Here is a 111776-nt window from a genome sequence, read left to right as displayed (position 1 = left end):
AGAGAGAGAGAGAGAGAGAAGTTAGGAAACATAGATAAAGCAAAGTTGTTTCAGAAGTGAAGAACTCCAGATCATGGAGGCCTATGGGTTACAACCAGCCTTTTGAAAGGGGCCTAGAGCCAACAGGGAATTAGTGTAGTGGAGGATAGTATATTTCCTTTAGCCTATCCTTTTCTCATCTACATGCAAGATTAATTCTGCACTAGCTGCCCCTCCTATATTATTGCTAAAATGATCTAATATTGCATATTGCTCTATCTTTGTCCCAAACATATAAAAGTCTTATCCAATGTTTTGCTCTCATAATTTGGATGTCAGCTTCTAGCAGTCATGGACAATATGACTTCTAAACATCAAGGAACTTGTAGTCCAAAACATCTAGAGGGAACAGGTTGTCAAAGGCAAAAGTAATCCATTTATTAGGAAAACTTGAATAAATTGTACCGAATACCTTCTTACACAACAACAGGAAAGGTTTTGCTAGCCTAGTTAGGTTAGCATAAATCAAGATGATGGTTCTGGAAGTATTAAATGAGCTTATAAAACACAAAAGCCTGCACAAGGGTAAGCAAAGGAATAACATTAAATACTTGTTGGACTGGGAAATAGGTGAAAGATCTTTGTGACTCAACAACTTTATACAGCACAGGAAATGCTGGGGAAGACCTCAGGATACAAAGGTCCTTCTCCGTGACCTGAACATTCATATCATTATATATCCCTTCTAACACTATGATTCTTTATACCTTGGCTACATTATGTGGCACAAAAAGAAAGAGGGCCTTCTCAGAAGGACCCCAACAGTGCAAGACCCACCGGTATGACTTGTGTTAATACTGAAATCTTTCACCACTAGCAGGCTGATATTATTTCTCTACTGTATTTACTGTCTTGCTTTCTGTTGTTTCATTTTGATCTTGTTTTGATCATGTTTTAATAGGCCCATGAAAACAGCCCTGTTATTTGTAAGAATGAAGGATGATCTTCAAATATTTGCAATAAATAAACCCACAGCAAGCCATAGGTAAAAGTAAAGGTTTTCCCCTGACACTAAGTCTAGTCATATCCAACTCTAGGAGTTGGTGCTCATCTCCATGTCTAAGCCAAAGAGCCAGCGTTGTCTGTAGACACCTCCAAGGTAATGTGGCCAACATGACTGCATGGAGCGCTGTTACCTTCTACTATTAACCAAGGTGAGACAACAATCTGAGATACATTTGCAGTGCCCTGAAAGAGCAGCAGATTGCTGTTTCTTAAATCTTCACTACTGTTGATATGGAGAGCTATTTATTCCGCCCCTTAAGTAAAATCATAGGGAAGGGCATATGGCAGGGTTGTATACCCTCACCCAACCTATTCAACTTCTATGGAGAACACATCATGCAATGTGCGGGGATAGACAAATCCAAGGCTGGAATTAAAATTGCCGGAAGAAACATTAACCACCTTAGATATGCAGATGATACCACTTTAATGGCCAAAACCAAGAAGGAGCTGAGGAACCTTCTAATCAAGGTGAAAGAAGAAAGTGCAAAAGCAGGGCTGGAGTTAAACATCAAACAAACCAAGATTATGGCAACCTGACTGACTGACAACTGGCAAATAGAGGGAGAAAACGTGGAAGCCGTGACAGACTTTTTATTTCTAGGTGAAAAGATTACTGCAGATGCAGAATGCAGATGTTTACTTCTTGGGAGGAGAGCAATGACCAATCTTGATAAAATAGTGAAGAGTAGAGACATCACACTGGCAACAAAGATCCACATAGTTAAACCAATGGCATTCCCTGTAGTTACCTATGGATGTGAGAGTTGGACCATAAGTAAGGCTGAGCGAAGGAAGATAGATGCTTTTGAACTGTGGTGTTGGAAGAAAATTCTGAGAGTGGCTTGGACTGTAAGAAGATCAAACCAGTCCATACTTCAGAAAATAAAGCCCGACTGCTCATTGGAGGGAAGGATAGTAGAGGCAAAGATGAAGTACTTTGGCCACATCATGAGAAGACAGAAAAGTTTAGAGAAGACAATGATGCTGGGGAAAATGGAAGGAAAAAGGAAGAGAGGCCGACCAAGGGCAAGATGGATGGATGGAATCCTTGAAGGGACTGGCTTGACTCTGAAGGAGCTGGGGGTGGCGACGGCCAACAGGGAGCTCTGGCATGAGCTGGTCCATGAGGCCACAAAGAGTCGGAAGTGATTGAACGAATAAACAACAACAACAACAACATCTGATATGCAGGATGTATTTCCATTCACTGGACCAAATTTGGCACAAATGCCCAATATGCCCAAATTTGAATACTGGTGGGGTTGGGGAGGGGATTGATTTTGTCATTTGGGAGTTCTAGTTGTTGGCATTTATAGTTCGCCTACAATCAAAGAGCATTTTGAACTCCACCAACAATGGAATTGAACCAAACTTGGCACACAGAACTCGCATGACCAACAGAAAATATTGAAAAGGTTTGGTGGGCAACGACCTTGAGTTTTGGAGTTGTAGTTCACCTACATCCAGAGAGCACTGTGGACTCAAACAATGTTGGATCTGGACCAAACTTGGCATGGATAGTCAACATGCCCAAATGTGAACACTAGTGGATTTGGGCAAAATAGACTTGGCATTTGGGAGTTGCATTTTCTGGGAGTTATAGTTCACCAACAATCGAGCATTTTGAACCCCACCGAGAATAGAATTGGGCCAAACTTCCCGCACATAACCCCCATGACCAACAGAAAATACTGTGTTTTCTGATGGTCTTTGGTGACCCCCTGACACTACCTCACAATCCTACTGGGGGTCCCAGCAGGCCTGTTATTTTACTGTCTGAAACACCTCCAACCAACATAGTTCAGTTATTGGGCATCTAAAACTAGTAAGTTTGTACAGAAGGCAGATCACAGAGATTCCTCTTCTCATGCTTGGCAGTAAAAATGCTAATAATGGAAATTACAATTTCCCACACTTTCCCACTCCAAAGGGCTACCCTGGACAACCACCTCATCTAACTTTATGGTAGAGCAGGCCCTACACATCAAAAGGCTTAAGAAGCACCCTTTCCCATCAAAAAGCTCTTTGCATTTGCTTTTCTTTGTCTATAGATATAACAGTTCTGAGAGCCTGATCCACTGAGGCAATAGTCAGAAGAGATTATGAGACAACACCTCTTGTGTAACAAGATATCATGCCTTTGTTGATTATGCAAGACTGGGACACGGAATATAACGGAAGATGCCAAGAAAGGTTACATATGTTCCTTGGCTGATTAGAGATAAACTTGCTTTAGCTCTCAAGATATATATACATTCCAACTGTCCCTGTTTTCAGGGACAGTAACGATTAGCTCTCCTTCATCACACTTTTTTCAAGTGCTATTTATATGTCCCAATTTCTCTCCCCTCCTCTCATTTTCTGTTGGAAATAGCAACCTTCTACAAGCCTCCTGTACTAGTGGTTTGTTACATATATAATTTAGATTACAGACCCTCCCACAACCTCAAACTGGGACTATTCAGACTGAGACAATATTTTAGAAGTCTGTATTGTATTGTATAGTCAGTGTTTAGAGTTTGTTCAATAATGTATTAGACTGAAGAGAGTATTGTGTTACTCTGCATGCAACAGAGAAGAGACTGCAACAGAATGCCTTAGAGAACTTCCTGTTTAAACTTTCAACTGAAAAGCAATGTACCTGTATGCTGAATACATGAAGTTTGTCAGTAACTCAACTATGTTACTTTTAACAAAGACTACCCATTTTTGTCTCTTGAGAGTATGATTTAGAAACAATATATTTTGAGGGGGAGTAAATGTTTTTGGGCAATTGAAATAACACTTCTGAAGATCTGCTATATATTTTGTGCATTGGCATAATCTTTGTTCCAAACAGTTAAGAGAGATAACCAGGTATATCAGTCTAACAACTGTGAAACCTAAATTGCCTTGCATGAAGGATAGTCGATATATACCACTAAAAAGACCATTTACTCAAATGAGTTTTAACTCTTTTCAGGAATATCATACTTTACAAAAAGAAATGATCATTCCAAATGGCGTGAATGCCATTTGGAATGGCATTCCAAATGGCATTCCAAATTCCAAATGGCATTCCAAATTTTGGAAGGTCACACTTCTGAAAAAGTTATGGAGATTCTGATTTTCCAAAACTTTCCCCCTCTGTCCCCGCCTAACTTTGAAATTGAGTTAAAGTGCAAAATACCTTGTATCCAGTTCAGTAAAGGTAGATGAGAGAATGGAACAGAATCTTGCCCTTCCCAATAGGGTCAGGCAAAGACATACTGCAGTCCCTCTTTAAGCTGGTATGTTCCCCCTCATTAATAACTGTTATCATCTTGATGTACACTCTGATGTTATGCAGACAAATGTCATTATTTTTGCCCTGTGAAATGTTGGTATGGAGTTACATTAGGATGTTACTCCAGAGTCACAGGTCTCTGTGTAGATAGCATGCTTCCTTCCCCTCTTATTCAAATCATAAAGCTATCATGATCAACAAAGTCTGACCACTTCTCCTGCAAAAAGAGGCCTCCGCCTGATGAACAAAGGAAGAAGAAACAACACTTTTCTCCTGGGATAGCCAACATGTACTTGTCTCAAAGGAATGAAGTAAATTGCAGGCAGAACCAGGCAGCTGTGAAATTGTTTATATCCAGAGCTGTACTTACTTGGCCTCAGCCAATCTATGTGGGAGACTTGTTTTCCTATGATGTTCATTTAATTGATTCCACTCTTCCACCTCCCCCAATACTGCATCCATTATTACAAAATAAAAATAAATAAATAATAATCCCAGTTTAAATGCCCACTACATTTTGAGCACTGATATAGAATAACTATATCAACTCACTACAAACTCTTCACTGTCCTTCTGGAATCATTCTCAATGCAGTGGCCATGAAAAGAGTTTCACACCTCACAACAACAAAACCTGGAACTGGCACTGATAGTAATAATACAGCGATGCTGAAATGGATCCAATAGTCTTAGTAGACCACAATCTGAATACGAGTCAACAGTCTAATGCCACAGCTTTAAAAAGCTAGTGTGATTCTTGACTGCATGAATAGGAGTATAGTGTAGAGCAGTGATTCTCAACCTGGGGTCCCCAAATGTTTTTGGCCTACAACTCCCAGAAATCCTAGCCAGTTTACCAGCTGTTAGGATTTCTGGGAGTTGAAAGCCAAAAATATCTGGGGACCCCAGGTTGAGAACCACTGGTCTAGAGAGGAGTCATAATCCCACTGTATTCTTCTTTGGTCAGGCCTCACCTAGAATACTGTGTCCAGTTTTGGGCACCACAATTCAAGAAGAAAATTTTTCCTTACTCAATACTAATTTAATAACAGATTATTATTTTTTTAGATTTACTATGTAATTATTGAAATTAGATAAAGGATTTAAAATAAATAATTTAATACATATAAAATATAATATTAGAAATACATTTAATAGATAGTTATTGAATTCTATTTAAACAAATATATAGCTGTGTTTTATTATAATAATAATAATAATAATAATAATAATAATGTAAATAAACTCTTAGTGAAGAGGAACTGGAAGAAGAGACTAGCTAGAAGATCATGAGATAATACTGGAAGAAGATACAGTAATGGATACATTGTTCAGTGACAGCACTCCCCCATTACTATAGTAGATACATGGAAATGTTGGTATTTTATTTAATCCTTGTAATTAATATGAGAAAATAGATGTAATAAGGACATTAAGAAAACTTTGTGCATAGATAATTGTCTTTGCTTTTTTTTTTCTTTAACCCCTTCCCTCTTCCTTTGCAATATATTGAATATTTGTGACAGTTTGATCTACTAACAATAAACTGGTCCTCTCCCTTTTTTGTCATTTTTTTCTCTTTTTTGTTTTCCCTTTTCTTTTTTGTTCATTACATTTCTAAAAAAGGAGATTGAGCAGCTGGAACCTGTCAAGAGGAAGGTGACTATGAGTAGTGGCTTGGGGAGTTGGCGTTGCAACCAGATTGCCTGTGTGACTCCATTTCACCGAAACACCACACAGTTCAACAATAAGTAATACATTTATTAATAAAAGCCTATATAATTGAAAAGCAGTTCCAAAAATGAGTAGTCAATAATCCAAAAGTCATTCCAAAATCAGCAGGTTAAGCAATCACTAAGGTACAATAAAAAAACAGACTGTAAAAGCATTTTCAAAGTTACAGTATATCAATAAGCTTGATATTCTTGAATGTAACAAATAGCAGTGACCAACTATGAATCCAAAATCCCAAAGGGTAAAAACAAAAAACTATATTCAAGGTGTTTCAAGACTTATACCGAAATTATATCCAAAGGCTTGAAAATTCGTACATAACTATAATACAAAGGCTTGAAAACTTGAACCAAGAATTGTAATCCAATCAAGATACGTTGAACTTAAACATGAAAGCAAGCTACAGAACCAAAGACAAGCACTCCTTACTTGGAGCTCCCAAGTCAGGTGACTTGACCCATGAAAATCAGCGTTGGACTCACAACAAACATTATCTCAAATGCTTAAGAATTCTAATTCTTACTCATGACATCACTCTTTCTCATACCTGGGTTCCCTTTGCTTAGTTGTTTTGCCTCTGGGAACAACTAAATTGTCTCTGCTTTGCACTATCTCGTCATAACTGTAATTGTTGAGTTATAGATTAGTATTTGAGTTATTTGGACTGGACTGATCCTGGATCATGATTTTAAACTGGCAATTCTAATATTTTTCTAATTTTGGGTGAATTTATAATAGTTTAAATTGTTTAATTGTCAGTTAGTGTTAATTGTTAGTACTATGTTCAGCATCGAATGGTTGCCTTCTGTAAGCCGTCCTGAGTGCCCCCCCCCCCCCCGGGGGTGTGTGTGAGAAGGACAGGGTATAAATGCTTGAAATAATAATAATAATAATAATAATAATAATAATAATAATAATATAGCTAGAGGTCCTGTCTCCTCCACATTCCTTTCAGAGTCAATCCCTGAGAGTCAGTTTCAGTTTCCCTAAGGACAGATCTAACAGAAACATTCCCATCATCAGGAGGCAAAACTTTTGTTTTCCCCCACAGAAGTAGCAGGCACAGAAGTAAAAACCTCAGACTCCACCAAAAGTCCCCCTCCTCATCCTCAGAGACTTCACAGGCCTCAAAATTTTGTTATGTTTAGCTAGGAAAAGAAAAGGGTTAAGTGATGCCATGATAGCCATGTTTAAACATTTGAAAGGATGACATATCGAAGGAGGAATTACTTTGGTTTCTACTGCTCCAGATATTAAGCCATGAAGAAACAGAGATTGAAGAGATATAGTGAGAAGCTGGAATGTGTCCAGAGGAGTGTGACTAAAATGATCAAGGGTCTGGAGAGCAAGCCCTATGAGGAGCGGTTTAAAGAGCTGGGCATGTTTAGCCTGAAGAAGAGAAGGCTGAGAGGAAACATGATAGCCATGTATAAACACGTGAGAGGAACTCAAAGGGAGGAGGGAGCAAGCTTGTTTTCTGGAGATTAGGACGCAGAACAATGGCTTCAAACTACAAGAAAGGAGATTCCATCTGAACATTAGGAAGAACTTCCTGACTTTAAGAGCCGTTCAACAATGGAACTCTCTGCCCCAGGGTGTGGTGGAGGCTCCTTCTTTGGAAAGTTTTTAAACAGAGGCTGGATGGCCATCTGTCGGGGGTGCTTTGAATGCAATTTTCCTGCTTCTTGGCAGGGGGTTGGATTGGATGGCCCATGAGGTCTCTTCCAATTCTATGATTCTATTATTCAAAGTACAGCAAAAGAGAAAACATTAAGGACTTCCTGACAGTAAAAATAGTTTGCCAGTGGAATGTGCTACCTCAAAGTGTGATGGAATCTCCTTTACCCAAGGTTTTTGAACAGATGTCATCTGTTGGGAGTACTTTGATTGTGTATTCCTGTATGGTGAGGATTGGTTGGTTGGATTGGATGGTCCTGTGGTCTCTTTCAATTCTATGATTCAATAATTTAGTAATACGGGTGGCTTGCTCAAGGTCTTGGCTGCTAGGATGGGCACTGTTGTGGTATCTAGGGTGCTGTTATTAGATCAATATTTACATTTCACCTTCCACTTTGAAGAGACAGCTGCATTCAGCAAGTTAACAGAAGTCTAAGGAATCACGCCAGCTGGATAGCTATTTCTTTAAAAACCGTGCTTTCCACCAAATAATTGTCTTCAGTGCGGTTTGAGTGCAATAAAACATGGCACTAATTCTGTGCAACAGCAATAGTCTTAAATTCCATCTGGACACATCAGCTCTCTTTTGGGTAATAAAAAATCAGATAACTATCGATAGCCAAAGAGAATGTGTTTTTAATGCTCTATGCATTGCAAGCAAACCCCTAATGGAAATGGATATCTGGATTTTATTTGCGTTTAACATGTATCTGTATTATTGTTACTATTTATTCAAACTCTACTAGTTTTGGCAGAGAGGTGCTCCCAAGGGCATATGGTGAGTGAAAGCTGCATTGCAAAAAGCATCAGTAATTAAACTACAAAGACAACAACCCAGATGCAGCTCAGCAGCCAGGGTTGGTAGACCAAGGACCCGTTTCAAATGTAGAATCATAGAGTTGGAAGAGATCTCGTGGGCCATCTAGTCCAACCCCCTGCCAAGAAGAAGGAAAATCACATTCAAAGCACCCCTGACTGATGGCCATCTAGCCTCTGCTTAAAAGCCTCCAAAGAAGGAGCCTCCACCACACTCTGGGGCAGAGAGTTCCACTGCTGAACAGCTCTCACACAGGCTGAAGGTAGAGGTATGCAGTGCATTAAATAATTTCCTGTATGAAACAAAATGTGCATAGGAAAGAACGATTAGACAGCAACGGTGTCACACCCTCAGGCAACTTTGTGGACAATTTTGGAGTTTTAATCATGCATTTTAAACTAGTGTCCTGTGCTTTAATCTCTGTTCCATGTAGTTTAATATGTATTTTATAGAAATATGTTTTAATATGTATATTTTATAGAAATACATGTGTATAGGATGTTTATGTTTTATGTGTTTGGCTGTCTGAATCGGGAAGTCCCAGAGGAGTTTGGCGTGTTGTTGTTGTTGTTGTTGTTGTTGTTATAGGATATTTAACCTGTACCAAAGTCCCCAGTGGTGCAGCAGGTTAAACCATTGAGCTGCTGAACTTGCTGACCACAAGGTCAGCTGTTCGAATCCGGGGAGTGGAGTGAGCTCCTGCTGTTAACCCCAACTTCTGCCAACTGAGCAGTTCTAAAACATGCAAGTATTAATAGATCAATAGGTGGGAAGGTATTGGCGCTCTATGAAGTCATGCTGGCCACTTGACCTTAGAGGCGTCTACGGACAATGCTGGCTCTTTGGCTTAGAAATGGAGATGAGCACCACCCCCCAGAGTCAGATATGAATGTCAAGGGAAAACCTTTACCTTTCCTAACCTATACTAAAACCATCCAGAGCAACTCTAGGCATATATTGAAGTCAATATCTACACTTCAAAATTCATTAAGTTGACAGCACTTTAACTGCAGTGCATCAATGCCATGGAAGCTTGTGGGTTGCAGTTTGGTGAGACAGAGGAAGCTAAATTTATTTATTTATTTACCATATTTATATACCCTCTTTCTCAGCCCGAAAGCAACTCAAGGTGGTTTACAATCGGCACAATTCAATGCCCCCAACAACATAAAATATAATTATAAACAACATAAAATATAATTAAAGCCCCATTAGGGCTTTAAAGGCTAAAGCCAGCACTTTGAATTAAAGACCTTGTAAAACTACAGCTCCTCAGATGCTATAGCATTGAGCCATGGCATTGAAAGTGGGGCCAAAGTGGTTAATTCCAGAATGTAGCTGCGACCTAGTTGTGCATCTACACCAGGCATGGGCAAACTTGGGCCCTCCGGGTGTTTGGGACTTCAACTCCCACCATTCCTAACAGCTGGTAAGCTGTTGGAAATGATTGGAGTTGGAGTCCAAAACACCTGGAGGGACGAAGTTTGCCCATGCCTCTGGTAGAGGTTCCTTCTTCCGAAGCTTTTAAACAGAGCCTGTATGGCCATCTGCAACCCACAAGCTTCCATGGCATTGATGCACTGCGATTTTCCTGCTTCTTGGCAGGGGGTTGGACTGGATGGCTCATGAGGTCTCTTCCAACTCTATGATTCTATGATCTACACTGTAGGATGAATACAGTTTGGCATCACTTTAACTGCCATGACTTAGTGCTATGGGAGGGGTTGCAGTTTGGTGAGGCACTAGCAGCCCTCTTTGACAGAGAAGGCTCAAGACCTTGTAAAGCTACAACATCCGGGATTCCATAGCAGTTAAAAGTGGTGTGAAACCGCGTTCCTTGTGCAGTGTAGACGCGCCCTAAGTCCGGCCTGGGGCGGAGGCGGAAGGGGAGCGCCTCTCTCTCTGCTCCGCCCTGCGTTACACAAGCCTGCCTGGCTCTTGGCGAGTCCTCGCCCTCCTCTGGCTAGTATCGGAGCCTGCCTGCCTGCCTGCCTGGGCGCCGCATTGTGTTGTGTTGTGTAACCCGACACACCGGGCCCGCCAGAAAGCGCCCTTCCCACAGCCAGAGGCTCTCCAGTGTGAACTCAAGGCGGAGAAGGTAAGGGCAACCCCCAGCTGTAGGACTTTGCCAGACTGGTGGGGCTTCCCAGCAGAAGACTCTGTTAGTTGCAGGCATGGGCAAACTTCGGCCCTCCTGGTGTTTGGGACTTCAACTCCCACCATTCCCCACAGCCTCAGGGCCTGAGGCTGTGAGGAACGGTGGGAGTTGAAGTCCCAATCACCAGGAGGGACGAAGTTTGCCCATGCTTACATAAGCTATCCACACCATAGAATCAATGCACCTTGACTCCACTTTAATTGCCAGGTCTCAATGGTATGGAATCCAAGGAGTTGCAGTTTGGATGCATCACAAAATCATTGGTCCCTAAAGACACAAACTATAACTCCCATGCACCTACGCTTTTAACTGGCAGAATGCTATAAAACCATAACAGTTGTAATTCACCTGGGCTGTTGGATTTATTGCAAGTTGACTCTGCTTTAAATGTCATGACTCAATGCTTTGGAAATGTGGGAGTTGTAGTTTTGCAAGGTCTGTAGCTTCCCCAGCCGAAAAAGTGGTGATGCCTCAACAAACTGCAACTCTCGGGATTCCATAACATTGAGTCGTGGCATAGTCAAAATGCATCCATTCTGTAGTGTATAGACATGCAACCACCACAACAGAGCAAAAGGGAGTGCTCATTCCCTTCCTTCCAGGTAGAACCCCAGCTAAGCTTGACAGGTCTTGGCCTTTCTGGAAATGTGAAAAGCAAGGATGTGCCTGCATTGTAGACTAATTGCATTTTGACGCCCCTTAAACTGCCATGGCTGAATAATGTGGAATCCAGGGAGTTGTAGTTTTACAATGTCTTTGGCTTCCAGGTTGCTATAAGTTTTTTGGACTGTATGGCCATGTTCCAGAAGCCCCCCTCTCTGCCAAAGAAGCCTTGTGCCACACCAAACTACAGCTCTCAGGATTGCGTAGCATTGAGTCATGACAGCTAAACTGATGTCAAACTACATTCATTCTGTAGTCTCACACCAGTAGTGTAGATGCACCCCTAGGTTGCCTCTACAATTTGGAATCAATGCATTAGGACAGTATATTGTTGAAGGCTTTTAATGGCCGGAATTACTGGGTTGTTGTAGGTTTTCTCTAGAACATGGCCATATAGCCCAAAAAAACCTACAACAACCCATTATGACAGCACTTTACCTTTCATGGCTCAATGCTATAGAATCATGGGAGTTGTAATTTTACAAGGTCTTTTGCTTTCTCTGCCAAATTTCTAAACTGGTGTAGCCCATTGTCTGAGCTGAGCTGCCAATGCGTGGGGGACTGCAATCAGCAAATATAAATCGGATAGCCATCTTCTCCGTTTACAAGTATTGTGTGGTCATGCCATATCCCTCAGCAAAAAGAGCAAAATATATTGGAATTCCAGAGGCTTAGCAATGAGTCCAGAAGAACTATGGACCTGAGTCTTCAGGGGGAGTGTAACCCCATCTAACACAAGTTGCCACCCTATACCCTGATCCCTTACGACTGACTAGGAGGACCTCTGTCTTGTCTGGATTGAATTTCAATTTGTTCTTTCTCATCCAGTCCATTACAGCTGCTAGACACCAATTCAGGGTCTGAGCGGCTTCCTTGGCTTTCGATGGAAATGAATAATATAGTTGAGTGTTATCTGCGTACAGATGACATGGAAAACAACAAGGGAAATACCACATATTCTTGGTATAATTCCCCCCCCCTTCTCACCCATGTATGTGTGTTGTGTCCCACATCTAAAAAATTTCTACAAAGGCTATGAAAAAAAACTTTAACTTTCATATTTTATAAACATTGACAACCACAATATTGTCTGCTTGAGAAGACACCTGTTGACCTGCAAGTCTTTTGCAGGTCAACAGAACCTGAGAAAACCTTTGGTTATATTTTTCACTGGTTTATGACAGTAATAAATACTATGAAATGGAAGGTTTTAAACCTAAGTATACTTGGAGTATACTTGCAGTCATGCTGACCACATGACCTAGGAGGTGTCTATGGACAATGCCGGCTTTTTGGCTTAGAAGTGGAGATGAGCACCAACCCCCAGAGTTGGACATGACAGGACTTAATGTCAGAGGAAAACCTTTACCTATACTTGGAGTCAGTGGGCTAACTTCTAAGAAAACCCTATCTAGATGATCCCTTACACTAGACATATGACAGCCACTAGAAGATCGGAAAATAATTATGTAGTTGCTTTGGACATTCCTACTTGCTGTAGCCTATCAAATGAAACTCAAAACATATTCAGTGATCATAAGTGCATGGCAATGGGAAATAACAGTGTTTGATTATTGGTTTTCCATTTCAAAGGTGCTGAAGTTCAACAAGAAATTCCTTCAGTTGTCTGGGGACTGGATTGAGGATGTTGATTCATGCTGTTGGCTTCACAGCTTTTCCCCATCTCGGTGGATTTTTTGGCTGGTTCTTAACCCGGAAAGAAGTGCCCACATGGTTTGAAAGTCTGAACAAACCATCATGGCGTCCACCCAATAAATTTTTCCCAGTGGCTTGGACAACACTATATTCCAGCATGGGGTAAGGCTTTCCTGGTATGTCCTTCCTCGTCATCTCAGGTTACAATCCTTAATATGTTTCTTGGAAGCCAGCCCAGTGGGAGCAAATATACATAGGAAACAAGCATAGAATCAGATTAAGAGTCAGTAAAATCCCATCAATTGTTTCCTTTGTAACTTTGCAGTAACTACTTAATTACATTTGTGCACATTATATAATTACTGGGTTGCTGTAGGTTTTCTGGGTTGTATGTCCATGTTCCAGAAGCATTATCTCCTGACGTTTCAACCCCATCTATGGCAGGCATCTTCAGAAGTTGTGAGGTTTAATTACTGTTTCTGAAATTACTTCTAATTCCTTTCCAATTTGAAGTGCAAGAAGAGGGAATCTCTATACAACTGGCTCTCCACATTCACTGATGTTAGTCACAGGACCATGAAAACAATGAATAGAAACATTGCTTTTTTAACCATAGAGAATACTTTTCTAGGAATGTCAGTGAAGGTTGACGATAGAACATACTGGAGGACCTGGATATTCTTGGAGAGGTGTTTTCTCAAGGAATCACTAGGTCCTTCAATATGATTGCATGGTCAGCTTCTGGCAAAAATTAACCACAAAGTCACACTGGAAGACAATGATTTTAATTAAATCTAAAAATGACACCATGTAACATAATTTTGTTCCTGAGTCAAAATATCATTTACTGAGTGGTTCTATCACAGTGGTTCCTTACCTGTGGGTCCCCAGGTATTTTGGCCTACAACTCCCCGAAATCCCAGCCAGTTTACCAGCTGTTAGGATTTTTGGGAATTGAAGGCCAAAACATCTGGGGACCCACAGGTTGATAATCACTGTTCTATCATAAAAATATGGGGAAAGTTTATTAAACTGCAAAAACATCCTGTGGCACCTTTTGCTGTAGTTTTTCAGTTACCCTCCCATAGAGTCTCAACCAATTCAACATAGTTTGTGGCAGCCACAAACACAAAATTTCTGGAGTATAACAACTACTTTCAAAGTTAGTAGTGCATGATTAAAGAGGAAACAACAGTTTCAAACCAGAACAGGTTTTTTTTCCAAATTGTGTTACAGTGTACAAATTTGCAAAAGTCAAACCCACAAATGCAGAAATCCAGCTGTACATTAGGGCAGGGCTCCCAACCTTTTCTTGACCAGAGACCACTTTGACCAAAGACCACTCACCAACATTAGTACCAGAAGGGTTACGAATCAGTTTTTGGTGCACTTTAGATTCGGTTTGGTTATTTTTTCTAGCTTTAGTCTGGTTATGTATTGGGTGATTTTTTCTTCAGGTATATCTTCCTTCGTATATATTTTTTCATAGTATTTTTTAAATTCCTCTTGGATTTCCTTGTCTGTGGTAAGGTAAGTTTCTCCTTTTTTAATTTTTGTTATATGTTGGTTCTGTTTCTTTTTCCTTATCATCCTAGCCATCCATTTTCCCGGTTTGTTTGCTTCCTCAAATTCTTTTTGTCTAATATATTTGTATCGTTTGGCGACTTGTTCCAGTTCCAGTTGATGTTTTCTGCTTTTCAGTATTTTCAGTTTTTTTAGAGGAGATTGGTTCTTTGGATTTTTCTTAAGATCTTTTTCGTTTTCTTCTATCTGGCGTTCAATTTCCTTTAATTCTCTGTTTCTTCTTTTATTTTTGATAGCATTTTGCTTTATTAAATTGCCTCTTGTTACTGCCTTCATTGTATCCCATATTATTTGTGGGGTAACGTCTTCTGTGTCGTTGATCGCAAAGAAGTTTTTGATTAGTTCTTTATTCATCTTGATATCCTCCTCGGTTTTTAGTAAGTTTTCATTGAGTCGCCACTTTCTATGGCCTTGTTTTTGGGATAGTAGTAATATTATTGGGCAGTGGTCTGATGTATCTCTTGCCATGATTTTAATCTTTTGTATTTTGGTAGTTAATGTCTTCGATAGCCAAATCATGTCAATTCTACTCCACGTTTTGTGGCGTGCAGAGTAGAATGTGTATTCCTTATCTTTTGGGTGGCAGTGTCTCCAAGCGTCTTGGAGGTCGAATTCTGTTTTGAAGTTTTGAAAGGTTTTGGGGAGTGTAGGGTTGTGTGTTCTTTTACCCTTGCTTCTGGTTTCACTCTTGTCTAGATCTTTGTCTAGTATACCGTTGTAATCCCCCACAATTATTAAGTTGTCGTGTTCGATTTTTTGAATATTTTCTTTTAAGTATTCTATGAATTTGGTCTTGGGCCCATTAGGGGCATAGATGTTACAGATCAATGTTTTTTTCCCCTCTATGTCTATCATTATTGCGACAACTCTTCCTTCCTTATCTTTAAACATAAGTTCTGCTGCGATGTTCCCCTTAACATATAATACTACCCCCCTTTTTTTTGTCTCGTAAGATGAATAATATTCTTTACCCAGTTTTTTCTGGACCAGGAGCGCTACATGTTTGTGCGAAATATGAGTCTCTTGCAAGGCTATTATTTGGCAATGTTCTTTATTTATTTGATAAAATTTTTTTCTTCTTTTATTAGGGCAATTGAGGCCATTTACATTCAAGGAGTATATTTTTAAATTTTGACTATACATCATCATGTTTGTTTTCTGTTTCTCTTTCCTCCTCCTCAAGTTCTCCTGCTTCTCTTCCTTCTCTTTGTATTATTGTCTGGGTCGGTCTGTATTCCTCATCATCTGTGGATGGTGGTCTTGCTCTTTTATTTGCTTTGCCTTTTTTTTCCAAGATTTCTTGGGATTCCCCACCATAATCCTTTCTGAGCATGTTGTAAAATTCTTTAGCTTTACCCTCACTTTTGATCCAATATTTTCTCTCCTTGTAGGTGATCATCAGGCCTTCTGTTTTCTCCCACCTGAATCTTATCTTTGATTTTGTTAATTCTTGGGTCAGGAATAAGTATTTCTTTCTGCGATTTAGTATTGATTGTGGAATTTCCTTTAATACTATGATTTTCTTCCCTTCCAGTATTATTGGTGTCTTGTTTGCCTGACTGAGGACCTCATCTCTTGTACATTTCCGTGTGAAACACACGATTATGTCCCTAGCTAGTTTGTTTTGTTTAGCATAGCTGGACTGAACCCTGTAGATTCGGTCCACTTCTTTCCCCATCGTCTCTTCTTGTGTGTTTAATAGTTTCGCTAGGATGCTAGTCATTTTTAGTCTTAGATCCTCTTCTGTTTCTTCTTGTAGATTTCTGAATCTAAGGAGGTTTTCTAGCTCTTTTTGCTGGAGTCTCTCAATTTCCTTTTCCAGTTTTTCATTTTGATTGGATATGGTTTCTATGTTGCTTTGAATTTTCTTTTGTGTTTTCCCTATTGTGTTGTTTTCTGTTTTTAGGGCTTTGATTTCACTACAAGCCTCGACTAGATCTTTTTTCATTTGGCCGATATCTTCTTTAAGTTCTTTCCTTATCATATCCAATTGTGTTTGGTGTTTTATCTGCCTCTCAGTTATTGTCTTTAGTTCCTTTTGGTTTGCTTCTTGATTTTCTGTGATTTTCTCTGTAATTTTCTGTAGTTCTTTCCATATATCTTTCATGTTTACTTCTTCCTGTCCCGAGCCTCTTCTTCCTGTGCTTTTTAAGTCTTTAATTTCTTTTTCCATTTTTGCTTTTTGTGAGGTCATTATTTTTGTTTTTCGGCCTCCTGTGTGCCCTTTTTAGCTGTTTGTTGTTCTCTCTCAAGTTATCGGTCCCCAGAAAGAAAACAGGATTAAACAGGGTAAATAAATAATGAAAATTAACTGCTCTGTTTCTTAAACCTTAAGAATATATCACACATTAATGATTACAGCACTATTACAGCACTTCAATAAGCTACCTCATTTAAATATGCCTTTTAAATTATTTAATAGGTATGCGGTACTCTCCTCTTCTTCCCCCACTCTATTAAGTGCCGGGCTGTTTATCCCTTAATCTTTGTTTTCTTTTCTCCTAACCTCCTATGATGTGTCCTGCCCAGTTTAGGGCCTTGGTCTTTGATCCTTAAAGGAGGGTCCTGGTATCTCTGTGGTCCCCCTTTCCTGTTCCCTGTCTCTTATTCTTGTCCTCTTTGGCCTCTATATTTTCAGTCCTTTTCTTCTATTTTGTCATAGCCTTTCCTTTCCTACTCTTTCCGGGTTTGACCCTCTTGGTCCCCTTGTATTGTTATTGGATTGAAAATCAGTCAGTTTAGTTACCATTGGTTGTTTCTCCACACTGTCCCTTCCCGTTCCGCTGCTCTGTCTGGCTCCCCTCTCGCATCCTCTGCGGGGTCGCAATATCTTCGATGTGCTTCTTCCTTCTTCCTTCGTTGGGTCGCTGTTCTGGTCCTTAGTTTAGTCCCTGGTTTGGACCCTTACTTCTTCTTGTTCCCCTTCACCTCTCCTCTCCCCTCTCTCTCCTCGTTTCCGTCCTTTCCGGCTGCTTGCGCCGCTTCCGCCGCGTTGCGTCGCGTCTTTGCGTCGCTGCGTAACTTCCGCCGCCTCGTTCCTTCCTGGCGCGCTTGGCTCCGTTGGCTCCTCCCTCCTCCCTCCCTCGCGGGGGCCTTTGTTGGTCTCCTCGCTGGTAACGGGAGGTTCGAGGTCTCCTTGCTGGCAATGAGAGACTCGAGGGGTCTCCTCGTGTGGCGGTCTCCTGATAGATATTAGAGATATGGATATATTAACTTATTATCTAAAATGTAATTCTGGCAAACCAATGAAACAAACGGAATGGTCAGCGGTAGACGAATATGTAAAGACGAGGGCTGAAGAGAGCTCTGCCCAATGAACAGAAAGGGAAAACTAAATGACTACAAAGATATACAAACATATAGATAATTAGGCTAAAGAAATTACACCTCGAAACCGAGGAATAATTGGTGGTGTAACACTACACGTAACCACACTGACAGGAAACAAATTGGAAGTCTTTTTAAATGTGTATGTATTTCACACCATGTGTACCTTATGTCAAGTGTTTTGTATGAATGGAAGCATGAGTGTTGGGGGGGAGGGGGAATGGACGTGCGCTGTGGGGGGGAAGGGGGGAGAAGGGTTCTCTGGATAATTTCCCACCTTTTGTCTGTATTGTTCATAAGGACCCCGAGGATCAAGAAATTTGCTTAACACATCTACTGACACAGGGGGTCTATATGTTTATATATTTACATGTTTATATGTTTATAAAACTGCAAAACTCAATAAAGATTTATTCAGATTCGGTTTGGTTATTTGGGGTGCTGATTCAGAAAATTGCCTTGGATAGACCACATCAGATCTCGTTTCTGATAAAGAACATATGCCATCCAGTAGTTGCCATCTGTTTGCCCACAGAAAATGATGTTTAAAAATCTAGAGCTGATGTGGCAGCAGTAGTAATCTTTTGTGGCAGTCAGCATCTCCCCTCCCAACATCCCTGTTGCCTCAGCAGTATAAGAGGATTTCGTGAGACCAGTCGCTCTCATTGCCACATGTTTTTGAGGCAATGGTGTAGTAATGGGGAGTCCAGGGATCACTGGTGATCCATGGACAATAGGTTGGGAACCATGGCACTAGGGTAAGGATAAAGAATAACACTATTCATAAGATTTTCAAGTAACCTGTACTGAAGAACTGGTGCAAATATTTCTACATTAGAGTTTCTCAACCTGGGGGTCAGGACTCCTGGGGGGGTGGTTGTGAGGGGGTTTCAGAGGGGTCATCAAAGATAATCAGAAAACACATATTTCTGGTGGTCTTAGGAATGCTTTTGTCAGAGAAGGCCGACAATCTCTCTGCCTGTCCTTCTCTTACTTTTTGGTGTTGGTGAACTGCAACTGTCAGAATTCAAAAACAGCCTCTGGATGTAGGTGAGCTACAACTCCAAAACTCAAGGTCAATGCCCACCAAACCCTTCCAGTATTTTCTCTTGGTCATGGGAGTGCTGTATGTTGAGATTGGTTCAATTCCATCGTTGGTGGAGTTCAGAATGCTTTTCGATTCTAGGCGAACTATAAATCTCAGCAACTACAACTCCCAAATGACAAAATCAATCCCCCACAAGCCCACTAGTATTCAAATTTGGGCATATTGGGTATTTGTGCCAAATTTGGTCCAGTGAATGAAAATACATCCTGCATACCAGATATTTACATTACAATTCATAACAGTAGCAAAATTACAGTTATGAAGTAGCAACAAAAATATGTGTTGGGGATCACCACAACATGAGGAACTGCATGAAGGGGTCACAGCATTAGGAAGGTTGAGAAACACTGTTCTACGTAGAGACAGGTCTGAATTTTCAAGGGAGTGTGTGTTGTATATACAAATAGATTATGACATTTCGTGGCCTTTCTTCATCTAGTCCAGTGAATCCAGGGCCACTGACATGTGGTCTGATGGACTTCATTTGTTAGTCTGTTAACCCTCTTTATGTAGCATTACAAGACAATATGTAAGTAATGAGGCCTTAAGATCCTTAGCTCCCCACTGCTCCTGCCTACTTTCCTAAATTATCTTTGCCTGATTAAATAATATATGGGTTCAAAAGCAGACACAGGCGTTTTCTACTTCCTTGGTTTGACCTCATAAAGTTATTGCCACAGAATAGGCTGGGTGTCAGAATATTTGTCGTTTGAGATGGCTTGCAACAAGGTGACAAAGGTCACCAAGTCAACTTCTAAACTGTAATTAACTGGAAAAAGCTCCTTTTCAAATGTCTGTTCAAATGGGATGTCCAAATGCAAATGACTAAACCGATTTCTTTTCCTCCAGGTATGCTTCCTACTTGGTGTGGAAGGACCTTGGTGGCTTCAACAGTAATGCTGTAGTCCCCCTAGGTCTCTACGGAGCTCAGCTTGCTCTGAACTGGGCATGGACTCCTATATTCTTTGGTGCTCATAAACTCAAGCTGGTAAAGTTCCCTTTCAATTTGTAGGACTACTATACTATCTTTAGTTTATATACTTAGCTGCAGACTTTGGTCAAATTATTTTTGGACTTCAACTCCCAGAATCCCCCAGGCAGAATGGCCATTGGCCATGATGATTGGAAGACACTAAGGATTGTAGTTCAGAAAAAATAACCTTTCTACACTGTCATTATTTGGAACCTCTTGGGAAAATGTTTACGAATCTGGATATTGAGATTTAGCATTCTAGATTGTTAATTTAAGTGTTTGGGTATTTTCTGAGTTTCTGGAAAAAATAGCAAGAAGATTTCTATCATGAAGAACTGGCAGTCCAAAATTTTTCAGTTCCTGACAATTCTCAGAAGCTCCCAATTCTTGATTTCATGTCCACATTCCCAAAGGAGGAAAAAGAGAAGGCAAACTATACTGCCTCAGAACAAAGCCTGCAGTCTAAACACATTCATTGATATTTGCTAATGGTGATAATTCATGAGTTTTTCTGGTTCCAGAATGTTGGAATTGAGGTTCTTTATTACAGACTTGTATAACTAAAGCAAGAAGATATTTGACAAGCCAAAGCAAAAGGCTTGCGTTGCCTGTTTGTCAAATATTGCTTCTGCTTTCCTGCCAATAATATCTCTCGCTTGCAGTTGTGTTTACTCTGAATTTAAGGCAGCTGTGGCTGTACAGTGAAGGCTGTGAAGTTTGCAATCTCATGATCTGCATGCTCCATTTTTCCTTGTTAAGGATTGTGCGTTTGAGATAAACATTTCAGGCACCTCCCTTGACCTGAGGGAGCAGATACTGGATTGTCAGCATCAGCTTGCTATTTCTGTGCATCCCATTAAACAGCAAAACACACAAATGAAGGCCTGAATCTCTAAATGTATTACTATTTGCATATGCAGAGTCCTTGTTGGATTTTAAAATCTATGAGGTGTGTTAGAAAAGGAAATGCACATTGCACACAATATATTTTAATTCAAGACTTCAAGTATATGATGCTAATTGAGTTAGCTATGTATTGATCTCAAAAAGCAGCATTTCACTGTTTCTTAAAATATAATGCTCTAAATTACATTGTTAGCCCCAGCTAGAATAGTTCCACTGTTCTAATAGTAATTTGGTAAGTTGCCACTTATATCAATTCCATTTATTCAGTGGATCTACTATATCAGGATTAACAAAATTCCGGTCTAAGGCATTTAGCTTATGTATCTTTCCTGCATTTCTTTAGAGTTTTAAATTAGTATTTTAATATAATTGCTATGTTGTTTTTTCATGTTTGCTTTGTCTATTGTATGTTATTTTAATTCACATTGTGCGTTGCCTCCAGTCCCTTATTGGAAAAAGTCAAATGACTTGAAATGTATATTTTATTTTATACATCTCTAAAGTTAAAATAAAATATACATTTCAAGTAATTTAACTTACAGCAACCGCAATAAGTCAAATGGCTTGGCCTAGAGCCATCAGTCAAATGACTTGAAATGTATATTTTATTTTATATATCTCTTTATCTCTATATCTATCTATCTATATATGGATATCTATATTCATTTACAGTATTTATATCCCACCCTTCTCACCCTGAAGAGGACTCAGGGCAGATCACAGAACACATATACGGCAAACGTTCGATGCCATTATACACTGACAAAGACAGCTATATATAGATAGAGGTATATATAGGCTTTCACATCTTTGGCCTCTTGGAGGCTTGTGCTTGGCTCCGGCCACTGGGGGGTGCTGTCGCTCCATCTTCCATGCCGAAGAGCTTTGTTCGTAAACTTCCTCCTTGATTGAATTGCCGGCATTTTTCTAGCATTTCCTTATGGGTGCCTCAAATACCTCCACATTTATCTACTCATATTTTCTTTCAAACTGCTAGGTAGGCAGAAGCTGGGCTAAAGGCCAGGAGCTCACCTTGACCCGGGCTTCGAATTGTTAGCCTTTCAAGTGGCAAAATTTACTGCAGCTGGCGGTTAACCTGCTGAAACCTTCCAGCCTAGAACAAAGTTTTCTAGACTGGCAGGTTGACTTTAGGCTGAAATAATTCCAAAATACTCATTTTTTTTCTTGCCACTGATTTGATCCAAAACTTGTTCTTAAAATTAGGGGCAGACTCAGATTGTAGTTTGACTAGAGTGAAGAGAATAAATCTGAAAATGGGAATTCTTTTGGATTAAAAAAAACTTGGCCCTTCAATTGGAAACTTTTGCTGCTGCAGAGATAATACCTCCTGTTATTTGGACTGCTACAATTTGGAGCAAATGTCTTCTTAAATTGACAAATGTCTTCTAAAATTTGCTGGGAGTATAGGCTATTACTGTCTTATTCTACCTTGAGTCAAGGAATTGTAGTTCTCTTATAGTCTAGCTAAACAAATGATTTTTGCATTATGCCAAATGAATCATGTAGACTTTTATCTCTCTTTGTCTTTGTCTTTTTCTCCTCCAGGCTCTGATTGACATTGTGGGTTTGTACGGTCTTGTGCTGGCCACAATGTACTCCTGGTATCCAATTAACAAAACCGCCACACTATTGATGGTGCCTTACTTGGCTTGGCTAACCTTGGCCTCTTCTCTTACCTACCGCATCTGGAGAGACAATCCAGAAAAGGGAAAGAAGAGAGAATGAGAAAAGAATGGATAACATTGAAGTCACTGGATGATGCAGGACTTTTGAATGGTACTACAGAAGGAAATGAATGTACAGACCCAAAAGCATTGCCCATTTCTGCATAGAGTGATAGGCAACAGGAAGGGGCCCATGTTTGTCAGACTGCCACACAGCTCAACTCTTATTAGGACTCAACATGCAATCTTTCATATGTCTACTAAAAATAATCCAAAAGGCCTTGCTTTCAGGTACATAGGTGTAAGAATGCAACCTCAGCATCACATTGCGTTGATATTGTTAGGTTTCGGATGTATGGTGATGCCTTTAATAAAGCTTGAAATTGACTTTGATTAAATCTATCATTGTATGTAAAGAATGGTATCAAAGGGAAAATGAATTTTTCTGGATGTGCATTGTGCTCAGAATCTACTTGTGTGTGATTTTTTTTTAAAAAAAAGGTGAAGATATGTTCAAAAATGAGGTTTGCTTCACTCACTTTTTTTTTGGTAGATTGAAGACATTATTACCTTTACTCTTGACATTTTCTTCTTTCTCTTCATTTACCTCAACTATAAAACTTTAGATTGTCAGCTCCTTTTGGACAGGAATGTGTTTACTTATTTGTCTGATTGAAAAGAAATGAATGTATTACATATGTACCTAAAATGTGACATATTCATGCAACAAAACACACGTTTACAAGCCCCCTTGTTTAAACATGGGTCTGTTTCTGGGGAGCTGGAGCTGGTCATGGTTCCCTGTTATTTGGATTCTTAATGCCATCGTTGTGTTTGCTCCAAAGATGAAACATGTGACTAGGATCACATGCTTGAAATGAGACATCCTGACTTAATTTTATGTCCCTTCTTTGTACATGCCATTTGCTACCTGGATTGGTACTTGCAAATATATCTGTCATGCAGAGAAGTTTCACAAGCAGATCTTAACTTTGAACCAAAGGAATCCAGTTTGAGTGCCAGAGATCATTTTGTTTTACACTAATAAATGTTGCCTTACTGTGACTTGTGGACTTTTTCTGAATGGATCAATGTGATTGCCTCTGATTTAGGAGTTTATGGGGGGGGGGGGGGGGGGGACCCATGATGTAATATGAACACCAAGGCTTGGGAAACTTAGCACTGTAGTATTCATATTAAATAATTAAGGTAAAGTAAAAGTTTCCCCTGAGATTAAATCTAATCATGTTTGACTCTGGAGGGTGGTGCTCTTCTGCATTTCTAAGCTGACGAGCCGGTGTTGTCCTTAGATATCTCCAAGGCCATGTGGCCAGCATGACTGCATGGAGGATCGTTACCTTCCCACATAAGCGGTACCTATTGATCTACTCACATTTGCATGTTTTCCAACTTCTAGGTTGGCAGAAGCTTGGCCCAACTGCGGGAGGTCACCCCGCTCTCTGGATTCGAACCATCAACCTTTTGGTCATCAAGTTCAGCAGCTCAGCAGTTTAACCCGCTGTGCCACCAGGAGACTCACATTAAATAATTAAATACTTAAAGAGACTTAAAGAGTTAATATAGGTTTTGCAGTACATCCCTTATCTGGAATTCTGAAATGTAAAATACTCCAAAGACCCCCTCTGAACAAGTTCTGCTAAGAAAAACCCCAATTGGGGTTGCCATAAGACAAATGTATATTTTATTTTAACTTCCCACTCCACAAGGTAAGCTCACAGCCCTCACAATGGGGTATAGAAATATTTTCCAATAAATTAATGTGGGAAAGATTCTACAGGTGCAATACTTGGAAAAATATGGGGGAAATAAAGAATGGAGTTTTTACTGACTGGTAAAAAATCATCTTCTCTGGCCCAAAGTGTTTTTGTTATTCAAACAATTTCAGACTTGACTCATGTCATTTGGCCAATCTTCCTTGACACAACCATTTAGAGAGCTGTAGTGCCATCTAGCGATATGAAGAAAAGCAAACATTACTACTTTTTAAAATTCTGTGCTGTCACATCTATTTCCAATCTATCCTAGGGGTTTCTCATCCAGATATACAGTATTCAGAGGGATTTTTCCATTGTCTGAGGCTGAGGGAGTGTGACTTACCCAAGGTCTCCCTATGGATTTCTGTAAGCTGGGGTCTTAGTTCAACACTTAAACTACTACGCCATGCTGGGTTCCCTTTCTGCCTGTTGCCACTCCACTCAGAAAAGGGAATTGATCCTTTCTTGATAAGAGTTAAGGTACTGTACTCATGTTAACCTGTGTGTAGATTGACTCTGGGGTTTTTTTGGGTTAATTCTTTGCCTAAAATTTCTAGACTTGTATATGAGTTTATTGAGTGTAGTGAACCAGCAAAAAGCAAAAGTGTCACTATCTCAGCCACCCATATGAACAATCTTGGAATATTTTGAATTTTGGAATTCTGGATAAGACATGCTCAACCTATACCAGTTTTTAATATACCCTCTTTTCATAAGGCAGGCCTTGAAAATAATAATTCATACTCTAGCAGTGTGAAAACAACACAACCGTAAAGTACTTATCATGAAGCTGTCTTGAAACGTGTCCGGAAAATTTCGTTGCTTCAAACTGCTGTCCATCTATTGTTTAAAACCAAACAGAGCATATAACTGTTGCCCCACTTTCTTCTTTGGGTGCATCTATACCAGGCAAGGACAAACTTCCAGGTTTGCCCATGCCTGGTCTACACTGTAGTATTAATGACATTCCACATCACTGTAATTTCCATGGCTAAATTGAATTCTGGGAATTGTAATTTTATAAGTTCTGTTATAACTTTTATAAGGTCTGCCTAAGAATGCCAATGCTTCATCAAACTGCTAATTCCAGGATTCCATAGTACTGAGCCTTGGTAGTTAAAGTGGTGTTGAACTGTACTAATTTTACAGTGCAGATGCACCTTGTGCTTTAACATACGAATTCTCACATTTCAAGCCCTAAACATCTATGCACTTGAAGTACTTTATTTATTTACCATATTTATACCCCACCCTTGTCACCCCAAAGGGGACTCAGGGCGGCCTTACAACACGGCACAATTAAGTAACCTCTCTCAATGTGAGGATTGACTGCGAATCTCCATAGATTCAACCCTCAACACTAGAAACAGGAGCTTTTATAGCATGAAGCACACTTCTCAAAGATGACTGCCACATAATAATAATATAATAAACTTTATTTGTACCATGCTCCATCTCCCCGATGGGGACTCAGTGCGGCTTACATGAGGCCAAGCCCAAAACAACAATTACATGAAATAAAACAAAACCGAAAACACAAATAATAAACAATAATAACGCAATTACATAAAACAAAAGACAACATACCAATATAAAATTACAATAAACACAATCACAATAACATACATAGTTATCACCTTACTTTCCAATGCCTGGTGCTGCCCTGCAGATAAAAAGGTCCTTGGGGAAGGCTGAACTCCTGATTGTCAAGATTCTGGATCAGATTTTGCAAGGTGAAACTAAACCATATCTTCTCACTCCTCCAAATCCCATCTTCTAACAGCTGCAGCCACCAAGCATGCCCATTTACTAGCTGGTGAAAAGTAACAAATGCCAAAAGTGCTCAGCTGTATTCCTATAGCAGGCATTCTCCAGGGGTTCCAGAGTTCTGCAGATACCTTGGACTCCAAAAAGACAAATAAATGGGTTCTAGAGCAAATCAAGCCTAATTTTTCCTAGAACACAAGGTGACTGTCATACTTTGGACATATAATGAGAAGACATGTTGTTACGTGCTTTTAAATCATTTCCAACATGGCAACAGTCATGGGGTTTTCTTGGGAGAATCTGTTCATAGGGGGATTGCATTTGCCTTCCTCTGAAGCTGAGAAGATCTGACTTATTGGAAAAGACAATGATGTTTGATAAAATAGATGAGAATGAGAAAAGCGTAAGACCAAATTACAGATGGCTAATCTTAAACCAGATAGCTAGACTCAATCAAGGAAGGCATTGCCCTGAGCAGGGCTGTTGATGGCACACCACAGTGCCTTGGAAATCCCTTACTCATAGGTTCATCATAAGTTGAAGTCGACTTGATGGTAGCTAACATCATTATTAGCAAGATGCCAGCCAATCTCTTGCAAGCCTTGATTCATGTTGTTTTTAATACCTGACTATTTGACACTGACATACATCTGAAAGGGTCACATTCTGTTTCTGTCTCTACAAACACTCCACTCATGAGCTCCCGAGAGGAACAGCTAACTAACTTGATCCTCCACTTGCTCATAGTCAAAAGCCAGCTTCCAAATTTGCAAGCTATTAAAAGATTTTTGCATGTAAATGGTTTTTAGCCATTGGCACCAGTCTTGTCCCATCTGGTGCCTGGTATTTTGCTCAGCAATGTGTGTGTAAAGCAGAGCTTGGAAAGATTCCCTTTTTGGGACAACGCTTCCCGCAATCCCTAGCTACCTTGGTCTCAGGGGGTGATTGTAAGAGTTGAGCTTTCTTAAAAGTAATTTTTCTGCACTCTGATTTAAGTCAGCTTCATGTTTCAGTTTGAAGGAACTGGATTTTACTTGTTTAAATTTTAATGTTCCTCCCATATCCTGTATAGAAAACTTGTTGAGAATACATCCAATCCTTACAGCAAGTCTATTGCCATTGAGAATCTCATTCATAGAATCTACATAGATATGCATAGATTCAGGTTGTAGGAATCTAGGCCCAAGCATGAAGGAGAAGCACAATCACTCCCAACATTTTAAAATTTCTCAACTCTTGCTTTCCTTTTTCCAATCCATTAAATAACCCATCAATGTTTTTAGATAGTGATTAAGTTGCCTATGATCCCCAGCACATAGGCAACAAGTTGTTAAAGCATTTACATACCGTTTGACACCACTAGATTAACACATTTGCTTGCCTTCTGAAAATCTTAACAGGGGAAACCAATTAGAGGGGTGGTTTTGGCATGCAACCAATTAGGGGTGGCCTTGGCATGCCACAAAAAAAGGCAAACTAATTAAATCAGTCTGTGCAAAGATTCACTACATCCTTCTCCTCATAGCTTCCTGCATACTATTTTGGTGATTACTCCTGTTTGACAGTATGAAGCAGATCTATACAACAGTATACAAAATCAAACCAATCTGCCCATGAAATTACTGGAAAACCTCCAAACTGAGATGGGGCAATGGGTTGCCATAATGGAAAGAAAAAGCAAACAACGCCCTCTAAGTTGGTACCAATTATGTTTGTTTATTGTTTATTTGTCTTGCAATGGTTACAACGGAAGGCACCGAGGAATGGCTGCCAGACAACGTATCCAGGGATATGTTTTGTTTTGATAATCAGCTGTCCTATTTAGTCATCCCTGTCTCCGCCTGATGCCGACAGTGTCTTATTTCAACTTTGCTTCTGGCCAACTAAATATTTCCTGAGCCTGGGACTGCAATGCTCTCACCCCAATTCCGCTTCTTGGTGACAGTCAAACTAAACTGAATAATGAATAGAAATAATAGAGACTATGCTGCAGGGGCACAGTCAGCTGATGTAAAACACACAAACACACACATAAAAGGAAGCCCCTTAAACACAATCCACTGAAAGTTATTAAGACATTAATCTTCAATTTTATGAAACTCTGTCAGTGAGTGGAGCTAGGGGCTCATCTTGACTGCTATATGACACTAAATAAGACAGTGATTTATAAAGTAACTTCAATCACAATGGGAAAGACTGTGAATTATGATTAATGACACAATAAAAATGGTAGACATTACTAACAATTTTAATCTGTCTTTGAAGTTAGTGACACGGATAGATATATTTGAAACATCATGAGACAACTATTCACTGTGCAGTAAAAGAGGTCCTGATTAATATTAGACGTATGCAATGACATGATGTAAAAAACTGTAAACGCCTTTTAGAAAGAACCATACATTATGATATCAAAGATCAATTTAGGAGGGCACAGAAACATTTCAGAGAGGCAATCCTATCACACGAAAATTGAAAACAATAATCTCTCTTCATGGATTTTGTTATCATGGTTGAGATCCTCTTTGACCTTAGTCGAAATAGAACTCCACCAGATGATGATGCCTCAGAGGATGATAGCTGCTGGGAGTGGGATCGGTATGTGGGGAACTTTCCCAGTATTCCTTGAGCCAACTTGAATACAATAATATCTCTTCATGGATTTTGTTATCATGGTTGAGATCCTCTTTGACCTTAGTCGAAATAGAACTCCACCAGATAATGATGCCTCAGAGGATGATAGCTGCTGGGACTGGGATCGGTATGTGGGGAACTTTCCCAGTATTTCTTGAGCCAACTTCTGCTTATTTCTATTAGGAATAGGCCCCTGCTCAGCAATGTTTTGTCAGTAAACTGGATAGAAAGGCCTAATGTTAGTGTGACTTCTGGTTACACAAGCATAACTCTTGATAAGGGAAATGACCAGTTTTCTTCATGATTGATGTTCTCTCATATTTATGGAGTAGAATTTCCATGTGGAAGAATGTGGACTTTCAGAGAACCATGAAGAAAGGCTGAAGGAAATCTATTACATAATTTTCACACTGAGATATTAAGATTTAGGTCTCTTATGTATCCTTCTGTGTAGAGATGAGGGATGGATAAGGTTTTTGTTTCCACTTCTTTTTGTTATTTTTTAACCAAATCCACCCATTTCTTCATATCCATGCAGGAAAGAACTAGGGAGTTTAAAACAGTAATATCCGTAAAACTGACATCTGACTTAAGTTATCACTTCTTTCTTCAGAGGAACTTCTTACCATCAACGTTTACATAATAAGACACTTCAAAGACTTCTCTTTGCTCGGAATAGCTCGCAGACATGGCTAGTATCTACAGCTAGAATTCACACACAAAAATTGCAAATGTCATCAAATTCAGGAGGGAAAAACCTTGATGTTTAACAAATATGTATCCAGGAGCATATGGAAGTGGCAAATTTCCCACATGTGCACTTCAGACCTTCGTGTGCCACACTAATTTGCGGAGTGTGGCATCACTTTTCTCCATCCTGCATGCAGTCTTTGTTTTTGCCTTACTACTACATACAGCCCATGGTGGTCTGCCTATATTAATGCAGAGAACTGCCGTAGAAGGCGTTCAGCAGCAGCTGTGAAAAAAGAGAGAACCACATTCCAGAGATTAGATTAAAGCTCAGCTCTGATCTTTGCAGAGTGACTGGCTCCGGGGAAAGTTTAAAGCAGTAGGAATGACGGGACCCTGATTAATCCAGCAGTCAAGAGCTTCCAAAAATAAAGTGGGTCAGAGGGACAGGAGGAAGAGGACAGAAGAGCTATCATTCATCAGCTCAGGATCCCCATCCCCACAATTCCTTACTAAAATGTCAACGGTTGGGGTGTTGGTATTTCAACATAGTTACCACTCTGGGGAGAAAAACAATACACTTTCGAAGGAAAATATTCCATACCATTAAAATAATCCCTCTGTGCATAAGATGAGAGCCAATGGATAGAATATCCTATAACCTTTGTTGTCATTGTCTCATTTGAAAAATAAAACATCTGAGCAGCAGTATATCAATTGTACAATGTCTGTTTGTCAGGCCTCAGCTCTCAGCTTTGTTGCTACATGAGTCCAGCTGCAGCAAAAGGAATGTTGAAGAAATCTGGAGCATACAAACAAGTGATCTTTTTAAAAAATACATTGCTGGAAATACAGGTTGACCACCTCTTTTCCAGAATTCAAAATTCTCCACATGAATGGCTGAGATAGTGATATTGCAATGTACATAAATGTTGTTTCATATGCAAAAGTATCCAGAATAATGAATAAAATTACTCTCAGGCTTTATGTGCAAGGTGTGTATGAAACATAAGGAAATTTCATGGTTAGACTTGAGTCCCATCTCTAAAATCTTTCATTATTATACACAAATATTCCAAATTTTAAAAAAAATCCAGAACACTTGTGGTCCCAAGCATTCTGGATAAAGGATACTTGACCTGTAGTAAAAGGAAAAGCTAACAATTCCATACTACAGAGGTATGAACATGTGGGCTCTAGGTGATAAAGGATTACAGCTACCATCATTCTTCATCATTGGCTTGGAGCTGATGTGAGTTGCAATCGAACAACATTTCAAAATCCATGAAATCCCCATCCCATAAGTATGAAGAAAAAGTAGAAAGACAAAACTATCTTTGTTCAAACTAGGTCACCAAATTTTCACTAGTTTTATCTAGCTACTGCAACCCTCTGTGTAATATCCCATATTGTTCTCAGAGGACACTCCACCAGGATCAGTTTGGAGTTGGGAGAAAACCACATAAGAGTCCTTTAAGATGTTGGAATAACAAGATATTAACACCCAAGAAATGGTGAGTGGAGGGGGAGAAGGATAAAAATCTGAGGGAGCAAGGCTTATATCTAGATATACATAACACAAATACTGCTTTCTATTATTAATATGGTTGCATACATGAGTGGTGGAATTCAAAATCTTATATTCTAAATCCTACATGAAAGCCATTCCAGAGTGTCACCACCCTCAGGAAAGTTTTGGTAGCTGAGCACAGATCAATACAGTAATTCCAAAGGTATGCTCATAAAGCTACGTAGTCTAGCTGTGTGCTCTATATACAGTTTCAGAATGAATACATGCTTTACTAAAGTGCCAGTAGCCAAGATCAGCTCACCAAACCTTCCCTCCTCTTAGATCTAGACCCCAATCTGCTGCATTTCAAATCCATTGCATTTGAAAGAGTTCACTTATTTCCAAACCAGCTCAAGCAGACTCCTGTTCTGGTGAGCAGCATGATCTCCACCTTTCCACAATTGTCTACACATTCAGAACGTTCATTTTAATGGCTCCATAACTGTAAAAGTCCTTGGTGTTTAATACTCACTAAGCAAAATACTTACCGTGTACAGAAGCAAGAGAAGCACAAACATTTCTAATATTTCTTTTCAATCAATGTGATCTCCTTGAAAATACAACAGCAATATTGATAATCAGGCTGGTGCAGTAGTAAGAGTATTATACGGATTTGAAAATTGCAGGTTCCAGCTTTGTTAGATAAGTAAGTTTTGACATGTCTCAACTTTTCAGCATAAGACAGATCTTCAAGTCCAACAAGTTTGCTAACACATGAAAGAGACTAAGAAAAAGACCTATCTCGGTATCAACTGGAATATCATTCCACAAATTCAAGCATTTTATTGTACGATATTGTACCTTCAAAACATGACTTATGACAACCTTAAAGTGAACTTATTGCTTGATTTTCTGGGGCTGACAGTGGGCGACTTACCCAAAATCACCCAATGGGTTTTCATGTCCAAATAGGGAAATGAACCCTGCTCTCCAGAGTTATAGTCCAATGTTCAAACCACTGACTAGGCCACACTGGCTCTCTTATTGTATGACACTGGTGTAAAATTACTACTGGGTCTTAGCTTTACCCAATATTTTAAAGCAGTGGTTTCCATGAGAGGAATGTAAAGAAGGTCTTAATGTCATATCAAGCAACTGACAAACCAATTAAGAAAAAAAAGGTAGTGGCATTGCACCTGCCTCTTCCTCTCTACTTTTGAGGGAAGGGTGTTCTCTCAAGGGCAGCAGGAGGGCACCCTGGCAAGTCCAGAAACATATAGCGGTGGGTAGCTTTCCAACTTTGGATGGAGATTCCTGTCATGGCCGTGGATAAATAGGTGACTTCTGCAGCCAGGATTTTCCACCCATGAGATAACCCACCCACACAGACCTATTCGCTTCATATTTAAAATAAAGGAGGACAGAAAGAGGCCAGAGTCAGAATGAGGGAAAGGCGACACCCGAGACTGCTGGGGTCATCCTAGCCTGCTCCCACCCGAGCCAGGGCTCCCATTCCATATATAGCTCCTGACAACTGGAACCTCTAACTCTCCCCCCTCACTTACTCCTCCTGCTCTCACATATCTGCTTCTGGAGCCCGAGCAGAGAGAGCTAGCTAGCTCTTGGCCACAGCAGGGTCTTTGGGCATCCACTGCAACAGAATGGCTGAGAAGCAAGAGCAACCCCCAGCCACCCAGAATGGTGAAAATGCAGAAGGAACAGAAAATGCAGAAGGTGCAGAAAACGCAGAGGCTGAAAAGCCAAAGTTGGAGCCTCTGCCACCATTTGAAATTGTTACCGGGTAAGAGAGTGGTTTTCTGTTTGCATTAGATGGAAGCAATGTGCATGAAAATCAAAAGAAACTTTCCCCTCTTTTGCTAAGGGATTCACAGGCCAGCACGTTGTTTGCAGGTTTGTTTAGAAAGATCTGACTCAGGTTCAAGGATTGGGGTTTTTTTCTGATCAAGGAGGGGACATTATATCTTAGCTCTGCAAAAAAAAGTTTGTGTGGATGTGTGTCTTCAAGTCACCTGTTGATTTATGGTGACCCTATGTGTTTCATAATTAGGCAAGGAATACTCAGAGGTGGTTTATACCAATTCCATCCTCAGGAATATAGCCCGCAGCACCTGACATCGACTGGCAGTCTTTCATCCTAGTACTAACCAGGGTTGATGCTGCTTAACTTCCAAGATCAGACAGTATCAAGTGCCATTAGGGTACTTAAGCCATAAATGATATCAAGCAAGATAAGCACAAAGCACATTGGTGGCAAATCCATTAATTTTATTATTATCTTGAATGCCACTGAAATCACTGTTTTATTTCACAGAGGGGAAAATGCTCAACTAGGGCATTTAAATCATATAGCAAATGTTTGTCGTTCATTCAACATCCCACATGCCTGTGAAAATACCATGCACTTATTTAACTATTTCCACACAAGCCACCTCATTAAAAGGAGGAAAGACTAAGGAGAAACTGTCATTGAGTAGAACTGGAAACAATTAAGATCTAATTCAGTTCCACAACTGAGAATAATAGCTACGACATGGATAAAAGTTTCTCGTCATTCCTGACATGAAAGTATGCTTACAGGATTGCAGCCAGGAGTTCTATTTTCAAATGATTTGGTCATCTGTTCTGTTAAAGTTAATATTTACAATTTGGTCTAAAACTGTAACTTGTTACTATTTTCAGTTGTACAAAATGAATAAAATTTGGTCTCTAAGATTAGCTGGAAGACCTATTAATCAGCATTTATTGTGGAGGATCTCATCCTGTCATTTGCAATTCCAGTAAGGTCAAAATGGCTAGAGAGACAGTGAAGAGTACCTGGTGTTGCAAAGAGAATGACCCAAATTTCCAGCTAAGATATAATTGCATGTATGTCTTTGATTAAAGTTTATAACCAATTCAGATTTGTCTTTGGAATGAAACATTGGAAAACAGTAATGGTAAAAAAAATGAAGATAAAGTTATATTACTGAAAACGTAATACCATGTGCATTTCATTAGACAAATATTAGTAACACTTAAAGCAGTGGTTCCCAACCTTTTTTTAGACCAGGGACCACTTGACCAGGAACCACTTTGACCAGGGACAACTCTCCAACATTAGTACCAAAAGGGTTACAAATCAGGTTTTTTTTGGTCAACTTTAGATTCAGTTTGGTTATTTGGGGTGCCAATTCAGAGAATTGCATTGGATAGACCACATCAGCTCTAGTTTCTGAAAGAGAACATATGCCATCCAGTAGTCGCCATCTGCTCACCCACAGTAAATATCTAGAGCTGTGCACCTTAATTTAGGTCTTGCGGCCCACCAGTGGGCCATGGCCCACAGGTTGGGAACCACTGACTTAAGGAGAGCAGCTTAAAATATATGTCTGCATGAATCTTACTTTTATCAATTTTTTCTTTCCTAGCAACACAACAAGTCCTTTTGAAGCAGTGGAACTTTAACTGAACAATTGCATGATCATTAAACCTATTGTGTGTATGTCCTGTGGCAAAATATTATTCAACCATGCTATTGGCAATTGCTTTTGATATGGTTCAGGATGGCAAAAGTTTGAAGTGTTTTGTTTTGTCAGTGTTGTTTACACTGCTAGGTAGGAAAAAGAGCAAAACATTTTCCTGAAACTGAAAACAGGAAATGATTTTGTTTATGGTATTGCTACTCTTTGCTACTCTTTGGTATTGCGACATCTTTCCATCAAAGAGCTCAGGATGGACTGAATAAATATTATTTATTTATTTACAACATTTCTACCCTGCCTTTCTTGAATCCGAAGGTGACGCAGAGTGGCTTACAACTATATGATTTGGTAATCACTTCTTAACCCCATTTTATGTTCATAAAACCACAAGGGAGGTTAGGTTGGCAGTGAAGGGTCCAAATATATCTGGTAAGAATGTGAACCTGGGTTTCACCAGTCAGAGCCTGACATTCAAATTACTACCAGGGCTTGGAAAAGTTACTGTTTTGGCCAACTAGAACCAGAATTTCCAACCAGAAAGGTCTAGTCTAAAGAGCACTATCTTTAAGTTCTACTGTTACACCATAGAAAGGAAGGGAGATAAGGCAAGGGGAGATTCTAGGAGCAAGTTTTCATGGATTACAAGTCACAGGTGTGTAAAAATAGCAACATGGTTGTGGTTACAGTGCATGGTCATAGAGGTGGAAGAGAGGATAAAGACAGGTGCATACTCTCACACTGGCCATAAACTAGGGATGCAACTGGCATTTTCTGCATCCTGCTGTACGCTGGAGGTTTTGATTGGCTAAAACAGTAACTTTCCCACAGCACTAACTGTACTACTATTTTATCTGAGTTTTCAACACTGTACTCCATCAAGAATCTGAAGAATTGGATTGAAACCCAAAATACTAGTGTAGTAATAACTGTCCTTCTAGATTACGTTTCTGAGACATTTGGCATACATGCCTGTATGTGTTTTGGTAAAGACTAGAGCTAGAATAGTTGAATATACAGTATTTACACCACTTCAACTATAATTATTACATTTGTTTGTGAGAATTATCCTCATCAGTTCCAACACACACAAACATACAATGAAGATAATTCAACATTTGAAACACTGTATTAAAATTCCAGCCTGAACACTTGGAAGACAAATATTGCACTGCCTGGAATATTTTTTCAGTATCGTTGACTCATTAATTCAACACATCAGTCACCTCCAAATAGTATTTTAATACACTTGCAACCGCGTCACAAAGGGCTAAAATCAGCGACACACGCCGATTTTAGCCTAGGTCACCCTAGGCTAAAAACATGGGTCCTTGTGTGAAGGAGGGTGACACTGGCACATGCCACCGCAAGGGCAACACATAGAATATATAGGGGGAGGCTGCGCGCTTATGGGTGATGCAGGGCGTGGTGCGACGGACTCCCTATGCATCTCCCCAGATTTCAGAGATTAGTTGGTTTTAGTTGATCCTTAGAACAAACTTGCTTTTCAGGCAGTTACAGCTCAAAGAAGTCAACTTTACAAAATTTGGAGTCTTTCCTACATTTATATTCACTGGGGCCTCTCTTTGCTATGGAGAACTAAGAAACTCCTACCTGCCAAATGTCACTGAGGGTGCATCTACACTGTAGAACTAATGCAGTTTACCACCACTTTAACTGGCATGGCTCAATGCTGTGAAATCATGGGAATTGTGGATTACAAGGTCTTTAGCCTTCTCTGCCAATTACTGCTGATACTTCACCAAATTATAACTCTCGTGGTTCTACAGCATTCAGCCATGGTAAAGTGGTGGCAAACTGTATTAATTCTACAGTATTCATGCACCCTCAATGTGTACACAGCAAAGTGACATTTGAAGCTAGACTTCTGTTTCAGTAACTGATCACAGTACCAAATTGCTTTTAGCTGGTAATTTCTATTTCATGTATTTAGAATACACAAGATCACTTTCATGATTCTGTCCAAACTTTGAGCATCTCCAACAGGAAAACTTTTTTTTCTGTTTTTTTTAATGCCCATAAAAAAGAAGTAGCCAAAAACTAACCTCTATAGCTGCAGAGAGGAACCTCAGTTCAAACTTACTATTTATTAATCTTCAGCTTCAGCTCTGATGAGGCCACTAATCCAGCTAATGAAGGAATTAAAAACACTAAACTTAACTGGCCTTTTGACTTAATTGTCTTGTAATAGTTCAGACATTTCAGTTGGCATCCCTGGATTAAGAAAGTTTCATGCTGTCTTGCCTTTTTTTTTTTTAAATGCTGCCAACAGACAGGTGCAGCTATGGAAACTGTGCTGGGAATCTGACCAGCTTTTACAATTAAGCCCCTTTCTGGAATGTTATGACTTCTTGTTAGCGTAGCTAAGTAGATTTCCTGAGACTCCAAAGGATGCATTCATTTAGACAACATTCTTCTACGATGGAAATTAAATTTATCTGTCGGTTGCTACAACTCTTTGCCATTGCTATAGGCTAGATTATTATTATTATTATTATTATTATTATTATTATTATTATTTCTTACCCACTACTCCTCGAGGCAGGGCATAAAGTCATGAATACTTTGTAAGGACTAAAAAACATTTAAAAGGTTATTTTATTTCATTCACAATGAGGCAGAGTACACCACAGAGCAATATAGAGAAAGAAAGTAGACACACAGACTCTAGCTACATTGGGTAAACAAACATGGGGAATTACATTTCAGCTTTTTCATTAAGCATTGTGAAAGTCTAAAAATGAATAACAGGATGGCAAAATTTCTATAAGTTGCAATCAAAAGTGTGAAGACAAATGGCTTTGGCATTGGTGAACAACTCTGAGAAGCTGCATTAATAACTTTTAGTATCCCCTTTCTATATTTTTTGTGTGTGCATGTGTCCATACATGTTTACAATTACCAGGTTTTGCTATTTCTGCTGACCAAAATAAACTATGCAGTGCAATTTAGGGATTGTATAAACACTCATAGTTGGGGCTGATTTCCCTATAAGCATACCATGTATGCTCTATACACACTGCATATTATCTAATGCCAGATACAGTTTTCTGAATAAGTTCTCGCAAGGAAGTAAGAGTTTTGTTCTTTTTAAAATGCTAGGCTAAGAATGATGAACACCACTTCCCTTCTACCATTCAAGGCTGGAGGCCTGCACGACTGAAAATGTTCCATTCTATCCCTAGAATTGTTTTGCAAATGCATCTCAAACAATCTGTACAAAGAAACATTGAGCCAAAGCCATTTGTTCTGCTTAAATATGGCTGTTTGTTCTACTCGTGTTGTTCATAAATTCTGCTTAGAGAAAAATCCTTAATTCCAGTGTCTGCTAATACAAATTGTGGCCCTGAGTCCCTCCGAGAGGGCGGGTTAAAAATAAAGTTGTTATTATTATTATTAAGTGGCCTTGGACTCATCTGATTTGACAGCACTACTGTGAAGATGAGAACTCCATCAGGGATAATATTTCCTATGCCAGATTGTCACACTTTACTGCATTCTAGTTGTACAATCACAGAGTTGAAAGGGTTGCCATTGTAAGCCACCCTGAGTTCCCCTCCGGGAGTGAGAAGGACAGGATATAAATGTCTGAAATAATAATAATAATCATCATCATCATCATCATCATCATCATCATCATCATCATCATATCATCATCATAACCACCACCACCATAGAAGGGCCATCTACTCTTGCCATGGGTCAGTGCTATGGAGTCATGGGAGTGGTCATTTTATTTTGAATTAAATAAACGTTGAATTGCAACTCACTTATAGTACTTAGCAACACTTCATAATTGTTAAAATTGGAGATGTGGGCAGAGATATCACCCAAGGAGCATCACTTTTGGGAGCAACCACAAATAAGATGCTGCAGTTCACAGACACTGCTGTGTAGACAGAAATAAAAAAGGTAATAAATAAATCTATGATGGCATTCTTACAGCCTTTCAGATGTTGTTGGTGTGAGAAAACTGGCCATTTGCAAGGAAGTTGCCCAGGGGATGCCCAGATATTTTACTATCCTGTGGGAAGCTTCTCTCATGCCCCCGCATGAGAAGCTAGAGCTGACAGACGGAAGCTCTCTGTGCGCCCTGGATTCAAACCGCTGACCTTTCAGTCTGCAGTCATGCCAGCACATGGGTTTAATCCATTGTGCCACCGGGGGGCTCCTAACAGATGGATGAGAAGTGAGCAATGCAACCAACAGCTATTTCCAATGGAAAACCTTATTTCTTAAAGAGTTTTCAGCTCAAAGTGAGCACACTACCATAGTTCCTCAATCACCACAATGCAGTACCACCGACAGAAATATGACACACCCTGTTTTAGAGATGTTTATGTGGGGAATAAAGTGTGTTTTAGAATCGAAGATTATCTTTCATACCTTTACATGTGTAAATTCCACTGAACTCTTCTTCTAGATATGCACATCATTACTTTACAAGGGTATAAATTTTAAAAACTCGGTGATGCTGATTTATAGATAATACCACTAGCAAAGTACAGTATAATTACTTGTACTTTCTTAAGTATCCTCACAAAGAGCACTATTCATAACTATTTTGATATGATGCTATATTGCCTATTTATATAACCTTTAATAAAATAAAATATCTTTAACATAATATTTTTAACACAAAGACACCTGATGGTCATTGTTGTTCTATGTTCTAGGACTACATTGAGATTGTGTACACCATTCCCCAGTTGTTCTTGCAGATTAAGCGGACACATTATGTGTATTAGAGATGAAAGTCTGAAAGGAGATTACCAACAAAATTAAAGCTCTAGATCTGACAAAGATGCCAATGTAATCCACATATTCTTCCTGACTAATTGTAACATTATTTATTATTTCAAAGAGAGGCAGGAGTCCACAAATGAAGTTCAAGGCTGGAAACTCAAGCTCCAGTTAGAAGCACAGCTGTTTGGTTTAAATGACAGACATAAAAGACACAGCCATTTTTCCATGGAGACAAAGCCTCACAAAATATTGCCAAGTCTTTCATCCTAGTATTAAGCCATTGTACTAAGCACTTTCAAAACTCAACTTACTCCACTGAGGGTTCAAGTATGTGGAATACCTTTTGATAGCTTTGGGTATGGTATGAGAGATTGAACATGTAGCAGTACCTCCAGAAGAAAAGATCACACTAAAAGAGGAGAAGAAAGTGGTTCCAACCAGTTCTCTGTTCAGGGAACTTGCGATATTTCACTATAACATACTGGACAAGATAGTAGCCTGGTCTACTTATTAACTATTTCTTAAAATATTTTTATCCCTCTTGATGACTGAGGATCTTTGTCCAGCCTACAATGAAATAAACGCAGGACAGTAAACAACAGTAACAATAATGTCAAAAGACTAAAAATTATGTAAAATATTCTTTAAAACATTTTAAAAACATTTATAATAATGCTGATTGTACTACATGAAAAATTGGATGAAATCAATTAGCGTCCAAAGCCTTTAATAAAAATGAATGAGGGCTAGAATGACATTGGTGTTGACACCAATCAGGACATGGAGGGTACCCCATAATTAATATGCTACCACCTTCCCAAAATTGTTGGTATACAGAGGAAAGCCCTTTCAAGACTTCAATTTTCATACAGAGATATAGAGGGAGAGATGTTTCTTTTATTGAGATGCCAAGCTATGGCAATAAAATTTAGAAGCACCTAAAATGCTAGCAGCGCACACAGTTCAATGTAGAATGGAAAGATCCTGGTTTATATGTCATCTCAAGAAACTACTAATGAGCCTTAGAAAAAGCTACTTATTAACCTCAGCACTATAATGTTGTGTAACAAGAGTGACTCCATTTAAAGGTGTTGCTGTACAGTTATCTCAGAATGTATTTGAAGAATGCTGAGCCCTTGGAAAAGAAAAACAGCAGGACCTTGGTGTCCGTTGAGATTTGTTTCATGGATACCTCACACAAACACCAACATTGTGCTCAAGTCCCATGATATAAGCTTGCTTTTTTGGATTTAAAAAAATATATTGTCAAGCTGTAGATGGTTGAACTGGTGGATAAATGATCTATGCAACTGGTGGATAAATGATCTGTACAATATATTTATGCCAGTGGTTCCAACCTGTGGTCCATGGACCACCAGTTGTCCGCAAGAACTAAAATATGGTCCATGGTCTCATCGTTACTACACTGTCGCAACAAGTTACTGGTTTCGTGAAACCCTTTTATAGTGCTGAGGCTTAGTAAATGTGGTTTTCTGTGGGAGAGCAGATGGCAACTACTGGATGGCATTCAGTATGTTCTGTATCAGAAACTAGAGCTGATGTAGTCTATCCAATGCAATTTTCTTAATAGGCACCCCAAATAACCAAACTGAATCTAAAGTTGACCAAAAACTGATTTGTAATCCTTTTGGTACTAATGTTGGAAAGTGGTCTCTGTTCAAGTGGTCCCTGGTCAAAAAATATTGGGAACCACTTATTTATACTATCACCATAAAGCTGAATTGCTGCTCTGCTCATTATTAGGTTAGCCACATTCCAGGCCATGTCCAGTTTATGGATTATTCTGAAGACTCAATTCATCATATAAAACTGGTTACATTAAACTATTAACTAATTACTACAAATTATCTATCAATAATCCAGGCTAGGATTTTGTTTTAAGAGGAAATGAGCACTGATAGGACAAGCTGATGCCCATCAAGGGATAATGGACATTGACACAGTCCAACAAAAAAGTTCTTGGTGTATTGGTTTTTAGGCCTGTTTCTGGGGTTATTTGGGGTGCCGCTTCAGAAAATTGCATTTGATAGACTACATCAGCATCAGCTCCAGTTTCTTAGATATGGTTATCTTGAGTTTTTATGAGAGCAGATGAAGACTCGTATATGGCATATAGTTTGGATCTCAAGAACTAGAGCAGATGGGGAAAACTGGTGCAATTTGTGGAATCAGCAAGTCAAATATACTCAGAAGCAGGGGCACCAAAATGTATGTTGGCCAGTATAATCAAATCAGAGTTCAGAGATTTTTTTAAAAATATTCTCCCATAATCCAAACTATCATGCTGACCAGAGGATTTTGTGACTTGTGGTCTAACAAAGTACTTATGCCACATTCTAAATCAAACCTTTATTAACCTTAAGTTTGAAAGCCTTTCATTTGACACTACCAACTTTCATGTCTAAAGAAGTCTGTCAAGTGCATATTTAAAAATCTATTATGCTTTACAAATTTAACTCTATGAACTCAATGAATGGGATTCATCTCAGTTCTACATAAACTTAAGCATGAAATTCACATTCAAATGACCCCATAATGCTATGCTTATACATTCTTAATTCTGGAACATCGGTTAAAACCACTCATATATCGAACATTAGGAAAATTCTGTCTTAAAGATCTAGGCAGCTCCTGACCAATCTGAGCTAACAGGGAAAATGGTCATAGTAAGTATGAACTTAACCCATATAGAACTTACAAAACCAAAATAGTTTTCTTCTATGGATCAGAAAAACAACAGCCACTCTCTAACACAGTGGTTCTCAACCTGTGGGTTCCCAGGTGTTTTGGCCTACAACTCCCAGAAATCCCAGCCAGTTTACCAGCTGTTAGGTTTTCTGGGAGTTGAAGGCCAAAACATCTGGGGACCCACAGGTTGAGAACCACTGCTCTAACAGCTCCAAAGAGTGGTGTGCAGGGAAAGAAATGCACTGTACAGGGACAATGATGACACAGATAGATGCCGCCAAATCCTCGCGTGCTTTAATCTGTACAGCTGAATTGCAATGCCAACTGCTTAACATGCTGGGAACAGGTGAATATCAAGGCAGTGTTGACAGCTTACTTTCCACTATGAAAAATGCTTTGCTTTCCCTAGCAACTTTCTATCTGGAAATAGGAAAGGTGAAGTGAGGTGTGGGGAGAGATGAGATTCTCAGTGGTCAAAGGGACATATTCTATATCTGCAATTGGTGCTCCACAAGATGTGCACATCTGAAGCACGAAGAGATGGCAGAATAAATGCTATATTATTACAGATCCACCGGCAGCTACCTTCAACGAATCAGATGGGATAGGTTCATTTATACAACTCATTTCTCCCCAGTGATAAATGGGATGTGTCTGTTTCCATATATACACATACATTTTCACTCTTCATTTCCAAACAGAACCACACATACATAAGATATAAAAACAATTATCACGCAGAAAAGAAAACATATCAAAAGCACTCAGCTAGATCGTGTCTTTCAGTAACAGAAATGCAGTATACTACAAATTTGAATTTACTGTAAATTTTGAGTTTTTGTTGGTTGAGAAATAAAGAACTATTTAGGAGCAGTTGAAAAGCATGCAAGACTGACTGAAAGGCAACTGCCTGTCCTCTGTGTGTGCATGTGATGATTTATAGTACATGCAGCTTCTTTTCCCCTTGCCCTTTCAATGATGAATAACTAAGCAGTTCAGAGCCACAGGGTGAATAAGCCATCTGGTACAAACTGTGATTTCTGAGTCCAGAGACTTCAAAGCCTTGGGGCAAGTTCTGTTTAAGGTCTAAACAGTGGGCACACACATGTACACACAAATATTTGTACACTGTGCAATACAACAAAAATAACACTGATTGTTATACTACCTATAATTTGCTTTGGTATGCACAGTGAACCAAACACTGTGCAAAGACAGGAAAACAACTTAAAACTCTCTTTTTTCTGCTTTGTCTATTGAAAAATCTTATCATTATAGGTAGATATTTAAGTATTTCTGTGTCATTTCCCAGCTCACAAGAACTACCAAGACAACAAAAAACAAAACAAAAAAACAAAAAACAATTAAAACAATAGAAAGATAAAATGTTCTGAAAACCCATTAAAAATAAAAACCAGAATAAAATATAGTTTTAAAACAAAGCAATTTTAGAAGCAAACTGCAGTTTTTTCAGTGCTTGTTTTATATAGTCTGTAACATGTACACCTAACACCACTTTGGTTTCTGCATTTTGTACTAGCTATAATCTCCCCAACACTTTGTAAGTGCAGTCTTGTTTATGTATATTTCTCTGACATTTCATCATTTGCTGTAGCACACTTTTACAAAAGGAAGGTTGTTGGCAAAATACATCAAAGCGTTTTGATGTCCAAAGGCATCCAACAACAAACTAGCATGGCACAGGGTTTTCTCTTATAGAAGCTTTCATGATATTATTCCAACTCAATGTTTGTTAACTCTATTTAGGATCAGCTCTCCAAGATCTCAGTGAGATGTCTGTAGCATCATTTGCTATCCTGTCCATTAGGGAATTGAACCTAGGACTTTCTCAATACAAAGCTCATGTTCTACCATTCTTTGGAAGCTTTTAAGCAGAGGCTGGATGGCCATCTGTCAGGGGTGATTTGAATGCAATATTCCTGCTTCTTGGCAGGGGGTTGGACTGGATGGCCCATGAGGTCTCTTCCAACTCTTTGATTCTATGATTCTATGATTCTATGATTCTATATGTTACCATATTTGCACCAGAGATCTTCCCACTACGCAAAAATTAACAAACCCTGCTGCTTCATGATGGTAGCATTCTTAATCTCCCTGAAACAGCTATCTCAGTTCCCTCCATGGAAGATATACCTGTGTCAGGTCTGCAATTCTGAGACCAAAAATTTGGAAGGTAAAGAAGTCAACATAGCAATTCTTAAATTTGACAAAGACAACAGGAAGAAATGTCAACAGTAGGGTCATGAAGACATGAGAAGGCATTTTGGTGCCCACTCCCATATTATTGTCCTCCCACAACAAGGAAAAACCATTTTATTCAGATAGATCTTTGGCATCTAATTGGGCTTTACTTGAAATCGGTTGCTGTGGTTTTTCAAATCTGCCCCCCCCCCCCCCCCGTTTTATGTTTTAACTGTATGTATTCTTTAATAGTATTGTTGCTAGTCAATTTGAGGACCATTTTTTTTTGCAAAATATAAAGTTATAAACTGACTAAAAATACCAAATGCAACTGATGACACACATCCCAAAGAACTACAAAATAATTGCTATCATATAACAAGTTGATGTATAGCTGCTGAGAAAATTAAATATAATTGCAGTAATGCTCCTGTATGAAATTCACTCCTTAGTTTAATAAACTTGCAGAATGAATAGCTTTTGCAGTGTAATGTAAATTCCAACTATGAGGCAGGTTTCCAAACTTTGACTCATCTATGACTCAAGCAGAATCTGTACCCGAGCTACAGAAAGGTCAAAGAAGATTCTTATTCCTAAGGGCAAGGAAAGTATGTATTGGGATTAAGTGCTATCTTGTGTGAGTTGGAATGAAGAAGTGAATGGCTGTAATTAATGAGCTGTAATAGAAATGGAAGAAGATACCCATCTGAATATCAAGTGAGCTGATGAGAATACATTCAAAAGGATTCATCTTGTCATTTGTTGTTATTATGTGCCTCCAAATCAACTTCAATTTCTGAGATCTTATCATAGGGTTTTCTTGACAATACGTATTCAGTATTAAGATTTTCTATGCAATTTGCCCAAGACTACTCTTTTGTAAAATAAAAATAGAAGCAGATGGGTGAGAATTCATTACAAGTCTTGTTGAATTTTAACTGCAAATCTTTATGGACAAATTTAGTTTCTTAGAGCTTTATCTGGAAATATGTTCAGAAATCAACACAAATTACTAGTGAAGGATTAACCTAAAGACACACTTTTAGTTTCTACTTGATTGAACGCACACATCTATCAAGAGGCACAACATGTTACTTGGCAGCTTTAGGAATCTAAGACCACACATAATGTTCTTATCCTAGATATATATCTTGAAGGCAGAAAATCTAATTACATTGTGACTAAGCTTATGTAGGCAGTCTTCATTTCATTATTCATCACTTTCTGTGTAACAACACCATATTAGATGGGGGAAATATGTTAAATGGATATGGTTGAACAGGTACAATTGTGTAAATTTACCAGAGTATCACAGAGACTTCCAATGGCAAAAATCCAGGAAAAATAGCCAAACCAAAACACATTCAACCTTGTAATATTTTAAACCTTGTAATATTTTAATACTGTTGACATTTCAGAAGAAATAAAAAAAATAGTAACGGCTTGGGAATGAATGCAGATTGTAGTTCTAATTGGTTGTACCAGCAACCCAACAACAGCTCTTGCAAACAAACCCACTAGAACAGTTTGTCCTGGTCTGATGTCTTCCTGATGTACTGAGCTACAATTCCTATCTCCCCAGCAAGTATGAGCACCAACCTGGACAGCTACTTTAGTTGGAAATAAAACAGTGATTATTTATTGAACTATTTATATGCTACTTTGTATCCAAGGAACTCAGGGCAATGTAAAATAAAATCAATTTAAACAGTTCATAACATTTTAAAGTGACATAATCAGACCTACAGCATATTACAAAATTTAACACTTAAGTTTCCATCAACTTTGGTTAAGAACCATGTTTCCTCTCACGGTCAGAATGACCCCAGCTCTGGTACCAGTTGGACATCTAAGGGGAGGGAATACCACAACTGGAAGGTTGTACAGTCATTTTCTTTTGCAGTTTAATTTCATAACTTGCGAAGTAGTTACTCTTGCTCTAATTCCAAGCACAAGCCTCTGTTATTTTCACCAATTTCTACCCTAAACTTCCAGGTAACTTGAAATGGTATGGTGGTTTCTACATACAGAATCAACATTTAGCTATTGCCCAAGTCTTTTTAATTTTGTTTGCGTACCACACAAAGCAATATTGAGAAACTATGTTAATGCAAAAAGAAAAAAGAAAGATACTGTACATTGACCAGTAATGGCTCTCAAGGGTTTCAGCCAATAATATTTCCCTAGCTCTGCCAGAAAATTTCTTTGTTTCCCACTCCAATAGTGGCCCTGTTGAACTTCTGAAAACAATTATGATCAGATGTGTTCAGATCAGTATGCCTTGCTGAATAAAGATATGCATTATAGACTCTGTAGATATAAATAATGACTTTGTCTCTTCCCCAGGGAACGTCTTCCAGCCTTCTTTTTCAAATTCCAGTTCAAGAATGTAGAGTACAGCTCAGGCAGGAACAAAACCTTCCTGTGCTACATCATTGAGATGCAAGGCAAGGAGTCAAAAACCTTACGGGGCTATCTGGAAGATGAACATGCAGCAGCCCATGCAGAAGAGGGATTCTTCAATACCATCCTGCCCACCTGTGAGCCTGGGTATCGCTATGAGGTCACTTGGTACGTCTCTTCTAGTCCCTGTGTGAGCTGTGCCGAACGGATAGTAAAGGCTCTGAAGAAGAACAGGCACCTGCGTCTCTCCATTGCAGTGGGCCGTCTCTTCATGTGGGAGGAGCCTGACATCCAAGCGGCCCTGAAGCAAATGAAAGCAGCCGGCTGCAAACTGAGGATCATGAAGCCTCAAGACTTTGAATACATCTGGAAGAATTTTGTAGAGCAGGAGGAAGGGGAGGAACCAAAGGCATTTGCTCCCTGGGACGACATTCAAGAGAACTTCCAGTATTATGATGAAAAACTAGCTGAGATTTTGCATTGAGATTCATGTAAGTATATGACATCTGGGAATTCTATTTCTACTTTTTAACATTTCCCTTTTTTAAGGTGGTTTCTCAGACTACCTTAATACAGTTTGGAAGGGTGTGCCAAAAGATATTCTGCAGAGTTTAAACAACAAACTATGATCCAGCCTGCAAGTTAAGGCATATAGTAATCAAGGCTGGACAAATTATTTTGACCAAAAGCCCCATCAAAAGAATGCAATTAATTCTAATTATAATGAACTTCTTGAAACAGTCACTCTAGCTCTCACTCTGTAGGCCACCTCTGCATTTTGGTTTTGCCTAATCTTAGAAACCAAACTTTAAGATGGGCAAAAATGAGAAGACACATATTCCCACCACCCCATTTCAGAAGAATCATACTATGGCCTGCCTCATAAATAATAGGCAAAACAAATGCCTTCATAAATGTTCCTTATAGCACTAATTCCACAAACTTCCTGTTAACATGTGGAAGCACTATTGCTCCAGCATATGGAATCAATGTTTTAAGGTAATGTCAGTGTAAGTAGCAGAAAAGCATAGGAACCGCCTCACACCAAGCTGGGACACTGGTCCATTTAACTCAGAATTGTCTTCGACAAGGATAGCCTTTAATTTGGTTGTGACTATATAACCAATAGCTTGTCACCATCTGGTCATGCTGTTTGGGGCTGTCTATAGCCTAACACCATATGGGGGGCACTGGTATGACCCTCCTGAAACAGGCTAAGAAATACCACCAGAAATTTAGAACTCTGCACACAGAGCCCATATTCTATATCTAAGTTATATTATTTAATATATTCTGTATCACAATTTACAAGTTACAGGTTCTAGATGTTTACTTCAAGAAGTACTGCCTTTCCTGCAGGACAAAGTTAGTGCTCCTACTCTCATCAATTTATATCAGGCAATAAAATAAAGAGGGGAGCTATTTTTCACCCCACAATGTTTTTAAGTTTATGAACTAAACCATGGAATCACTACAAACTTCATCTGAAACTTCAACAGTTTAAAAACTACAGCCCCACAGCCTGATTATAAAAGTCTGAGGAATGTCTAGAAGAGTTGTACAAACACAAAAGAAATTCTCTTTATTTCCACATGAATATGTTTTAGTATTAAGAATGAAGACAAGGGAAAACGTCTAATCTTCATCTCTGCCTCCCTTCTAAATAAAGCGGCTTTGTATAATTTTGTCCATTCACAATACGCAAAAACTGATAAGAAATTGATTATTCTGAGTCACAAAACTCCAGACATTTTAAAAAGTGAATCATTAACTGAAGTGTCCCTTTCTCTCCCCAGGAGAAATCTGCCCAAACTGTGGAGACAAGCATGATATACTTTGACATCTGGGACTTCCCAGTCAGTCCTCCAGAGCCAATCTGAAACTGAAAAAAAACACTATCACAAGTCTCTGGTTGACATGCCGCTGTGCTGATAGACTAAAAATACATTTACTGTGCTGCATGTAGGCATTTGGTTGTTGGAAACACATAAACCAGCACTACTGCTGTTTGTATGGAATGAAAAATTGTTTATAAGGTGAAATGAAGTTAAAGAGCTGCAGTGCAAGGCCCTTTTATCATTGCATAATTTAGAGAAACAAATCAAGATGTATTAAAAAGATCCCTGCAAAATAATGCTGCAAATTAAACAAATTTTGCCAATATTTATTTTTTTATGAGATTTTCAAGACAAAAGAAAATCAAGTATAAAAAGTGTTACTTTCTTTTCATAATGCATAATTAGTATCCATAGGATAGTATGAAGATTAATTGTGTCACAGCAAATGCATCAAAAAGAGCTCAAAATTGGTTCTACCAGAAACAACCTTATGGTTGAAAATAAAATTAAAAAAAAACAAAATACCTTTACCAAAGTAACCTCCAGGAAACATTTTTCTGAAAATAGTAAAAAATAAAACCTAAGGTATATTTCAGAGGAATTTTCCCATTTATATTTTCTACCCATCTTCCAAACAGGTACATAAGCCATTATGAGAAAAAATGTGATCAGTACCAGTTTCTGTAATATCAATCTGTTTACTGCATTCAAGGCAACCCATTTAGTATGTGCCTGCATAACCATCAAATCTGCAGTTCAAAAGTCACCCTGGTTAGCTCTGCCTACTACAGATATTGCAGGTTTGCCTTTGTTCCAAATAAGAATTTCACTTTAGAAAATGGTAGAAGATACTGCCTCCTCTTCTCTAGGAAATCAATGAACTATAAAATCTCCTCTGCTTCTGAAGTATATCAAATAGCAGCCTCCTCTGAAAGAATGAAACCTGATTTCTGCTAAGGTTTGAACAAATAGGTATAATATGCGTGACTCCCTATTTGGGGATGGGAAAGGGGATTTGCTTTCTCATGAGTTCCTTTTAGGAAATGTACATGAAAACAACCTTTTGCAGTTACTTCTTACAAAACTCTTCCCTCAAACACATGCTCTACAACAGTGGTTTTCAACCTGTGGGTCCCCAAATGTTTACGCCTACAATTTCCACAAATCCAAACAGCTGGAAAACAGACTGAAAGCTCTGGGAGTTGTAGTCCAAAACACCTGGGGACCCACAGATTTAGAACTACTGCTCTACAAGATCCTCAAATCTTCTGAAGCCGATTTGGGGGTGGAATACTCTTGACAAAAGCTGTTCCAATAGTGAACATGAGATATAGTTTGTTTTTTAACATTTCTGTTCTCCTGATCCTAGATCCCCAGGGGGGCAGAATATAGTTATTCATGGAAATAAGATAACTGGATATTATTGATATATTCATGTGTCATTTTCAAGTATGTATTATGCAGACAGAACCTATCTGGAAAACACTGATGACATATTATAAGATCAAATACTGGAGAGGATAAGATCAAATTTTGGAAGATTTGGGGGGGAAATCCATATATTTGTGTTGTGTAGGTATGATTTCTTTATGATTTTCTTACATGTGGCTTTAACAGAACTTTCCAAGAATTCAATTTCAGAAATGGAACTGGCTATGCATAGAGGACCTAGCATTTGTCCAGTGACTGACAGTGCCATTGCAAATGGATAAGAAACAAAATAAAACACTTGTGGTTATTTAACTAATACAAATTTATTGTTTTTAATGGAACATATACATCTGTAACAACTGACCACTAAAGTGTAACACTTTAGGGGCTTAACTCGAGGATATAAGACAAAATAGCAAACCATTGCAATACATTTTAAAAAAATAAGAGTGTGCCCGAAAACCTAACTGAAAAGTAAGAAATGTCTGCAATTATAGAATAATGATGGCATTAAAATCATACCACCAGATTCTTCCAAATCAATTGTAGGTACACAGTGTAGCAATCAAGACAGTAAGACAATTATTGCAAGAATTAAAGAGTATAAACTGTAATATAAACTTCTGTGCCCTCAAATACTTCTTCAAGCATTGTTGAAACTTTCTCCCAATCCAGGCGGTCAAGTCCACAGCCAATCCTGGAAAATAAAGAATCATTGGTCATTTTTGTTTGAGATGTACTCAAATACAAAGGCAATGTCAAAGTAAATATATCCATACATGCTCATGTCTAAGCCGAGGACAGATTTGGGGGCCAAAATTATGGATTTTCATATGGATAAGTCAAGGGTCATTCTATAGAGAGGGGAAAGCAACAATGCCACCTCAGGGGGACAGCCATCTCTGGCCATCACCACTACTTATTGGCCCCTTGCATTAAAAAGCCCAGAAGTACCACAATGGAGAGAGCAGAGAGAGGACTAAGCTCTTGCCCTTTGCCACTCTACTCAGAAAAGGAGATAGTTTGCTTCTTGATAAGAGTTGAAATATAGAATTCACACTAACCTGAGAATAAGTTGACTCAGTTTTTTTGGGTTGATTTTTTGACTAAAATATCTAGACTTATACATGAGGATATAGGGTAAATTGAATTTTCTGTGAGTTAGGTGAAAATGCGGTTATGGAAATAGCACCACACATGTACATTTACACACTTACATCTCCCTATTCATTATACAAACATATCCTCAAAACTTCAATAATTACTATGAAATGTACCTCATATATAGTACTTACTTCCTAATAAATACTATTATAACTTTGATCACACAATCATAGAATCAGATTGTTGGAAAAGCCAACGCAGGACATCCAGTCTAACCCAGTACCATACAGGAAAAGTACAATCAAAGCAACCCAACAGATGGCCATCCAGCCTCTGTTTAAAAGTTTCCAAAGGTCTCTAAATGTAAGCCTTACAAATGTCCTTTCAACACAGATACACTAGAACTGACGACCAGGAATCAATGCCTGTCATATCATGGTTTGCTTGATCATCTGATGTGCAGTCTGCGATCTATGCAGGAATGGTCATCTGTGCCTCACACAATTCCTTCCCCTTCCCTACTGTGTATCATTCTCCAAGGCTACACTGTGGTTTAAGCTGCAGCACAATCAGAACTGAGGAGAAAGCTCTAAAATGTGCTAGAAATGTGTGTTGCAGGGGAGAGGGGCTTCCACCAAAATGCTGCAAGAGTTTTAGAAGCTATACGAGAACAGAAATGAGTCACTTGTGTCAGTCACATAGACATCAAATAAGAACAACATGAATAAGAGAAATCATAGATAATAATGGCAAATACATCCAGTGCCCATGTAATTGCATGCTTTTAATCACATTTCAGCTCCAGCAATAAATTTATCATTTCAAGCTCTGCAGTTAATTACGGTACATGTGCACACTCGTGTATATATTGCCTTTTAAAAATATAATAATAATAATAATAATAATAGTAATAGTAATAGCTTACTTAGGCATAGAAATACGAGTTACACCATTTTCAACACAATGGAGTTTCATTGCTTCCAAACTCTTTTGCAGATTATCATAGGTAGGTTTATGAAAATATTTATTTTTGGTAATCTGAAAGAAAGTGTAAAATTACATTGAGTGTTACCTGCTTTTTAAGTCAATTACTCTGTATTCCAAATTACACATTTAATCAAAAGTAAATCTAAAGGAATTCAGCTTTACATCAGGAGTAGGTCCCACTGATGGATTGAAGTTCTACTGAGGTTTGACTACTCATTAATATGAATTTGTTGTTAAAACTCCTAGATTACACTAGATTACACCCCCCCCCCCGAAAAAAAAATCTGAAAAGCAAACCTTGATTTGGCATTTCATATAAGCAACACCATGTTATTACATCTTTGTACATAATGGGACTAGAGCATTCACAGATTTTGGTATCTACAGCAATTCCTACCAAGGGCCATTATACTACCCGAAGTGGGATCATATGACCATACAACTGTAGATTGAGCTAATTGCTACATGAGCATATTCCTACATGGTAGAATATAAAATGATTTGAACACTTAGGTTGAAATCTGGAAACAATATACTTCTAAACATGCTAATGTCAACAAAAAATGGAAACTGCACTGTTAGAAATCCCAGAGTGTCCTCTACTCAAAGCTTAAGAGATATTAGAAATGCACCACCCCAGCCTCACTATGACAGCAATCCTGAATTACATATGTCAATGCAACTTACAGGATGAATGCATGAAGGTAAGGTTTTATTTGTCATTCATAAATAATATGTCTCACACCTACCAGATAGTACACATATCGGTTATCTCTTTTCAGAACAGCCACGTCTCCAGTCTTCTTTTCTAAGACAGAGTTAAACCTCTTTTAAATGAATTGTTGATGTTTTGAAGCACTCAAGAAACATATACTTTCCAAAATCTGGAGGAGTGATCCACTCTAGAATTATAAGCCATATTTAAAGAGGCAGTTACAGTAAAATCCCTTTTCTTTTCATTATGGTTTGGAAGTAGGGAATATGAAGAAGAAGACCCAGTTAAGCCTTTTTAGTATAGCATGGGAACTTTAATATCTGGAATATTATACACTGGATCAAGCACAACAATCTGACTATGCTATATGGACTACTGTACTCCATTCAAGAACATTACAAGTTGCCATGGTGCCTGAAAACTGTTTATGTGCTTATCACATTTTCTCCTTTGTGTATGATGACTACTTCTAATTTATGGACTAATGTAACTGTTCTTATCCATTAATAAGGCATATCTCTCAAAATATGCATAGACATGCAATAATTTAGCCCCCAAACCTGTAGAAGATTAAAAAACCGATGACATCAGGAATAATTTTCAGAACTAAGAAGTAGAAAGCAGTTTTATACATGGTCTTGAGTAGACAAGTGACTACCAATTTCAGGGATAAAAACCAACTACATACAATTATTATTGAATTCATTCAGAAAAACATATTACCTCAAATATAGACCAGCAAGCCACTTTTTTCTAATTTTAATGTTAGTCAATGGACAATGTTATTACTGAGTTGGCTGAAGGAGTATATATTAAAAGGCTAATTTAAGTGCAACATGCATTTCACAAAACACACACATTAATTAAAAAATAAAACCTGAAACTTACAGGATACTGATGGATTCCAGCTCCATCAGTTGAATCCTTTGAAGTCACAGATACAGAGTATGGTTAGTTAAATCTAATGTATAGTTCTTGCATCACACTATTTAAATACATTTTCTGAATAACACAGGTCCTGGAGTCACTTTTGATACATATACTGTAATTACCAATTGAAGTACTGGGGGGGAGGGTGCTGCTATCTTGCAGTTCTAAGTTAAGAACATATGAAGGCAACAGAGGTGCAAACTGCACACAGAGGTACAAATGCAATATGTAAAACTGCAACAACTCAAAAATGGGGATCTATCTAGGTCACAAACCCATTTGTAAATCAGGGGATGTTGCGGTTTTTACCTTTGAATATGTCTTAATAGTTTTTAACTGTGACTTTTTCATACTGTTATGTTTAATTCTGTTTTAATGTTTGCATATTTGTATATTTCAAATTGTGCAATCATACCTTCAATGTAAGCCACTTTGAGTCTCCTTCAGGAGAGATAAAGTAGGGTATAAATAAGCATAATAATAATATTAATAATAATTCATATCATTTGAAATCCAAGAAGCACCAAAATTATGTCTAGCCTTGCAAAAAGCTGACTAATATAAAATGGGCATATTTCTCTGCAGGATTGGAAATGTAGCCTTTACTAACAGAAGAATCAGCAATATCTTCCATTTTAACATTTCAACATTAGGACAGATAATAATATTTTAAGAATTTTCTAAGATGACATAACCCAAAAATCTCATTCTATTAAAGCTATATTTAGGCACATTAAAAAGGGGTTAGAAAATTTGAAAATCATATAATACACATTCTTTTAAAATAAAACTTCATGAATTGCACTAGTTTGACTATGTCACTTACGTTGGTTCAAAAGCTCCTGAACACCACCAAATTTCTTCTTAAAAACCGCAGCTATGCCAGCACTCATATGGCAGTCCTCACTGATACAGTGAGCCAAGGCATCTGTTTCTGGACAGGAAAACAGGTCTCCCTGTCTGTACACAATCTGATTTTTTAAAAAATGAATGAGGGTGTAAGTATATGTGTTAGAACAATATATTAGATTTGTGGTTCTCAACCTTTGGTCCTCCAGGTGTTTTGGATTTCAACTCACAGACATCTCAACCAGTTCACCAGCTCTTAGGAATTGTGAGAGCTGAAGTCCAAAACACCCGGAAGACCAAAGATTGAGAACCATTGTATTTGAATATTCACTGCTATAGTGTTCCACAGTCTCAACCAGTGATTTCTTCCTTAAAATGAAATGTAAAACTAATATATGAAATATAAAACTAATATAGTCCCTGGGGCTAAGCCAACAGGCAAAACCAACAGTTCTGAGAGGAAGGTCTGGAGTTCTGTTTATGTGTCTTCTTAAAACTATTGAATACAGATGGCAGGAAGCTACTGCAATCACCTGCAAGAGCTGTGGTATGTTTGTATTTTTGCAGGAGCAGGAGTGCAGCAAACACAAGTTGTTGGCCTTGTTGGAAGACAAGGTCCAGCAGCTTGAAACCTGTGTATCTACTCTTCAGCATATTAGGGAGCATGATGTTTTAGGTGATCTTTCTAAGGAGGAGATCAGTTTCTCAATATAGGAGACAAACATTTGTAACATGTAGAAGGGCCAGGAGTCATTCTGTGAATTTGGAGATAGAGAATTGATTCAAAGCTATCTCTAGCATCAGTGATGACATGGAATAGAAACAAGAGCAGGAGTGTCACTCTTCAGAAAATGTGCAAATGATATTGGAAGATTCAGCACATGAAATGGCTCCTACCAAATTTCATAGGACATACTTGGTGGTGGTAAGGGACTTTCTAATAAGAATAGAAACGGTGTTTTGACAGCCTGAAAGGATGTCTCGAGAGGTATGCTGTTTCTTGGGGGGGGGGGGGGATCCATGAAGTCAGAGGATATTAGGCTTCTAGGTAGAAAGCTGAAAGATTTTGTCATTTCATCTTTCCTCCCTGTTCAAGAGCATAAAGGGAGAGAATAGTGGAGGTGAACTGGCTCTGCAAACTGTGCCACCAGGAAAGGGTAGACTTCTTGGACCATGGTCTGCAGTAAAAAAAAAAGTAAGTAGATTGCACCTCACAGCAATTGGCAGGAGCATTTCTGCCAAGAGTGTCACAAACCTAATAAGGAGGACTATAAACAGAGGGAAGAGGAAGATAGTATTCTTGAGGGAAGGAGTTCATCAAGTGCTGGAGAATACTCTGGTTGTTACAAAGAATAGGGCAAACTGTACAAGAATTAAACAGTGGGAGGAAAAAAAAACCCTTATATATCTAGAAGGAATGGCCCATGGTCTTAGATGCCTCTACACTAATGCATGGTAAATAAACAAGATGAACTTATACCCTTAACACAGCAAATATGATATAATAAGTATCACTGAAACTTGGTGGGACAAGTCTCATTTTTGGAATGTAGACTAGAGAGGAATAATCTATTTCTGACCAATAGATCAAAAAAGAAAGAAGGACAAGTGGGCATTATATGCCAAGGATATTTACACCTGTGAAAAGGACCAGGACTTAAATTGTGGAAGATAGGCTGAGAGAATCTCAGTAAAAATTAAGTGGAAGGGAAACAACATAGATGTTGTTGCAAAAGCCTACTTCAAACTCCCAACTCCCTGGACAAATAACCTTAAATTCAGAAAAAAAAGGTATGTAGTAGTAAAGGAGATCTCAACTATGCTATTATTTGTTGGTAATCAAACTTTTCCAAGAATATGAAGTCCAACCAAAAAAAGACAGGTTATTTAAATTTATTTCAGAGTTTAACATGTATTATTTAGTGCAATGTGCAGTGGTGAAAAAAATCAATTCAACAGATTTCTATGACATTTTTAATGTATGAATTCTCTCCAGAAAGTAAACGGCTCAAATTAAATCTTCCTACACCAATGGTACAAACTAGATTTCTGATATGACAGATAAAACAACAATCAACACACTAGTGAAATAGAATTACAGCACATAAAGAAACTCCACTACATACCCTTTCTTCTTTTTCAGGACTGATGCTAGCCATGATAATGTGGAAGACCTTTTCAGGATTTCTTCAGTTGCAAGACTAGAACAAAATCTAGTATTCATATTTAAGAAAAAGCAAAATAAATTAGATCAGTGAAGGGAAATTTAGCTGCTCAATAAAAATGAATATGATCAGAACACTATGGCAATCTTGAAAAACAGAATATGTGTTTGTTTACTTCTTTTTATTTAACAAACCACAAACATGTTGTTAAAGAGTCCCTATACAAATAACATTCTGGGATAAAAGAATGAGAAGGGTGCCTGCTAAACTCCACTATGAGTAACTACATTTTTCAGATATGAAGTTTTGTCTAGATAACAAGCTACGGATGGCTTCAAAACCCAATACTGCTTTTCTTTAGGGCCCAACCACTTGTGCATGCTAAGTGGAAGATGATCATATTTCACGATGCTCACGATAATGTTTTAAGGCTTTGTGCGGTTTTTATATTTTTATATCAAATGCTATTGTTTTTAACAGAATTTATTGATTGTTTTTGCTTGTTATAATTGTTGAGGCATCGAATTGTGCCTCAACAATTATAACAAGCAAGAAAAAAAATGTTTCTCTAGCCATTCCTGAATGTGTACCTCTTGGTCCAAGGAATGCTGTTGATTCCTCAGCTTCACATCCAGTTGATAAAAGAGGCTGACACTGAATGTTAACAATATTTCCCCAGGATTGCTGCAGTGAAATCTAGACCTTCTTTTCCCTAGATAAAAAACCTTTTCGGTGTCCCACTGCAGAACCAGAAACTGAAGGGGAATTGAATAGATCCAGGCATCACCCTACAAACTCTGTGTTCCAAAGCAGAAAGCATATTTGTTGCCTTTTCTTGCTTCTACTATCAGCCCCACTTCCTATGCCCAGTGATTCATCCCTCCTAAGTTTATTGTTCTGAGCTAGCAGAACTGATGTCTTTGCTTCTAAGTGGAGATCTCAGGCTATGTCCCGTTCCTTTTTTCAGCATGAAGCTCTAACACAGTGTTTCTCAAACTGTTGTGCTACAGATATTTTGGACTTCAGCTCCCACAATTCCTAACAGCTGGTAAGCTGGCTAGGATTTCTGGGAGCTGAAGCCCAAAACATTTGGAGAAGCACCGATTGAAAAACACTGTTCTAACAGATGGAGAATTGGGTCTACAGATTCAGGATGGAACTCCAACTGCATAGTTTTCACCATCCATTCCTCAAGGAAAAGGCCTTGCAAAAGTGGTATTATAAAAATACAGTTCTGCCAGTTCTATTACTTCTACTTATTCTAATTTCATCAATTACATAAAACTGTTGTGATATATTTTTCTAATTGTTCATCCACAATTTTTCTTGGTCATTTGGTGGATTGAATTTGCCATTGCTTTTACAAATGTAGCTAATAAATGGCTTCCCTGTTACCAAACAGATCTCCTTTCACTTTTCCTTTCGCCGATCATAATTAATCGGCAAACTTTTTCAATAGGGCTTATAGCTCACATCCTGTTTAACCAATTCTTTATTGGTAAATTCTCTATCCACCTTCCTGCAGGACCTTTGACTTTCTCTAGGCTTTGCCAGGTTCTGACTATTTCTAATCTTACTGCATTTAACATGAGTAATTTGAGCTTTTGTTTAACAAATCTTTATTCTTACTTTCAAATACAGAAATCATGAGTATAGTTTGCTTCCATCCCTTGTAATGACTGTGCCACTGGGGCATCGGAAGGGTTTATCTACACCAGGCAAGGGCAAACTTTGGCTCTCCGGGCGTTTTTACACTCCCACAATTTCTAACAGCTGCAGGTCCCTTCCTTTCCCCCATAGCTACTTAAGCTGAGGCTGAAATATTGGGATATGGATTATGACCTGTTAGGATCATGACCTATTGGGGATTATGACCTATTAGGGGTGAAAGTATGATAGCTGGGACCCAGTGCTGGTAGTGCTATGCTGGTTGCATAACATGGCTCTGAATAGAGAAGGGAACACGTGCACCAGACACAGCACCACGTGTGTGAGAGACCGCACACAGTGAGAGACACAGCTACAACAGCCAACAAGGTAGTTCGGTAGAAGAGGGGGGGGGGGCAGCAGAGATCATATGCAAACACGTTCAAAAATGTTGTTGCATTGGAAGGAAGGATAAAAAGGAGGGGGAAAATACAAGCAGTGGTGAAAAATGAATCAAATCCAGTCACTCTTACATTACTTCACTGTTATCCTGTCCCACCTGCATTACATTACTTCACTGGCATCCTGCCACAGCTGCGTCTCTCACTCGGTGCGCTGTCTCACGCATATGTTCCCTTCTCTAATTCAGCACCGTGCTGCGCAACCAGCATAGCGCTACCAGCACTGGGTCCCAGCTATCATACTTTTACCCTCTTAGGATCATAACCTATTGGGCAGCAGAGTTTCAGAATTGTACCTTTAGTTTATTGGGTAATGGATGGGCATCTTGTTTCTATTTGATGTTCTCAGCAGACAAAGATTCAAGTGGACTTCTTTAAATAAACATGTTTTACTCACAATTTAATGTATTTAAATATATAGGCACATCAGGTTAAACTTTAAAAACGTTTCAGTTTGTATCTTTTAATTTATAGTCTTTATCAGTCTCTTCAAAACAATATTGCTCTCTTTTATAACAGTCTCAAAAGGGACTCAAGCCTCAATAGTTTTCCAACTTCCTACCCTGACTTTGTACTCAAACTGACTGAAGCCTCAACTGTTATTCCTCAACTGTCATCCTTTCAAACTTCATTCTCAACAGTCACTGAACCAGTCACATGGTCTGCAGCCCCTCCCACTGCCTCAAGTATATAGAGCTACGAAAACTTCAAACCAAAGGAGACATGCATTCAGGATATCAACAGCACATTATAAACAGACAAAACATTAAATAGAGGAGGCTTGAGAAGGTTGCTATCTCCAACATGAAAGGGCATGAGGCAGTTAGGAAACGTGAGAGTTGAAGTCCAAAACACCCAGAGGGCTTAAGTTTGCCCATGCCTAGAGTGTCTACACTGAAGAAATCATGCAGTTCTTTAATGGCCACGGAATCTTGAGACTTGTACTGCAGTTTGGTACAAGAAAAGAAAACCTAGCAAGAATTTGAGCCATGGTAATGAATGTGCATATAAATGTTAGTGTAGATGCGCCCTTCGTCCCGGTACAACTCCTATGATTTCAAATTGAGCCCTGGTAGTCAAAGTGGTGTCAAGACTCAAGTGTTTCCCACACTCTGGCCTTCCAGGCGTTTTGGACTTCAGCTCCAAGAATCCCTGCTCATTGTCCAAGGCAGCTGAGGCTTCTGGGAGTTGGAGTCCAAAACACCTGGAGGACAAGCGCTTGGGGAACTGAGTCCCGCTTCAGCTTCTCAGTGTCGAGACAGGGTGGGTGGCTTCCCAGCCCTTTCATGGAGCCCACGCGAGCTTCACGACGCTGGAGAAAATGGCGCCCACTCCCCCTCCTCCTCCCAATCCGACCCCGGGAGAAGCCAGGAACGCTCTTCCTCCCTCTCTCCCTCTTTGGGGGAAACCCATTCTCCTTGTTCTCCTCGTAAAACGGAAGCCCCTACGTGTGCCCATCTAGGCACCGGACTCTTTGGTATCACCCCACATAGCACAGTATTCCCAGCCGAAGAGAAGAGGGGGCCGCCGGTTCTCATGACACACAGACATACAGAGAGAGAGAGAGAGAGAGAGACCCTGCCTTGCACATGCGTAGTAACGAAGCGCGAGGAGGCTTCCAAGAGAACAGAGGCTGTCCCCGCTGTGCGAGCGCGCAACGCGGCGGTTCCTAACGGCTCCGGCGCGTGCGCGTGGGGCTTTCAAACCAGCGCGAGGCTCTGGCCAGGAGGAGCTTCTTCCCTGCGTACTGCGCCTGCGCCTGGGGCAGAGGGAGGAGGCGGGGGGAGGGAGTCCTTTTTTCTTTTTGTTGGGCGTCGAGGGGTTGGGCGCCATTTTGCGCGGCGGCTGAGTGGAGGCGCTGATTGGGTTTCGGGGACCGGCGGCGGAGCCAATCAGAGCGGGACCCGAACCGGGGGAGCAAGGCACGGTGAGTGCGAGCAGCCAATATGGAGCCCCCGAGCGCCGGCCCCAGAGCCGGGATTGGCGGGGCCGAGTGGCCAGTCAGGAGGCCGCGCGCGGGCTAGGGCTGGGCGAGCAGCGATGGCTGAGGCGGCGAGTGGCTGGGGCCCGAGGGCTGCCGGGCAGAAGGGCCCAAGGAGGCCGGCCTCAGGGAGCGAGGGCTTGGGGGCCTCTGGAAGGCCCGTGGGTGGGTGGGTGGGCGCTCGCTCCCACAGGAGAAGGGCCACCAGGCCTCTCCCTCAAGAATCCCCCCAGAGGGCAGCAACTGGGGCCCTTCGCCTTCCTGGAGGCCTCTCGGGGCAAGCTGAGATCCTGGACTGTAACCGAACACCTCCAGCCTGCCAGCCTCCCGCCTAAACTCATCGCCTTTGTAATTAAATGCTGGGCTACACCATGGCAGCTTAGGTGATAGAAAGCTGCCTTACAGCCACAGTGCAGATGGGCCCAGAATTGCCCAGTGGCTCGAGAACCAGAGTTTGGGAATCTATGCCTTGGGAATACTGGCAGTGTTCCCATCCTTTGTAACAGCGAACTGTGACACTGGGGCAGACAAAGGGTGCATCTCCACTGTAAAATTGATTCAACTTGACTCCACTTTAACTGCCACGGCTCAATGCTATAGAATCCTGGGGTTTGGCAGAAAAAGGTAAATACCCTGTAAAACAGTGGTTCTCAACCTGTGGGTCCACTGATGCTGGTAAACTGACTGAGGTTTCTGGGAGTGGTGATGATGATGATGATGATAATAACGGCTTTATTTTTCTACCCCGCTTCCATCTCCCCGAAGGGACTCGGGATGGCTTACATGGGGCCATGGCCAGACAACATACAGTTAAAAACAGAACAATAAAATATAAAACAGCATAAAAACAATATCTATCTATATAAATAAAAATTTAATGTTCGTTTGTGGGATCAACATAACTCAAAATCTACTGGATAAATTGGCACAAAATTTGGACACAACACACCTATCAGGCCAAGGAGTGACCATCACTCATAAAAACACATCAGAAGGAGGTTAAAAAGCCATAAAATACATTACACATGCAAAAACACACACACACACATATATATATACACACACAATACATATACACAGATTGGGCCACAGCAACGCGTGGCAGGGAATAGATACCTCTAATCTCATTGGGGGGGGGGGATCAATATGCAAAACAAGTTAAAGGATAGGATGGTCAAAAAGGTGGATAGAACAAATAGAATAGGAATAGAGCAATTATAACAGAATCTATCATTACAGCTTAGCTTAAAAATATAGTAATCAAATATACGAACTGAGTTCAGGTCATGGTTAGGAGCCATCTATCAGGAATCATCAATCAAGGCCAAAACACCTGGGGACCCACACGTTGAGAACCACTGCTGTAAAACTATGTATATACTTGAGTATAAACGGTTCCTGCCCAGCTCACTTGTCCAAACATATTTCCCTCTACGACCCACCTCGGATATTAAGATCGTCGGGGGAGGCCCTGCTCTCGATTCCACCACCCTCGCAAGTGTGGCTGATGGGACAAGAGACCGGGCCTTCTCAGTGGTGGCCCCTGGCTATGGAACGTCCTCCCTAATGAAATCAGATCGCCCCCCTCCCTCCTATCCTTAAGGAAAAACTTAAACATGGTTGTGGGACCAAGCATTCGAGCAGCAGATGCAGCGATAATAATGAGAATGATTTACATGACTGATAATGGACAGACCTGGATTGTGACTTGAACTTGCATGATTTTAATTAGATGTTTTTATATTTGATATTTTAACTATTTGTTTAAACGTAAACTGTTACTGGAATTGTCATTGTTCGGGTATCTAATGGCTGCCTGTTGTGAGGTCGCCCTGAGTCCCCCTCCAGGGATGACAAGGATGGGATATAAATGTATGAAATAAATAATAAGCCTACCCAAATATAAGCCAAGGCACCTAATTTTACCACAAAAAACTGGGAAACATATTGACTTGAGTATAAGCTGAGAGTGGGAAATGCAGCCGCTACTGGTAAATTTCAAAATAAAAATAAATACCAATAAAATTACATTAATTGAGGCATCAGTAGGTTAAGATGTATTTGAATATTTACCTAAAACTGTAATTTAAGGTAAGACTGTCCAACTCTGGTTAAACCATTATTCTAACCTTCATCAATGCAATTGTGCTTATGTATCCTTCCAATAATAATAAAGAGAGTAAAATAATGGAAATGGAATAATAACAGTAATAATAGAGTAAAATCATAAATGTAACACTAGAGTAAAATCATAATAAAGTATCAATAGAGCAAAGTAATGGAAATGGAATAAAAATAATAGAGTAAAACCATAATTGTAATAAAATAATAATAACAGAGTAAAATAAATAATTTTGACTCAAGTATAAGCCAAGGGGGGCTTTTTCAGCCTAAAAAAAGGGCTGAAAAACTATGCTTATACTCAAGTATATAGGGTATTTATTTATTTACCCTATTTATACCCCCACCTTTCTCTATCCCAAAGGGGACTCAAGGCGGCTTACATAAAGGCAATTATTCAATTCCAGTAACATTAAAGTTATATCAAAATTAATACATATTAAGCATTTAAAACATTATATTCAATATAAAATCAAGCAATCCATAATCGTAGTCCAAATATGTTCTGTAGTCATTGCACATATTCCAAATCTGTTATTGCACTGCACTATTCTCTGAAAGCCTGATCCCAAATGCAAGTTTTTACTTTCCTTCTGAGGGCTTGAAGGGAGAGGGCTGATATAATGTTGCTGGAGAGGGAGTTCCATAGCCAAGGGGTCACCACGGAGAAGGCCCTGTCGCTCACTCCCACCAGTCATGCTTGCAAGAAAGGCAAGACCGAGAGCAGGGCCTTCCCAGACTATCTTAATCTCCGAGGTGGTTTATAGGGGGAGATATGTTTGGACAGGTAAGCTGGGGTGGAATCATTTAGGGCTTTATAGGCTAAAGGCAGCACCATGAATTGTGCTTTGTAGCAGACTGGCAGCCAGTGAAGCTGGCACAACAAGAGGGATGTCCTCTCTCTGTACATCGCTCTGGTGATCAACCTGGCTGCAGCCCATTGGATCAATTGAAGCTTCCGAACAGTCTTCAAGGGCAACCCCACATACAGCTCCTCTGATTCCGTAGCTTTGAGCCATGGCAGTTGAAGTACATTAGAGGCACCTTCTGATCACCTCTATGGAAGTATTTCTCAGCTTATGGGTCCCCAGATGTTTTGGCCTTCAATCACCAGAAATCCTAACAGCTGGTAAACTGGCTGGGATTTCTGGGACTTGTAGGCCAAAACACCTGGGGTCCCACAGGTTGACAACCACTGCTCTAGTGTCTCTCTGGGTGGAATGGCCCTGTGAAATCCCTAGCATTTGGATACAATGGCAAATTTCCCACTTTATGATGGATTTAGTGTGCCAAAATAATTTTGCCTTTCAGTATTACTAATGACTGGTGTCCGTAGCACCCATGGGTGCATCCACACTGTAGAATTAATGCAGTTTGACACAACTGTAATTGCCATGTCTCAATAAAATGTAACCCTAAGATTTATAATTTGGTGAGGTACCACCAGTCTTTAGCAGAGCAGGCTGAAAACCTGCTAAAACTACAATTCCTATGATTCTATAGCTTTGAGCCATGTTAGTTAAAGTGGTGTCAAACTGCATTAATTCCAACAGTGTAAATGTGTTCTATGTAGATCTCCAGCACTGGGTTCCTATATTCGTTTATTCACACCTAACAGAAGTAGTATAGTGTACACCTACAGTATTTCTCTTAGCCTGAGAAGGGTGGCTTTCTATCAACAGGTTTTAAAATCAGTTTTTATATTTCTGTTTGAATGTAAATGTGGTGAACTTGTGAATTCTGTGAAGTGGGTCTTCATGTCCTTCTCGAAGCAAAAATAAATTACATGTGATTCATTTTAAACATGTATCTTTAAATGCCATAAATAGTGTGATCTGTCATCTTCCTGAACTACAAACTGGAAGAATGATAGTTTATCATTTCTAACACCTGGTTCTATGGTCCTGCAGTTTTCTTGCAGGTATATGATGAAAGGATAGGTAAAATCAATGACATTCCATATCTGTGTGAAATATAATGTACAGTTCAAAAATTTAGAAACAATAAGAGTAGCTTTAAATGCAAGCAATTCTGTTAAAATATGCAACTGTCATTCATTTGTCCTATTAAATTGATAAGTTTGCAGTGTAAAGAAAGGAATGTGAAGTTGTGATACAGAAGTCTTGTGTTTGCGCTTGACCTCAAGGTGGCTCAAAACAGAAGGCAATTTGATACATTTTATATGATCTTAGTTGCAGAATTTGCTAGGATGATGTGTTAATTGTGCCAGATATTTTCTCTGAATAAATATCTTTATTCTCTCCTTCCCTTGTGAGTTAATATGAATACTTCATGAAAATTCATTCCTCAGCCAACTAACATACCATTCTGGTCTTGTTGCTGCTTGTTCAAAATTTATGTTGTAACTTGCCTCTACTGGAGGATGTTCTGCTGTCAGTGGAGTTATGTTGTGCTACAAAACCATACATAAAAGTGGCTTCGTGTATAAATTCAGATCACTGCTTGGGATGGAGGGGCAAAAGTCGAGGAACCACTTTATCCAAAGCCCTATAGGGCAAAGGGCAGAATGCAGAGGGCTTTGATGCTTTTCATAGAATCATAGAATCAAAGAGTTGGAAGAGACCTCATGGGCCATCCAGTCCAACCCTCTGCCAAGAAGCAGGAATATTGCATTCAAATCACCCCTGACAGATGGCCATCCAGCCTCTGTTTAAAAGCTTCCAATGATTGCTATTACCAGGTTGATTGCTATTACCAGGTTGCTGTGAAACGAAAGTCTGGACACTAGCTTCACACTGATACATTGGGAGGGAAAGGCCAAGCTATGGCTCCTTGGGTTTCTCCTGGGCTAGCCATAAAGGACTGTCAACATTCTGGTGTGCATTACATTCAATGGCACATTATACTCAAGTAAATATGGATGTTACATTTTCAACACAGATTTCTATTTTTACTTAGGACAGTGATTTTATGACACTTATTTAGAAGAACTACTGATTTTTGAAAGGTAGTTGTAGAGTACATGTGCATGTGGTTCAGAAGTAAAAAGTTTGCTAAACAGCTGTATACATGCATGTTTTTCTATTTGACTTTTTTACACCAAAGATTAATATTACTTTGCAAAATTAATGTCTTCATTTTCTATCAAGGAAATAGTGGAAGACAAGCTTTTCTTGCCAAAAATGCTGACAGATAATGTAGTAATTCAAGTTAAAAAAAAATCTTTAAAATTTCATATCATACTTTTGCACTTCTTTTCAGTTTAAACTTGTCCAAACTAAATTCACGCAAGTACCTTTCAAGGATGTTCATTTCTGTACATGTCTCAGATGGGAGGGAATTTCATAGCAATGAAGCAGCTACCCCATCTCTCTGTTTATATTTGAAACAAGAGTACCCCATCTGACCCCATTTGGAGTTGAGAAAGTACTTCAGGTCCTGTACCATGATGCTTTTCTCACACACGTAGATTTTACTTATCCAGGGTGTTCAGGATTATCCTGAATTTGAATTATTTTTACATGGCTCTCTCAAATCACCACTGTCAGATTTTATTTGTTATATTTAGGTAGCACTGCAATATCTCCATGCAGTACCAGAATGGTACAGCAATCCTCATATCTTCAATAGGATGCCAAAAGAATTACTCTCAATTCACAAAACATTAGAAACAGAAGTGTAATATGATTTATTAATAATTTGGCACCATACATTGCCAACATTATAAAACATGTAGTTTCTTGTGCAGAAAAGAACAGAAACTATAGTTCAGATAAATGGTTTCAGGTTGGTGATGGAGGTCACAAAAATGAAATAAATAATCAGGGTTAGGATGGTTTCCTTAATGTGATTTTTACCTCTTGGTATTGTGTGTATGCCTTTTTTTCTTTTTAAAGAACTCCACTCCTTTCCCCTCCATCTGTTCACTGCGTATTGTGTCTCCCAACCCCATTTCTTCCTTCCTTCATTGAAGTGTATAGGCCAGTCTGCTCCAAAAATGACTCCAGTTGTCTACCATTTTAATGCCAAAGAATATCACTTTAAACCATGTCAGGATTCAGACTAAGGGTTTTTTTAAAAAAAGAAGTTAAAAACAGTTTGAAGGAGCAGCAACCTCATGGGCAGGTGTTTTGGCAAGGTAGATTTAGGGGCTCACTAGGGGCCCATTCACACTATTGAATTGCAGCACTATTGTTCCACTTTAAAGCACCATTGTTATGTATTATGGAATCCTGGAATGTGCGGTTTAGAATGCTCTCAGCCAGAATGCTCCAGTGCCTTATGAAACTACAAAGTCAGGATCCCATAAGATGGAGCCATGGCAGATAAAGTGGAATGATGACAATAATTGTGTAGCATGAGCTGAGAGAAGTGTAGTAATGCAGTCAACTACTTAAAACCTTTCCTGTGGACAGTGGCACTCTTACATTCATCCTTTTGTTAGCTTACCATTTGGGGGGAAAGAGGCTCAATTTTGTTTCATTCCCTCAAATTGGTGTTTCTGTACCTATTTTAACATTTATGTTCTAGTGCAGGCATGGCATACTTCAGCCCTCCAGGTGTTTTAGACTCCAACTCCCACCATTTCTAACTGCCTACCGACTGTTAGGAATTGTAGGAGTTGAAGTCCAAAACACCTGGAGGGCAGAAGTTTGCCCATGCCAGTTCTAGTGGTTTGATACTTTTCAGTAGATCCAAATCTGTGGGTTCTTCTACAGTATAGAATTCATGCAGTTTGACACAACTTTGCATGGCTCGCAGCTGTGGAATCAGGGGAGTTGTAGTTTGTTGGCAGGGAAGTCAAAAGACAGCTCCCATGATCCTATAATATTGAGCCATAGCAAATTAAAGTATCAAACTGTCTAGAATGATACACCCCTGAGATTTTGCTTTTACTTAGGAAAGGTTGCTTAGTTTCCCTTCTGAGAATGTGAGACTTCAGAAGACCTGAGCTACCCCACCACTAGACATGAATGTAGGAGAAGAAAAAGAATAAATCATATTGATTCAATTAAGTTGTGTGCGTGTGTGTGTATGCCAAAGGCCCCTTCCACACAGCTGAACAAACCCCGCGTTTTCTGCTTTGAACTGGGATATATGGCAGTGTGGGCTCAGATAACCCAGTTCAAAGCAGATATGGTGGGATTTTCAGCCTTGATATTCTGGGATACAGGGCTGTGTGGAAGGGCCCTCAGTGTTCTTTGCACCCCGAAGTTTGAAAAATCTCGCGGCAATCTCAGAAGGCAGGCAAATCTCGGGACGGGGAAGCACAGCTCGCGAGATAACATTTGATCGGCGGGCGCGCTCCCTGGCCCCGCAGGGGAGAAGGGGGCGGGCGCGGGCGCGGGCGCTCCTTGGCTCTTTCTTTCTCTCGCCCGCCGCTCTCCCCGCAAATGGATCCTTCGCATTTGGGACACAGAAATGCTCCTTTGTAACGCTGGCAGGCCAGAGCCACTAGTCAGGCTCCCTGTGCTAAGCAGCAGCTCTTTTATCTCTATTGTTGGTATTGAACAGGGAAGCCAGTGGAAGATCTTTTGCTCTTTCTTTGGCAAACCATGGGCGCTCTAGAAGAAGATAGTGTAGACTCTCCGTTAACTGGAAGTCTCAAGCAACCGGCAAGAAAATCGAAGCAATAATATTTAATTTAAAAAGCTGGTTTTATAATAAGTAAACATTAACATTGTTACACTAACTTAGGTTTGCCATTATTTGTCTCAATCTGATTTTGGTTACTGTATTTTAGTATTTATTTCAAGTCAGTTTAGAGTTGATGGATTAGGAGGATATGGGTTATAGTATTAGTTAAGCCTAACTCAACCTGGAACTACATTATCAGACATCTACCTATCTTCATGGGTTCCAGTAAACTGAAAGCCCACTGTAGTTGGGTTAAGGCTGAGAAAGCAATATTTCCATGCCGTAGAGAACTGTCAAATTGTTTTATTAGGACTTCAAATGATACATATATACATCATATTTATGCCTGGGTCTCTTTGTATCCATACAATCTCCAAGCTGATGTAAACCAGCACATGTTGAGTATCCTTTATCTGAAATTCTTGAAGCCAAAGTGTTTTTGATTTTAATGTATTAATGTAATATATTAATGCCATGATTTTTTTTGCTTTTAATGATTTTAATATTTGTGTTTATTGTATCTGTTTGTTGTTTGTATGGCATTGAATATTGTCAACTTGTAAGTTGCTCTGAATCCCCTTCGGAGTGAGAAGAGCAGAGTAAAATATTGTAAATAAATAAATATTGTCGTCATTACTGTTATTGTTATTAATTATTATTTTGGAACACATGGTTTGTATATATGTACATAATGAGAGATTTTGCTGGTGGGACCAAAGACATGAATATGCACATAGCCTGAAGGTAATTTCATGCATAATAGTTTTAATAATGTTTTACATGAAATAAAGTTTGTCTGCATTGAGCCATCGTAAAGCAAAGGTGTCAGCTGTTCATATGGATAATTTTGGATTCTTTAGAATTTCAGAGTTCTGGATAAGGGACAAGGCTAGCCTGTATGTCTTAAAAACAGAGTAATACTGGTAGTTGTACTGTCGGAGCACAAGATTGGCACAAAACTTTTCAACAATTCAGTCTTTGACAGGGAAGGTTGATTTGTTAAAGCTTTTTGCAAGAATTCATTTTGTTTCTGTTACAATAAAATAGTTCTTGTCTTGATCCTTTGTGGAGCTAACCTTTCTTTTCCTTTTAGATTTCCAGTTGAGGATTGAAAAGAAGATTGGCTTTAGAAAACCATGGAGCAGTACACAGCAAACAGCAACAGCTCAACAGAACAGATAGTTGTTCAAGCTGGACAGATTCAGCAACAGGTGTGGAATGGTTTTGTTCAGTTAAAATATGGTAACAGTCATTCCTTACCGATGAGCAGTATGCCTTAGATCCAGGCCAAAGTTTGGAATATAATGCAGCAGTGTATGGGTTGGCACCCCAGATGAATGTAGATAAGATTAGGTGTGTTCTAATATGGAGATTGTATTGAATTTTGTATCATGTGATTATGGGAGCATCAGATTTGTTATTTGGAATGCAGAACCTCATCTCATTAGAATTGATGTGTTCCTCCCCAAATCTAAGATTTCTTATTAAGAAGCTTTCATGCTTAGCGTGAGGCAACATTGTCACTTTCTGTCTATAGCTGTGAATATTATTCATGCCAAACACTGGAGGGTACATATTAAGAGTGGGCCAATTTCTCCCTGCTTCTGGAGTGCAGCATCATCCCTGTGCTATAGGTTTCTTGTCTTGAGCTTTTCCTTTCCTCCTACAAAGTTTCAAGCTCTTCCTGTTCCTGTTCCCAGCAGCAGGGCGGTGTCACTGCTGTCCAGTTGCAGACTGAGGCTCAGGTGGCATCTGCCTCAGGCCAGCAAGTCCAGACCCTCCAGGTAGTGGTGACCTATCTGTTGTATTTGTGTGAGCACTGCATGAATCTCCCCCTCCCCATCATCTCACATCCAATGCTGTGTTTGCACTGGGGCTTGAAATAGGAAGATTAAAAAATAGTGGCAGTTTTAATGCTTCGTAACAGCTGTGGCTTGTGCTAACTGTAGATGGATAACAGTAACATTAACAAAAGAATTAAGAGCCAGTCTTCCAGTTAAAATGCATGTGGCAAACCGAGTACTAGTACTCCCATTGTGAATATGAAGACAAGAAATTATGGGGCAGGGACGAGAACAGTAGACTTGCAACCTTTACTATAGCATCTGTTTAGAAAAGACAATATGATAAATATGTTTTAGGTAAGGTTTTTTTTCAAGGAATTAAATTTATTGAGGATATTTCAAACCCCATTTTTTGTGAAATAAAAACATTGCAAAGATCATATTGCTTGATGATATGTTTCTTTATCAAAGGCATTTTTATTTTTTGTTTGCTGTCTTTTGTAAATGACAAGTGTTATGAAATACATTGTTAACCTTCATCACTTAGTTCCTACAAGAAGCGTTTCTGTGGTGTTTTATGGTTTGGCTTGCTTTTTTGTTTGCTACGTTATTTAAATTAAAATTCAGTGGTATTCTGAGTTATAGAGCAATTTAAACAGCTTGCTTGCACGGGGTTGATGTAGCTTGGATTTTTGTATTATGCAGTTCATTTCTTCTGTCTAAGCACCTTGAAAAACTGTACTTAATTTCTCCAACATACATATTTTGTCAAAAGTATCTTAACTGTCTGCTTTTGCTCAAACTGCTCATTCATTTCCTAAATGATTTTCAGCTCCTCATGAACTAGTCTGAATTCCACATTCATAAACATGTGGGGACCTACATTAGACTGGTGGGCTATGAATCCTGGCAACTTTTTTTCCACAATCACATTTCTAAATGCATCACAGTACTAGGTGGGCAGCGTCCTGACAAGTGCCTACTTGGTTGCCACCTCTTCTATCAGAATCATTTTAAGAAGTATATCACTGTGGCTTCCTGATTCATTTTGGCAGTTGAAAAAAAGAAAGTATGGTCATTTATTGAACACAAAAGACAAATTAGAGTGTTGTGTGGTTATATTCGGGTCTCATGATTTCAGGGGTCTGACCAGGTGCCAGAGTCTTGGCTTGTTATGTGCGGCCAGGATCAAGAAGAACCATTGGCAGAACCCCTGTAGTTTCTTCCCTGTGTGTGCAAGATCAGCTAAGTGATACCTCTATAGTTTCTTCCCTGTGTGTGCAAGGACAGCCAAGTGATAGCTCTGTAGTTTCTTCCCTGTGTGTTCATGAACAGCCAATCAGAAGTAGGAGTGGGTAGAAATGGTACATCTGGAAGCCTGCAATGGCTCTCGTACACCTGAAAGGCCTTTGACTTTTAATATTGCTGTTTTTAAATTGTTTTAAATTGTTTTTAAATTGTATTAGATTTTAGCCATTCTTGTAAGCCGCTCCGAGCCCCAGAGGAGTGGTGGCATATAAGTTTGAATAATTAATAAATAAACAAATAAATGTAAGAGACTGCAGGTTATTTCTCTGTGCCACATCTTTTAATAGCACTTGTATTGGCTGTGGTATGTTACATGTCAGTATGTAAATGATGACTAAAACAAGCACTAAAACCATCAGTTTAAATAGTGCCTCCTCTTGTCTGTCCTCATGGCTCCGGATCCATAGTTGAAAAGGGGCATTTGGTGGACAGATTGAAAACTGTTTGATGTCCCTTCTAGTCAACTAGTCTGTTTCAACTGAGAGGCCCAAAGAAAGAAATTTCTTCTTACTGCATTTGGATACTGTCTCCCAACCCTCTTTTACACTAGGATTGATGAGTTGACAGATCGGAGAGATAGTCTGGCAGTAGGGTTGTCACATTTTTTCTTCTTCACTTCATGCTCCTGTTACTACTAGAGAGCTACTTGAAGTAAATATACCACAGGCCTTTTCCCCTTTCAGTCTTTCCCTTCTCAAAGGCAGGAGATGTTACAATGTTGTATTCTGCTTTGTCTTATAAATCTCTCCCTCATTTTTCTTAGCCAACATAGTTGAAAATGTAACTAAGTATTTCCAAGGAATTTGGAGTTGCTGCTTGAAGTAATGAAGCAAGCTGTGGCCTGTAAAAACTCGTGTGCCGTATATCTTACAGGTGTCACAGTATTTGATAGAATTTGAGAAATTAACAAAATATAAAAATTGAACAGACATCTTGACTTCTCTGCAGGATTTTTGGTGGTATTTATTTACTGTTAGTATAGACATTTTGTGATAAATAACTTTTTCCTTGGACATGACACTTTTTGTTAGACTGAAATGCAGAAGAACAGATGAAAAAAATCTGAGAAGGAAAGATTGTAAAGTCATCAGTGCTGGAAGTCTGAGCCTGCAGCGATGCATGAAATAATGTTGCGGCTGGATTGTGGCCTTTTTACACAATGTCCGAATGAGTAGCATGCAATTCCTGTTTTAGGTGGCCTGTTGGACTTTTGTTTCATTGTTCTTTTTCTTCCCATTCTTTAGGTACAGGGTCAGCCACTGATGGTACAAGTGAGTGGAGGCCAGCTCATCACATCAACTGGGCAGCCAATTATGGTACAAGCTGTACCTGGGAGTCAAGGTCAGACTATTATGCAAGTCCCAGTTTCAGGATCACAAGGACTTCAGCAGGTCAGTATCCCCAGATTTCGTGGCCCTCGGGTTTTGCATAAAGTAGCAGGGACTTCTCTTGGAAGAAAGGAAGTAAAAAAGAAACTCTTATTTGGCCTAGCTGTGTTTTTATGGGTTCTCCCTATTACTTCAGTGGGCTAATTGAGTTGCTCTGGTTTTTTAGCTCTTTATAAGGAAAGAGGCATCTGCTTCTAAAGTAGTTCTACCTTCTCCCTCTGTCCCCACTTCCAAGAGATACGATGTCTTGTGCATTGAATGCATGGTTGTTAGAGCTTAGAGTAAGAGAGCTCTTTCTTTATATACCTGAAATACAGCAGCATTTGAATTCTTTTGCCATATCTGCTTTACAGTGTTCCTGTTGCAAACAGTGGATTAGTTGGCAGGATGTATAGTAAACATTATCAAGGCTCCCTTAGAAGTTAGCTTAACTTTTACCAATTATTAGAGAACCGTATTTGGTCTCTGTTTTGAAAAATAGTTTTGATCTAAAAGAATACATATATCAGCAGTGCCAAGATTAGATGGATTGCATCTGACTGTCCATTTTCCCCCATCCTTTATTTATTCTCCCACAGATCCAGTTGGTCCAACCTGGTCAGATTCAGATTCAGGGAGGTCAGGCTGTGCAGGTTCAAGGTCAGCAGGGCCAAACACAGCAAATCATCATTCAGCAGCCACAAACTGCAGTCACTGCTGGGCAGACACAGGTAAGCACAGATTGAAGGAAGGAGATTTGTAGAGATTCTGTGGGGACAGAAACTTGGATTCTGGGATTCCTCAGATAGTCTTGGCCTCTTCCCCATGGCACCACCATGAGGCGAATCCCCAGTTTTTATAAAGTGCCCCCCCCCCCTTTGAGGTTCAAAACTCAAGTGATGTTATTTGTAGACGCTTTCTTTTGCCTTTGGCTCTTCCCAGCACTAGAATGGTTCCCAAGAACATATCTGAAATCAGGCTGATAAGGGATCTCAACCACTACAAGTTTATGTTGTTTAGCATTTCAACTAATGGTATCTTTGCACTTGCAGACGCAACCACAAATTGCAGTTCAAGGACAGCAGGTAGCCCAGACAGCAGAGGGCCAGACGATTGTCTATCAACCAGTGAATGCTGATGGAACAATCCTCCAACAAGGTATGGATTCTCCATACCATAATCTCCTGTGTCATTTTTCTAAAATAACGCTTACAGGGCAACATGGTAATTACTTGTGTTTTCGTTTTAGACAGAAAGGTGATATGGTTAAATTTAGTGGCGAACAGTATTAATCCTGTTTGTTGCTATTGTGGTACTCATTAGGTAGTCAGGGTATTTTTATGGCATTTGAAAACTTTGTGTCAGGACTAAGGAATATATGATAATTAGGAGCAAAGAATAGGTATATGATGTGCATGATTTCTGACATGAAACTCCGAAGTACCCATTGCCTGAAATGTCTCAGTATGTATTTTCATAAAAGTTAGGTGTTCCAGAGTTTCAGCAGGAAATTAAAATTAAATTATGAAAGTTCTAAATGCTGACAGTATAAGGATGCGACAAGTGTGCTTTATGGTTGTAATGTACAATTGAAAGAAGATGCAAGATGGAGTGTAGGTGATCCTAGCCACAGTTTTAGTTTATTTGATTAAATTGTTGCATGCGGTTTGTTTTTAATTTGTTTGACTAAATGGTTGGATGTGTCTTTTGGGTTGTGTTGTCTGCAGTAATGCATGCCAGAACTGAACTCTTAGTAGCAAATAATTATTTTTCTTACTCCTGAGGCAACTATTAAAAATATAATGCCACTTTTGGTTTTGCTCCTCAGGAGTTGATATTCTGGCACAATATAATTGTGTGTGAATTTTCTCATTATCTCTGCTACAGTCTCCTGAAAAAGTAAATAAATCCACAGGTATTTTTCAGGGCAGAATGGAAGAATCCGAAGTGGGACTAATTTTGTTCCCTTCATCTTTTGTGTATGTTCTTTTGTTTTGTTTTGTTTTCATTTGTTAAAGTTACAGTCCCTGTTACAGGCATGATCACCATCCCAGCAGCCAGTTTGGCTGGAGCACAAATAGTCCAGACTGGCGCCAACACCAACACCACCAGCAGTGGACAAGGAACGGTAACTGTGACGCTGCCTGTTGCTGGAAATGTGGTCAATTCTGGTGGGATGGTCATGGTATGTATTGTTGTTTTGTTTTTTTTAATATCCTTTCTCCTCCTGCTGAGTTCCGTTAGAAGAACAAATGTTTCCTTGTTCTGCTTGTGAACCTTTTGTTTTGCTTATACATAATTAGCCTTAATTTTTTTGGTTGTTGTACTTGGTGTTTGACTTGTTGAAGTGTATATTTCCAGTTTGGTTGAACTAACTTAACAAATGCTTGAACTGTAATGCTTTTATGCCTTGCTCAAAATGTTTTTCCAAATACTTTTGAGTTATGATTTCTGGGGATCCAACTCTTATTCTGTTCACAATTATTGAATGTGGTTTGTAATGAGGGATGCATTAATCTGATCAGAGTGCTTCCCTGTTTTGATACAGATGGTTCCAGGTGCTGGATCAGTGCCAGCGATTCAGAGGATACCTTTACCGGGAGCAGAAATGCTTGAAGAGGAGCCGTTGTATGTGAATGCAAAGCAGTACCACCGGATTCTAAAGAGGAGGCAAGCAAGAGCCAAGCTGGAAGCAGAAGGGAAGATTCCTAAAGAGAGGAGGGTGAGGTCATAATTTTAACATCCCCAAGATGCAGGATATGGTGGATCTTTCTGTTGCTCCATTGCAGCTGTTCTGTAATCCTCTTAAATCAGAACTACTTCTCATTCATTTCTGAACTTTTCTTCCACTTAAGCTACAACAGGCGTGAAGTACAGTGCTGGACTCAAGGCACTAAGGAAATTTGGGATATTTTTCCCAGATTTGACTGGTTGTGATTAAAAAACAGACAGGTGTCATAAGGGACTAGAACTAACTGATTAATCAACTGTGAGTTGCTTAACTACTTTGAATCTTTTAAGAGAGAAAATGTATCATGTAAATATAATAATAATGGAAGATGACACACATTTCTGTAAACCTGTTTTAAAACAATTCAGTCTTATTAGGAGACACTAGCTAAGGAGGTTTAGTATGGCCCTTTACAAGCAGTGATGGAAGACCTGGAATTCTTGGTTCTCTAAAACAGTTTGCTTCAATTTTGTAAAGTTTTGGAAATCTTCATAATTGGAGTTGTATAAAATAATTAAAGCATTAAATATTTTATTTTGTTCTTACAATTTACTCCAGAAATATCTGCACGAGTCTCGGCACAGGCATGCCATGGCAAGGAAGCGCGGAGAAGGTGGACGCTTCTTTTCACCAAAAGAAAAAGATATGGTAAGTAAAATATTCCTCTTTATTTGTTATTCCATGTTTTAGCTAGTATTTATATGCACGTGGTCTCACTTTCTCACTAGGTGAGAAACCACCTGTCATTCTCTTCTCACTTTGCTAACCTTCCATTTCTGGTGTATGTTACTTTATCAGGAATTGATATGCACTCTCCACTCTTCTTGAACCCTCGTCAAACCCAGTGAGGCTTATGGTAATAGTTGGACTAATATACTTCTGTGAGCAACAAATCTGTACAATTTCTGACTAGTAATGATAGCATTAAACCCAAATTACAAAATGGGTAGTCTGATTATATTTGGTTTCTGTAGTGGCTTTAAAGACACTGTTCCAGTATTTGGTGGACTAAAGATCACAACATTACAAATTAGAAGCTGTGTTCTTTACATCTCCAATCCATTGCATAGTTAAGTGATGAGTGAAGGTGCCCTAAAGAATTTGTCTTCAAAAGGGTGGGAAACCTGGCCTATAAAAATAGCACAGGTTTTCCACCCTTCTTCCCAATGTTTTTCACACAATGCTTGATAAAAAGTGATACTTTAAGTTGTAATAAGTAATTACAGAATGCCTGTGGGCATAGAAGATTTTGCATTTATCTGTATATTATTTCCTACTGAGTTTTGTGTGTTTTTGTGAGGTGGGAAGAAAAGAGTGACATGCTATCCCCCTACCTAGCAACCTCACCAGCTTTATATCAGTTTTGTTTTGTCCTCCGCTAAGGATCCCTAACTCTTTCCAAAGTCCAGTGGCAAGTCCAGTGTCATCCTTTGTGCTGGAAGCAAATCTCCCTTTCTCTTGACCAAAATGAAGGGGGTCAGGATATTGCAGTTGGTAGAGCAAGTGGGATGCAATAAGGCTCATCTCTGGATGTGACATTATTGTTCATGTTTAGGCAAATAATACTAAAGGAGGCATTAGGAACAGCAAAACCCATACCGAAAAGGGTGCAGATTTCTGCTGCCTCATAGGACATAACTATACCATACAAGAATAAAAGTGCTTATTGTGTGGCTCTTTAAGGCACAGTGCAAGGATGAGAAACTGTTTTTGCCCCTAGAGCACTGGTTTGTCGACTCCACACATCTGTAGCACTGGAGTGCAGACACCCTTTCCTCTCATAGCAGGGGATGCTGACGAATCCTTTCCCTTTGTGCCCAGATGAGGGAGCCCTTTGAAAGCCGGATCCTGCCAATGTACTTGTTCTTGTCCTTAATTTCAAAGACTCTACAACTCTCTCTTGCTTCAACTCAGCAGAGAGAGCGTTTCCACCTTCCTGAATATCAACTCACTTTTTCTGGGTTAGGGAAAGTGCTAGAGATAGAGATCATTGGGGCAGAAAGATAATACCATGTTTACTCAAATCTAATGCTACCTTCTTTTTCTTTTCTTTTTTCTTTTTTCCTTTTTTGACTAAATTATATTGCCAAAAGTGAAGTCTGAATTAAATTCAATTGTGTATTAGAATCACGGACATAAACCCATCTGAACCTCTCCATCAGGCCGAGGCTGGCAAACTTACCAGCCTCATCCTGATAGAGGGGCATGGCTTCCCAACTGGCCTCATTCACCAGGCCTTCAAAACCTCCCCATTGGTTTTGGTGGCCTCCTGAATGAGACCTTACTTGGGAAGCCGTCCAGCATCACCTTGTCTGTTGTCCATTCCAAGGTGGGCAGCAGAGTGGCCAACAGGCAAGGGGAAGCCACAATCTTTTCTTTTTTTTGAATGCGCATTTTTAAAATTGAGGTGCATATTACAATCAATGACACATTATACTCAAGCAAATGTGGTATTTGCTGTTACTCTGCCATTATTAGTGGTGGGGAGTGGCTGTCTATTCCCTGCTACTCGGTTCATAGCTGAGTTGTAGGGAAATGTGGGTAGCAGTCCTTGGGCTTTAGAAGAGCAGACTAGAACAAAGTCCTGTCCTGCACTCTTGCACCAAACATTTTGACTGTTTGTATTTCGTTGCTATAATAGAGAATGTGGATAACATAACCTTTCCCTTGCCCCATACAGGATCCCAGCCAGGCAAATGAAGAAGCCATGACACAGATGATCAGAGTGTCCTAACAGCCAGCTAGTCGGCAAAACATTTGGACAAATAGCTTTTGTCTCTGCGACTGTTCCCTATTTTACCTACTGGACAGATTTCTAAACGGGAAAAATTGCCATCTGCTCAGCCTGTTCTTTTTCAGAACAAATACTACACTCAGTGAGTGATTCATTTTTAGGTTTTTAATGTCAGTGGCCTCAGCCAACAGAAACCGCTGCGAACATTGGTTCTCCACCCACCCAGATCACATCAGGGAGCTGAGAAGTCTGCTTCAACATGCCTTTTAACATCTGTAACCCTGGCCCAGCTTGAAGATGCCACTGTCTCAGCAATAACTGGCTATCTTACATCATTTGGTAGCCATGGTTCTTCAAACCCAGAGTGAATGCTGATGTTTGAAGCAGCCAGAGCTGGTGGTGTGTTGTTTTTTATTGTAACCTTTTAACTCTCAGTTGAACCTTCCAGCCTCCGAAGTCAAGTCTTTTGACAGCACAGCTTCCCACTGCAGAAGCATCTATTCAGATAAAACTGAAATCACGGGACATTTTTTGAGGAAGTACTATCCAGTACTTGTCTCCAGATATCCACCTGAATACAATGAAATCTCTTCTCTCAAAAAGACTGGGAGAATATGACCTGAAGTAATGCACTCACACGTTCTAAAGGATAGCTGTATGGTGGCCCAGGTGGGTCATTGGTGGGGAGAATGGGCTGGTGTTGGAGTTCATAATGCATGCATTAATGCACCAGTGGATGGTACTTGTCTTGGAACCCTCTGGCTTGCTCTTCCCATAAGCAAGTGAATGCAGGTTGCGATTATTTGCAGATAGGCAAAGTGGAACTGTCCTTGGCACAGTTGTCTTCTTGAGGGTTGGAGGATTAAATGCCATGTTATGAGGATTACTCAAGATGTAACACCCACATAATTGCCCAAACCAAATAGATATCATTACTTCCCACTGTAGCTCAGACAGCTGTGTACCAGAGAATTAATGTCAACTGTCTTTTCAGCTTTGATATTTAATTATATTTGTAAATTAAGCACTTAACAGTTCTATAGCTGTCATTTCTGATGCGAAAGACACTGTCCCTTCCCTCTTGTGTGTCTGCCCCAAATAGTTTTGCCAACTGCATGATTACTCTCTATGTGGAGGAGGTTTGCTTTTTGTTTGTTGGATTGTTTTGTTCTCATTTGATAACTCAAAAAGTTAGAATGCAGATTCATTCTGGCACGTCTCACTTTGCTGCCTTTTTATCTGTTGTGCCATCGTTTATGTCATACAGTGCAATTCAGCTGCCGCTATACTCTACCCTTATTTATTCAGGCACATCACTTGAAGATTATGAAAGCAGTTGCAAGGCAGAAGTGATGCCTGAATGTCAACCATTTAGTTTTAAAGAGGGACCTTTATGTTCAGAAGAGAAATCACTGCTTGGCCATAGTTTTGTCTAGTGAAAAAATGAACTAATTCTTGATGTGACTGTGCCATGGCTTGGTGGAGATCACCTTCACAAGGTTCAGTTTTATTACTCAAGCTGGACAGCAGTTCAGGAGAAGACTTGGGAGAGAAAATGATTTGTGTTAGCGAATGAAAAGTTTAAATTCCCAGCAGGAAGGCCAATGGAATGAATTTGATGAAAGCCAATCTGCAGAGAATATGGTCATGTAGAGTGCCAGTACCGTCACTTAAGCTGGAAATGAATGAAGTATTATTTCATTTAACATGTAATTTCTAATTTTGAAAAAAATATCTGCTACCCTTTCAATTCACTCCAGCATTTTCAACATCCCAGGTGCCTTTGATAGCCCTTGTGGCATTCTTCATCTGACTGGTTGAGTATCTTGCAGCATTTCTCCTCACTGGAGTTTACAATAAGTATCCAACCTAGAGTTTCAGTGACTGTTTCGGGAAGTGGGTTGTTTTTCAGAATTGCTGTAAATATTTAAAACATTGGTACGTACTGAAATAGCGATGTGCACAGTGAGGGGGGAACACTGCATAGTCTGGATTCAAAATGTTCTTCCATGGTTCCCCTTTTCAGCTGTTAGTTTTATAACTGCAAACAGGGATATCGAGGGAATCAGTGTTCTCTAATTCTTGGTGTATGTAATATCGTAAGAAGACATTTAAAACTGAAAGACTTAGTCATCACTATTATCCCCCATATTAAAAATTGAATAAAATTGTTTTTTGTGATACCTATATGTAGATAATGCTGACATCTATTTAATTTTTTTGGTCTCTAGAAAAGTCCTGTAGTTAGGTTTTCCTGTAATGGTGTAAAGTGACCGAATATGATCAATAATACCAATGGTTTAGACTTCATGTGTATAGGTCAAACCTGTTCAGAAATATTTGTTAATATTGGGAGTCTCAAACTGCAACAAAGATAAAAAGATCAGTCCCTGGACAAAAATGAATTAGAAGTAAATATTCAGATAATGATGTAATTGAGGACAGACCAGTGGTGAGTTTGAGAAACATACCAAATCTTTATTGACTTAAAAAGCACTAGAATATTAAACCCATTTAAAGCAATTTGATATTTAATGGGGTAAAGTAGCAAACTCCAAGTGATACTAAACTTTTCTCTTTTTTTCTTTTTTTTGAAATAGTTTGCATGTTAAACTTATTGGGCTGGGGGCAGTGATATTTGTGAAACTGTAAGGAAAACTTTGTACATAGTTCAAAAGTTTATAATTTTTTATGCTGCATTTTGAAGTGTATTTTGTCTTTAATAGATACAACTGTAAGTACTGTGTACACTATCCAGCCAATAAAATGTTTGTAAAATACGTTGGCATCTAGTCTAAACATACGTATGGGCTATTTAGATACGCAAAACTTTCATTTTAGCTGGAAAGAAGGGGTAATAAACACTTAAAGAACAAAGACAGCTCTTTCAAACAGTTGTAAATGTGAGGGGCACAACCAGTCTTTGTATCAAATAAAGCCACCATCCCCTTATACTTGCATAATGAAAGCTAATCTCTGTGTATCACACTGAGTTTCTTTCAATTGTCTAGCTTCACGTGGCTACCTAGAATGTCAAATTGGCCTGAATTTTTTTATTATGCCGCAATAACTCTGTATCTTATTCCAAATAAGCAGCATGGTTCTACTTGTAAGAGTACATTCTCGCCTAATGGTGCATTTTTGTCATATCTATAATACTCATACACTCAAACATCCTCTTGCTTGCAAAGCCAATAACAATTGCATGTTTAAAGTTATTTCAAAGGAAACACTGCTAACACACCTTTTGGTGCCTCAGATGTTAGACCTGTCTAAGAAACGTTTGCTGAAGTGGTCTATCCAATGCAATTTTCTGAATCAGCACCCCGAATAACCCCAGAAACAAGCCTAAAAACTAAGAATGTTTTTTTTTTTGGTTGGACTGTGTAATTTGGCTTCATTCTAAATTGTAAGCAGTTTTCTCAACCTGAATGAGCACAAAATTCAGGCAGAGCTTTCGTGGAATTGTATATCCTGGTTTAAGTTGCTTGGTGGAAGAGAATACTCTGGAAGGGGCATCATATGGAGAATTCCTACACATTTTAAGGATGTATGGTAGATCACCCATGTAAAACTGATGGGATGCATACTGGATGTTTCCATACTTCACCACACGTGTCAGGATCGACTTGCAGTTTCACAAATTGCTCCTGACACAGGAAAAATGCCTGCTGGGAGTTTAGTAGTTCCCAAATGGTTAAATCTGAACTGTTTGGATTCTGCCCTATTTCATTATACACCGTACAAAAATGGGAAAAACAGTCTTACTCTGTACCAAGAGTTCAGGCATGCTTGACTAATGTGGTTGTATGGCAAAGCTCTTCCTGGACAGACCATTTCAGATTCTAAGTAGTAAAAGTCTGCATATATTAAAATGGCCTACATGAAAAATTAATTCCAGCTTTTTGTGAGCATGGAGGGCTTGGAGTGTGGGACATGAGCCTTTGTTAGCCTGATGTAGTATGGGTCAAAAAGATACAGTACATTGCATATTTTCTTCAAACAGTATGTCATCTTAAAGCTCATCCTCTGTTCTTAGGTACCCTCAAGTCAAAATAGACTTTAAAAACAACAGGGGCTGAGCTTTAAGATACAGAGCTATACATGAGAGGATCCTGATGTTTTCAGTTCTTTTCAGGTCTTGGCAAACTTTTCTGATTCATCACTTGCAGTTCTTATACTTGGAGAAAAGTTGAATCAATATTTCCTTCTCCATGCCTTTAAGACATATATCAAGGCCTCAGAGTTGCTCATATTTGTTTTATATATCACATATAATGCTTGTAAGAACCTACTAAATGAGTTTGCTGTGCATCATGTTTTTAATGGCTGAAAGATGTCATATCACTAAGATATATGGAGGTGTCTATATTCATTTTATAGAGTATTGCAGAATGGCCTGATCTTGTTTATGTGGTTTATCACTCCACATGCCATCATAAAACATAGATTGGAACCAAAAAGTTTTTAAATGGTCTTCTTGAATTTCAAGAGTTTGAAAAATTGGATCTGGAATCCAAATCTCCTACAGGATGGTAAAATGGGCAATGTCCTTGCAAATTCTCTCACAGCAGAAGCAACTTGCAGTTATCTCAAGTTACTCCTGACATGAAAAAAAAAAAAACCTCACCTGTCAACTTAAGGCGACCAGGCTTAACCCTGCTGAGCTTCCAAGATCAAATGGGATCTGGTGCTTTCAAGATATTTTAGGCCATTGGTTACTAATGGTAATGTGAATCGATGCTTGTGTGTTTATGGTCTTTCCATGGGCTGACATATTGGGACAGAATATTGTATAAGTCAGGCCTTTGGTCTGATCCTATACAATTCTTACTTAACCAGCCCCCACAATAGTAGATGCTCAAGAACAGTGCTTTCATCCAGAGTTGTCAAGTGGCCGTCTTATAGCAGCTTTTAATTAGCTGCAGCATCACAGTGATTGGAAGTAGTAAACAGACATGTTTGTATATAGAGAAAGTCATATTAGGATGGGCCCGTTAAAGAAACCAATCATTTAATCTTTTCAGTGGAAAACAAGTTGAGAATCCCTCTCCCAGAGTTTTGAAATCCCAAATCCTCCAAAATTGTGCACTGAGATAGTACACAAACTTAGTTTCCTTCATAAATTATTTTAAACTAAAAGTCCAGGCAGACTTAGAATTTGGGAGAATCGGACAGAAATCTGCACCTCTTTCTTGAGCTCCTACTTCACATTTGAAGTTCCTCTCCTTTCCATTACATTCACCAGAATAAATCAGGAGCCCCAAGTGGCGAAATGGGTTAAACCCTTGTGAAAGGTTGGCAGTTTGAATCCGGGGAGCAGGGTGAGCTCCTGTCTGCCAGCTCGAGCTTCTCATGTGGGGGCATGCGAAAAGCCTCCTACATAATGGTAAAACACCTGGGTGTCCTCTGGGCAACGTCTTTGCAGACGGCCAATTCTCTCACATCAGAGTCGCTCCTGACACAAACAAAAAACCCCAGAATAAATCAAAGGCAGGACTTTGATATACCTTGGCTCAGGATAAAAGGAGATCTGCTTGCAGAAGCATTCTCACTCCTGCATGTAAAACAATTATGGAAGAGCACCTCAATCCATGTTGTAATATTTATGCCATCTCAAGTAGTCAAGCACATCTTTTAATGCAGCCGTGAGCGCATTTATATCAGTGCTGCATAGTTGTACAGTGGGATAGGGACTATGAACATTTGGAGCCAGGCCACAATCAACAAGTCATCTTAAAATGAAAACTAGTTAGTACTAATCAGCAAAAACAACTTTTAAAAAAAACAAAGTCAATGCACTTTAAAGAAACAACATTGCAAGCAAAAGGCTAGATAGTTTATTGCCTAATTAATGTGTCTGGGAGGCTGACTTCATTCTTGTTACCAGCTTAAAATAGTCTTCATACATTTTGAATCCCTAGGTTAAGGCCATCATTTTGTTAGAGCTAGTAAAATAATATTGTTATCCCATCTCCCATCAGTCTATTTCTCTTTTGCAAGACAGCAGAAAACTGGACTAGCAACCTCATAGCCTAGATATGAGAACAATGTTTGAAATAAGGGTTTGTCTCAGTAATAGTTATATTGATTTTTATCCACATTAGCTGACTGTGGGTCAGTGTTGAACTGGTTTAAAAGGCAACCTACAGTGAAAACAAGAACACTATGAACTCCTTGGTAGCTGGGCTTGCAAGCTCCAGACTGCATTACTTCCTAGGGAGGCAACTATTTCTATCCAAATGTTTTAACACAAAATGTAAACATTCAAGTTTGTTAATCCCCACATAGACTTTTTGGCTGCATTTTGGAGAAACAGGCCTCATTGTGGTTTTCATGTCAACTGCTCTGTTGCTTTTGTCCAGTGCTTCTCAACCTTCCTAATGCCGTGACCCCTTAATACAGTTCCTCATGTTGTGATGACCCCCAACCATAAAATTATTTTTGTTGCTACTTCGTAACTGTAATTTTGTTACTCTTATGAATTTGTAATGTAAGTATCTGATATGCAGGATGTACTTTCATTCACTGGACCAAATTTGGCAGAAATGCCTAATACGCCCAAATTTGAACACTGGTGGAGTTGTGGGGGATTTATTTTGTAATCTGAGAGTTGTAGTTGCTGGAATTGATAGTTCACCTACGATCAAAGAGCATTCTGAACTCCACCAACAATGGTATTGAACCAAACTTGGCACACAAAACTCCCATGACCAACAGAAAATACCGGAAAGGTTTGGAGGGCATTGACCTGGGAGTTGTAGTTCACCTAGATGTAGAAAGCATTTTGGACTCAAACAATGATGGATCTGGACCAAACTTGGCACAAACACTCAATATGCCCAAATATAAACACTGGTGGAGTTTGGGGGAAATAGACCATGACATCTGGGAGTTGTAGTTGTTGGGATTTACAATCATAGAGCGTTCTAAACTCCACCAATGATAGAATTGGGTCAAACTTCCCACACAGAACCCCCGTGACCACCAGAAAATAATGTGTTTTCTAATGGTCTTTGGTGATCCCTCTGATACCCCTTCATGACCCTAATCCTAACCTCACCCCCAGGTTGAGAAACGCTGCTTTAGTCCATTACATGCGGCGCCAAGAAAAGCTGGTTGCTTTGCAGAATGTGTTTAATTTTTATTACTGAATATCTGAAATATTTTTTCTGAGTGTGTGTGCAAACGTGTTTTTAAAAAAATCCGAACTATAAGAAAATTCCACTGGAATGAAGAAGTCAGTGGTGAGCAGCTGGTTCTGAGGATTATGTTTTCAGTGCAGCCTACTGCAATGCATTTGCAGAGTACTTATAATGTGACTGTAATTAAAAGGAGATGGACTGGTGCAATTGCAGTAAAGGTGTGGTGGTTAATTTCACATGTTTGAGCTACAGAAAACAACAGCACTGTTGGGACATGAATTCCCTTCATCTGATCGTTTTCAGCCTTTGCATGACAAATGTTTATGGTGAGATTTCCAGCTCATCTTCTTTCCAGTCTTCTCCTTCCTGGTCTTCATTATCCAGCTGTTCACACTTAGTAGTTTTGTCGTGTTTTCTTTCATCAGGTGTTTTCAAGAATCTGGAACATTACAAAAAATCACTCTTGAGTTCTGCCACATTAGCTGCCTGTATGAAGGATGGTCAACTTGATATTGCATAGTTTGAACTCTTGGCATAGGCAACTAATTGTACTCTGAACCTCAGCATTACTCCTGACTTCTCCAAGGAGGGATATCATGCTCATTGGGTTTGTCCATATCCTCATTTGACTATCATTTTCTAGTGTCTGTACTTCTAATCCCATTTGCCAAGGCTATGAGAAGTGTTCAAAGAAGGTGTGCTTAGCCTGGTCATTTTATTCTATGGAAAAATTGGCTATGGATATCAAATCTGGAATATGGCCTCACTCCAAAAGTGGAGTGGTGGCTAGGTTGGAAGCCTGCTGAAAATCATGCCCCAGCTTGGATGCTCTCCAAAATAGACAGGATTTTGAGGGAAACAAAGCAATAAGGTTGTAGGTAATATTTTGTAGAATACAAAAACCCAATCCAGATTGGGGCCTAGCAGCAGCTTGATCTACAAAAACTTAACACACTTGTTTGAACACTGATACTAGATGTAGCTCAAAATACCATCTCAGCCTGGATCACATACCACCAGAAGGTTTAACATTGAAGGAAGACATTCTTAAAAACTTTCTCTTTGATGTCTATTTTTTGACATATTTTGTGTGCTACGACTGTTCCTCAAGAAAGGTCCTCCAATTTAACAGATTTTTTTTGAAGTCCCACAACTCATTTTTCTTCTGTCTTGAGGGTGGCCAGTGAATAGCACCACACAACCCTCTATGGTCTTTCTTTACCGGAGGTGCAACAGGTCCAAAGATGGCCCACCATCCTTGGCCATGATTAGACAAAGCATTTGCTATGAGGTCCCAGATTTCCACCAAAGCATGGAACACCTACAAATGATTCTAAAGATTTCCCTTTAAGTCCAATGGTGTCTGACTCTGGGGGGTGGTGCTCATCTCCATTTCTAAGCGGAAGAGCCAGCATTGTCCGTAGATGCCTCCAAGGTCATGTGGCCAGCATGACTACATGGAGTGCCATTACCTTCCCGCTGGAGCGGTACCTATTTGCATGTTTTCGAACTGCTAGGTTGGCAGAAGTTGGGGGTAACAGCAGGAGCTCATCCCGCTTCCCCAGATTCGAACTGCTGACCTTTTGGTCAGCAAGCTCAGCAGCTCAGCAGTTTAACCCACTGCACCACTGGGGGCTCCACAGTTGCCTCTGCTGTCAAGCCATTTTCCATAACCCTCCCCAATGGATTCACCCAATTTTATTTTCCACACCTGAATAGGAGCTTCTGCCCAGGTTCCTTTTTAATAATGTTGAGTTTATAGTAATGTCTCAGAGCTCTTGACATCTTCTCATATGTCATGTTCCTACGGTTCTGAAAATTCAAAAAATAATAATTTTAAGCCCAATGGTAAATTCCTTTGAATATAACTGGAATGATTTGAACTGGATGAGCTAGAGAACACAATGAAAAAATCTTAAGTTCATCAGGAGTATGCTGTGGATGTTGGAGAACTCTAAGATACAGAGTTTAGAAACATTGCTTTGTAATATGCAACCTAAAGATGACTTTACAAATGCTATTTATAAGTTATTGCACTGACTGAATTGTTAAAAAAATCAAGGTAGCATGGAATTTATCTTCTGTACAACACTCACTTGTTAATTTCACCTTGATAAGGAGTAGTTCCCAACCTTTGGTCCTTCAGGGGTTTTGGACTTCAGCTCCCAGAATCCCTTTCAATTGGACAATCTGATTGGGGTTTCTCAGGATTGGGGACCAATGTTTGGGAACCACTAGTCTAAACAGGATGTATATAGTAGTATGGAAACATGTGGCCCTCCAGATGGTGTTAAGCTGCAACTCCCATTAGCCCTGCCCAGCTAACCAGTGGTGAAGTATCATAGAAGCTGCAGTGTGAAGCCATCAAGAGGGCCACAAGTGGCACATCCCTGCTATAAGATCTCATACAATTAATATCTTAGGTACCTTGTGATTCCCCCAAAGTCTGGCAAGTCCATTGGGGTCAATGACTCGAAAGACCTTGGATTCTTTGTCTTCCCATCTGATGAATGATTCATATCGGCTATCACAAAGAAGCTGGTACACATAATCCCAGAGTAACCTGCAATCTAAGAGTCAGTAGCATATAATATGATGTTAAAACAGGTTTGTTTGTTTTTTTCATGTCAGGAGCGACTTGAGAAACTGCAAGTTGCTTCTGGTGTGAGAGAATTGGCCATCTGCAAGGATGTTACCCAGGGGCACTGTTACCTTCCCATTGGAGCAGTATCTACTGAGCTACTCACAATTGCATGTTTTCGAACTGCTAGGTTGGCAGAAGCTGGGGCTGAGAGTGGAAGCTCATGCCACTCCCCGGATTCGAACCTGCGACCTTTCGGTCAACAAGTTTAGCAGCTCAGCGGTTTAGCTCACTGTGCCACTGGGGGCTCATACTGATCATTTAATGCAGTTCAGATCTAACTTTGAAGAATTAGATCCTTTGAAGCTAGACTTGAAAGCACACAACAACAAATGTAGGCTAAATGCCACTTAAGTTACTGAAAAAGCATACCTACCTGCAATTTTACCATTAACAGGAGATGGTGATGTTACAGGAAAAGAATATTCATCTGCTCTATAAATGACCCCAGTGCTGTGGTGAGAAAGGCAGGTTGCCCCAGGACTGAAGAACATCGTTGTGGGCAATCTGGGTTGCTCTGTGTGGCTTGGATGACCAGTAGTGACGACCAAACATTCTGTAAAGAGAAGAACACCATCAGCTGAGAAAGCTTCTGACCTGTACTTTGGGTCTGAGGAAATCTGACTATTTTCCAAAATGTTATTAGAAGAACTAAGACTGTAAGCCCCAGGATCACACATGGCCAGCACAGACAGTAACTATGGGGTTTGGGGTTTGTTTTAAGGTGAAAGGAACTTTACAAAGACCTCATTTTCAATCACTAGATTAACAATGGTTCTCAACCTGTGGGTTTGGTCTACAACTCCCAGAAATCCCAGCCAGTTTACCAGCTAATAGGATTCCTGGGAGTTGAAGGCCAAAACATCTGAAGGCCAAAACACAGGCTGAGAACCACTGCACTAGAATATCATGAAATGACTTGAAAATAAATAAGCCAAAACTCAAACAAAACAGAAAAATCCTTCAGATGTGGCAGGAATCCATGTGAGATCTACTACCAGTTCCAAAGGCCAGCAAGATGCTATCTACATGCCAACCTCAGCAAAAAGGTAGTGCTATTTTCCCTTCTTCCTCCCCTTCTTTTATCATACTCCATAGTCTCCTGTTAGAGGAATTAAGTTTATTCTTCGTGTCCTCTGCGAAATCCACACCTATGGGTTTTCCTTTGCGCATGCGCAGAAATCCGGAACATTCTAAAGTTTAATGAAATTAAAAATGATTATTTGTGAGGCTCCGCCCCCCTCCCCGCCCCCTCGGTATATATGCCGCTGCATGCGGCTGAGGAGTAGTTCCTTTTTCCGCGCTAATCCGGCAGCATCTCGGAACGTTCTCTCTGTATCTACTGGCTATATCGACCTTTGGACTGTTTTTTTCTGGCTTCCACCTTCTCCATTCCTGACCCGGACTGGCTGACGACTCTCTAATCAGGCTAGATGTCTTCTCCCTATTTCAAAAATTGCTCGGCCTGCGGAGCTACCCTCCCTGAGGCCGATAAGCATTCTAAATGCTTACTTTGTTTGGGGGAGGCTCACAATCTCCAGACTTGCGAGATATGTTTGAGTTTTACCACTAGAGCCCGCAAGGGCAGAGACGCCAGATTGAAGGCTCTGCTTTACGAGCGTGCCTTGGCTCCCCAGGCTCTTCCCACCCCCTCCCATTCCTCCCCAGTTCAAGAGCCCCCCCAGCCTTCCTCCCCACGCGTTGGGGACAGGCGGGACTTGGGCCAGGCAAGCGCTTCCCCCGCGGAGCCGCCTAGAAAGAAATCCAAGCCCTCTAAGCAAGCCTCAAGGGCTGCAAAATCGAAAGAAAAATCTACCAAACAGAAAAAGGGACGGCAACTCACTGGCGAACAGCCCTTGAGTCCTCCTATGCTGGAACCGATGCCTCATCTCCCCGGTTCCGTCCTCCAGCTCCAGGAGCCCCTCCCAGCCATGCTCCACATGGACGATCCTTCTTATCTTCCCCCCCTGGAGCTCCTGGCTCCTCAGCTCGAGTTGCAAGCCCAGCCCACAGCGGAGCTTTCTCCTCCGCCCCTCCCTCCCTCCCAAGCCTCACCCCCTCCTTCCCTCAGCCCACCAGATTCCCCGGTTCCGAGGGAAACTCCTCCTCCAGGACAACAAGCCTCCGCGGCGCAAGCCCCACGCCGCCGCCAGCGTTCTCCTTCTCCTTCCCCTCAGCCCTCTCCTAACCCCCACCCTCCAAAGAGGGCTAGATCTCACCCTCCTCAACAATACCATCCTTATGGTCCCCAGGACTACCCTTACCATCTCTACCCTCCTCCCCCTCCCTATCCAATATATCCCTTCTACTATCCACCCCCCCCTAACCATCCCAAGGACTACAGTGCCCATTATCCACCGCAGTTCAGTTATCCACAGCCTCCACATGCACCCCCAACAGCTACACTCTCTCATCCTCCAGAAGATCAAACGGAACCGGACCCTCCCCAACCCTTTCAAGACCCCCTCACTCTAGTTCACCATGACTCTGAAGCAGTGGAGCTTGAATCCACTGATGACACCCCGCTTCTCCATGATCCTATCCCAGACTCTGACCCTTCCCCTAAAAATTTAGAAGAGTTTAAAAAATTTTCTGCCCTCTTCATAAGACTCTCTAGAGCTTTGAATCTTGCCACACCTGAACCCACAGATACTGTGGCAGACCCATGCTTCACCTCTACTGAACAACAACAACCAGCTTCCACTGTGTTGCCCACTTTACCTTATTTACTAAAAATCTTGAAAAATACTGGAGTTGCCCCGACTATGGTCCCGGCAACTCCCAAAAGAGCAGACAATTTATATCGTATTGATCTGTCCTCAGCTTCATGGCTTTCTAAAATGCCTAAAGCAAATTCCATTGTAACGGATGCTCAGCCAAAACCTGTACAAACAAACCAGACTTCCCCCTCTGACAAAGAGGGAAGAAAACTTGACTCTATGGCCAAAAAATTTTACTCCTCAGCATGCCTGTTTGCACGCATGGCTCACTATGGAGTATACATGAGTGTGTACCAAACCCATTTGTGGAACAAGATATCCCCTTACTTAGAGTTATTACCTCCAGCCAACCAACCACTGGCTCTGGCTCTTAAACAAGAAGCCCTCCTTTTATCATCTTTGCAAAAAGACCTTGCAAGGAACACAGCTGACACTTCAGGGAAACTCATTGCAGGCTCAGTGGCCCTTCGTCGCCACGCCTGGCTAAGGGCTGCAATCCTCTCCCAATCACAACGCACCCTTATTGAAAACCTGCCTATGGATGAGGCAGGACTCTTCAATCCTGAAACTGATTCACAACTTGAGCATTCTCATAAGATGAAACAAACGGTCTTCAAATATGACCAACAACCATATTCTCACCAACGGCAACGGTGGGGCTCATATTACTACCGCCCCCACTACTACAACAGACCCTACAATACCTCCTTCTACAGGGGACGTCAAAGATCCTACGCCCAGTCTACAGCTCCAAGACGGCCACAGCTCCCCTTCAGAGGTCAGTACCGTGGTACCAGGCCTGCCAACAACAACAAACGTCGTTTTTAGCACACCAGTAACCATTACCACTCATCCCTCCATACATACACAACCACTTACATACCTAAACAGGCTACAACCCTTTCTTCCAGCATGGCAGTCTATCACTACAGATGCCTGGGTCCTGGACATAGTCGAAAGGGGATACGCAATAGAATTCGACTCTTACCCACCTGTGGGTAGGATCCTCCTCACTCAACCCTCCCAGGAGATCTGGGAGGAAGTACACTCTCTCCTTCAAAAGGGCGCCATATCTCCTAGCCCTTCACAAAATGCCAGCAGCTGCTTTTTCTCTCGATATTTCCTGATAGACAAAAGAGATGGGGGTCTACGCCCCATCCTGGATTTACGCAGACTCAACACTTTCATTACACCCCGCAAATTTCGCATGGTTACACTTCCTAACATACTCCCTTTCATTCCACCACAATCGTGGTTGGCGACAGTAGACCTCCGAGACGCCTACTTCCACATCTCAATTAGGGAGGCCCACCGCAGGTTCCTGACCTTTGCGGTGCAAGACAACCACTTCTCCTTCAATTCTCTCGCATTCGGCTTGTCCACGGCACCCAGAGTGTTCACAAAATGCATGTCTGTCATAGCTGCACATCTCCGCCAACAAGGCATCACAGTTTTTCAGTACCTGGATGACTGGTTATTTTGTTCTATTTCGAGAACACAACTACACAACGATATTCATTACACCTTGTCTCTTTTGCAGGACCTGGGTCTGGTTGTAAACCAGGAAAAATCCCATCTCACCCCGACACAACGAATCCAGTTCATAGGAGCCGTGATAGACTCCACTCTCCAGAAAGCCTTCCTCCCAGAGGACCGCTTCCTCAAACTTCAGCAAGCAATCCGAACCCTCCAGCACTCCCGACGATCTTCGGCTTGGGCTATCCAATCTATCCTTGGCCACATGTCATCTACCACAAATGTGACCCCGTTCGCCCGTCTAAAGATGAGGCCGCTACAAAGCTGGTTCATCAAGTCCTTCGACCCCCTCCGGGAACCTCAATCTCGCATTCTATATCCGCCACACCCCGTCCTTCACTCCCTCTCATGGTGGACAAAGCAGTACAATGTTCAATCAGGGATGTCCTTCATCCAACCCCATCCCTCCATGTCCCTCACAACCGATGCCTCCAACTCAGGTTGGGGAGCACACCTCAAAGGGTTCAAAGTGAGCGGCCATTGGTCTCCCCAAGACCGCCAATTCCACATCAACGCGCTCGAGATGATGGCAGTAGAAAAGGCCCTCAGAGCCTTTGTCCGCATCATCTCGAACCGCAAAGTCCAAATTGTAACAGACAACACCGCTGTCAAATATTATATCAACAAGCAAGGGGGAACCCGCTCTCAGACACTATTAGCCATATCAACACGGATTTGGGAATGGTGCATTCGGAGGAATGTCCTTCTCACTGCTATCCACCTACCAGGCCAGGACAACACACTAGCGGACTCTCTAAGCAGATCCTCAAAGAACAATCACGAGTGGCAACTACATCACACACACTTCAAGACTCTCACCCGCAAGTGGGGCATCCCCAGGATAGACCTGTTCGCATCCCCCGTGAACACTCATTGCCCTCTCTACTGCGCAAGGCTCCACCCTCACGCATCCCCAGGTTGTCTCGGGGACGCCTTCCTGTTCCAGTGGTCCCCAGGCCTACTCTACCTCTTCCCACCACTTCCTCTCCTATCCCCCGTCATAGCCAAAATAATTCAGGACAACACAGACTGCATCCTGGTCACCCCCTGGTGGCCACGCCAACACTGGTTTGCTCCCCTGCTCCAGATCTCCAACAAAGAATTCCTCCGCCTCGACCCGACCCCAGACCTTCTCTCAGTGGAGAATGGACTAGTCCTCCATCCAGATCTCCACTCCCTCTCCCTCACGGCATGGAGGATCAGGCCACAATGAACCTCTCTGAGGAAGTATCACGAATGCTATTGGCCGCCCATAAACCAACCACTAAGAAGTCATATCATTATAAATGGTCATCATTTGGGAAGTTTACACAAGCAGTGGGATTCACTCCCTTATCAGCACCAATTCCTGTGGTACTAGACTTCCTAATGCACCTTTCCAACAAAAACTTCTCCCTTTCCTCAGTCAAATGCTACATAGCAGCAATCTCTTCCTATCGTAAAAAATCCGGCTTGCCGTCCCTTTTTCAAGACCACCTGATTCAATTGTTTCTCAAGGGCTACAAAAATGTCCACCCTCCTACTTCCCTCCCTTCCCCTCAATGGAGCCTAGAGCTAGTGTTATCCCAGTTATCAAAACCTCCCTTTGAACCTATGGCCTCTAGTGACATTTCCCATTTGTCTTGGAAGACAGCATTCCTTGTGGCCATCACGTCAGCCAGACGGTCGAGTGAATTGACGGCCCTCCGCTCCGACCCTCCTTATATCAGGTTCCACGAGGACAAGGTAGTCCTTCGGACTGACGTCACGTTTTTACCCAAAGTTGTTTCTTATTTTCATATGTCACAGGATATTATCCTGCCGGCCTTTTTCCCCAACCCATCCTCCCCGTTGGAGGTAGCGTTACATTCCCTTGATGTTAAGAGGGCTCTTTCCTTTTACCTGCATAGGACCTCCTCCTATAGGAAGTCTCCTAAACTATTTTTGAAATACAGAAAAGACATGTTGGGCCATCCTGTATCCTCACAGGCACTGGCCTCCTGGATTGTTTCAACGATCCGGCTAGCCTACCAATTGGCAAAGAAGGAACCTCCTTCTCACATCGTGGCGCACTCGACTCGCTCGGTGTCCACATCTCAAGCCTTTCTTCGAGGAGTCCCTCTGGATCAAATCTGCAGGGCAGCTACGTGGTCTACACCATCCACGTTTGCCTCCCACTACAAGTTGGACATTCAGGCGAAGAAAGACGCTGCCTTTGGCAGAGCTGTCCTTTTTTCCTGCGTGGCATGACCCACCTCCAGGTCAGTAGCTTGCTATTCACCCATAGGTGTGGATTTCGCAGAGGACACGAAGAATAAATAGAGGTTGCTTACCTGTAACCGTATTTCTTCGAGTGTCCATCTGCGAAATTCACACAACCCGCCCTTCCTCCCCTCTGTCATGCCTGTAGACCTAGCTGCGATTAGCGCTGGGGAACTACTCCTCAGCCGCATGCAGCGGCATATATACCGAGGGGGCGGGGAGGGGGGCGGAGCCTCACAAATAATCATTTTTAATTTCATTAAACTTTAGAATGTTCCGGATTTCTGCGCATGCGCAAAGGAAAACCCATAGGTGTGAATTTCGCAGATGGACACTCGAAGAAATACGGTTACAGGTAAGCAACCTCTATACCCCTGGCATAGTTTCCTGTGATTTCCAAGGGGTGCACCAGGGCATACCTTGAAAATGCTACTTTTGGGGTGACAATTACAGCTTCCAACATCCTTTAAGCCAACATGGCTAGTGGCTATGCCAGATGGCAAATTCTGGATTACAGTCCAAAGAAGTAACATTTAAAAGCTGCCCAGAAAGGATCCCTGGCGGTGGATCATTTGAGGAGGAGGCAATGTGCCAGAATATCAAGGGAGAAAATTCCACATTATCTGAGTGTGGACTCGGATAACTCAGTTCAAAGCAGATATTGTGGGATTTTCTGCCTTGATATTCTGGGCTATAGGGCTTTGTGGAAGGGTCCATAGTGGAAAGAAGTGCGGGACACTGAGGACAGTACAACTATGTTAAAAAGCTATTGACCAATAAAAGGAGGGGAATGAACTTCTGAAAGCCACAGCGTTCCCTTGATATAATCATGCATGTTTGTCTTTTAAATTTAAGATGCTGAGTCATACAGTAAATAGTCTGCAATAGCTGATGCTATACCAGCATGGACAAATAAGTCTTTCAGAAGAGAGATGTGAGCAAGCCTTCAATAAAAGTGGCATAAACTAACAATAAAGACATAAATTTGAACAAAACCAAACAAGGTTCCTTCCACACAGAGATATAACCCAGAAGACCAAAGAAGAAAATTCCACAATATGTGCATTGAACTGGGTTATCTGAGTCCACACTGCCTTACATTCCAGTTCAAAACAGATAATGTGGGAATGTATTCAGCTGTGTGGAAGGGGCCTGAGACTCCCTGACCCAGATATTTTAGAAGCCATACTTGAAACCCAAGAAAGTCCAAGCAGGAACATTTTCATGATGCTTATGAAGTCCCTTCTTCTGGCCCTCAGCCCTGTCCTGCCTCCTGCAGTTCCCTTCCATCTGCTGTCCAAAAGTAAGAACGGTCCTATGGGTGCTAAACATAACCACTTTCAGAGTCTCAAAGATCTTGGTTTGAATCTGTATATGGTTTTATATTGTTTCATTTTGCTCAAATTGTTTTAAATATTTCAGACTGTTCTAATTATTATTTTTTTTCCGTACGCTGCCATGAGATCTTATGATACAGGATGGGATACCCTGTTTCCCTGAAAATAAGACCTACCCTGAAAATAAGCCCTAGCATGATTTTTCAGGTTTTTTGAGGATGCTCAAAATTTAAGCCCTACTTCAAAAACAAGCCTAGTTATAATTAAATAAAATATATAATTTTGAGGGAACCCCTAGTGGTGCAGTGGGTTAGATGTAACATGCTTTGTGATATCACCCAAAGCTTCCCCTTTTTACAGCACCAGGAACTGAACCCTTGATATTGCAAATACCTGTCCCTAGCTTTCAGGTTTTAATGCTGAATCTCATTACAGTCTTGACTTGGCAATCCCCATCATAGTGTCTTCTCATCGAAGTGAAACTCAAGATACACAAGAATACAGATTTTGGAGTTCATGTTGCATATAACTTGAGATTCCACCTGAACATTAGGAAGAACTTTCTGTGACAGCTGCCCCAGGCTGTGGTGGAGGCTACTTCTTTGGAGGCTTTTAAACAAAGGCTGGATGGCCATCTGTTGAGGGTGTTTTTAAAGTGATTTTCCTGCTTCTTGGCAGGGGGTTGGACTGGATGGCCCATGAGGTCTCTTCCAACTCTATGATTCTAACCTACCTTGATGAAACCACTGCCTCATAAGTACTCACCTTCTGCAGTGCCTTGGGTCTGTGCGAATTCCACATCCCGAAAGGGAGGATTAAATAAAGGGCTACAAACAAGGGCTCGTCTCTGAGTCTTAATGTATTGAAGTAATTCATACAAAACATCTCCTGAGTGGGAAAAACAGAGATCCATGTCAGTTCCTGTATATAATAATAATAATAATAATAATAATAATAATAATAATAATAATAATAATAGGATTTAAAGATAGAACTGTAAAGACTCTGGCACAAGCCAGTAAAGGTGGTCCCAGTGATGGTTGGCACACTGGGTGCAGTGCCTAAAGACCTTGGCCTGCACTTAAAAACAATCAGCACTAACAAAAATACCATCTGTCAGCTACTCAGATCTGCATGCATTCTTTGCAGATACATCACACAGTCCTAGACACTTGGGAAGTGTCCGACATGTGATCAAATACTATAAAAAAAGACCAAAGGAGCACTGGAGGGTAACTGACTCCTTCCAATAATACACCATGTTAGCATCTGGCACCAACACTGCTTTATGAGCCTTGGTTCTAAAAACATGGCATTGTTTACACAAGAGGACAATTCAGAAGAACAATCCAGATGTAATCAAGCTGACAGTCTAATTGATTTTTTGGATCTGCTCTAAACATGGCAGTCAACCTTACATATAATTAAATCTAGCTCCAACTCTAAAACAAGATCACATTTATGCAAAATTTAGCTGTCCACAATGAGATGCAGCATGTAAATTCTTGTTCACTATTCCAATTCTTCCTTCTAAGAAATCTGATTTTGGAAATCCTGGACATTCCTGCAAGGAATTACTAGGAACATCTCTAACCTGAATTAGGAGCCCGGAGTCTGAAGTCTTCCTTGGTGAGAATGCAAAGAGCTTTCCCATTCATTTCAAACTTGCTTTCATCTGACTCCCTGAGTGAGTACTCTTTTTCTGCCCATCGCAACCAGTGAATCACATCATCCTTGCTCCACAGAGAGGGCTGGATTCCTGAAACAAACCAGACTAACACTGAGAATAAATGTCACAATATATTTCAATCCATAAGCTATCTACAGTATTTCCAAGAAAAAGTAAGTCCATAAAATGGAATATATAACCACAGGACAATAAAAAAAATGATTCTGATGATGAAAGGAGGAAAAGGCAGAAAATCAAGGACAGAGAGAAAATGAATGAAGTCTGTTGTGATTCTAGCACCCCGTATTTCTTGTTTCAAAAAGACAACTGCTGTCTCATTTCAAGGAGGGGTGGCTTCTCCTGCCTTTTCTGCTGAATGCAGAAAGCTTATTTAAATCAGATAACTGATGTCCATCAGCCCTGTAGTGTCCACTTTGGCTGGTCGGATCTCTCTAAGAGGTCTTATTTATTATTTATTAGCCGTCCCCTGCCATGTGTTGCTGTGGTCCAGTCTGTATATATGTGTTTTGTATGTGTATATGTTTGTGTATATATTTGTGTATATGTGTGTTTTCATGTGTGTGTGTGTGTGTGTGTGTGTATGATTTTGTGCATGCGTTGTAATGTAATTTTAGTTTTTTGGCTTTTAAAGTCTCTTCTGCTGTGTTTTTATGAGTGATGGTCACTTGTTGGCCTGATAGATATGTTGTGTCCAAATTTGATGTCAATTCGTCCAGTGGTTTTTGAGTTATGTTAATCCCACAAACAAACATTACATTTTTATTTATATAGATTTGTTAACAGTATTTATATTCTGTTCTACCTATACTAAAATCCATGTAAGATTTATGAAAATATATTCATTCTTTGTATTTTAAAAAATCTTGTAACCTACTTTCCAGATAACTCTCGCATATCGGCTTTCCCATCTTTCGTCCTTGGAAGGTGTTGTACTCGGTTCTGGCCATGGGGCGGGGGGGGGGGGGATTTGCTGTCACTCCATCTCCCTGCTGAAGAGCTAACCTTTTTTGGATCAAATGGCTGGCATTTCTTATGGGTGCCCCAGAATACCTCTCCATTTTTTAAAGTGGTATCTATTTTTCTACTCACATTTGCTTTCGAACCACTAGGTAGGTGAAAGGAGGGCTAATGGCCAGGAGCTCACCCTGACATAGCTTCGAACTGGCAGCCTTTTAACTGACAAGACTGACTACAGTTGGTGGTTTAACCTGCTTTGCTAAAGCCAACCCATGTTTCTCCTCTCTTAAAGACATGGATATGGAGGTCTTTCCCATCACCTGTTACATTTCAGTGATGATGTCAAGAACCAAAATTGAGAACATCTGTTTGCTAAGCATTTTAAAGTATGGAGACAGTCCCCTCCTTTAAAAAAAAAACCTTTAAAAGATATGTGCTCTCATGTCCATCATTTTAGACACTCACTGAGTCGGCCGGGCAAGGTGCAGATTTGTCCACAGTGGAGCGTTTGCAATGATGTCACAGGAGTGGACGGTAGGGGCAAAGCAGCCTTTGGCACAGGAGGCGAAGAACCCGTTGCTACTTCATCCTTAAAACAGGAGAAACATATTAGTGCTACATCCTTGTCTGAAATCATCTCCATTTCAGTTTAACTGATGTGTTGTTTTTGGCTAGACAGATGCAAGTTTAAACCTAGTCAAAGTACAACAATAGAGAAATATAACTGAAGAAGTAGCATGGTGTAAAAATGTGGTAAGTGGATCCAGGTTCAAAATCCAACTTATTCATGCAGCCATGAGTGATTCTGGGGCCCCTTCCATAATAATAAAAAATCCCACGTTTTCTGCTTAGAACTGGAATATATGGCAGTGTGGATTCTGATAACCCAGTTCAAAGCAGATATTGTGGGATTTTCTGCCTTGATATTCTGGATTATATGGCTGTGTGGAAGGGGCCTGGGTCAGTCAATAGTGTCTAGCCAAGAGTGAGAGAAAGTACCATATGCAATTGCAAGGTTGGAGGAATCAGGAGCCTCTATTTTTTTAACCTATTTTCAAACTTACCTTCTAGGGTCTTGGAAACAATTTTGCCAAATATCTCTCCTTTCTCCAACCATGAAGCACACCAGATTTTTTGGACAATTAAATAATTTTAAAACAAATTATACCATTGGAGGCATGGCATAAATGAAATGCAACTCTCCAAGATGCCTGGACTTCCTTGCTCTAAGCTGAATCATCATTGCAGTGTTGTTGTGATGATAATATGTGATAACCCAAATATGGCTCCCTTAAGAACCTCAAATGGCGAGTGGGATAAGAATTAGTACTGCAAGTCTGAGTCAGTAACAGAGTGGTTCTGTTATTGGGCTGAATTCAATGATGCTATTGACCCAGAGCCAATATTCTAGCAGAAATACATTTCCAAAATGAATGCAATTGATAATTTGTTAACCAGTTGGGCAAAAAAGCAGGTGTAAACTCTTCTAGCTGTACTGCTTGCTCAAGGGTTCAATCCAGTGCAACCACACTATGGAAGCTTTTCACTACACTGTTGCCACATTGAGTCTAGCAGCGAAACCTTTATTATCACTACCACAATTTGATCATGAGAATCTAGAAAAACACAGTTGGGGATTTTGTGTGGGTGAGTATATAGTATATAGTTTCACTTTCTGCCAGTTTCAGTTTCATGCATGGTGCATATGTTGTTATAAAACCTTGTGGGAAAGAAGTCTTTTCTTAAGCAGAATTTCCTAACCCATTCCCAGTTTACAGAAAAAAAATAAACTATCTGGGTCCAACGCTAATAGTGTTAACATTCTTTTTTAAAAAAAATTCGGCCAATGCAATGAGCATAGCAATAACTGTCTTCAGTATTAAAATTTATTTATTTATTTATTTATTTATTTATTTATTTATTTATTGCATTCATATCCTGCTTTTCTCACCCCCGGGGAACTCAAACCAGTTTACAAAAATAATGGCAAAGTTCAGTGCCCTACATACATAAACCAAATCATAAAATAAACAGCATATGACTAAGCATAAAGTACAATACGACAAATTCACCATAATAGGACATTTAAACATGAAGTATGCAAATTAAAAACACCTAATAAAAACATTAAAATCACATGATCCAAACTCATAGACTGGGCCATTCAAAATGTCAATTACACATATTCCATATTTACTTCTTATACTGTGTTACTTTACTAGTGAAAAACTTGGTTCCATAACCACATCTTTGTTCTCTTTCTAAAGGCCAGGAGGGAGGGCACTGATCTAATCTCACTGGGGAGAGAGTTCCAGAGTTGGGGAGCTACCACTGAGAAGGCCCTGTCTCTCATTCCCACCAAGGGCACTTACAAAACAGGTGGGACTGAGGGCAGGGCCTACCCAGAAGATCTTCACCTCCATGGTGGTTCATAAAGGGAGATACGTTCACAGTACTTTTCAGCTACCAAGAAAGTACAAGTCACAGTACTGCCAAGCATAATATGTTGTCAGGGGCACACTGTGTGATCTTTTAGGCAAGTAGATACAGTATCTTTTAGTTTCAACGTTTGCAAAATCAAAATAATAATGAATCATGGCCATTGAGATGCCTTTTATATAAAATCTTGAACTGATTTTATAGTAATTGTTGTGTTTTAAATGCTTAAAATGAGATCCTCCTATGTACTGTTTTAAATTATAACATGTTAGTCTGTATTATATGTTTAGATAAGCCATTTTGGGAGGACTTTCTGCCCTGAGAAATTTGAAATATTTTGTGAATAAATTGGATTGATTTATTGAGGGACTGGATAAAGGGGGATTGTATGACAAAGATTCCAGCATAGCATTTATTATCTCCAGAAGCTAATTTAAGGTAGTATGATGTACTTTAAAAGAAGAAGAGTGCACAGGAATTCATATTTAAAATCTCATATGTATATATTAATATAAACATTCCTTTTTTTTCTTTTAAAGAAGGATGGAAGAAAAGAAAAATACATATTTTGAGTGCCGGGTTGCAACACTGTGTAGTTCCTGCCTACAGCAGGAAAGGTAAACAGCAGCTGCCTTCAAAATCCCTTATTAGTAAAAGAAAACAAAAATTAGCCCTGAATGCACTTTGGAAGATTTCAGATGGTCTTTCAGAGGTTCAAGATGTTTTATTTACTTAAAAATACTTATGGAATAGTTATCTGACCTGATTGCTTCATTTCATATTTACATGTTGTTTGATTTGAAAAAAATGTTTACATTTTTTCCAAACTGCTCATTTTTTTGTGGTGTAGGAACCCATCCCTATCATTTCCATATTATTTCTATCTCTGATAGTATATTTTCAGTTAGAAGAAGTTGCTTCCAGGAACACATCTACTTTGTTAGCCAAGTTCTATAAAACTGGGAACTCAACAATGAAACTGCATAGACACACACAAAGTGTTTCAGGTTGATTCTCAACCACATGCAAGAGAGAAAATAAAAGTGAAAGTTGGCCACCACACATTTTCCCCTCATGTCATTGCCTTTTGAAGTCTGTGCACATTCAGTAAGTTGGCAAAAAACAAGGTTTGGCTTAAATGAATGCAAACAAAGTTATTTTTTATTTATTTACTGTATTTATATATTACTTTTCTCACTCCGGGGGGGGGGGGGGGGGGGACTCGAAGCGGTTCACAACATAATAATGGCAAAATTCAATGCCTAACATACATATAAAACCAAAACATGCATTAAAAGTTAACATTTTTCTTCTTCTCTGCAATTAATATAATTGCATATCTATCTTATACTTCCTTATTTATTTATGTAAAGCATTTCGATATTGCCTCCAAAGCCAAAAGGGCTCCTGAAGTGAGGAACAAATAAAACCCAATGAAAACAACACAAAGTTTAAAACATTTTAAAAACAAATTAAAATATTCTTTAAAATCTCCTAAGAGCAGACTAAAAATATGCTGTCATCCAGCCTTGAAATAGTTAAGACAGCACTTTCAAACTCTGAATGTGGAATGTGTTCTGCGATTCCTGCCAGAAGCTTAATAAAAGAGATGGGGCCAGTCTGATTTTCTTTGGCAAGGAGTTCCACAGTTGAGGCGCTGGTATAGAAAAAGCACTATCATGTGTGTCCATCAAGGTGTTGGGACATGCAGAGTGGCTTCCTTTGAAGATTTCTGGCAGGCTCACAGGGGAGGAGGCAGTCTTTCAGATCTTGGCCTTAAGTTGTTTAGGAATTGTGGGTCAACACCAGCACCTTCAACTGAGCTCTGTAAGCCAGCATACTGTACTTCTTTCAGGACCAGTGTTATATGGACTCTGCAATGCACTTGCCTGGCACCGATTTGGTTGCTGCATTTTGTTCTAATGTATAATCTCAACTGTTGAGCCATTGAACTTACTGACCTGACGGTTAGCACTTCAAATCTGTGGAATGGGGTGAGCTCCAGCTCCTGTCAACCTAGCAGTTTGAAAACATGCAAATGTGAGTAGATCAATTGGTACAGCCTTGGCAGGGAGGCAAACAGGTGCTCCAAGCAGTCATGCCAGCCACACAACCAGGAGGTGTCTACAGACAATGCAGGCTCCTCGGCTTGGAAATGGAGACAAACAATCGTAAATTGAGTCGTAAATTGAGCACCGTCTTCAGAAGCTGGAGATGAAAGGGGAAGCCTTTGCCTTTGTGTTTGTCTGTGATGCTCTGTGAATTTCTGTTAATGTTTGCCTGTGTTTGTGTTTGTATATACTGTAATCAGCTCTAAGTCCCCTCAGAGAGATAGGACTGAACATAAATAAAGTGTTGTTGTTGTTGTTGTTGTTGTTATGGTGTCTAATTGAGGGCAACTAAGGCATAAAGCATTGTTGCCAGATCTGCCTTGCTTGAGAATAGATGCAGCTGAAACTGGGCAAAGGGGTTCTGAAGCAACCTGGCTTTCCAAGAATAGCCCTAGGTCCAATAGCACCTCCAGGTTATACATCTCAACAAAATCCAGAATGGGCCTTGATCCCAATCTCATTTTAGTTGTCCTACTGACCACAGCACTGCTAGCTTGTCTGCATTACTCCTCAGTCCTTTCAATCACATCCAGTCTTTCACTGCATCCAGACAATGATTTAGTGCTGCCACAGAACTGGGTACTATCAGCAACTATCAGCAACAGAACTGGGTACTATCGGTATATACCAGGCATGGGCAAATGTGGGCCCTTCCCTTCGTGTGTTTTGGACTTCAAGTACCACAATTCCTAACAGCTTCAGGCCCTTTCCTTTCCCCCCTCAGCTGCTTAATGTACCCAATTTCACACCTCTGGGCAACCCCTCCCAGCAGTGCAGATGTTGAAAAACGTAGAGGACCATGTCAACTTTAGATTCAGTTTGGTTATCTGGGGTGATTATTCATAAAATTGCATTGGATAGACCACATCAGCTCTAGTTTCTGATACAGAACATATGCTACCCAGTAGTCACCATCTGCTCACCCACAGAAAACCATATTTAATAATCTAGAGCCGATGTGGTAGTGGTAATCTTTTGCGGGTAGTCAGCCTGTTGCCTTGGAGCTATAAGAGGGTTTTATGAGACCAATTGCTCTTATTGCCACATGGTTTTGAGGCAACTGTGTAGTAATGGTGAGGCTGGGAACCATATGTTTGTTCCTGTGGACCACTGGTGGCCCACAGACCACAGGTTGAGAACCACTGTATGAGTATGTTAGCTGCAACGAGTAGGTGTGTCGCATGAACGTAACAAGAAACTTCTGAATCTTGTTAAACAACTTCTGTGAAATAAACAAATCAGATATTTAAAAAATATAAATGAAATGTCATGAGATATGTTGTGCCCCCATCAGTTTAATTAGAGCATTTTATATTTCTTATAAGGAGTTGATTTAATTTCCAGTTCACTGGCATAACTGAATTAGTATGTTGCAAAGCAATACATGTCTAAAAAGTGTGTCACCAACATGAAAGCTCTGGTCTGGAAATCTATCTCAGTATGACATATTAAACCAGTGGTTCTTAACTTGTGGTGGTCCGCGAGGATGGCATATGTTCCTTATCAGAAACTAGAGTTGATGTGGTCTATCCGGTGATAGTATGATAGCTGGGTCCAGAAGCTCTGAGCGTTATGCACATTCTGTAACGGTGGTTGTGAATAAGGGAAGGGGAGAGTGGCACACTGAGGGCGGGAATATATTTCGTAGTTGCATTTGGTGGAAGAATAGAAAGGAAGGGAGGATTAGGATAAGGTTTAGGGTTACAGTTTGGAGTAGGGTAAGGCTTAGGATTAGGGTAAGGTTTAGGGTTAAGGGTTAGTCTTGGGGTTAGGGTTAGGGTTAGGGTAAGGTTAAGGCTTAATCTTAGGGTTAGGGTAAGTTTTAGGGTAAGGGTTTGGGTAAGGGTTTTACCATTAAAGAACTCTTACATTCCTTGTATAATATCTGTGTTCTGTTCTGCATTGCACAAACAGCGCTCCTGAAGGAGCAAAGCAGAAACAATGGAACAGCTATCATACTATTACTGTCTATCCCAGGGGTCCTCAAACTAAGGCCCGGGGGCCGGATGTGGCCCTCCAAGGTCATTTACCCGGCCCTTGCTCAGGGTCAACCTAAGTCTGTAACGACTTGAAAGCAAACAACAACAACAACAATCCTCTCTCATCAGCCAAAAGCAGGCCCACACTTCTCATTGAAATACTAATAAATTTATATGTGTTAAAATTGTTCTTCATTTTAATTATTGTATTGTTTTTACGTGGGTTTTGCACAACAAATAAGATATGTGCAGTGTGCATAGGAATCCATTCATGCTTTAATCCGGCCCTCCAACAGTTTGAGGGACTATGACCTGGCCCTCTGCTTAAAAAGTTTGAGGACCCCTGGTCTATCCAATGCCATTTTCTGAATCAGCCCCCCAAACCGAAACTAAAGTTGACCAAAAACTGATTCGTAACCCTTTTGGTATTAATGTTGGAGAGCGGTCCCTGGCCAAAGTGGTCCCTAGTCAATAAAAGGTTGGGAACCACTGCATTAAACATTTTCACCAGCATGGTTCACCTGAGCCCTGACAAAAAATGCTCTTTTCGAGGGTCACTCCTTGTTCAAACTCCCTGAAACCCTGAGACTTCAAAGGACCTTTGAAGGGAGCCTGCACTTCTTCTTAAGAGCGTTTTTTCTGAGGCACCCTCCCAAATCGGGGCAGCTGCTTCTGGCCTTTCCCTTAGTGAGCCGGGCTTTGGGGGTTTCCAGACCCTGTCGGTGGAACAAAACTCAAGGGTTGGTGCTTCCCACGGAAAATCCATCGGGATTTGGAGACAGTGGGAGGGCTCCCAAACAAAAAGCGAAAATCGAAGGGCAAAGACTGCGGAATTACACGTGTGTGGGGACGGAGGAGGCGTAGGAAGAGAGAAGGAGAGAAGAAAGGAAGGAAGAAGAGGAGGCAGGAAGGAAGGAGAGAAGCAAGCAAGCTTTCCAAACCCCCTCCCTGTCCAGGCTCCCTCCCTCCCTTCCTACCTCCCTTTCCTTCCTCCCCCCCCCCCTCCTCCTCTCCGGGGCTCCGACTTGCTCTTACCTGCATGTCAGGTGGAGGTGGCTTTGCTGGGAGTGTGAGGCTCTCTTGGGATCCTTCAGTTGCCAAGCCAGCGCCTACCCAAGCCTCCCCCCTCCCTTCGTCTTGGGCCCCGCTGTCAGCTCCCGATGACTGTCCTTCCGGCAAACGAAAATGAAACGAAACAAGACCTGAAAGTTTCTGGAGTTTGGTCCCGTCCGACGGGAAAGAGCGAGCTCCTGCGCTTCGATATCCAAGCCCTTCTTCCTCTTCTCGGGTTCTTCTTTAGGAGGCGGCGTCCCAAAGATCTGCCCAGGGCGAGGACTTGGCGTCGCAACGAGCCCAAAAGGGCCACCCTACACTTGGCTTTGCGGGGGAAGAGGGTCTCTTGGGGCATCTAGACCACGCATGGGCAAGCTTGGGCCCTCCAGGTGTTTTGGACTTCAAGTTCCACCATTCCTCACAGCCTCAGGCCCCTTCCTTTCCCCCCTCAGCCGCTTAAGCGGCTGAGGGGGGAAAGGAAAGGGCCTGAGGCTGTGAGAAATGTTGGGACTTGAAGTCCAAAACACCTGGAGGGCCCAGGTTTGCCCATGCCTGACATAGACACATAAGGTTTTCAGCTTGGTGGGACACCAGCCTTTGTTTGGCAGAGAACACTAAAACCATACTTCCATAACATTGAACCATTGGCACTTAAAGTGGGGTCAAGTTGCATTCGTTCTCGCGTAGACACAACCTAGGTTCCAAACAAGACACCTTCCTAAAGAGCACACAGTGGGGCAGTGTGTGCCCTTTGGGTCACATTTGCCAGACCCATTCATCTCCAGCGAGACACTCCCTCAAGAAGGTTCAGGTTGCATCAGTCAGTACTGGTGGCTGAATGTCAAACATGCTTGGCCCTAAGCACAACACCTCCTGCTTTCCCTTTCTGTTCCCCAACCAGTTTGACTCCTTCTGTGGCCACAGAACTGCCAAAGTCAAAGGACCTTCTATTTTTGGCAAACTTTGGCTCTCCAGGTGTTGTGGACTTCAACTCCCACAATTCCGAACAGCAAGTAAGCTGGCTAAGACTTCTGGGAGTTGACATCCAAAACACCTGGAGAGCTGAAGTGTTGAGCAAGTGGGCTTATTAACAAAAGACCTTCCTCATAAATGCACAGCAGAGTAACTTATTAGCAGCAGCGTGACCCAGCACCAGTAGTCCAAAAGTGATAAAAAGAATAAAAACACAGACCAATGTTATCTCCTCCATAGGAGGCATTTCTTTATAGCAAAATAATATAGTTGCACTATTTACAAAAACAAGTGTCCATAACACAAATAATGTTCTTTACACTTCCTTCTTTGCTTCCACTCTGGGCATCTTTCTTATGCAGATAAACAGCTTGGCTATCACAGAGCCTCTTCTCACACCGAAGTTACACAGGAGTTTCACATAGTAGCTTTTTACACACAGTAGCCTTCAAACACAATGGCATTCAACCTGGGGCTTCTCTCAACTAAGCTTCTCACACCTGAGGCCTACTAACACTCAGGCCTTTCTCCCACTGAGGTCTTCTCCTGCTGAGGACTCTTTCAGACTGACGCCTTTCATATACCGAGATGAACTAACACTGAGGCCTTCTCATACTGAGGCCTACAAACAACCTGAGGCTTTCTCCCATTTAAGTCTTCTCCCATTGAGGGCTTTCTCAGACTGAGGTGAACTAACACCGAGGCTTTCTCATACTGAGGCCTACCAACACACGAAGGCCTCTCTCACTGAGGTCTGCCAACATTGATGACTACCTCAGACTGATGGCTACTAAGCTATAGGCACACCTGCTTACATTTAACTACAGCTATTGCTGAGCCATTGCATCCATTTAACCCTTTCAGTGCTTGACTCACATTTTTGTAATTAAAAATACTTCTTTAATTTTAAATATTTCTGACAAAATTTGCCCATGCCTGTTCTATTTTGTGTCTATCCATTAATGCAACCCAACCTCCAGGATGTCTTAAATGTCCAGAACATAGTTTACTTGCTGTTCCTACAATCTGATATAGATATGTTATACTATGCCAGCAATGCCCCCCTAAACTCTCTGCGTCGGACTCAGGTCAGTCACTATGCAAGAGGTTAAAAAGTAACAAATGTAATTAATGCAATGCAGCTTTTCAAGTGATCTGTGATGTATTTATTTTAATTCATTGTGTCTTTTGAGTTTTGAATGTATATATGTATGTCATATACCCAGTAAATTTTAAGTTGTGAATTTTAATCTGCATTTTATCAGTGGATTTTAATTTGTATTTAATATTATTGTATGTCTTTTAATGGTTTTCCATGCAGTCATGCCGGCCACATGACCTTGGAGGCATTTACGGACAACACTGGCTCTTTGGCTTAGAAATGGAGGTGAGCACCACCCCCCAGAGTCAGACACAGCTGGACTGAATATCAAGAGGAAACCTTTACCTTATGTCTTTTAACAGTGTTTTATCTCTTGTTTTAATTATGTTGCATCCCTGTGGCTCAGAGTAGGCAATCTATTCTATATACTGTGTGTGTGTGTGTATACACACACACACCTGTGTCTGTGTGTATCGGTGTCTGTATGGACATATAAATATACCATATGCATTCTCTTTTCGCTTTGGTTCAATTACTTTTTAATTTATTCACAACTAGCCGTCCCCTGCCACGCCTTGCTGTGGCCCACTCCGGTGGTCATGGGGGTTCTGTGTGGGAGGTTTGGCCCAATTCTATCGTTGGTGGGGTGCAGAATGCTCTGTGATTGTAGGTAAACTACAAATCCCAGCAAGTACAACTCCCAAATGTCAAGATTCTATTTTTCCCAAACTCCACCAGTGTTCACATTTGGGCATATTGAGTATTTGTGTAGAGTTTGGTCCAGATTCATCATTGTTTGAGTCCACAGTGATCTCTGGATGTAGGTGAACTACAACTCCAAAACCAAAGGACACTGCCCACCAAACCCTTCCAGTATTTTCTGTTGGTCATGGGAGAACTGTGTGCCAAGTTTGGTTCAGTTTCATGGTTGGTGGGGTTCAGAATGCTCTTTGATTGTAGGTGAACTATAAATCCCAGCAACTACAACTCCCAAATGACAAAATCAATTTTTTGAGTGAAAGACATACATTGGGTTGTTAGGTTTCTTGTGTCCAAATTTGGTGTCAATTCCCCCAGTGGTTTTTAAGTTCTGTTAATCCCGCAAACAAACATTACATTTTTATTTATATAGATAACACCATAGATAGTTGAAATAACTATCTTAATTACAAACATTTTGCTAATTTGAAGGGTATAATGTATGGAAAGGGACTGATAACACTCGGCCCATTGGGTTAAATGGACACAGATCTGACAAACTGCAATCCTTGATCAAGGAAATGCCAAAGGAAGACCACAATGTCAAAGAGTGAATTGAATTATACTCACAAATTTAAATCAATTGGCAGAGATATGAGCAATAGCAATCCCTTCATGTATTAAAATAAGATTCCTCACTGCTGCACATACAATACAATACAATGAATATTTTTAGAGAGTTTTCAACACAGGGACACTGACTTTTGGATGTATTGCTTCCCAACATCAACACTAACCTATCATTCTCAAGATCTGAAAGCCCTGTATCACCTTGCCAAGCCCTTTGAACACTTAGAAAAAAGGACATGGTTTAGACAAGGGAACATCTTTCCAGATCTTATTACATCCTATCCAACTCCCACATCTTTAAAAATATGCTTTAATATCTGAGGCTTTAATATCACACTGTAACGAGAGTGTAAATATATGTATTAGAATAATATATAGGTAGTCGCCAAGTTCCAAACAGTATAAGTTCTGTAGATTTTTCCTTAAGTTGAATTTGTATGTAAGTTGAAACAGGTACATTTTTAAAGGGTAACTCCAGCCAAATATGTGTGTGTGTGTGTGTGTGTGTGTGTAGCTTCAAAGCCTGGCTGATTGCTGCCTGGGGGATCCTTTGTTGGGAGGTGCAATCAGCCAGGCTTTGAAGCAACAAGGCCATTAAATGCTAATCAAGGTGGCCGATTGCAACATTCACACTTGTTTCAAACAAACATGAGTTCTTTCTCCCACCTTCGATATTCCATAGATAGATAAACCCCACTTCCCTAGTTTCCAACAGATCTCACATGTCTGTTGGATGTGGGGGAAATGTCAGGAGAGAATGCTTCTGGAACATGGCCATACAGCCTGGAAAACTCACTGGTCAAGATTCAAATCCCTGTTCATTCAGCAAGTCCCATTCTCTCAGCCTTAGAAATTGGCAGTGGGAGACGTCTTCTGAATAAATCCTGTCAAAGGAACCCTAGGCTAAGGTTACTATAGTTGTGAGTCAACGCAAAGGAACATAACAACAACAAAATAAAAGCCTTTGAGTAATCTTATATTACCTTTTTATACATTGTTCCAAAACAGGAAATTCATTACGGAAAAAATAAGAAGAGGATATAACTTCACATAAAATTAATATGTGCTTGAGGGTAAAAATTGAAATAATTTCAATAGCTTCAACTGCAATTGAATTTTAATAGTCTCAATTGAAATTAAGATTAAATATATACTTTCCCTAATTAGACAAATTGTAAAACAGGAGCTTGCTCTTTGTGTTGTCCAGGTGCTGGCGACTCAAGGGCAACTTCAAGCCCTCTCTTTGGACCTTTATCTTTAGAGTAATGTATTTGGAATGACCAGACTATCAGATAATAAGATTCCCTTGTTTTAAAATTTTAAAATAATATGTTTTAAAGATTATTCCTCAGCCATTTGATGTAATTAGTTAATTAATTTGGGGAGATGAATGTCAATAATATTTATTTAATTAATCTGAGTGATAAATCCAGAATAGTATCTGTTCCTGGTTTGTATTTCACGTAGTCATTGCTGCTGTTTACAACCATTTCTCCACACAATAACATGCACCAAAGTCCTTTCTTACATTAAGCATCCTATAACTTCATGCAAGACAATCACACAGGATTAATATGCTAATGGCATTAACAAATTATTTATTCTCTCAGTAGACAATCATTTGTATATTTTAATTTGCATTTGTAAAAGTAACCATAAAGGCAGGAGAGTTGGCAATTGTTGCCTGTGAATTAATCAGGAACAAAGGGATGTCTGTGGAATTGTTTGGAAGCAGTTTCAGGTGAATTTAGGGTGCATCTACACCAGGTATGGGCAAACTTTGACCCTCCAGGTGTTTTGGACTTCTACTCCCACAATTCCTAACAGCCTATCGGCTGTTAGGAATTGTGGGAGTTGAAGTCCAAAACACCTGGAGGGCCAAAGTTTGCCCATGCCTGATCTACACTGCAGAACTAATGCAGTTTGACACCGCTTTAACTGCAATGGCTCAATGCTATGGAATCGTAAGAATTGTAGTTTGCAAGGTCTTTAGGCTCCTCTGCCAAAGAGCGCTGTTGCTGCACCAAACTCCCATGCCCATGATTCCCATAGTAGTGAGCCATGGCAGTTAAAGTGGTGTTAACGTGCATTAATTCTACAGTGTAGATCAGGCATGGGCAAACTTTGGGGCGCAGGATGTTTTGGAGTTCAACTCCCAAAATTCCTGCCAGCCTACAAGCTGGAGGGCCAAAGTTTAACCATGCCTGGTGTAGATAACTCCATGAAAGATATGTTAGT

The 111776-nt window shown here is 40.2% G+C and overlaps 5 protein-coding genes across 15 annotated transcripts; 3 read left to right on the top strand and 2 right to left on the bottom strand.

Annotated features, from left to right (window-relative positions):
- Positions 1–10341: 10341 nt before the first annotated feature.
- Positions 10342–23664, top strand: TSPO2 (translocator protein 2). Its single transcript, XM_060773137.2, has 4 exons — positions 10342–10637; positions 12954–13178; positions 19885–20023; positions 22481–23664. Exons 2-4 carry the CDS (start codon positions 13006–13008, stop codon positions 22658–22660), a joined length of 492 nt encoding a protein of 163 aa, XP_060629120.2. The 5' UTR covers positions 10342–10637; positions 12954–13005; the 3' UTR covers positions 22661–23664.
- An 8851-nt stretch (positions 23665–32515) lies between these two features.
- Positions 32516–50526, top strand: APOBEC2 (apolipoprotein B mRNA editing enzyme catalytic subunit 2). Of its 2 annotated transcripts, XM_060773149.2 has the most exons (3): positions 32517–32776; positions 46479–47026; positions 48332–50526. In XM_060773149.2, exons 1-2 carry the CDS (start codon positions 32637–32639, stop codon positions 47017–47019), a joined length of 681 nt encoding a protein of 226 aa, XP_060629132.1. In that variant the 5' UTR covers positions 32517–32636; the 3' UTR covers positions 47020–47026; positions 48332–50526. The 2 variants fall into 2 exon arrangements, with proteins under 2 accessions (XP_067324086.1, XP_060629132.1); XM_067467985.1 differs by lacking the exon at positions 48332–50526 and having other exon boundaries at positions 32516–32776; positions 46479–47027.
- On the bottom strand, positions 50109–60415 carry OARD1 (O-acyl-ADP-ribose deacylase 1). The gene is made up of 6 exons (XM_060773150.2): positions 60245–60415; positions 56516–56602; positions 54367–54511; positions 52645–52703; positions 51834–51946; positions 50109–50501 (listed from the first exon to the last, which is right to left on the bottom strand). Exons 2-6 carry the CDS (start codon positions 56546–56548, stop codon positions 50399–50401), a joined length of 453 nt encoding a protein of 150 aa, XP_060629133.1. The 5' UTR covers positions 56549–56602; positions 60245–60415; the 3' UTR covers positions 50109–50398.
- A 36-nt stretch (positions 60416–60451) lies between these two features.
- NFYA (nuclear transcription factor Y subunit alpha) lies at positions 60452–81066 on the top strand. Of its 10 annotated transcripts, none has more exons than XM_060773142.2 (10): positions 60452–60589; positions 69456–69573; positions 70066–70149; positions 72699–72845; positions 73421–73552; positions 73874–73979; positions 74840–75006; positions 75370–75543; positions 76111–76200; positions 78233–81066. In XM_060773142.2, the coding sequence occupies exons 2-10, from the start codon at positions 69499–69501 to the stop codon at positions 78284–78286; spliced, it is 1029 nt and encodes a 342-aa protein (XP_060629125.2). In that variant the 5' UTR covers positions 60452–60589; positions 69456–69498; the 3' UTR covers positions 78287–81066. The 10 variants fall into 10 exon arrangements, with proteins under 10 accessions (XP_060629125.2, XP_060629127.2, XP_060629128.2 ...); XM_060773144.2 differs by having other exon boundaries at positions 70063–70146; XM_060773145.2 differs by having other exon boundaries at positions 70063–70149; positions 74858–75006.
- A 2811-nt stretch (positions 81067–83877) lies between these two features.
- On the bottom strand, positions 83878–106305 carry ETV7 (ETS variant transcription factor 7). Its single transcript, XM_060773148.2, has 8 exons — positions 106118–106305; positions 99019–99142; positions 97501–97665; positions 96672–96794; positions 88449–88628; positions 87859–88001; positions 87143–87243; positions 83878–85870 (listed from the first exon to the last, which is right to left on the bottom strand). Exons 1-8 carry the CDS (start codon positions 106121–106123, stop codon positions 85753–85755), a joined length of 960 nt encoding a protein of 319 aa, XP_060629131.2. The 5' UTR covers positions 106124–106305; the 3' UTR covers positions 83878–85752.
- Between the last annotated feature and the right edge of the window lie 5471 nt (positions 106306–111776).

Source organism: Anolis sagrei, chromosome 4 (assembly GCF_037176765.1).
Source record: "Anolis sagrei isolate rAnoSag1 chromosome 4, rAnoSag1.mat, whole genome shotgun sequence".
Classification (NCBI taxonomy): domain Eukaryota; kingdom Metazoa; phylum Chordata; class Lepidosauria; order Squamata; family Dactyloidae; genus Anolis; species Anolis sagrei.
The sequence above is the reverse complement of the archived record's forward strand: the minus strand, read 5'-3'. Positions and strand labels throughout refer to the sequence as shown.

Coding starts and splice junctions, on each gene's coding strand:
- APOBEC2 (XM_060773149.2), top strand. CDS start 32,637: ATGGCTGAGAAGCAAGAGCAACCCCCAGCCACCCAGAATGGTGAAAAT. Junction 32,777..46,478: donor CCATTTGAAATTGTTACCGG/GTAAGAGAGTGG, acceptor TCTCTTCCCCAG/GGAACGTCTTCCAGCCTTCT.
- OARD1 (XM_060773150.2), bottom strand. CDS start 56,548: ATGGCTAGCATCAGTCCTGAAAAAGAAGAAAGG. Junction 51,947..52,644: donor ACCGATATGTGTACTATCTG/GTAGGTGTGAGA, acceptor ACTTTCTTTCAG/ATTACCAAAAATAAATATTT. Junction 50,502..51,833: donor ACTCGTATTTCTATGCCTAA/GTAAGCTATTAC, acceptor TTTATTTTCCAG/GATTGGCTGTGGACTTGACC.
- NFYA (XM_060773138.2), top strand. CDS start 69,499: ATGGAGCAGTACACAGCAAACAGCAACAGCTCAACAGAACAGATAGTT. Junction 75,007..75,369: donor ATTCTGGTGGGATGGTCATG/GTATGTATTGTT, acceptor GTTTTGATACAG/ATGGTTCCAGGTGCTGGATC. Junction 76,201..78,232: donor CACCAAAAGAAAAAGATATG/GTAAGTAAAATA, acceptor TGCCCCATACAG/GATCCCAGCCAGGCAAATGA.
- ETV7 (XM_060773148.2), bottom strand. Junction 97,666..99,018: donor CACCTTGCCCGGCCGACTCA/GTGAGTGTCTAA, acceptor GGTTTGTTTCAG/GAATCCAGCCCTCTCTGTGG. Junction 88,002..88,448: donor TGTTAATGGTAAAATTGCAG/GTAGGTATGCTT, acceptor ACTGACTCTTAG/ATTGCAGGTTACTCTGGGAT.
- TSPO2 (XM_060773137.2), top strand. CDS start 13,006: ATGTTGATTCATGCTGTTGGCTTCACAGCTTTTCCCCATCTCGGTGGA. Junction 13,179..19,884: donor ACACTATATTCCAGCATGGG/GTAAGGCTTTCC, acceptor CTTTTCCTCCAG/GTATGCTTCCTACTTGGTGT. Junction 20,024..22,480: donor GTGCTCATAAACTCAAGCTG/GTAAAGTTCCCT, acceptor TTTCTCCTCCAG/GCTCTGATTGACATTGTGGG.